This window comes from Haliotis rufescens, unplaced genomic scaffold (assembly GCF_023055435.1).
Source record: "Haliotis rufescens isolate VD_foot unplaced genomic scaffold, xgHalRufe1.0.p SCAF_1, whole genome shotgun sequence".
NCBI lineage: Eukaryota > Metazoa > Mollusca > Gastropoda > Lepetellida > Haliotidae > Haliotis > Haliotis rufescens.
In genome coordinates, this window is record NW_025963779.1 from 2,028,530 (window position 1) to 2,167,815 (window position 139,286).

General features: G+C 43.6%; 6 protein-coding genes across 8 annotated transcripts; 3 read left to right on the forward strand and 3 right to left on the reverse strand.

The window, feature by feature from the left end:
- Positions 1-1,147: 1,147 nt before the first annotated feature.
- Positions 1,148-1,639, forward strand: LOC125372556 (extensin-3-like). Its single transcript, XM_048382953.1, has one exon. It carries the CDS (start codon positions 1,148-1,150, stop codon positions 1,637-1,639), a length of 492 nt encoding a protein of 163 aa, XP_048238910.1.
- Positions 1,640-2,944: 1,305 nt separating this feature from the next.
- LOC124147038 (peptidyl-glycine alpha-amidating monooxygenase A-like) lies at positions 2,945-20,494 on the reverse strand. Of its 3 annotated transcripts, none has more exons than XM_046517639.2 (14): positions 20,053-20,494; positions 15,046-15,244; positions 14,027-14,117; positions 11,954-12,042; positions 11,645-11,722; positions 11,141-11,192; positions 10,551-10,618; positions 10,244-10,327; positions 8,807-8,880; positions 8,150-8,200; positions 7,975-8,027; positions 5,378-5,595; positions 4,308-4,481; positions 2,945-4,059 (listed from the first exon to the last, which is right to left on the reverse strand). In XM_046517639.2, the coding sequence occupies exons 1-14, from the start codon at positions 20,212-20,214 to the stop codon at positions 3,956-3,958; spliced, it is 1,497 nt and encodes a 498-aa protein (XP_046373595.2). In that variant the 5' UTR covers positions 20,215-20,494; the 3' UTR covers positions 2,945-3,955. The 3 variants fall into 3 exon arrangements, with proteins under 3 accessions (XP_046373595.2, XP_046373596.2, XP_048251194.1); XM_046517640.2 differs by having other exon boundaries at positions 15,046-15,106; positions 20,053-20,493; XM_048395237.1 differs by lacking the exon at positions 20,053-20,494 and having other exon boundaries at positions 15,046-16,008.
- Positions 20,495-29,057: 8,563 nt separating this feature from the next.
- Positions 29,058-32,296, forward strand: LOC125372558 (extensin-3-like). Its single transcript, XM_048382957.1, has 3 exons — positions 29,058-29,231; positions 30,861-31,964; positions 32,222-32,296. Exons 1-3 carry the CDS (start codon positions 29,058-29,060, stop codon positions 32,294-32,296), a joined length of 1,353 nt encoding a protein of 450 aa, XP_048238914.1.
- Positions 32,297-33,951: 1,655 nt separating this feature from the next.
- LOC124147036 (probable peptidyl-glycine alpha-amidating monooxygenase pamn-1) lies at positions 33,952-42,853 on the reverse strand. Its single transcript, XM_046517638.2, has 11 exons — positions 42,511-42,853; positions 42,213-42,290; positions 41,351-41,402; positions 40,762-40,829; positions 40,455-40,538; positions 39,005-39,078; positions 38,162-38,212; positions 37,987-38,039; positions 35,738-35,955; positions 34,668-34,841; positions 33,952-34,419 (listed from the first exon to the last, which is right to left on the reverse strand). The coding sequence occupies exons 4-11, from the start codon at positions 40,808-40,810 to the stop codon at positions 34,316-34,318; spliced, it is 807 nt and encodes a 268-aa protein (XP_046373594.2). The 5' UTR covers positions 40,811-40,829; positions 41,351-41,402; positions 42,213-42,290; positions 42,511-42,853; the 3' UTR covers positions 33,952-34,315.
- Positions 42,854-52,721: 9,868 nt separating this feature from the next.
- Positions 52,722-120,847, reverse strand: LOC124146994. Its single transcript, XM_048382967.1, has 46 exons — positions 120,665-120,847; positions 116,521-116,812; positions 109,989-110,052; positions 109,514-109,604; positions 108,414-108,502; positions 107,499-107,576; positions 105,517-105,568; positions 105,101-105,168; positions 104,607-104,690; positions 103,100-103,173; positions 101,267-101,317; positions 100,541-100,593; positions 99,822-100,054; positions 97,049-97,196; positions 96,400-96,507; positions 95,838-95,910; positions 94,773-94,912; positions 93,366-93,448; positions 93,025-93,222; positions 92,047-92,162; positions 91,568-91,694; positions 90,457-90,693; positions 89,557-89,729; positions 87,326-87,367; positions 79,040-79,192; positions 76,402-76,468; positions 76,194-76,284; positions 75,645-75,733; positions 75,270-75,347; positions 74,031-74,082; positions 73,170-73,237; positions 69,931-70,014; positions 69,425-69,498; positions 69,226-69,276; positions 67,815-67,867; positions 66,773-67,161; positions 65,775-65,922; positions 65,182-65,289; positions 64,780-64,852; positions 64,081-64,220; positions 62,456-62,553; positions 60,851-61,045; positions 60,255-60,370; positions 53,554-53,668; positions 53,286-53,411; positions 52,722-52,863 (listed from the first exon to the last, which is right to left on the reverse strand). The coding sequence occupies exons 2-46, from the start codon at positions 116,710-116,712 to the stop codon at positions 52,751-52,753; spliced, it is 5,055 nt and encodes a 1,684-aa protein (XP_048238924.1). The 5' UTR covers positions 116,713-116,812; positions 120,665-120,847; the 3' UTR covers positions 52,722-52,750.
- A 1,635-nt stretch (positions 120,848-122,482) lies between these two features.
- LOC124147035 (N(4)-(beta-N-acetylglucosaminyl)-L-asparaginase-like) lies at positions 122,483-129,521 on the forward strand. Its single transcript, XM_046517637.2, has 8 exons — positions 122,483-122,704; positions 123,125-123,263; positions 124,051-124,180; positions 125,810-125,900; positions 126,325-126,405; positions 127,591-127,682; positions 127,929-128,033; positions 128,781-129,521. The coding sequence occupies exons 1-8, from the start codon at positions 122,584-122,586 to the stop codon at positions 128,946-128,948; spliced, it is 927 nt and encodes a 308-aa protein (XP_046373593.2). The 5' UTR covers positions 122,483-122,583; the 3' UTR covers positions 128,949-129,521.
- Positions 129,522-139,286: the final 9,765 nt, after the last annotated feature.

Here is a 139,286-nt window from a genome sequence, read left to right on the forward strand (position 1 = left end):
GAGATCTAGTCGCGCGGGTACTGCTGCCAAGGCTACGCGCGCACCTGTACGTGGTCCCACCTAGTGACAGTTTCACAGACAGCGAGACAGATGACGATGTCTGTTGTGTTGGCGGGAAATTCACTCCTGACGCCTTACGGTACACTGACACAATCACATTTGTGAAGTGGGCAGAGTGCAGTAAATGTGGACATTGGGTGCATCTAGTATTTTGCACGAAGTTACGATTTGTCCGCACTCATATACAAATTCTTTGTTGAATGTCATAAATTCATAAATGTCTTCAAATGTTCCAGTTGGAGTGACTCATTTAATATTTCTTAAATGATGTTGGAACTACGATGAGTGTTGTGTATGAAACATAATTTTGGTTGTCATCAACGGCGCACCCTGCATTCTTCGTTTTAAACGTCATTGCCGAAAACAGGTGGCCACTGCAGCAATGGCGGCAAGCGACAGCTCAAGTTGACGAGTGCAGTTACTAAAATGTGAGTGCATATCCTTTGACAGATGTTTGTTGACATTAACAGAATATGAATTGATTTTATTAGAACGTGTATAAATTTACCGCGCACTTTTAGTACATCGCCGAAAACAGGTGAAACCGGGATATCGAAAGACGTTAAACATTTGTACTTGTTGTTACCCTGTCTAGCGCTCGGTATTATGAAGCTAAAACAGGGACTGGTCGGCTCAAAGTCAGTATACTGTGACTGAATGGGATATTCATGTTAACCTGTGGCATGATATCTCAGTAGGCTAGCACTATAAAATCGGCATTAGTCCGGACTAGTACAAACACGCACACACACACACACACACACACACACACACACACACACACACACACACACACACACACACACACACACACACACACACACACATACACACACACACACACACACGTGTGTATGCACGTCGCTACAATAATCTTGAACGCGACTTTAAACCCCATTTCATCTCATTATACACCGCTTCATTATAATACATTCAGTGTATTGCCAGTCCGAATTTTCAGTCTTTTGATCTCATGTGCGGTTCCCAACTCCCAAATTAGATGCTTGAAATACTGGTTAATATTCTTGGAATGCATGAACGCCGAATCCCCAAACTTGCTTATAATGTGCTTGTACATTTAGACGACATGGGCAAAGTAACATGGGCATCACATATTAGAAATCTTTTGTTGACTCCTCGATCGTCCGCTCTACCACCAGTCTCCTCCACCGTCCACTCTACCCCCAGTCTCCCCCATCGTCCACTCTACCACCAGACTCCTCCACCGTCCACTCTACTACCAGTCTCCCCCACCGTCCACTCTACCACCAGACTCCCCCACCGTCCACTCTACCACCACTCTCCCCCACCGTCCACTCTACTACCAGACTCCCCCACCGTCCACTCTACCACCAGTCTCCTCCACCGTCCACTCTACCACCAGTCTCCCCCATCGTCCACTCTACCACCAGTCTCCTCCTCCGTCCACTCTACTACCAGTCTCCCCCACCGTCCACTCTACCACCAGTCTCCCCCACCGTCCACTCTACCACCAGTCTCCCCCACCGTCCACTCTACCACCAGTCTCCCCCATCGTCCACTTTACCACCAGACTCCTCCACCGTCCACTGTACCATAATGGCATTTTTAAGGTTATATTTACAAGCAGTTAATATGATTTGGTCACATATGCTAGTCCTAGTTTACATATTATCAGCATTGACTCAGGCTTAGTATGCACATATAATGTTTCATAGGAGAGAAGCATGAGTTTGTACACAGTCTTCCGAAGTGTAGTAGTCTGCATTTGTCTATGTATCCTGTCAGCGTCCACATTCCAAGATTTGCTATGGTTGAATCAGTTGATGATTTTTGGTCTAGACCTTGGATGACTCTGGCAAAGTGCCGTTGAACCTTCTCTATCTGAATCGTATCCTGGCCACGTATGCCCCTTAGCAGCTCACACACATAGACGCTGGTAGAGAGAACCATTCGGTGCCATAGTTTAACACACACAATAGGGTGGACATCATAGCTGTTTACTCCTACAGATTTGAGTGGGTTTACTGTGCGCCTTGCGTTTTAGCAACATCGCACTATTATATTTGTACATGTCAGTTTAGAGTTTAGAATGACTTCCCAATATGTTACACAATCTGATATTTTAATAGGAACACTACCCAGTTGAAATTTGAAATTATTCATTCAATAGGTGACACATAAATAAAATCTTCTTCTTCTTTCTTTTTCCTATTTTCAATTTTAACCCTTAGACAATCATCTATCCACAAATAAGCAATGATCGTTTATATACTGCTCTTTTCTTTGTATGACTGGGATTACATGATGAATAATACTCCTTTTTCTTTCAAAAATGGGAATGTGACAAAGCCCATTTTGTATCACAAATTGTGTTCACTATTCGGTGAGAAAACGATGAGCGAAACATGTTATTCCTCTAATTTCGTTTACTATTCTCACTTCCGTACTTTCTTTACTCTTGTTGTGCGACTTAAACTATTCGCTGATCTGTGTATAAAATGACCAAATGGATTGTATTTTCTTCGTTTCTTTTTGCGGTATCGTGAGCTCAAACTGCTCACAAATTGCTAATATGTCCCACTCTGACAGTGACAATACTTTTGAGTTGTCAAGGAATGTGAATGTTTCTTAGGACATGAATTGGAGATTTCTGAGGAAGAAGTGTTGTAGTCTTGAAATGACACTACCAAGATGAAGCAACATGTCATCAACTCTGTGACTCCGTGTCACTTGCTAATTAGTGGTACTTGGTTTGAGGGTGTCCTCACAAAATAAGTACACGCCAACATCACTGCAGTCTGAGTAACAAAGTTGATGGTCCAGTGGGCAGCTGTACCCCTGCCTGTTCCCTTCGTCCCCATTGGACCTGTTTTGCAATATACAAATACAAAACAACGGAAGGTAGAAAATAGAATGATTTTTATTTTAACATGTATACATGAATAACATTTGTTATATGAATTCGTTTGTATTACCAAATAACAAAGCACACATGGACATGTAATACCGTTATTTAATCTCTTCAGCGATATACCGATATATAAATAATAGATATACCGGAATAGGGATTATTTATATATCGGTTTATCGCTGAAGAGATTAAATAACGATATTACATGTCCATGTGTGCTTTGTTATTTGGTAATACAAATAATATATATACCGTATAAGGACCGTGTGCGACATACGCTTGCTGTCGGAAAGCGTACGTTAAATCTCCAATATAAGTAAGTAAGTAAGGAATATGATCTCAAATTGTTTCAAATTATCTCAAATTTTCCAAAAAACTGCACTACAACTACAGCTGCAGATTGAATGTGTCCGGACAGACTCAGGTGCACGTGCACTATCAGTGAGTGAGTGAGTGAGTGAGTGAGTGCATGTTTGCGCAATATGGCGGCGGGGTACTCCAACAGCATCCATCACCCAGTGTCCCTATGTGGGGAATCAAGCCTTGGACTTCAGCGTGACGCGCCACTGCTATATACACCAGCTTACCTCCCCTGACTATTGATGACGTAATACGGAACACAAAGAGGATAAACAATCAATGTTTTGACATTTGTATTTTGCATATCTTCCTTGTGGTCATGAACAATAAAACTATGCAATAAATGCAATAAAGCATTTAATTCATTCACGTCATTCAGGCGGTGAACTGAACTAAGTGTGTGTCATTGTGGAGCTTGGAAGCTTACCGCTGAAATGACCTTTAGTATGTCAGAAGCTCCTATGTTTACATTTCCAAAGCAACAATTAAGGACTACATCTTTATGTCACCTGTACTTGTACAAACGTAAGAATTACCCACAGTTTACTGGTATTGTCACATATATGACATACTTCATACTCAGCGGGACTTATGAACACATTGTGCGGCATGAACCAACAAACAAAAAACTTTTACTATTCGTTAATCTTTCTCCTCTGTGTCCAAGCGATCAAATCCTCTGTATGTGTTGCCAAGAAAACTGGGAAGATGCAGTCGTGTCTTGGTACAGAACTTCGAAATTTTTCCTGTGAAAAAAAAAGTTAAAATAATGAAATATTCCAGTCACGTGTTGGCATTACGTATTCTCTTGTCAATATCTCATTACGATTATCCCAAGGTTATTCGTTACGGAAACAAAGCTACCACTGGGTATCAGCATGTTTGAGTTTTTTTCCGCCTCAGATTAAATGAAATAACACACAATAAAGGCTTATTTATCAGAACAAAGTTACCGATTGGTCTAGTATGAAGTACATGTTTTCATATTCGTCACCTGACTGATATATAGCGAGAACGACAGCGAACCCAAGAACCAGCATCATCCCAGATATGATAAAGACATCCGTCAAGATAGTGTCCATTCCGTCCTCAGTTGTCTCCCTTGATCTGTTCTCAGCCACGTGCGAGAGTTCAGCGTCGACTGCAGAACGGTTTCCTGCGGTACTTTCTGAAGGTAGATGCATCAGGTAGCGTACATGTAACTAGCTCAAGGTTACAGAATAGTGCCACTGACTAGTTCATCATAGTATTGTAGCATCCTTCCACATGCTGACATGAAGTACGAGTGAATTTTATTACATTTAAAACAAATAAATCGTATCCAAATCTCTTTCTGTGTCAATTCAAAACTCTCGCTACGTAAACAATCCACAACCCGTATTGGAAGACTCATCGCGCGGCCTTGCCTTGCTCCATCCAGCAGTGTTGTGAAGAGGTAGTGTTTGTTTTTTGTTGTTGTTTAACGCCGCACTCAGCAATATCCCAGCTATATAATCGAGTCTGAACCAGACAATCCAGTGATTGACAACATGAGCATGCATCGATTTACGCAATTGGGATCGATGACGTGCATCAACCAAGTCAACGAGCCTGACCACCCGATCCTGATCTTTCGACAAGCGTAGTCGCCCTTTACGATGCTCATGATGTCAATCACTGGATTGTCTGTCCAGACTCGATTATTTACAGACCGCCGTCAGAGTGCAACGTAAAAGAACAAACAAACAAGATTTACTCCCGTACTATTGTACTCCTATGACCTGACGTACATGTATCAGGTCACAGGTCTCTGCTTCCCGTACCAGGTTATTCAGGTCCCCGGGTTTAGTGATGCGTGACATGTATGATCTTAAAGTGACGATGTTGCAGGTCTGACAGCCACATAATTTCCTCTCAGTGAAGCGATCAACGTGTGCGTAATACGTGACTCGGACAATTCATTTACTGTAATACCATATCCCAATTTGAACTATTACAACTCTAATTATTGTTTATCGATTGATGATTGAAGACTCGACAGGAAGTTTTTAAGTTTTGCGGATTTACACGGAGAGTTGTTTTTACCATTGTCGGGGGGAGGCACGTGGATGTGATGGTGGTCGTGACCCTGTGCTTCCTCCTCCAGGAGGGGGTTCCGGGGCAAGGGGACGGCCGAGTCAGGGGGTAGTTTTCTCACAAGGTCGGGATACGTGTTTCCCCCGCAAAAAGGGAAAAGACTTTTAGTGTTGGCTTCCGCTTTAAACATGATGATGAAGTTGCACATCTCGTCACTGTCTGCGTATCTGCAACAAAACAAACAGCGTGTCATATATCAAACCCCTCGTTGCGTGGCACTTGTCGACATGTGCAACAGGTGGTTCTAAGCGTCATTCCTACACCTATTACCTATGACCAGCGGGAGTGAGGAGTGGCAAGGAATTCTTGTTTTGATATATTCTTCAGAGTCTGTTTCTCCCGAACCTTCACTGTCACGTGGTTTCATCCTTTGCCAAAGTCTGATCGGTTGCCATTTTGAAGAGTCATAATCGGACCTGAAGGAGCATGAAGTCGCGTGGCATTTTGAGGATATGAAGTCACTCAATGGTCATCATAAGACGCTGAGACAACATAATCTGGTCAGTGATAAAGCAGTTTGAGCTCACCATGAAAACACAAGCCCCCGTCAAGATTTCGTTGGAATATTGCTAAAAGTGGCATAAGACGTCATGCACTCACTCATGTCAGCACATGTGACGATTTTACTGACTTCATGACCCCAGAACGAGTAGATCATTGACAATAGTCATTGACCACTATCATTTTGTCCGACGTCTTGATATATATTCACCGCCAAAAGAAACGCGAATACCATACATGTTGGTTAATACACTCTTCAAAAAAAGAAACGCGCAGGTTGTATGTAGTTCATTGAACCTGGCTACACAAAAAATCCGGTATACAAATTGGATATATGTTATTGGAAAATGTTGGTGGCTTGATATTCGTCAAACAGTGCGTCAAAGCGCAGCCACTGTCGATTTGCAATGTATTAAACTGCATTGTTTTCACACTTGTTCAAAAATGTCATGGGGGCAAATAATAAAGCAAAATGCACGTGCAAGTTATCGCCTTCGTAACTCGTGGTATTGTCTATTAAAAGGCAAGCCAACAATTTGTCATTCAATTGTCAACATTTTTCAAGTTCGCCATAGGACGTATCCAAAGAGGGGAATCACAGTCTTCTGTTGCACGCCACTTCAACGTCCACCACAGCACCATTTGCCGCCTTTGGGACCGATACACACAGTTCAATTCCACTGCAGACCGTCCGAGAACCGACCAACCAAGAGCTACCACCCCTGCACAGGATCGCTACATTCGACTGTTGCAACTACGTCATCGCAATGCCACAGCTACGGAGACTGCAGGACGCATCCCTGGGTAACTGCAGTAACGCTTGCATTGGTGCCATAGCTTACAGCCTTGGAATTTGAGAAACTGGAGACGAGTGTGGTTTAGCGATGAATCACGATTTCTTCTTCACCGACGAGATGGAAGACAACGTGTTTATCGTCGTCGAAATGAGCATTTTCCCCCACATTGTGTACGTGAGTTCGACAATTTCGGTGGCGGTAGTGTCATGGTGTTGGAGCATTTTGCCCCACATTGTGTACGTGAGTTCGACAATTTCGGTGGCGGTAGTGTCATGGTGTCGGGGGCCATATCCTACACCTCGAGATCTGACTTGGTTGTGGTTCAGGAAAATTTGACAGTAAATCGCGACATGATTCAAATTCTTCAACCTCACCATCTTCCAATCATTGACCACCAGAGGGAGCTGTTTCAACAGGACAACGCTCCACCGCACACAGCTCGTGTCACAGTACCCTCATAATACCAACAACAACGGCTTGCCCTGGCCGTCGAGATCTCCAGATCTCAACCCAATCGAACTCCTCCTGGACAAACTCTATCGACGTGTACTTCAACGTCAGAACTCGCCACACTCCTACAACTGACCAACGTGTTACAAGCAGAATGGCGCAGAATTCCACAGGACAGAATTCGTATACCTATCTAGTCAGTGCCGAGGAGATGCAGAGCCATGATTGCTGCCCGGGGCGGTCTCACAAGATACTGAGTTCAGCGCAACCTTGTGGCCTTATGTGACATGACAATGAACAGTTTTCAATGCCTTTGTACAACGACAACATGTGACTATCGAGATCCAAAATTTCATATTTGTTTCTATGATATTAAATTAAATATATCGACTTTATTAGGTACAATAAATTTACTAAAAATCTCCCTGTGCGTTTCTTATTTTGAAGAGTGTATATGAAGACGGACTCATATTCAAGAGATATAAGATTGGATCGATCACAAACGAACACATTGGTATGTTCTTTGAACCGATTCTCATGAACACATGACATGTGACGTCATAGATCTTGGACTCGGGATGCACCATTTTTCTCGAGCAATATTAGTGTGTAAAGTTTTGAAATCATGTGCAGCACATCGTGATAAGAATAAAGACACTCTGTGGTAACACTTGACTGGTTGTTAGTTTTGTCATTAAGTGGTACACATTGGAAACATCTCTTATAGTACATACCTCTCTATATGTTTATATGGTTCGCGTTTCTTTTGGCGGTGAGTATACGTTTCACAGAACTTACCCTGCATATGTGGACCGGTTTCTATCCGTTGAGTCGAAGAGACATCTTGCCACCTGCCGACAGATAATGAATGTGTCATGGGGGTATCACCACTGTCCTACAAGTATATAGGTCACGAGTGATGGAAGCATCATCACGTGCTGACAAGAAGGAAATGGTGAAATAAAACATTTACCAACTTATCCCCAGGCTTTATGACGATGTTTCTTTGCACGGGGTAGAAAACCTAAAAATAGATGTAAAAACAATGATGAAAAGTGACAACACAATATATTAATGATGAACAGGTTATGTTTCGCTCACTCAACACATATGCGACATAGATGCACAAATCACTTTCAGTCAAACGCAGTGTTGAACATATCACACATTCAGTTAAACGCAGTGTTGAACATATCACACATTCAGTCAAACACAGTGTTGAAATATTACATTCAGTCAAACGCAGTGTTGAAATATTACATTCAGTCAAACACAGTGTTGAAATATTACATTCAGTCAAACGCAGTGTTGAAATATTACATTCCGTCAAACGCAGTGTTGAAATATTACATTCAGTCAAACGCAGTGTTGAAATATTACATTCAGTCAAACACAGTGTTGAAATATTACATTCAGTCAAACGCAGTGTTGAAATATTACATTCCGTAAAACGCAGTGTTGAACCTATTACACTCAATCAAACGCAGTGTTGAACATATTACATTCAGTCAAACAAATTTTACACGTGACAGCCCTAACGCTGAAACCCACTTATCATATGCAGATTAAGTATAGGTGAGGTGTAGGTTCTCGTGGCATACGATCATAACATGTATTCGTTCCTCCATACCTGAGGCCACATTGGATTTCCCTTGCCGATTTCATACCAGGATCCGTTGTACAAATAACTTGTTATTGCCCTTCCTGTAACACAGAAACACACGCTACCATGATGACGTCACACATAGGAAAACACGGCATATTGTGTTTTTGGACCGTTCATGTAACACACAAATACACGTTTCCATGACATCATGACAGATGGGAATACTTTTTCAGGGGTGAAATGAAACTTCGGTCAGAGGAAAACATTGCAGCGACCCCAACATTAAATGTCAGTGACGTAACAACAGAGTGAAGCTTCGGCAGAATGCAGCTGACACAATACAACTTAGTTCGAATCCAAGGAGTCTCTGCTTAAAAAGTATCTACATAGTATGCATGCTACTTCCCCGAGGCCAAGTTTCGATTCTGTTACTTGGAAAAGGTAGTGGGCAAAGTGTTATGTATCAACATTTGAGGCACTGGAGGTATGGATGCCAAACATGTTATAACTGATCAACAGTAACCAGAACCACCGCTGAGGACCCTTGACCAGAACCCGCCGTCCAATGGCAGCTGAAAGCGTTTGTCAGTAGCTGAGGCTACTTGAAGTAGTTCAATCAGAATGGGGGATTCTGCAGTGTCATGGGAGGACCTGGATTCTTTCTGTAGCCGAAAATAAAATACACCAAAAGAAATCCACAATTGTAGGTAGGTAACGTAATATTACACGCCCTACTTGGCTTTGTTTGTAGCTTAACGCCGCACTCAGCAATATTCCAGCTACATGACGGAAACTTGTAATAATCCAGTCTGGACCAGACAATTCAGTGATTAATAACAACACGCAATCCACCCAGCCACCTGTCTGATCCCCCGACCAAATCACCTCTGACGACATGCATAGGTTGTCAGGGGTCAATTCGTCCTCGAAATCACCACAGGGTGCTGAATTTGATGATGTGATGGAGGTGAAAGGTGAGGTGAAACTGGGTTAAACGCCGCGTCCAAGATTATTGCACATATATAGCGTGTGTGTGTGTGTGTGTGTGTGTGTGTGTGTGTGTGTGTGTGTGTGTGTGTGTGTGTGTGTGTGAGTGTGTGTGTGTGTGTGTGTGTGTGTGTGTGTGTGTGTGTGTGGCTGCTTGTTCTAGTCCGGACTGATGCCGATTTATAGTTCTAGCCCACTGAGATACCATGAATACCATACTCAAACGCAGCATAAAGACTCCGAGCCGATCAGTCCTTGTTTTATCCCCTTTATGCCGAGCGCCAGACAGGGTTACAACAAATACCATATTTTAACGCCTTTTGGTATGACGCGGCCGGGCATCGAACCCCGGACCTTCCGCTCTTTTGGCAGACGCTCGACTACTAGACCACGGAGGCGGTTCTGATGTGATTGAAGATGACGCTATGACATAGAGACTTCTACACGACTCTGCAAATCAGCTGTAATACTGACCCAGGTTGTGGGCATGGGTTCTGAAGGCAAATGGGTAGATGGGCGTGTCCCCCGTGTAGGAACAGCTGATGTTCACGAGGACCTCTGGAAATAAACACACATTTTTTAGCGGCGCAGGGTATATTATAGAATTGAAGTTATGAAGAACGAGGAGAGAGAATCGGTATGAAAAGAACGGACATCACAGTTAAATAAAACACCTTATCTGACTAAATGATGTTTCTGGTAGTTTCCTTAATGTGTATATCAAAGTTGCCTTTGCCCAGCAGACAGCGTATGTGGCGGGTCAGAAGTTCTCACAACGTACTTGGTGTTTGCGGTGGTATTCGAAATCCATTGAGGTACATCACTTCCATTCCGGCAGAATATAATTCCCTGAAGAACAATTATTTACATAGAAAATAAACCACATTTAAACAATACATCTATGCTGAGTAAAGTCTCATTCAGCACATTATCAATACCTAGACTCAAACAGCGGAAACCAAATTGCAGGATGTAAAGGTAGAAATGCAAGTATTTCCAACCTCATTGGAGTGAGTGAGTGAGTATGGTTTTACGCCACTATTAGCAATATTCCAGCAATATCACGGCTGGGGACACCAGAAATGGGCTTCACACATTGTACCCATGTCGGGAATCGGACCCGGGTCTTCGGCGTGACGAGCGAACGTTTTAACTACTAGGCCTCCCGAACTCTTCATTAGACATCTCTGCAGTTTTACGACCCCAACTATATCAAAATACATCATGAAACTCAATCAATTGGTGATGATACCAAAACAAAACATAAAGAATGTTGAAGCCTTTTTTCCGACTGCTATGGCAGTATGCTTTCGATCTAACCCTCGTTACAAATTCTTATCAAATGTCAGTACGGTTTTTTAATTTGCTTACCTTTTAGTTGAAACGGTCAGCCGTATTCCCGAATAATCCTTTTTTGTAGAATCTGTAATATAGGTTCTTTGAGACATGATAAGTAATATATATCGTGTACAGGGGTAATTCGTGTTTCCAACACTGTGGGACTCATGGTGTATTCTGAGCAGAATATCTGCGTCCATGCCGTTTCTTTATTAATAGTGAAATTTGTCCTTTCCAAAGTAACTCAGATGGTCTATTTTAATTTTTATATCAGCTTTTCACATACGTTTAATTTACATACACAATGGGTATAAGGAAATATAACTTAATTATATACTACATGTCTCTGCTGGTGCTTCCAATCTCAGATGTGGCGAACATTACATGCGTTACAATGGAGAAAAATACATTTGTACTGGACTGTACAATAAACTATTGCTGACCTGGATTTTTCTCTACTTTGGACATATTTGACAGGAACTGACCAGTGCCAGGTTTGGCGACTCCACGGACAGTTCTACGGGGAGGAAGTCTTACCGGTAAACCCATGTTTGTAGTGAATCTGCAGTATAAGCGTTGTGATCGTCGATCCTTTACCAATTCTGAATCCAACACCTGGAACAGAAGAATTTTACATTCGAATAATTCTAACTTATAATAGATCCGTATAACACATATTAATGTAGGTAGGCAATTTACAGACCTAGGCTTAAAACAGTCTCTCCGCTCTTTCATTCTTGTAACGTTGACAAACGTTAATTTCAATAATATGTTCTTAAACAAGAATTTGTATTCATTTGACTTAGTATTCACTTTAAATCCAAAGTTTCAGAGAAGAAATGTCACCTTTCGGTAAACTTGTCGATGTGGCGTGTTTGGCCCAGGCATACAGGTATTTACGTTGCCCGGACCTGCATTTGTCTCCCCTGCAGTTCCTGTGATGATTTGAGAATCCAGCAACAAGATGAACAAACACATAACGACAACGAAATGTCTACAGCGCACGACGACCATCAGAATAAGTAGCACTGTTGCCATTAACAATATCAAAAACTATGCATAACAGGTGGGCTAACCTCCGCTCAATCGAACAGCTGTTTTCTATCAATTTTGAATTTGTTTTAATTCTTTTACAACAACAGCTTAAAACATGTCGGTGAGATAATTCGTTGTTGTGGTATCACTTGGGGAACCCCATCTACCCCTCGTGATCCTTCTACAAATATTATGTTATGTGTCCATTATTATTCAAGCAGTTCCCATCCGTGAAGATCCGGGGTAGAAAAGGTCTTCAGCAACCCATGCTAGCCGTAAGTGGCGACCTATGGGATCGGGTGGTCAGGCTCCTTGACTTGGTTGATGCATGTCATCTTATCCCATTTGCGTGGATCGAGGATCATGAAGTCAATCACTGGATTGTCTTGTCCAGACTCGATTATTTACAGACCGTCGTCATATAGTTCGAATATTGCTGAGTGCGGCGTTAAACATCAAACAAACCAAACTAACCAAATCAACCAGCTCGTTTAATACACTCGAACATACTCGTCTGCGAAGATTTCAAAGAGAGTCATGCGACTCTTGCTCAAACGTTAATTTGATCTACCAGCCTACAACACGTACCATACATCGGTCTGTCTACCAGCCCACAACACGTACCATACATCGGTCTGTCTACCAGCCTACAACACGTACCATACATCGGTCTGTCTACCAGCCTACAACACGTACCATACATCGGTCTGTCTACCAGCCTACAACACGTACCATACATCGGTCTGTCTACCAGCCTACAACACGTACCATACATCGGTCTGTCTACCAGCCCACAACACGTACCATACATCGGTCTGTCTACCAGCCTACAACACGTACCATACATCGGTCTGTCTACCAGCCTACAACACGTACCATACATCGGTCTGTCTACCAGCCTACAACACGTACCATACATCGGTCTGTCTACCAGCCTACAACACGTACCATACATCGGTCTGTCTACCAACCTACAACACGTACCATACATCGGTCTGTCTACCAGCCTACAACACGTACCATACATCGGTCTGTCTACCAGCCTACAACACGTACCATACATCGGTCTGTCTACCAGCCTACAACACGTACCATACATCGGTCTGTCTACCAGCCTACAACACGTACCATACATCGGTCTGTCTACCAGCCTACAACACGTACCATACATCGGTCTGTCTACCAGCCTACAACACGTACCATACATCGGTCTGTCTACCAACCTACAACACGTACCAAACATCGGTCTGTCTACCAGCCTACAACACGTACCATACATCGGTCTGTCTACCAACCTACAACACGTACCATACATCGGTCTGTCTACCAGCCTACAACACGTACCATACATCGGTCTGTCTACCAGCCTACAACACGTACCATACATCGGTCTGTCTACCAGCCTACAACACGTACCATACATCGGTCTGTCTACCAGCCTACAACACGTACCATACATCGGTCTGTCTACCAACCTACAACACGTACCATACATCGGTCTGTCTACCAGCCTACAACACGTACCATACATCGGTCTGTCTACCAACCTACAACACGTACCATACATCGGTCTGTCTACCAGCCTACAACACGTACCATACATCGGTCTGTCTACCAGCCTACAACACGTACCATACATCGGTCTGTCTACCAGCCTACAACACGTACCATACATCGGTCTGTCTACCAGCCTACAACACGTACCATACATCGGTCTGTCTACCAGCCCACAACACGTACCATACATCGGTCTGTCTACCAGCCTACAACACGTACCATACATCGGTCTGTCTACCAGCCTACAACACGTACCATACATCGGTCTGTCTACCAACCTACAACACGTACCATACATCGGTCTGTCTACCAGCCTACAACACGTACCATACATCGGTCTGTCCAAGGGGTTTTCCATTACACGCTTTGAGAGAGATGTGGTGAGCAACACTGCCACTTGTCAACGCCTCAAATTTGACTGAAATTGAGGTGAATAGATGTTAGTAATAAGCTGGTAGACACAGCTGTAGTATCCACACCGGAACAGTGTTGTAAGACTGTGTTGTTGGACAGTGTTGTTAGACTGTGTTGTTGAACTGTGTTGTTGAACTGTGTTGTTGGACAGTGTTGTTAGACTGTGTTGTTGAACTGTGTTGTGGAACTGTGTTGTTGGACAGCGTTGTGGAACTGTGTTATGGAACTGTTTTGTTTGACAGTGTTGTTAGACTGTGTGGTTGAACTGTGATGTGGAACTGTAGTTATGGGACTGTGTTATTGGACAGCGTTGTTATACTGTGTTGTTGAACTGTGTTGTTGGACAGTGTTGTTAGATTGTGTTGTTGAACTGTGTTGTTAAACTGTGTTGTTGGACAGCGTTGTTATACTGTGTTGTTGAACTGTGTTGTTGAACTGTGTTGTTGGACAGTGTTGTTAAACTGTGTTGTTGAACTGTGTTGTGGAACTGTGTTGTTGGACGGCGTTGTTATACTGTGTTGTTGAACTGTGTTGTTGGACACTGTTGTTAGACTGTGGTGTTGGACTGTGTTGTTAGACTGTGGTGTTGGACTGTGTTGTTAGACTGTGGTGTTGGACTGTGTTGTTAGACTGTGGTGTTGGACAGTGTTGTTAGACTGTGGTGTTGGAGTCTGTTGTTGAAAAGTGTTTTTGATACAGTTGCTGGACGGGCAGTGTTGAAAGGACAGTGTTGTTGAACACTGAGGCGAATTGCGATTATTAATAAGCTAGTAGATATCGCTATAGTATCTTCGAAGGAACGGTGTTGTAGGATATGAATACGACTTACAAAGCGATTATCTTGCGTTCAACTTCTATAACCGATGTATAGAGAAGATTGTCCTTGGTTCTACAACCGATGTGTTGGGATTATTGCCTTGTGGTCTACTCACCTATGTAGGTGTCCTCAGGACAGTTAGCTACATTGAAACTGGAACACATGTAAGCATCTGCCTGTAACACATGTAAGCATCGGCCTTTAACACACGTAAGCATCGGTCTGTAATACATGTAAGCATCAGCTTGTAACACATGTAAGCATCGGCTTGTAACATATGAAAGCATCGGCCTGTAACCCATGTAAGCATCGGCCTGTAACACACGTAAGCATCGGTCTGTAACACATGTAAGCATCGACCTGTAACCCATTGTAAATATCGGTCTGTAATTCATGTAAGTATCGACCTGTAACACATGTAAGCATCGGCCTGTAACACATGTAAGCATCAGCTTGTAACACATGTAAGCATCGGCTTGTAACACATGTAAACATCGGCTTGTAACACATGTAAGCATCGGCCTGTAACACATGTAAGCATTAGCTTATAACACATGAAAGCATCGGCCTGTGACACATGTAAGCATCGGTCTGTAACACATGTAAGCATCGGTCTGTAACACATGTAAGCATCGGCCTGTAACACATGTAAGCATCTGTCTGTAACACATGTAAGCATCGACCTGTAACACATGTAAGCATCGACCTGTAACCCATTGTAAATATCGGTCTGTAACACATGTAAGTATCGACCTGTAACACATGTAAGCATTTGCCTGTAACACATGTAAGCATCGACCTGTAACCCATTGTAAATATCGGTCTGTAACACATGTAAGTATCGACCTGTAACAAATGTAAGCATCGGCCTGTAACACATGTAAGCATCAGCTTGTAACACATGTAAGTATCGACCTGTAACAAATGTAAGCATCGGCTTGTAACACATGTAAGCATCAGCTTGTAACACATGTAAGCATCGGCCTGTAACACATGTAAGCATCAGCTTGTTACACATGTAAGCATCAGCTTGTAACACATGTAAGCATCGGCCTGTAACACATGTAAGCATCAGCTTGTAACACATGTAAGCATCAGCTTGTAACACATGTAAGCATCGGCCTGTAACACATGTAAGCATCGGCCTGTAACACATGTAAGCATCGGTCTGTAATACATGTAAGCATCAGCTTGTAACATATGAAAGAATCGGTCTGTAACACATGTAAGCATCAGCTTGTAACATATGAAAGAATCGGTCTGTAACACATGTAAGCATCAGCTTGTAACATATGAAAGAATCGGTCTGTAACACATGTAAGCATCGGCCTTTAACACATGTAAGCATCGGCCTGTAACATATGTAAGCATCGGTCTGTAATACATGTAAGCATCAGCTTGTAACACATGTAAGCATCAGCTTGTAACATATGAAAGAATCGGTCTGTAACACATGTAAGCATCAGCTTGTAACACATGTAAGCATCAGCTTGTAACACATGAAAGCATCGGCCTGTAACACATGTAAGCATCGGTCTGTAACACATGTAAGCATCAACTTGTAACACATGTAAGCATCAGCTTGTAACACATGAAAGCATCGGCCTGTAACACATGTAAGCATCGGCCTGTAATACATGTAAGCATCGGCTTGTAACACATGTAAGCATCAGCTTGTAACACATGTAAGCATCGGCTTGTAACACATGTAAACATCGGCTTGTAACACATGTAAGCATCGGCCTGTAACACTGTAAGCATTAGCTTATAACACATGAAAGCATCGGCCTGTGACACATGTAAGCATCGGTCTGTAACACATGTAAGCATCGACCTGTAACACATGTAAGCATCGGCCTGTAACACATGTAAGCATCTGTCTGTAACACATGTAAGCATCGACCTGTAACACATGTAAGCATCGACCTGTAACCCATTGTAAATATCGGTCTGTAACACATGTAAGTATCGACCTGTAACACATGTAAGCATCGGCCTGTAACACATGTAAGCATATGTCTGTAACACATGTAAGCATCGACCTGTAACCCATTGTAAATATCGGTCTGTAACACATGTAAGCATCGACCTGTAACACATGTAACCATTGACCTATAACACATGTAAGCATCAGCTTGTAACACATGTAAAGATCGGTCTGTAACATATGTTAGCATCGGTCTGTAACACATGTAAGCATCGGTCTGTAACACATGTAAGCATCGGTCTGTAACACATGTAAGCATCGGTCTGTAACACATGTAAGCATCAGCTTGTAACACATGTAAATATCGGTCTGTAACACATGTAAGCATCACCTGGTAACACATGTAAGCATCGGCATGTAACACATGTAAGCATCGTCTGTAACACATGTAATCATCGACCTGTAACACATGTAAGCATCGGCCTTTTACACATGTAAGCATCGGTCTGTAACACATTTAAATATCGGTCTGTAAAACATGTAAATATCGGTCTGTAACACATGTCATCATCGACCTGTAACACTTGTCATCATCGATCTGTAACACATGTAAGCATCGGCCTTTAACACATGTAAGCATCGGTCTGTAACACATGTAAATATCGGTCTGTAACACATGTAAGCAACGACCTGTAACACATGTAAGCATCGGCCAATAACACATGTAAATATCGGTCTGTAACACATGTAAGGATCAGCCTGTAACACATGTAAGCATCGGCCTGTAACACAAGTAAGTATCGTCTGTAACACATGTCACCATCGACCTGTAACACATGTAAGCATCTGCCTTTAACACATGTAAGCATCGGTCTGTAACACATGTAAGCATCGACCTGTAACACATGTAAGCATCGGCCTGTAACACATGTAAACATCGGTCTGTAACACATGTAAGCATCGACCTGTAACACATGTAAGCATCGACCTGTAACACATGTAAGCATCGGCTTGTAACACATGTAAGGATCAGCCTGTAACACATGTAAGCATCAGCTTGTAACACATGTAAGCATCGGCCTGTAACACATGTAAGCATCAGCTTGAAACACATGTAAGCATCGGCCTGTGACACATGTAAGCATCGACCTGTAACACATGTAAGCTTCGGCCTGTAACACATGTAAGGATCAGCCTGTAACACATGTAAGCATCAGCTTGTAACATATGTAAGCATCGGCCTGTAACACATGTAAGCATCAGCTTGTAACATATGTAAGCATCGGCCTGTAACACATGTAAGCATCAGCTTGAAACACATGTAAGCATCGGCCTGTGACACATGTAAGCATCGACCTGTAACACATGTAAGTGTTGAGTGAGTGGTGAGTGACGAGAGATGGCTGACAGTCACCAGCACAAGTACATTACCTCCAGTTAATGTGAAGAAACGCAACGTTCAGGGATCACAACCCCTACTGAATAACCATCTGGCTCTTGAGAATTTTGGAGTATCAAGAACTAGAACTGACCCCTGTTTCATTTCATATTTAATTTCGTTACTGATTGTGATACTTTCAAGTAATGTTTTTATTTTGATCAACCCAGTGCAACCAAAATGTGTAGCATATATATTATGTTTGTTCTGACACTGTTTCCTTGGCTGAAAGACCCAGGACCATGCTGTTGACTGCACTGAAATAAACATTCCAATCCCATCTGCCTTTGTCCTCAACTCAAACGTTTTATACACAAGATGTAATTCTATACTTAATATACCCATAAGATTATTATTGAATTTCAATATCCAGGTCTATTTGTTGCAAACTGAACAGCTGTGGCAAGTCATAGTGAATGCATGGCAATACACCACTGAACAGCTTTGTCCAACCATTGCTTTACAACCGTCTTAGTGGTGGGAACGCTTTGTGAAGCTACCACTAACGACGTCAATTGCATTATGTAGACTAGTCGCCCGTATACAACACATACAACCCCTTTGACTGAAAGGATTCATCAGGGCGTGGCGCAGCTTGCCATGTCACACAATACCCCTGTTATAATGCTATCTTCATAAAAGAAAAACTATATACTCTTCAAAACTAGAAACGCACAGGTAGTATGTTATTTACGGAACCTGACTACCAAAAAAAATCCGGTATATAAATTGGATGTATCTTATTAGAAAATGTTGGTGGCCTGACATTCGAGAAACGGTGCGTCAAAACACAGCCATTGTCGATTTGCAATGTCTTAAAAGGCATTGTTTTCACACATGTTCAAAAATGTTATGGAAGAAAATAGTAAAGTAAAATAGGTGGTGGTTGTGTCATGGTGTGGTGGGCCATATCCTACACCACGAGATCGGACTTGTGGTTCAGGGAAATTTGACAGCAAATCGCGACATGAATCAAATTCTTCAACCTCATCATCTTCAAATCATTGGCCGCCAGAGGGAGCCGTGTCAACAGGACAACGCCCCACCGTGCACAGCTCGTGTCACGGTAGACTACATTCATAATGCCAACATCAACGTCTTGCCCGGGCCGTCGAGATCTCCAGATCTCAAGCCAATCGAACACCTCTGGGATGAACTCGATCGACGTGTACGTCAACGTCAGAACACGCCGCAGACACTCCAACAAATGGGCAACGCGTTACAAGCAGAAAGGCTCAGAATTCCGCAGGACAGAATAATCATACTCTTATCCAGTCAGTGTCGAGGAGATGCAGAGCTGTGATTGCTGCCCGGGGCGATCATACCTGATACTGAGTTCAGCGCAACCTTGTAGCCTTATGTGACATAACAATGAACAGTTTTCAATGCCTTTGTACAACGACAACATGTGACTATCGAGCTCCAAAATTTCATATTTGTATCTATGATACTAAATTAAATATATCGACTTTATTAGGTGCAATAAATTTCCTAAATATTTACCTGGGCGTTTCCTTTTTTGAAGAGTGTATTAGCTTAATGTCGTTTGTCACGATAATGTTTCTTTTTCTTTTAAGTAACGAGATGTTGGTTGTGTCAAACACATACAAACGACACTTCCCCAATATAGTTTCCTGCTTATAAGGTACCGTTGCACCTGATATCAAGCACATTCAAGGCCATCCTAAATACCTTCCTTGTGCACAGTAAGGCGTTATAGCGAGGTGTGCACCCCTCAACACATCGTACACACTCACTGTTGTTGGAGTGGCTCCTCTCATCCGCAGATCAATAGTTCGCGTGCTCTGTCCAACTCTAACACTGACTTCGTCACCTCCGCAGGTTGTTTGAGTATCCCCTGGAGAAATATTCTGAAGGTGGGCCACCATCAGGAAAAGCGTCATCCAGCGGTGAGCCATGATCGTCCCGCTGTTCAGGCTTCAGCTAAAAACCAACTACACGCCCCGCATCAACGGATTAGATTATCACCACTCCGAATTCAGTTCATAGTTTAAGAACAAACACTCAAACCCAGGAACTTTCACACTTTTAACAGGAGGTCCCTCTGTTATTGTAGTAAACATGAGATGTCAAATAATTCGAAAAACTCTCTTGGAGTTCACACACACCTTTTCATCGATTCGCACATATGTCACTGGGTACATACGAGTTATGTCTCCTGTTATGTTTCTTAAAGTGAACGGCGTCTATTTATAGCTGTTAGATGATTTAACACTACACTTACTGGTGCTTAAGCCTGCAGTGTGTATGCATGGTTGAGCTTTTGTCCAGACAGTACGTATAGTGACATGTCTATGGGTGTCTATTTGCTCTGTTGGATAGAGCGTCTGCCTTGTCAGTGGTTCGATCCTCTGACAGCCTCCGTGGTCTAGTGGATAGAGCGTCCTCCTGGAAAGTCGAAGGTCGGTGGTTCGATCCTCTGACAGCCTCCGTGGTCTAGTGGATAGAGCGTCTGCCCGGGGAGTTAAAGGTCGGTGGTTCGATCCCCTGATGGCCTCCGTGGTCTAGTGGATAGAGCGTCTGCCCGGTGAGTTAAAGGTCGGTGGTTCGATCCCCTGACGGCCTTCGTGGTCTAGTGGATAGAGCGTCTGCCGGAGAGTTAAAGGTCGGTGGTTCGATCCCCTGACGGCCTTCGTGGTCTAGTGGATAGAGCGTCTGCCCGGGGAGTTAAAGGTCGGTGGTTCGATCCCCTGACGGCCTTCGTGGTCTAGTGGATAGAGCGTCTGCCCGGGGAGTTAAAGGTCGGTGGTTCGATCCCCTGACGGCCATCGTGGTCTAGTGGATAGAGCGTCTGCCCGGGGAGTTAAAGGTCGGTGGTTCGATCCCCTGACGGCCTTCGTGGTCTAGTGGATAGAGCGTCTGCCGGAGAGTTAAAGGTCGGTGGTTCGATCCCCTGACGGCCTTCGTGGTCTAGTGGATAGAGCGTCTGCCGGAGAGTTAAAGGTCGGTGGTTCGATCCCCTGACGGCCTTCGTGGTCTAGTGGATAGAGCGGAATGTCGGTGGTTCAGTTCCCCGGATCCCCTGTGCATGCAATCGTTATGATCTTGAACACGACGTTATACCCCATTTCCCCTCACCTCCCACCGTGTCAGTCTTTGCAGCATCATTGATGCATGCAGAGTTTAAGGAGAACGTTGCTGAAAGGCCGGATGTTTAGTACAGAGGTTTTGGAAATATTATTAACGCTTACACCTAACTTCACTTTAACACAAATTATATCCGTAGTTGTCAGTGTGTCTCGTCACCCCCTCTGTGTGGTGTCATTCCAAGCTTGTCTGTAGGGTATTATCACAGATGACCAGACCGTAAACAGGGACAGTCAGAGCAAAACTCTTTTAATGATGGAGTGAGATCATGACATTGCTTGAATATTGCAACGGTGTAAAACTACGCTCGCTCACTCTGTCAGATCAGTTCAGCTTCCGGAGATGTAAACAGTGGCCATACTCAGCACTGTACCTAAAAATAATTGTTGTTTGTTTTTGTAGAATTTTGGTAGTATCGTTCTATATTCTTGTCCATTTAACCTACGATCAGTCATTTATCGTTCAGTGGGTGCCTTTCCTCGCGCAAAAGCCGTCTCTTAATATTTATGCGTGACCCTGATGTCAAACTCCAAAACGAGGCTATCCCCGCAAGCTGTCAAAATGGCATCGGAGCATCGCTGTGCCCTCGAATGCGTTTCCGATGCGAGCTGCGATAAATCTATCAGTTTTCATCGTTGTTACGGTCGATTTATCTTTACGGAAACGATGACTGCCAGCCATCCGATAAGTTAAAGAAAAGTTGTTCACCGTAAGTAATAGAGAGAGAGAGAGAGAGAGAGAGAGAGAGAGAGAGAGAGAGAGAGAGAGAGAGAGTAAGTATCGCGCGAGTGTGTTTGGGGATGGTTAATATCCTGCATTAGGAATAAACATTGTATTTAGCGAGCCTTGGCAGAAGTACACCTAGTACAGAAGCGCATGCGTGAGTTTGAACAGGGTGGAAGTGTTTTTCTTAGCTCCCACCATGGGGATCTCTGTTTCCCAATATAGAGCTAAAATAGGACTGTTTGTACAACCAAACAAAGCGAGAAGAATCATGAAAGGTATCAAAATTAGCAATAAGTGTTTCTCGATGTGCCTACGGGTTTTGATCTGTCTGAGTTTGCTACTTGTAGCAGATGGTTGTGTCGAGACGAACCCAGGCCCACCTAAGTCCGGCCCCGCACACAATACCCGAAATCAGTCAACTTTGTCCGTGTCTGAAACAGGATCGATACAGATATCGGCAACGGAAAATGAAAACAGCGACTTTATGGCGATTTTAAAGGACATTAAATCTAACACCACGGACATAAACAATAAGTTTGAGAGACTCGATGACAAGGTCACAAAAATGGCGTCTGATTTCCACGAGCAGCTAGCCTCGCTTCAACATGAAAATACTCAACTGAGACTTTCTCTGTCTAGTTTGGAAGAAAAACTCGAGGATCAAGAGTGTCGTGAGCGGCGAAACAACTTAATATTCCATGGAATATCTGGAGAGAGGGGCGAAACATGGGATCAGTCCGAGTCAAACGTGAGAGAGCTTCTGCGCGACGAGTTACACATGGAGAAGGCAAATGATATTGTTATTATTCGTGCTCATGATGTGCACCGCCTCAACCCTGGCAAAAGTGATTCTCCTATCATAGCTAAATTCCTACTGACAAAAGACAAGAGTGATATTTTCAAGAGAGGACGGGAACAACAAGATAGAAATCACCGATCACGTGTAACAGAGGATTTCCCATAGAAAATACGAGAGGATAGACGGGCACTGTCTACCTACTTTCAAGAAGCCAGAGACAGCGGGAAACGACCTAAGATACGTGTTAACAAGCTTATTTTGGAAGGGCAGGTATATATGTACGACCGACAAGACAAGTGTGTGAAGAAGGTGTCTACAGGTGGGGGTACGCATCGTGATGCAAGGCCCTCTTTTCGCGATCGTTCATGGAGTGATTTGTTTGGACCCGGAAGCAACACAAACCGAGACACACCTCCTTCAGGGGAGTTAACTCCCAATGTTGACAATTTTGGTAAGTGATGTGACGGCCACGGCCCAACATTTGATATTCTCTCGTGGAATATAGAAGGACTGCTAAAATATGAAAACTCGACATCTCAGGTAAAAAGTCTTTGTGAACATTTTGACTTGATCGCGTTTTGTGAGTCATTTGTGAGACGGTCCGATGAATTCTCGGACTTCTTGTCCGGTTTTTGTGCGCTAAACTGTGTCCGGGGAGTAGTGCACTTTACCGGGCGCACTTTTTCAGATCCAATTAGCGCTGTGGGGGCTCTGCTAATTAATGCGTTAATTAGCCGACGCTCTACCACTGGACCACAGGCGCTATCACATGTAATCAGTGCTCGTTTAACAGGTCATTAGAATCCCCATTGACATGCATGGGTAATTCAGTAAACAATGAATTGAGCATGCGTGTGACGTCACTGCCCGCTCTCCCATTCATCTTTTCTTGAAACCACACCCGCAATTGTTTATGTCAACATGACCGACCAATGGGATTAACTGGATTAACGCTTGAAAAGGTAAGAATTTATGGCTAACCCTTGCCCAAAGCCATCTGACCCTAATGACCGAAAAGGGGTTTTGTATCGTAAAGACGTGTGAGTTTCCCTAAGACCGAAAACGGGTGTTGGATCGTAAAGACGTGTAAGTTTCCCTAAGACCGAAAAACGGGTGTTTGATCGTAAAGATGTGTAAGTTTCCCTAAGACCTAGAACGGGTGTTTTATTGTTAAGATGTGTAAGTTTCCCTAAGACCTAGAACGGGTGTTTGATCGTAAAGATGTGTAAGTTTCCCTAAGACCTAGAACGGGTGTTTGATTGTAAAGATGTGTAAGTTTCCTTAAGACCGAAAACGGGTGTTGGATCGTGAAGCGAGAGTCACCAGAGCGTGAGGCACGGTAACGGTATAACGAGACAGCGGTGGCACTATAGCGCGGTAATTGAGCGAATGGTAGAGCTCGGGCTGCGCCCGGTAAACTGCATTGTTATGTAGGCTTTATGATAATTTTGAAAATACTGTTGTACTTTTATTCAAAACATCAAGTTTATCATGGGACTCTGACTGTGTTTTGATATTTACTTATATCTCACCCGAAAATTCACCAGTTAATGAGAATATAGATAGTGATGGATTTACTCATCTTGAAAACTACTTGAACATTATTGTTGGGGAACACCCACACAAGCATATATTTCTTGCTGGTGATCTTAATGCAAGGACAAAGGACTTCCTTGACTATATCCCTGATGACAATATTGACTTTATTCAGAGAGATGTTGATGATTATCCCTCTGATACATTTGATATGCCAAGAAACACTGAGACTCAGTGACAAATACTAATTTTGGCAAAAGACTTGTTGAATTGTGTAGGACCTTTGGTATTCACACATTGAATGGGAGATTGTTTAATGATACAAATGGTGAATTCACATGTTTCACTCATAATGGATCAAGTGCTGTGGATTACATGATTGCCTCCTCTTCTCTCTTTCCATATTTCTCTAACTTTGGGGTTGGTACACAGGATCACTCCAATCACTTCCCCTTATATTGCTCACTCAATATTCAGGTTACCTCATCTGGTAAATATAGTCAACCCCCAGCCCCAGGTAATACAAGGAGTAACTCAAACTGTAATCTGGAAAAGGAAGGTGGAGGCAGTTGGGAGAAATATGTGTGGAATGAAGGTGCTAAAGAAACCTTCTTGCACAAGCTTGAGGGTATATTAGTAGAGCATTATGATTATATCTTACAACTAGCTAATAATAATTGTAATACAGCAGTATCTTGTATAGTCAGTTATTATCAAGAAGCTGCAGAACACACCAAAAAAGTATATGGTTTAAATTCTAACTTCAGGAGAAATCAGCAGCCTCCCTGGTGGGATGATGAACTTGAATTAATTAAACATGACAAATACAAAGCCCTGAGAGCTCACAGAGATCACGGGTAATATTTTTCACTTTTTAGACACTTAAGATCAATGTTTAAAAATGCTTTTAGTAGAAAGAAAAACTCATTTCTTGAAGCACAGAGAGAAAAACTGATAGCTGCAAGAGACAACCCAAAGTTGTTCTGGAAACTGCTCAAGGATAGTAAACCATTTAATGCAGTCACTCAATCAATTAATACTGAGCAATGGACTAACCATTTTATGTCTCTTCTTTTTAGGCAGGATCTTGCACTTGATAGCAGTATGTACCATATCCCTGACAATAATGATCTAACAATTAACATTCCTATTCTAGCACAAGAAATATCAAGTCAAATCAACCAGCTTGGGAATAATAAATCCCCTGGGCCTGATGGTATTGCTGCTGAATTTTTAAAGTCTTCAGAGAAACAAATTACACCAATTTTAGTTATTACATTTAACAAAATCTTTGAGAGTGGTAACTTTCCAGATGTGTGGGGGAAAAGTATCATCTGTCCTCTGTTCAAGTCTGGTGATATGAATGATGCCAACAATCATAGAAGTATATCACTCATTGATACCATATGCAAAGTATTTACATCTATTCTTAATGCTAGACTACAGAGGTGGTGTGATGATAACAATATCATTGACGAATCTCAAGCTGGATTTAGACCCAACTATTCCATGACAGATCATATATTTTCACTACAGGCCATTATCCAAAAGTATGCATGTAAAAAGAAAGGAAGGTTCTACTGCTTATTTGTAGATTTCTCAAAAGCTTTTGATAATGTTGATCACAATATGATGTTATAGAGTTTGGCTGATATTGGTGTCTGCGGAAAGTTTTTGTCTATTATTACATCAATGTACAATAAACTGTGTGCCTGTGTTAGAACACCTACTGGGTTATCCAAGTACTTTAAGTGTAATATAGGTACCCATCAAGGATGCATCCTCAGCCCTCAGATGTTTTTAATATTCATAAATAAACTTGTAGATTTTATGGAAAATTATGGTGGAAAACAGTCTTTATTACTAAGGACTGCCCAGCAATATATGCACTTATGTTTGCTGATGACGTGTCATCTATTGCTGATACACCTTTAAATTTAAAAAAGAAGATCAATGCCTTGGAACATTTTTGCAATACCACGTCAGTATAGAGGAAGTCGGCACACAGATACGTACAGTCTACAGGGCTGACGCTACACTGGGGTGGAGACAGTCAGTATAGAGGAAGCCGGCTCACAGATACGTACAGTCATCAGGGCTGACGCTACACTGGGGTGGTGAAAGTCAGTATAGAGGAAGCCGGCTCACAGATACGTACAGTCATCAGGGCTGACGCTACACTGGGGTGGTGACAGTCAGTATAGAGGAAGCCGGCTTACAGATACGTACAATCTACAGGGCTGACGCTACACTGGGGTGGTGACAGTCAGTATAGAGGAAGCCGACTCACAGATACGTACAGTCATCAGGGCTGACGCTACACTGGGGTGGTGACAGTCAGTAAAGAGGAAGCCGGCTCACAGATACGTACAGTCATCAGGGCTGACGCTACACTGGGGTGGTGACAGTCAGTATAGAGGAAGCCGGCTCACAGATACGTACAGTCATCAGGGCTGACGCTACACTGGGGTGGTGACAGTCAGTATAGAGGAAGCCGGCTCACAGATACGTACAGTCATCAGGGCTGACGCTACACTGGGATGGAGACAGTCAGTATAGAGGAAGTCGGCACACAGATACGTACAGTCATCAGGGCTGACGCTACACTGGGGTGGTGACAGTCAGTATAGAGGAAGCCGGCTCACAGATACGTACAGTCATCAGGGCTGACGCTACACTGGGGTGGTGACAGTCAGTATAGAGGAAGCCGGCTCACAGATACGTACAGTCATCAGGGCTGACGCTACACTGGGATGGAGACAGTCAGTATAGAGGAAGCCGGCTCACAGATACGTACAGTCATCAGGGCTGACGCTACACTGGGATGGAGACAGTCAGTATAGAGGAAGTCGGCTCACAGATACGTACAGTCTACAGGGCTGACGCTACACTGGGGTGGTGACAGTCAGTATAGAGGAAGCCGGCTCACAGATACGTACAGTCTACAGGGCTGACGCTACACTGGGGTGGTGACAGTCAGTATAGAGGAAGCCGGCTCACAGATACGTACAGTCTACAGGGCTGACGCTACACTGGGGTGGAGACAGTCAGTATAGAGGAAGCCGGCTCACAGATACGTACAGTCTACAGGGCTGACGCTACACTGGGGTGGTGACAGTCAGTATAGAGGAAGCCGGCTCACAGATACGTACAGTCTACAGGGCTGACGCTACACTGGGGTGATGACAGTCAGTATAGAGGAAGCCGGCTCACAGATACTTACAGTGTACAGGGTTGACGCTACACTGGGGTGGTGACAGTCAGTATAGGGGACGTCGGCACAAGTACGTACAGTTTACAGGGCTGACGCTACACTGGGGTGGAGACAGTCAGTATAGAGGAAGCCGGCTTACAGATACTTACAGTCATCAGGGCTGACGCTACACTGGGGTGGAGACAGTCAGTATAGAGGAAGCCGGCTTACAGATACGTACAGTCATCAGGGCTGACGCTACACTGGGGTGGTGACAGTCAGTATAGAGGAAGTCGGCACACAGATACGTACAGTCTACAGGGCTGACGCTACACTGGGGTGGAGACAGTCAGTATAGAGGAAGTCGGCACAGATACGTACAGTCATCAGGGCTGACGCTACACTGGGGTGGTGACAGTCAGTATAGAGGAAGCCGGCTCACAGATACATACAGTCATCAAGGCTGACGCTACACTGGGGTGGTGACAGTCAGTGTAGAGGAAGCCGGCTCACAGATACGTACAGTTTATAGCGGTGGGATATATATATATATACATATATATATATATATGTTTTATATATATATATATATATATATATATATGTTTTATATATTTTTATATATATATATATATATATATAACATATATATATACAGAGAGAGAGAGAGAGAGAGAGAAAGAGAGAGAGAGACAGATATATAGAGAGATATATAGATAAGAGACTTCCTCCAGCAGAATGACATCAGAACCATGCAGTGGCTTGCCCTCAGTCCCGATTTAAATCCAATTGAGCACCTGTGGGGCGAGATTCAAAGACGGCTGAATGACATCCGACCAAGGCCGACAACTGCAGCTGAACTGCATTAGGCGTTCCTTAGAGTATGGGCTCAGCCGCCTCATTCATTCCATGCATCGACGTTGCACGGCAATCATCAAGTACATGGCGGACACACGAGATACTGACTTGTGATGCCATTTTCTCAGAGACTAGTGTCGTCTTTCGCTTTGAGAACATTTGACAGTTTCATTTTAACCTTGATGATCAGCTTTGCCAAGTTTCATCTTTTTAATATGTCTTAAAGTATGTTTACAGTGTTTGGACAAATAAGGTTACTCATATATCTATCCATGGTGACGTTTCTTTTGCGATTCAGTATATGATCTATTGATACATAAGGTGAGGATATGATTCCTTAGACATGGAACTTTAAAAAATCCAAATAATTGACACCCCAGATTTAAAGGCACTGGCTTTCTTATACAGGGAACTACATTTTGTGAGAGTAATGCCAAAGACCCGGATTACCACCACAACGACCTGGCCCCGAACCTGCATAACAAGATGTGTGTGTGTGTGTGTGGGGGGGGGGGGGGGGGGGGGTTACCTTGGATGTGATTATGGTACATTCAGACTTCGCGGAAGGGGCCAACACGCCTGTCAACATGACTGTGGATCAAACGAGACCAGACATCAGAATAGTGTACAACAGAGGACGCAAGACACCATCAGGCGATGACATCTGTGGCAGACCAGTAGTTCTGGTTCTGGATCTGTCTGGTTCCATGCTTGAGGTGAAGGTCCTTCCTGGAATGATATCCTGTTGTTTGGGGTACCATTGTTCGTTTAGTATAGAGGAATAAACGACTCGTGGTCGTTGTTTATCATATTATTAAATACAGCAGGGGGAATAAACCATGAGGGGCGCAGTCGTTTATTGCCTATATGAACTATCAAGATAATGTACAGCCTCTTCAAGGATAATGATAAACTGTACAAGCTTTAAAATAATTACCCGGTTTTTAATAATGATGACACCCTGTATATAATTTGACCTCTCTACCGACGTTACACCCCCCAAGATTGTTGCCGGTGTTAATTGCAAGCCACAGACCGTGACATCGGGGAGGTCTAAAACAGTCACGATGATTGCAGCTGTCAGTGCAGATGGCGGGAATGTTCCTCCTTCTTTTGTATTTCCTGGTCAACGGATGAGAGAAGAACTGTTGTCTGAAGCAACATCTCGAGCCTCTGGCACAATGTCTGAGACAGGATGGTCGAATACAGACGTATTCAGCACCTACATGAAGGATCACTTGGCGAAATACCTCCCAGCTCATCCTTACGGCGCATCGGGATAAACAGAATAAAGTAGGCAAACAGAATCCACGTAAGAGGAAACGGGACAGTCAGCGTGATCCATGAGCAGCCCACAACATCAGGCGTGGATATATCTATGGGAAAAGGCAATTCTTCCAATAACAACAAAGCCAAGGGGAAGAGATCTAGTCGCGCGGGTACTGCTGCCAAGGCTACGCGCGCACCTGTACGTAGTCCCACCTAGTGACAGTTTCACAGACAGCGAGATGTCTGTTGTGTTGGCGGGAAATTCACTCCTGACGCCTTACGGTACACTGACACAATCACATTTGTGAAGTGGGCAGAGTGCAGTAAATGTGGACATTGGGTGCATCTAGTATTTTGCACGAAGTTACGATTTGTCCGCACTCATATACAAATTCTTTGTTGAATGTCATAAATTCATAAATGTCTTCAAATGTTCCAGTTGGAGTGACTCATTTAATATTTCTTAAATGATGTTGGAACTACGATGAGTGTTGTGTATGAAACATAATTTTGGTTGTCATCAACGGCGCACCCTGCATTCTTCGTTTTCAACGTCATCGCCGAAAACAGGTGACGTAGGACGCATCTCCCAAATATTGGCCACTGCAGCAATGGCGGCAAGCGACAGCTCAAGTTGACGAGTGCAGTCAGTAAAATGTGAGTGCATATCCTTTGACAGATGTTTGTTGACATTAACAGAATATGAATTGATTTTATTAGAACGTGTATAAATTTACCGCGCACTTTTCGTACATCGCCGAAAACAGGTGAAACCGGGATATCGAAAGTCGTTAAACATTTGTACTTGTTGTTACCCTGTCTAGCGCTCGGTATTATGAAGCTAAAACAGGGACTGGTCGGCTCAAAGTCAGTATACTGTGACTGAATGGGATATTCATGTTAACCTGTGGCATGGTATCTCAGTAGGTTAGCACTATAAAATCGGCATTAGACCGGACTAGTACAAGCACACACACACACACACACACACACATCGTCCACCGTCCTCTCTACCACCAGTCTCCCCAACCGTCCTCTCTACCACCAGTCTCCCCCACCGTCCACTCTACCACCAGTTTCCTCCACCGTCCTCTCTACCAACAGACTCCTCCACCGTCCACTCTACCATTAGTCTCCTCTACCGTCCTCTCTACCCCCAGTCTAACCCACCGTCCTCTCTACCACCAGTCTCCCCCACCGTCCGCTCTACCACCAGTCTCCCCCACCGTCCGCTCTACCACCAGTCTCCTCCACCGTCCACTCTACCACCAGTCTCCCCCACCGTCCACTCTACCACCAGTCTCCCTCACCGTCCTCTCTACCACCAGTCTCCCCCACCGTCCGCTCTACCACCAGTCTCCCTCACCGTCCTCTCTACCACCAGTCTCCCCCACCGTCCGCTCTACCACCAGTCTCCCCCACCGTCCTCTCTACCACCAGTCTCCCCCACCGTCCTCTCTACCACCAGACTCCTCTACCGTCCACTCTACCACCAGTCTCCTCCACCGTCCACTCTACCACCAGTCTCCCCCACCGTCCACTCTACCACCAGTCTCCCTCACCGTCCTCTCTACCACCAGTCTCCCCCACCGTCCGCTCTACCACCAGTCTCCCTCACCGTCCTCTCTACCACCAGTCTCCCTCACCGTCCTCTCTACCACCAGTCTCCCCCACCGTCCGCTCTACCACCAGTCTCCCTCACCGTCCTCTCTACCACCAGTCTCCCCCACCGTCCTCTCTACCACCAGTCTCCCCCACCGTCCTCTCTACCACCAGACTCCTCCACCGTCCACTCTACCATAATGACTCCACCACCGTCCAGTCTACCACCAGTCTCCCCAACCGTTCACTCTACCACCAGTCTCCTCCACCGTCCTCTCTACCACCAGTCTCCTCTACCGTCCACTCTACAACCAGTCTCCTCCACCGTCCTCTCTACCACCAGACTCATCTACCGTCCTCTCTACCACCAGACTCCTCCACCGTCCACTCTACCACCAGTCTCCCCCACCGTCCACTCTACCAGCAGACTCCTCTACCGTCCACTCTACCACCAGTCTCCTCTACCGTCCACTCTACCACCAGTCTCCTCTACCGTCCACTCTACCACCAGTCTTCTCTACCGTCCACTCTACCACCAGTCTCCCCCACCGTCCACTCTACCACCAGACTCCTCCACCGTCCACTCTACCATAATGACATTTTTAAGGTTATATTTACAAGCAGTTAATATGATTGTGTCACATATGCTAGTCCTAGTTTTCATATTATCAGCATGACTCAGGCTTAGTATGCACATATAATGTTTTATAGGAGAGAAGCATGAGTTTGTACAGAGTCTTCCGAGGAGTAGTAGCCTGCATTTGTCTATGTATCCTGTCAGCGTCCACATTCCAAGATTTGCTATGGTTGAATCAGTTGATGATTTTTGGTCTAGACCTTGGATGACTCTGGCAAAGTGCCGTTGAACCTTCTCTATCTGAATCGTATCCTGGCCACGTATGCCCCTTAGCAGCTCACACACATAGACGCTGGTAGAGAGAACCATTCGGTGCCATAGTTTAACACACACAATAGGGTGGACATCATAGCTGTTTAATCCTACAGATTTGAGTGGGTTTACTGTGCGCCTTGCGTTTTAGCAACATCGCACTATTATATTTGTACATGTCAGTTTAGAGTTTAGAATGACTTCCCAATATGTTACACAATCTGATGTTTTAATAGGAACACTACCCAGTTGAAATTTGAAATTATTCATTCAATAGGTGACACATAAATAAAATATTCTTCTTCTTTCTTTTTCCTATTTTTAATTTTAACCCTTAGACAATCATCTATCCACAATTAAGCAATGATTGTTTATATATTGCACTTTTCTTTGTATGACTGGGATTACATGATGAATAAAACTCCTTTTTCTTTCAAAAATGGGAATGTGACAAAGACCATTTTGTATCACAAATTGTGTTCACTATTCGGTGAGAAAACGATGAGCGAAACATGGTATTCCTCTACTTTCGTTTACAGTTCTCGCTTCCGTACTTTCTTTACTCTTGTTGTGCGACTTAAACTATTCGCTGATCTGTGTATAAAATGACCAAATGGATTGTATTTTCTTCGTTTCTTTTTGCGGTATCGTGAGCTCAAACTGCTCACAAATTGCTAATATGTCCAACTCTGACAGTGACAATACTTTTGAGTTGTCAAGGAATGTGAATGTTTCTCGGAAGATGAACTGGAGATTTCTGAGGAAGAAGTGTTGTAGTCTTGAAATGGCACTACCAAGATGAAGCAACATGTCATCAACTCTGTGACTCCGTGTCACTTGCTAACATGATGTAACATTACCTATACACATGGATGAGCGATTAGTGGTACTTGGTCTGAGGGTATCCTCACAAAATAAGTACACGCCAACATCACTGCAGTCTGAACAACAAAGTTGATGGTCCAGTGGGCAGCTATACCCCTGCCTGATCCCTTCGTCCCCATTGGACCTGTTTTGCAATATACAAATACAAAACAACGGAAGGTAGAAAATAGAATGATTTTTATTTTAACATGTATACAGGTATAACATTTGTTATATGAATTCGTTTGTATTACCAAATAACAAAGCACACATGGACATGTAATACCGTTATTTAATCTCTTCAGCGATATACCGATATATAAATAATAGATATACCGGAATATGGATTATTTTTATATCGGTTTATCTCTGAAGAGATTAAATAACGATATTACATGTCCATGTGTGCTTTGTTATTTGGTAATACAAATAATATATATACCGTAATATAGACCGTGTGCGACATACGCTTGCTGTCGGAAAGCGTACGTTAAAACTCCAATATAAGTAAGTAAGTAAGGAATATGATCTCAAATTGTTTTAAATGATCTCAACTACAGCTGCAGATCGAATGTGTCCGGACAGACTCAGGTGCACGTGCACTATCAGTGAGTGAGTGAGTGAGTGAGTGAGTGAGTTCAGCATGTTTGCGCAATATGGCGGCGGGGTACTCCAAGAGCATCCATCACCCAGTGTCCCTATGTGGGGAATCAAGCCTTGGACTTCAGCGTGACGCGCCATTGCTACATACACCAGCTTACCTCCCCTGACTATTGATGACGTAATACGGAACACAAAGAGGATAAACAATCAATGTTTTGACATTTGTATTTTGCATATCTTCCTTGTGGTCATAAACAATAAAACTATGCAATAAATGCAATAAACCATTTAATACATTCACGTCATTCAGGCGGTGAACTGAACTAAGTGTGTGTCATTGTGGAGCTTGGAAGCTTACCGCTGAAATGACCTTTAGTATGTCAGAAGCTCCTATGTTTACATTTTCAAAGCAACAATTAAGGACTACATCTTTATGTCACCTGTACTTGTACAAACGTATGAATTACCCACAGTTTACTGGTATTGTCACATATATGACATACTTCATACTCAGCGGGACTTATGAACACATTGTGCGGCATGAACCAACAAACAAAAAACTTTTACTATTCGTTAATCTTTCTCCTCTGTTTCCAAGCGATCAAATCCTCTGTAGGTGTTGCCAAGGAAACTGGGAACATGCAGTCGTGTCTTGGTACAGAACTTCGAAATTTTTCCTGTGAAAAAGAAAGTTGAAATAATGAAATATTCCAGTCACGTGTTGGCATTACGTATTCTCTTGTCAATATCTCATTACGATTATCCCAAGGTTATTCGTTACGGAAACAAAGCTACCACTGGGTATCAGCATGTTTGAGTTTTTTTCCGCCTCAGATTAAATGAAATAACACACAATAAAGGCTTATTTATCAGAACAAAGTTACCGATTAGTCTAGTATGAAGTACATGTTTTCATATTCGTCACCTGACTGATATATAGCGAGAACGACAGCGAACCCAAGAACCAGCATCATCCCAGATATGATAAAGACATCCGTCAAGATAGTGTCCATTCCGTCCTCAGTTGTCTCCCTTGATCTGTTCTCAGCCACGTGCGAGAGTTCAGCGTCGACTGCAGAACGGTTTCCTGCGGTACTTTCTGAAGGTAGATGCATCAGGTAGCGTACATGTAACTAGCTCAAGGTTACAGAATAGTGCCACTGACTAGTTCATCATAGTATTGTAGCATCCTTCCATATGCTGACATGTAGTACGAGTGAATTTTATTACATTTAGAACAAATAAATCGTATCCAAATCTCTTTCTGTGTCAATTCAAAACTCTCGCTACGTAAACAATCCACAACCCGTATTGGAAGACTCATCGCGCGGCCTTGCCTTGCTCCATCCAGCAGTGTTGTGAAGAGGTAGTGTTTGTTTTTTGTTGTTGTTTAACGCCGCACTCAGCAATATCCCAGCTATATAATCGAGTCTGAACCAGACAATCCAGTGATTGACAACATGAGCATGCATCGATTTACGCAATTGGGATCGATGACGTGCATCAACCAAGTCAACGAGCCTGACCACCCGATCCTGATCTTTCAACAAGCGTAGTCGCCCTTTACCTTGCTCATGATGTCAATCACTGGATTGTCTGTCCAGACTCGATTATTTACAGACCGCCGTCAGAGTGCAACGTAAAAGAACAAACAAACAAGATTTACTCCCGTACTATTGTACTCCTATGACCTGACGTACATGTATCAGGTCACAGGTCTATGCTCCCCGTACCAGGTTATTCAGGTCCCCGGGTTTAGTGATGCGTGACATGTATGATCTTAAAGTGACGATGTTGCAGGTCTGACAGCCACATAATTTCCTCTCAGTGAAGCGATCAACGTGTGCGTAATACGTGACTCGGACAATTCATTTACTTTGATACCATATCCCAATTTGAACTATTACAACTCTAATTATTGTTTATCGATTGATGATTGAAGACTCGACAGGAAGTTTTTAAGTTTTGCGGATTTACACGGAGAGTTGTTTTTACCATTGTCGGGGGGAGGCACGTGGATGTGATGGTGGTCGTGACCCTGTGCTTCCTCCTCCAGCAGGGGGTTCCGGGGCAAGGGGACGGCCGAGTCAGGGGGTAGTTTTCTCACAAGGTCGGGATACGTGTTTCCCCCGCAAAAAGGGAAAAGACTTTTAGTGTTGGCTTCCGCTTTAAACATGATGATGAAGTTGCACATCTCGTCACTGTCTGCGTATCTGCAACAAAACAAACAGCGTGCCACATATCAAGCTCCTCGTTGCGTGACATGTGCAACAGGTGGTTCTAAGCGTCATGCCTATACCTATTACCTATGACCAGCGGAAGTGAGGAGTGGCAAGGAATTCTTGTTTTGATATATTCTTCAGAATCTTTTTCTCCCGAACCTTCACTGTCACGTGGTTTCATCCTTTGCCAAAGTCTGATCGGTTGCCATTTTGAAGAGTCAAAATCGGACCTGAAGGAGCATGAAGTCGCGTGGCATTTTGAGGATATGAAGTCACTCAATGATCATCATAAGACGCTGAGACAACATAATCTGGTCAGTGATAAAGCAGTTTGAGCTCACCATGAAAACACAACCCCCCGTCAAGATTTCGTTGGAATATTGCTAAAAGTGGCATAAGACGTCATGCACTCACTCATGTCAGCACATGTGACGATTTTACTGACTTCATGACCCCAGAACGAGTAGATCATTGACAATGGTCATTGACCACTATCATTTTGTCCGACGTATTGATATATATACACCGCCAAAAGAAACGCGAATACCATACATGTTGGTTAATACACTCTTCAAAAAATGAAACGCGCAGGTTGTATGTAGTTATCCGGTATACAAATTGGATATATGTTATTGGAAAATGTTGGTGGCTTGATATTCATCAAACGGTGCGTCAAAGCGCAGCCACTGTCGATTTGCAATGTATTAAACTGCATTGTTTTCACACTTGTTCAAAAATGTCATGGGGGCAAATAGTAAAGCAAAATGCACGTGCAAGTTATCGCATTCGTAACTCGTGGTATTGTCTATTAAAAGGCAAGCCAACAATTTGTCATTCAATTGTCAACATTTTTCAAGTTCGCCATAGGACGTATCCAAAGAGGGGAATCACAGTCTTCTGTTGCACGCCACTTCAACGTCCACCACAGCACCATTTGCCGCCTTTGGGACCGATACACACAGTTCAATTCCACTGCAGACCGTCCGAGAACCGACCGACCAAGAGCTACCACCCCTGCACAGGATCGCTACATTCGACTGTTTCAACTACGTCATCGCAATGCCACAGCTACGGAGACTGCAGGACGCATCCCTGGCTAACTGCAGTAACGCTTGCATTGGTGCCATAGCTTACAGCCTTGGAATTTGAGAAACTGGAGACGAGTGTGGTTTAGCGATGAATCACGATTTCTTCTTCACCGACGAGATGGAAGACAACGTGTTTATCGTCGTCGAAATGAGCATTTTGCCCCACATTGTGTACGTGAGTTCGACAATTTCGGTGGCGGTAGTGTCATGGTGTGGGAGCATTTTGCCCCACATTGTGTACGTGAGTTCGACAATTTCGGTGGCGGTAGTGTCATGGTGTCGGGGGCCATATCCTACACCTCGAGATCTGACTTGGTTGTGGTTCAGGAAAATTTGACAGTAAATCGCGACATGATTCAAATTCTTCAACCTCACCATCTTCCAATCATTGACCACCAGAGGGAGCTGTTTCAACAGGACAACGCTCCACCGCACACAGCTCGTGTCACAGTACCCTCATAATACCAACATCAACGGCTTGCCCTGGCCGTCGAGATCTCCAGATCTCAACCCAATCGAACTCCTCCTGGATAAACTCTATCGACGTGTACTTCAACGTCAGAACACGCCACACTCCTACAACTGACCAACGTGTTACAAGCAGAATGGCGCAGAATTCCACAGGACAGAATTCGTATACCTATCTAGTCAGTGCCGAGGAGATGCAGAGCCATGATTGCTGCCCGGGGCGGTCTCACAAGATACTGAGTTCAGCGCAACCTTGTGGCCTTATATGACATGACAATGAACAGTTTTCAATGCCTTTGTACAACGACAACATGTGACTATTGAGATCCAAAATTTCATACTTGTTTCTATGATATTAAATTAAATATATTGACTTTATTAGGTACAATAAATTTACTAAAAATGTTTATATGTTTATATTATTCGCGTTTCTTTTGGCGGTGAGTATACGTTTCACAGAACTTACCCTGCATATGTGGACCGGTTTCTATCCGTTGAGTCGAAGAGACACCTTGCCACCTGCCGACAGATAATGAATGTGTCATGGGTGTATCACCACTGTCCTACAAGTATATAGGTCACGAGTGATGGAAGCATCATCACGTGCTGACAAGAAGGAAATGGTGAAATAAAACATTTACCAACTTATCCCCAGGCTTTATGACGATGTTTCTTTGCACGGGGTAGAAAACCTAAAAATAGATGTAAAAACAATGATGAAAAGTGACAACACAATATATTAATGATGAACAGGTTATGTTTCGCTCACTCAACACATATGCGACATAGATGCACAAATCACTTTCAGTCAAACGCAGTGTTGAACATATCACACATTCAGTTAAACGCAGTGTTGAAATATTACATTCAGTCAAACGCAGTGTTGAACGCATTACATTCCGTCAAACGCAATGTTGAAATATTACATTCAGTCAAACGCAGTGTTGAACGCATTACATTCCGTCAAACGCAGTGTTGAACATATCACACATTCAGTTAAACGCAGTGTTGAACATATCACACATTCAGTCAAACGCAGTGTTGAAATATTACATTCAGTCAAACGCAGTGTTGAAATATTACATTCAGTCAAACACAGTGTTGAAATATTACATTCAGTCAAACACAGTGTTGAAATATTACATTCAGTCAAACGCAGTGTTGAAATATTACATTCCGTAAAACGCAGTGTTGAAATATTACATTCAGTCAAACGCAATGTTGAAATATTACATTCAGTCAAACACAGTGTTGAACACATTACATTCAGTCAACCGCAGTGTTGAAATATTACATTCCGTCAAACGCAGTGTTGAACCTATTACACTCAATCAAACGCAGTGTCGAACATATTACATTCAGTCAAACAAATTTTATACGTGACAGCCCTAACGCTGAAACCCACTTATCATATGCAGATTAAGTATAGGTGAAGTGTAGGTTCTCGTAGCATACGATCATAACATGTATTCATTCCTCCATACCTGAGGCCACATTGGATTTCCCTTGCCGATTTCATACCAGGATCCGTTGTACAAATAACTTGTTATTGCCCTTCCTGTAACACAGAAACACACGCTACCATGATGACGTCACACATAGGAAAACACGGCATATTGTGTTTTTGGACCGTTCATGTAACACACAAATACACGTTTCCATGACATCATGACAGATGGGAATACTTTTTCAGGGGTGAAATGAAACTTCGGTCAGAGGAAAACATTGCAGCGACCCCAACATTAAATGTCAGTGACGTAACAACAGAGTGAAGCTTCGGCAGAATGCAGCTGACACAATACAACTTAGTTCGAATCCAAGGAGTCTCTGCTTAAAAAGTATCTACATAGTATGCATGCTACTTCCCCGAGGCCAAGTTTCGTTGTGTTGATTGATGGATTCTGTTACTTGGAAAAGGTAGTGGGCAAGGTGTTATGTATCAACATTTGAGGCACTGGAGGTATGGATGCCAAACATGTTATAACTGATCAACAGTAACCAGAACCACCGCTGAGGACCCTTGACCAGAACCCGCCGTCCAATGGCAGCTGAAAGCGTTTGTCAGTAGCTGAGGCTACTTGAAGTAGTTCAATCAGAATGGGGGATTCTGCAGTGTCATGGGAGGACCTGCATTCTTTCTGTAGCGGAAAATCAAATACACCAAAAGAAAAACAAATTGTAGGTAGGTAATGTAATATTACACGCCCTACTTGGCTTTGTTTGTAGTTTAACGCCGCACTCAGCAATATTTCAGCTACATGACGGAAACTTGTAATAATCCAGTCTGGACCAGACAAGCCAGTGATTAATAACAACACGCAATCCACCCAGCCACCTGTCTGATCCCCCGACCAAATCACCTCTGACGACATGTATAGGTTGTCAGGGTCAATTCGTCCTCGAAATCACCACAGGGTGCTGAATTTGATGATGTGATGGAGGTGAAGGTGAAGTGAAATTGGGTTAAATGTCGCGTCCAAGATTATTGCACATATATAGCGTGTGTGTGTGTGTGTGTGTGTGTGTGTGTGTGTGTGTGTGTGTGTGTGTGTGTGTGTGTGTGTGTGTGTGAGTGTGTGTGTGTGTGTGTGTGTGTGTGTGTGTGTGTGGCTGCTTGTTCTAGTCCGGACTGATGCCGATTTATAGTTCTAGCCCACTGAGATACCATGAATACCATACTCAAACGCAGCATAAAGACTCCGAGCCGATCAGTCCTTGTTTTATCCCCTTTATGCCGAGCGCCAGACAGGGTAACAACAAATACCATATTTTAACGCCTTTTGGTATGACGCGGCCGGGCATCGAACCCCGGACCTTCCGCTCTTTTGGCAGACGCTCGACTACTAGACCACGGAGGCGGTTCTGATGTGATTGAAGATGACGCTATGACATAGAGACTTCTACACGACTCTGCAAATCAGCTGTAATACTGACCCAGGTTGTGGGCATGGGTTCTGAAGGCAAATGGGTAGATGGGCGTGTCCCCCGTGTAGGAACAGCTGATGTTCACGAGGACCTCTGGAAATAAACACACATTTTTTAGCGGCGCAGGGTATATTATAGAATTGAAGTTATGAAGAACGAGGAGAGAGAATCGGTATGAAAAGAACGGACATCACAGTTAAATAAAACACCTGATCTGACTAAATGATGTTTCTGGTAGTTTCCTTAATGTGTATATCAAAGTTGCCTTTGCCCAGCAGACAGCGTATGTGGCGGGTCAGAAGTTCTCACAACGTACTTGGTGTTTGCGGTGGTATTCGAAATCCATTGAGGTACATCACTTCCATTCCGGCTGAATATAATTCCCTGAAGAACAATTATTTACATAGCAAATAAACCACATTTAAACAATACATCTATGCTGAGTAAAGTCTCATTCAGCACATTATCAATACCTAGACTCAAACAGCGGAAACCAAATTGCAGGATTTAAAGGTAGAAAAGCAAGTATTTCCAACCTCATTGGAGTGAGTGAGTGAGTATGGTTTTACGCCGCTATAAGCAATATTCCAGCAATATCACGGCTGGAACACCAGAAATGGGCTTCACACATTGTACCAATGTCGGGAATCGAACCCGGGTCTTCGGCGTGACGAGCGAACGTTTTAACCACTAGGCCTCCCGAACTCTTCATTAGACATCTCTGCAGTTTTACGACCCCAACTATATCAAAATACATCATGAAACTCAATCAATTGGTGATGATACCAAAACAAAACATAAAGAATGTTGAAGCCTTGTTTCCGACTGCTATGGTAGTATGTTTTCGATCTAACCTTCGTTACAAATTCTTATCAAATGTCAGTACGGTTTTTTAATTTGCTTACCTTTTAGTTGAAACGGTCAGCCGTATTCCCGAATAATCCTTTTTTGTAGAATCTGTAATATAGGTTCTAGTAATATATATCGTGTACAGGGGTAATTCGTGTTTCCAACACTGTGGGACTCATGGTGTATTCTGAGCCGAATATCTGCGTCCATGCCGTTTCTTTATTAATAGTGAAATTTGTCCTTTCCAAAGTAATCCAGATGGTCTATTTTAATTTTTATATCAGCTTTTCACATACGTTTACTTTACATACACAATGGGTATAAGGAAATATAACTTAATTATATACTACATGTCTCTGCTGGTGCTTCCAACCTCAAGACCGCCTCCGTGGTCTTGTGGTAGAGCGTCCGCCCGGAGAGCGGAAGGTCCGGGGTTCGATCCCCGGCCGCGTCATACAAAAAGACGTTAAAAGATTGTACTTGTTGTTACCCTGTCTGGCGCTCGACATTAACGGGGTAAAACAAGGACTGGTAGGCTCGGAGTCAGTATACTGTGTCTGAGTGGGGTATTCATGTTAAACTGCGGCATGGCATCTCAGTGAGCTAGCACTATCAATCGGCATCAGTCCGGACTAGTACAAGCAGCCACACACACACATACACGTGCATGCACGTCGCTATATAAGTGCAATAATCTTGGACGCGACGTTAAACCAAATTTCACCTCACCTCACCTCTTCCAACCTCAGATGTGGCGAACATTACATCCGTTACAATGGAGAAAAATACATTTGTACTGGACTGTACAATAAACTATTGCTGACCTGGATTTTTCTCTACTTTGGACATATGTGACAGGAACTGACCAGTACCAGGTTTGGCGACTCCACGGACAGTTCTACGGGGAGGAAGTCTTACCGGTAAACCCATGTTTGTAGTGAATCTGCAGTATAAGCGTTGTGATCGTCGATCCTTTACCAATTCTGAATCCAACACCTAGAACAGAAGAATTTTACATTCGAATAATTCTAACTTGTAATAGACCTGTATAACACATATTAATGTAGGTAGGCAATTTACAGACCTAGGATTAAAAGAGTCTCTCCGCTCTTTTATTCTTGTAACGTTGACAATTTCAATAATATGTTCTTAAGAATTTGTATTCATTTGACTTAGTATTCACTTTAAATCCAAAGTTTCAGAGAAGAAATGTCACCTTTCGGTAAACTTGTCGATGTGGCGTGTTTGGCCCAGGCATACAGGTATTTACGTTGCCCGGACCTGCATTTGTCTCCCCTGCAGTTCCTGTGATGATTTGAGAATCCAGCAACAAGATGAACAAACACATAACGACAACGAAATGTCTACAGCGCACGACGACCATCAGAATAAGTAGCACTGTTGCCATTAACAATATCAAAAACTATGCATAACAGGTGGGCAATTCTGAAGCTGCTGTCCTGACTGTACTCCCCATGGAGCTGAGAATGGAAATCGAGTGCACACTGATCTATTTCCAGCGGAAGAATAAATCCCTTCCACCCCGCTTCGAAGTAAAAAGAAAAAAGCCGAGTCTATGAAAGTCACGTGACATAGCACAAGCTAACCTCCGCTCAATCGAACAGCTGTTTTCTATCAATTTTGAATTTGTTTTAATTCTTTTACAACAGCAGCTTAAAACATGTCGGTGAGATAATTCGTTGTTGTGGTATCACTTGGGGAACCCCATCTATCCCTCGTGATCCTTCTACAAATATTATGTTATGTGTCCATTATTATTCAAGCAGTTCCCATCCGTGAAGATCCGGGGTAGAAAAGGTCTTCAGCAACCCATGCTAGTCGTTGTTAGACTGTGTTGTTGAACTGTGTTGTGGAATTGTAGTTATGGAACTGTGTTGTTGGACAGCTTTGTAATACTGTGTTGTTGAACTGTGTTGTTGGACAGTGTTGTTAGATTGTGTTGTTGAACTGTGTTGTTGAACTGTGTTGTTAAACTGTGTTGTTGGACAGCGTTGTTATACTGTGTTGTTGAACTGTGTTGTTGAACTGTGTTGTTGAACTGTTATGGAACTGTGTTGTTGGACAGCGTTGTAATACTGTGTTGTTAGACTGTGTTGTTGAACTGTGTTGTTGGACACTGTTGTTAGACTGTGGTGTTGGACTGTGTTGTTAGACTGTGGTGTTGGACAGTGTTGTTAGACTGTGGTGTTGGAGTCTGTTGTTGAAAAGTGTTTTTGATACAGTTGCTGGACGGGCAGTGTTGAAAGGACAGTGTTGTTGAACACTGAGGCGAATTGCGATTATTAATAAGCTAGTAGATATCGCTATAGTATCTTCGAAGGAACGGTGTTGTAGGATATGAATACAACTTACAAAGCGATTATTTTGCGTTCACCTTCTATAACCGATGTATAGAGAAGATTGTCCTTGGTTCTACAACCGATGTGTGGGGATTATTGCCTTGTGGTCTACTCACCTATGAAGGTGTCTTCGGGATAGTTAGCTACATTGAAACTGGAACACATGTAAGCATCAGCCTGTAACACATGTAAGCATCGGCCTGTAACATATGTAAGCATCGGTCTGTAACACATGTAAGCATCGGCCTTTAATACATGTAAGCATCAGCTTGTAACACATGTAAGCATCGGCCTGTAACATATGTAAGCATCGGTCTGTAACACATGTAAGCATCGACCTGTAATACATGTAAGCATCGGCCTTTAATACATGTAAGCATCAGCCTGTAACACATGTAAGCATCGGCCTGTAACATATGTAAGCATCGGCCTGTAACACATGTAAGCATCGGCCTTTAATACATGTAAGCATCAGCTTGTAACACATGTAAGCATCGGCCTGTAACATATGTAAGCATCGGCCTGTAACACATGTAAGCATCGGCCTGTAACACATGTAAGCATCGGCCTGTAACATATGTAAGCATCGGTCTGTAACACATGTAAGCATCGGCCTTTAATACATGTAAGCATCAGCCTGTAACACATGTAAGCATCGGCCTGTAACATATGTAAGCATCGGTCTGTAACACATGTAAGCATCGGCCTTTAATACATGTAAGCATCAGCTTGTAACACATGTAAGCATCGGCCTGTAACATATGTAAGCATCGGCCTGTAACACATGTAAGCATCGGCCTGTAACACATGTAAGCATCGGCCTGTAACATATGTAAGCATCGGTCTGTAACACATGTAAGCATCGGCCTTTAATACATGTAAGCATCAGCCTGTAACACATGTAAGCATCGGCCTGTAACATATGTAAGCATCGGTCTGTAACACATGTAAGCATCGGCCTTTAATACATGTAAGCATCAGCCTGTAACACATGTAAGCATCGGCTTGTAACACATGTAAGCATCGGTCTGTAACACATGTAAGCATCAGCTTGTAACACATGTAAGCATCGGCCTGTAACACATGTAAGCATCGACCTGTAACACATGTCAGCATCGGTCTTTAACACATGTAAGCATCGGTCTGTAACACATGTAAATATCGACCTGTAACACATGTAAGCATCGACCTGTAACACATGTAAGCATCGACCTGTAACACATGAAAGCATCGGCCTGTAATACATGTAAGCATCGTCTGTAACACATGTAATCATCGACCTGTATGACATGTCAGCATCAGTCTGTAACATGTAAGCATCGGCCTGTTACACATGTAAGCATCGGCTTGTGACACATGTAAGCATCGGTCTGTACCACATGTAAATATCGGTCTGTAACACATGTAAGCATCGACCTGTAACACATGTAAGCATCGAACTGTAACACATGTCAGCATCGGTCTGTAACACATGTAAGCATCGGCTTGTGACACATGTAAGCATCGGTCCGTAACACATGTAAATATCGGTCTGTAACACATGTAAGCATCGACCTGTAACACATGTAAGCATCGGCCTGTAACACATGTAAGCATCGGTCTGTAACACATGTAAATATCGGTCTGTAACACATGTAAGCATCGACCTGTAACACATGTAAGCATCGACCTTTAACACATGTAAGCATCGGTCTGTAACACATGTAAATATCGGTCTGTAACACATGTAAGCATCGACCTGTAACACATGTAAGCATCGGCCAATAACACATGTAAAACTCGGTCTGTAACACATGTAAGCATCAGCTTGTAACACATGTCAGCATCGGTTTGTAACACATGTAAGCATCGACCTGTAACACATGTAAGCATCGGCCTTTAACACATGTAAGCATCGGTCTGTAACACATGTTAATATCGGTCTGTAACACATGTCAGCATCGGTCTGTAACAGATGTAAGCATCGGTCTGTAACACATGTAAGCATCGGCCTGTAACACATGTAAGCATCGACTTGTAACACATGTAAACATCGACCTGTAACACATGTAAGCATCGGTCTGTAACACAAGTAAATATCGGTCTGTAACACATGTAAGCATCGACCTGTAACACATGTAAGCATCGGCCTTTAACACATGTAAGCATCGACCTGTAACACATATAAGCATCGGCCTTTAACACATGTAAGCATCGGTCTGTAACACATGTAAGCATCGGTCTGTAACACATTTAAATATCGGTCTGTTACACATGTAAGCATCGACCTGTAACACATGTAAGCATCGGCCTTAAACACATGTCAGCACCGGTCTGTAACACATTTAAATATCGGTCTGTAACACATGTAAATATCGGTCTGTAACACATGTAAGAATCGGCCTGTAACATGTAAGCATCGGCTGTATCACATGTAAGCATCGGTCTGTAACACATGTAAATATCGGCCTGTGACACATGTAAATATCGGTCTGTAACACATGTAAGAATCGGCCTGTAACATGTAAGCATCGGCTGTATCACATGTAAATATCGGTCTGTAACACATGTAAATATCGGTCTGTAACACATGTAAGAATCGGCCTGTAACATGTAAGCATCGGCTGTATCACATGTAAATATCGGTCTGTAACACATGTAAATATCGGCCTGTGACACATGTAAGGATCGACCTGTAACACATGAAAGCATCGGCCTGTAATACATGTAAGCATCTGCCTGTAACACATGTAAGCATCAGCTTGTAACACATGTAAGTATCGGCCTGTAACACATGTAAGCATCGACCTGTAACACATGTAAGCATCAGCTTGAAACACATGTAAGCATCGGCCTGTGACACATGTAAGCATCAGCTTGTAACACATGTAAGTATCGGCCTGTGACACATGTAAGCATCGACCTGTAACACATGTAAGCATCAGCTTGAAACACATGTAAGCATCGGCCTATGACACATGTACGCATCGGCCTGTAACACATGTAAGCATCGACCTGTAACACATGTAAGCATCAGCTTGTAACACATGTAAGCATCGGCCTGTGACACATGTAAGCATCAGCTTGTAACACATGTAAGCATCGGCCTGTGACACATGTAAGCATCAGCTTGTAACACATGTAAGCATCGGGCTGTGACACATGTAAGCATCGGTCTGTGACACATGTAAGCATCGACCTGTAACACATGTAAGCATCGGCCTGTGACACATGTAAGCATCAGCTTGTAACACATGTAAGCATCGGCCTGTGACACATGTAAGCATCAGCTTGTAACACATGTAAGCATCGGCCTGTGACACATGTAAGCATCGGCCTGTGACACATGTAAGCATCATCTTGTAACACATGTAAGTATCGGCCTGTAACACATGTAAGCATCGGCCTGTGACACATGTAAGCATCAGCTTGTAACACATGTAAGCATCGGCCTGTGACACATGTAAGCATCAGCTTGAAACACATGTAAGCATCGGCCTGTGACACATGTAAGCATCGGCCTGTGACACATGTAAGCATCAGCTTGTAACACATGTAAGTATCGGCCTGTAACACATGTAAGCATCAGCTTGTAACACATGTAAGCATCGGCCTGTGACACATGTAAGCATCAGCTTGTAACACATGTAAGCATCGGCCTGTGACACATGTAAGTGTTGAGTGAGTGGTGAGTGACGAGAGATGGCTGACAGTCACCAGCACAAGTACATTACCTCCAGTTAATGTGAAGAAACGCAACGTTCAGGGATCACAACCCCTACTGAATAACCATCTGGCTCTTGAGAATTTTGGAGTATCAAGAACTAGAACTGACCCCTGTTTCATTTCATATTTAATTTCGTTACTGATTGTGATACTTTCAAGTAATGTTTTTATTTTGATCAACCCAGTGCAACCAAAATGTGTAGCATGTATATTATGTTTGTTCTGACACTGTTTCCTTGGCTGGAAGACCCAGGACCATGCTGTTGACTGCACTGAAATAAACATTCCAATCCCATCTGCCTTTGTCCTCAACTCAAACGTTTTTTACACAAGATGTAATTCTATACTTAATATACCCATTAGATTATTATTGAATTTCAATATCCAGGTCTATTTGTTCCAAACTGAACAGCTGTGGCAAGTCATAGTGAATGCATGGCAATACACCACTGAACAGCTTTGTCCAACCATTGCTTTACAACCGTCTTAGTGGTGGGAACGCTTTGTGAAGCTACCACTCACGACGTCAATTGCATTATGTAGACCAGTCGCCCGTATACAACACATACAACCCCTTTGACTGAAAGGATTCATCAGGGCGTGGCGCAGCTTGCCATGTCACACAATACCCCTGTTATAATGCTATCTTCATAAAAGAAAAACTATACACTCTTCAAAACTAGAAACGCACAGGTAGTATGTTATTTACGGAACCTGACTACAAAAAAATCCGGTATTGGTTGGATGTATCTTATTAGCAAATGTTGGTGGCCTGACTTTCGAGAAACGGTGCGTCAAAACGCAGCCATTGTCGATTTGCAATGTCTGAAAAGGCATTGTTTTCACACTTGTTCAAAAATGTCATGGAAGAAAATAGTAAAGTAAAATAGGTGGTGGTTGTGTCATGGTGTGGGGGGCCATATCCTACACCACGAGATCGGACTTGTGGTTCAAGGAGATTTTACAGCAAATCGCGACATGAATCAAATTCTTCAACCTCACCATCTTCCAATCATTGACCACCAGAGGGAGCCGTGTCAACAGGACATCGCTCCACCGTGCACAGCTCGTGTCACGGTAGACTACATTCATAATGCCAACATCAACGTCTTGCCCGGGCCGTCGAGATCTCCAGATCTCAACCCAATCGAACACCTCTGGGATGAACTCGATCGACGTGTACGTCAACGTCAGAACACGCCGCGGACACTCCTACAAATGGGCAACGCGTTACAAGCAGAAAGGCGCAGAATTCCGACGGACAGAAAAATCATACTTTATCCAGTCAGTGCCGAGGAGATGCAGAGCCGAGTTCAGCGCAACCTTGTAGCCTTATGTGACATAACAATGAACAGTTTTCAATGCCTTTGTACAACGACAACATGTGACTATCGAGCTCCAAAATTTCATATTTGTATCTATGATACTAAATTAAATATATCGACTTTATTAGGTGCAATAAATTTCCTAAAAATTTACCTGGGCGTTTCCTTTTTTGAAGAGTGTATTAGCTTAATGTCGTTTGTCACGATAATGTTTCTTTTTCTTTTAAGTAACGAGATGTTGGTTGTGTCAAACACATACAAACGACACTTCCCCAATATAGTTTCCTGCTTATAAGGTACCGTTGCATCTGATATCAAACACATTTAAGGCCATCCTAAATACCTTCCTTGTGCACAGTAAGGCGTTATAGCGAGGTGTGCACCCCTCAACACATCGTACACACTCACTGTTGTTGGAGTGGCTCCTCTCATCCGCAGATCAATAGTTCGCGTGCTCTGTCCAACTCTAACACTGACTTCGTCACCTCCGCGGATTGTTGGAATATCCCCTGGAGAAATATTCTGAAGGTGGGCCACCATCAGGAAAACCGTCATCCAGCGGTGAGCCATGATCGTCCCGCTGTTCAGGCTTCAGCTAAAAACCAACTACACGCCCCGCATCAACGGATTAGATTATCACCACTCCGAATTCAGTTCATAGTTTAAGAACAAACACTCAAACCCAGGAACTTTCACACTTTTAACAGGAGGTACCTCTGTTATTGTAGTAAACATGAGACGTCAAATAATTCGAAAAACTCTCTCGGAGTTCACACACACCTTAACATCGATTTCGCACATATGTCACTGGGTACATACGAGTTATGTCTCCTGTTATATACATCTTTGTCAAGACAGTCCCCAGCTGAGTGGCCTTTTTAACACAACTTGTTTCTTCAAGTGAACGGCGTCTTTTTATAGCTGTTAGATGATATAACACTACACTTACTGGTCTTTTTGCTCTGTTGGATGGAGCGTCTGCCTTGTCAGTTGTTCGATCCTCTGACAGCCTCCGTGGTCTAGTGGATAGAGCGTCCGTCTGGAAAGTCGAAGGTCGGTGGTTCGATCCTCTGACAGCCTCCGTGGTCTAGTGGATAGAGCGTCTGCCCGGGGAGTTAAAGGTCGGTGGTTCGATCCCCTGACGGCCTTCGTGGTCTAGTGGATAAAGCGTCTGCCCGGGGAGTTAAAGGTCGGTGGTTCGATCCCCTGGCGGCCTTCGAAGTCTAGTGGATAGAGCGTCTGCCCGGGGAGTTAAAGGTCGGTGGTTCGATCCCCTGACGGCCTTCGTGGTGTAGTGGATAGAGCGTCTGCCCGGAGAGTTAAAGGTCGGTGGTTCGATCCCCTGACGGCCTTCATGGTCTAGTGGATAGAGCGTCTGCCCGGAGAGTTAAAGGTCGGTGGTTCGATCCCCTGACGGCCTTCATGGTCTAGTGGATAGAGCGTCTGCCCGGGGAGTTAAAGGTCGATGGTTCGATCCCCCGACGGCCTTCGTGGTCTAGTGGATAGAGCGTCTGCCCGGGGAGTTAAAGATCGGTGGTTCGATCCCCTGACGGCCTTCGTGGTCTAGTGGATAGAGCGTCTGCCCGGAGAGTTAAAGGTCGTTGGTTCGATCCCCCGACGGCCTTCGTGGTCTAGTGGATAGAGCGTCTGCCCGGGGAGTTAAAGATCGGTGGTTCGATCCCCTGACGGCCTTCGTGGTCTAGTGGATAGAGCGTCTGCCCGGGGAGTTAAAGGTCGTTGGTTCGATCCCCTGACGGCCTTCGTGGTCTAGTGGATAGAGCGTCTGCCCGGAGAGTTAAAGGTCGTTGGTTCGATCCCCTGACGGCCTTCGTGGTCTAGTGGATAGAGCGTCTGCCCGGAGAGTTAAAGGTCGTTGGTTCGATCCCCTGACGGCCTTCGTGGTCTAGTGGATAGAGCGTCTGCCCGGAGAGTTAAAGGTCGTTGGTTCGATCCCCTGACGGCCTTCGTGGTCTAGTGGATAGAGCGGAATGTCGGTGGTTCATTTCCCTGGATCCCCTGTGCATGCAATCGTTATGATCTTGAACACGACGTTACACCCCATTTCCCCTCACCTCCCATCGTGTCAGTCTTTGCAGCATCATTGATGCATGCAGAGTTTATGGAGAGCGTTGCTGAAAGGCCGGATGTTTAGTACACAGGTTTTGGAAAAATTATTAACGCTTACACCTAACTTCACTTTAACACAAATTATATCCGTAGTTGTCAGTGTGTCTCGTCACCCCCTCTGTGTGGTGTCATTCCAAGCTTGTCTGTAGGGTATTATCACAGATGACCAGACCGTAAACAGGGACAGTCAGAGCAAAACTCTTTCAATGATGGGGTGACATCATGACATTGCTTGAATATTGCAACGGCGTAAAACTACGCTCGCTCACTCTGTCAGATCACTTCAGCTTCCGGAGATGTAAACAGTGGCCATACTCAGCACTGTACCTAAAAATAATTGTTTTTTGTGTGTAGAATTGTGGTAGTATCGTTCTATTTTCTTGTCCATTTAACCTACGATCGGTCATTTATCCTTCAGTGGGTGCCTTTCCTCACGCAATAGCCTTCTCTTAATATTTATGCGTGACCCTGAGGTCAAACTCCAAAACGAGGCTATCCCCGCAAGCTGTCAAAATGGCATCGGAGCATCGCTGTGCCCTCGAATGCGTTTCCGATGCGAGCTGCGAAACATCTATCAGTTTTCATCGTTGTTACGGTCGATTTATCTTTGCGGAAACGATGACTGGCAGCCATCCGACAAGTTGAAGGAAAGTTGTTCATCGTAAGTCATAATTTTCATTCATGTTTTTGCAAAAACTGATGAGCGAATATCGCCTATCAACTATTGATTTTATCGCTGCTTACATGACGTTTAAGTACGGAATACTCGTGCTTTTTTTTAAATACTCGTGCTTGTGATTTCTTTTCTCGTTACATAAATACTACGTTTTATATATGTATATATGAGAGAGAGAGAGAGAGAGAGAGAGAGAGAGAGAGAGAGAGAGAGAGAGAGAGAGAGAGAGAGAGAGAAATATCTAACCACTGGTCGATAAAGTGTTCACGGTAACAACGATCGTTCGTTCATTATCAATTTTGCTATTTTCAATATTTTGAACTACGTCGTTTTAACTTGACTTGTGTATATTTCTTTCAGGTATCGCGCGAGTGTGTTTGGGCATGGTTAATATCCTGCATTAGGAATAAACATAGTATTTATTCCCAGCACAGGATATTTACCTGCCCTAAGCAAACAAGCGTGTTAACCTCTTTATCATATAATGTCATTCTTCAATTCTGTGCTTGAAAATCACTTCCCCTCACTCACAAACAATACCTAAACATTGCGAGTTTTCCTGAAATGCGCGCATTAATATCTATTACGTCACAGGGTAAGTGATGTGTCAGTCGGACAGTGACAGTAGCCAATATAGTTCCAACTTAAATCTGTTTCTTATACAGTGGCGAAGCAACATATACGCAAAACAACAATTGTTTTTACTTGCCTTTTGCGGCAATCCATAGGTCTGTCCGCCAGAGTAACTGCCCTTTGTCAAAGGGAAGCTACTCTTACCCTAGTCTATGAGACGTCACGGCCTCTTTTCAGACGTTGTTGACAGTCGGCCTGTTCTGTCATAACATTAAGAAGTTTAGTCAGATGTACACACATCGCCAAGGTAACAATTCATACATATTTCGCCTAAATCCAACTATTTTTATTTGTGGGAAAGGTTTCAAGCCGCAGAGGTCTACAAGCACATATATGGCTACTGATCCCGCTTGGCTAGGCCTAGTTCTCTCGCAAAATTGTTTCGAAATTTATATCTTCAAAGTTGCCTCGTGTAAAACCTTGTCTGGAGTTTGACCTTGGGGTCATGCATAAATGTTAAAAGAGGTCTATGTCCCGTACAAGAAGTGACTGAATACGTGTGACACATGCGGTGCCAAATACAACCGCTACCAGGCATCATAGACTGGACATGCGTAAAAATTCGATAAATGACACCAAGGATAAACTGTCAACATGAATGGAGGGTTATCGTGTGTTTATTACATGTAGTCAGTCCTCCCCAGTACAGAAGTCATCGTCTTCACTGGACAACAGTGTGAACCCTTGGTGAGACGTCCCAAGCATATTGAAAGATTTCCGGCCCCGGAAACAGGATAATGTACCTGAAAGAAATATACAAGTTAAATATTGAAAATAGCAAAATTGATAATGAACGAACGATCGTTGTTACCGTGAACACTTTATCGACCAGTGGTTAGATATTTCATGGTAGACATCATGAATATATACTCTCTCTCTCTCTCTCTCTCTCTCTCTCTCTCTCTCTCTCTCTCTCTCTCTCTCTCTCTCTCTCTCTCTCTCTCGACAGGTTGCAGTGCAAGTATATTGTGTAAAAAAATTGCGCTTGTTCTGAATGAGTGCAATTTGTCATACAGATTAATGACATAAAACAGCTGACAGCGTAAAACAGTCCGTTACTATGGCAGTCACTTGTACAGTTAGTGGAGGTATTCGTTAACACGTTACTGTCCATTGAGCAGGCCACCAATAGCTAGTATATGTATGCAATATGTCCGTGTTCTACCTGATTCCATGAATCTGCTGACGATGAGGCCAGTGATGACACAGACAACCGGCAACGTTATCAACACAGCCACGACGACCAGGGTTACGTGATTCTCCTTCCCCTTGTCAGGAATGACAACTCTAGCTTAATAACAAAATTTTCAGATTAAGCGTACACACATGCAATGTTCTGTATATATCAAGGTTTTTTGGAATTACAGAGTAAACTTACATGAGACCATATCTAGGGCATTTAGATAATCCGCAAACATATAATATAGAGGTACCTGTTTCTTTACGAGAATCCATGCTGAGGCGCCAGACTTTGTGGGGATCGAGTTCTCCCACATACACAGCGTGGTCCGCGGAGTCCACTGTCACATCGTGGGGGTTCTGTAGCCCCTGTGTAACATGCGAAAACATGAAGTCAGCTGTCGCATCGTGGTCTCCAGAGTCAACTGTCACATCGTTGTCCTTGGAGTCAACTGTCACATCGTGGTCCTACGAGTCAACTGTCACATCGTGGTCCATGCAGTCAACTCCATCGTAAGGGTTCTGTAGCCCCTGTGTAACATGCGAAAACATGAAGTCAGCTGTCGCATCGTGGTTCACGGAATCAACTGTTACATCGTGATCTCCAGAGTCAACTGTCACATCGTGGTCCGTGGAGTCAACTGTCACATCGTGGTCCATGGAGTCAACTCCATCGTGGGGGTTCTGTAGCCCCTGTGTAACATGCAACAACATGAAGTCAGCTGTTGCATCGTGGTCCGCGGAGTCAACTGTCACATCGTGGTCCGTGGAGTCAACTGTCACATCGTGGTCCGTGGAGTCAACTGTCACATCGTGGTCCATGGAGTCAACTGTCACATCATGGTCCATGGAGTCAACTGTCACATCGTGGTCCATGGAGTCAACTGTCACATCGTGGTCCATGGAGTCAACTGTCACATCGTGGTCCATGGAGTCAACTGTCACATCATGGTCCATGGAGTCAACTGTCACATCATGGTCCATGGAGTCAACTGTCACATCATCGTCCATGGAGTCAACTGTCACATCGTGGTCCATGGAGTCAACTGTCACATCGTGGTCCGTGGAGTCAACTGTCGCATCGTGGTCATACGAGTCAACTGTCACATCGTGGTCCGTGGAGTCAACTGTCACATCATGGTCCGTGGAGTCAACTGTCACATCGTGGTCCTTGGAGTCAACTGTCACATCGTGGTCCGTGGAGTCAACTGTCACATCGTGGTCCGTGGAGTCAACTGTCACATCGTGGTCCATGGAGTCAACTGTCACATCATGGTCCATGGAGTCAACTGTCACATCGTGGTCCATGGAGTCAACTGTCACATCGTGGTCCATGGAGTCAACTGTCACATCGTGGTCCATGGAGTCAACTGTCACATCATGGTCCATGGAGTCAACTGTCACATCATGGTCCATGGAGTCAACTGTCACATCATCGTCCATGGAGTCAACTGTCACATCGTGGTCCATGGAGTCAACTGTCACATCGTGGTCCGTGGAGTCAACTGTCGCATCGTGGTCATACGAGTCAACTGTCACATCGTGGTCCGTGGAGTCAACTGTCACATCATGGTCCGTGGAGTCAACTGTCACATCGTGGTCCTTGGAGTCAACTGTCACATCCTGGTCCTTGGAGTCAACTGTCGCATCGTCGTCCTACGAGTCAACTGTCACATCGTGGTCCGTGGAGTCAACTGTCACATCGTGGTCCGCGGAGTCAACTGTCACATCCTGGTCCTGGGAGTCAACTGTCACATCCTGGTCCATGGAGTCAACTGTCACATCCTGGTCCTTGGAGTCAACTGTCACATCGTGGTCCATGGAGTCAACTGTCACATCGTGGTCCATGGAGTCAACTGTCACATCGTGGTCCGTGGAGTCAACTGTCACATCGTAGTCCGTGGAGTCAACTGTCACATCGTGGTCCATGGAGTCAACTGTCACATCGTGGTCCATGGAGTCAACTGTCACATCCTGGTCCATGGAATTGACTGTCAAATCGTTGTCCTTGGAGTCAACTGTCACATCATGGTCCTTGGAGTCAACTGTCACATCCTGGTCCATGGAGTCAACTGTCACATCGTGGTCCCTGGAGTCAACTGTCACATCGTGGTCCATGGAGTCAACTGTCACATCCTGGTCCGTGGAGTCGACTGTCACATCGTGGTCCGTGGAGTCAATTGTCACATCGTGGTCCGTTGAGTCAACTGTCACATCATGGTCCTGTGAGTCAACTGTCACATCGTGGTCCTTGGAGTCAACTGTCACATCATGGTCCTTGGAGTCAACTGTCACATCGTGGTCCATGGAGTCAACTGTCACATCGTGGTCCGTGGAGTCAACTGTCACATCCTGGTCCGTTGAGTCAACTGTCACATTCTGGTCCGTGGAGTCAACTGTCACATCCTGGTCCGTGGAGTCAATTGTCACATCGTGGTCATTGGCGTCAACTGTCACATCATCGTCCATGGAGTCAACTGTCACATTGTGGTCCCTTGGAGTCAACTGTTACATCATGGTCCGTGGAGTCAACTGTCACATCATCGTCCATGGAGTCAACTGTCACATTGTGGTCCCTTGGAGTCAACTGTTACATCATGGTCCGTGGAGTCAACTGTCACATCATGGTCCATCACATCATGGTCCATGGAGTCAACTGTCACATCGTGGTCCATGGAGTCAACTGTCACATCGTGGTCCATGGAGTCAACTTTCACATCGTGGTCCTACGAGTCAACTGTCAAATTGTGGTCGGTGGAGTCAACTGTCACATCATGGTCCTACGAGTCAACTGTCACATTGTGGTCGGTGGAGTCAACTGTCACATCGTGGTCCTCAGAGTCAACTGTCACATCGTGGTACATGGAGTTGATTCTCACATCATGGCCAAGGCGGTCAACTGTCACATCATGTTTCGTGGAGTCAACTGTCACATCCTGGTCCTTTGAGTCAACTGTCACATCGTGGTCCCCTGGAGTCAACTGTCACATCGTGGTCCATGGAGTCAACTGTCACATCGTGGTCCATGGAGTCAACTGTCACATCGTGGTCCATGGAGTCAACTGTCACATCGTGGTCCATGGAGTCAACTGTCACATCGTGGTCCCCTGGAGTCAACTGTCACATCGTGGTCCATGGAGTCAACTGTCACATCGTGGTCCATGGAGCCAACTGTCACATCGTGGTCCATGGAGTCAACTGTCACATCATGGTCCATGGAGTCAACTGTCACATCGCTGTCAATGGAGTTGACTGTCACATCGTTGTCCTTGGAGTCAACTGTCACATCATGGTCTTTGGAGTCAACTGTCACATCGTGGTCCTTGGAGTCAACTGTCACATCATGGTCCATCACATCATGGTCCATGGAGTCAACTGTCACATCATGGTCCGTGGAGTCAACTGTCACATCATGGTCCATCACATCGTGGTCCGTGGAGTCAACTGTCACATCATGGTCCATCACATCATGGTCCATGGAGTCAACTGTCACATCGTGGTCCATGGAGTCAACTGTCACACCGTGGTCCTTGGAGTCAACTGTCACATCATGGTCCATCACATCATGGTCCATGGAGTCAACTGTCACATCATGGTCCATGGAGTCAACTGTTACATCGTGATCCATGGAGTCAACTGTTACATCGTGGTCCGTGGAGTCAACTGTTACATCGTGGTCCGTGGAGTCAACTGTAACATCATCGTCCATCACATCGTGGTCCATGGAGTCAACTGTCACATCGTGGTCCATGGAGTCAACTGTCACATCGTGGTACTTGGAGTCAACTGTCACATCATGGTCCTACGAGTCAACTGACACATCGTGGTCGGTGGAGTCAACTGTCACATCGTGGTCCTCAGAGTCAACTGTCACATCGTGGTACATGGAGTTGATTCTCACATCATGGCCAAGGCGGTCAACTGTCACATCATGTTTCGTGGAGTCAACTGTCACATCCTGGTCCTTGGAGTCAACTGTCACATCGTAGTCCATGGAGTCAACTGTCACATTGTGGTCCGTGGAGTCAACTGTCACATCGTGGTCCATGGAGTCATCTGTCACACCGTGGTCCTTGGAGTTGATTCTCACATCATGGCCCATGCAGTCAACTGTCACATCATGTTTCATGGAGTCAACTGTCACATCGTGGTCCATGGAGTCAACTGTCACATCGTGGTCCATGGAGTCATCTGTCACATCCTGGTCCTCGGAGTCAACTGTCACATCATCGTCCATGAAGTCAACTGTCAGATTGTGGTCCGTGCAGTCAACTGTCACATCGTGGTCCCTTGGAGTCAACTGTCACATCGTGGTCCATGGAGTCAACTGTCACATCGTGGTCCATGGAGTCAACTGTCACATCCTGGTCCGTGGAGTCAACTGTCACATCCTGGTCCGTGGAGTCAACTGTCACATCATGGTCCATGGAGTCAACTGTCACATCGTGGTCAATGGAGTTGACTGTCACATCGTTGTCCTTGGAGTCAACTGTCACATCATGGTCTTTGGAGTCAACTGTCACATCCTGGTCCGTGGAGTCAACTGTCACATCGTGGTCATTGGCGTCAACTGTCACATCATCGTCCGTGGAGTCAACTGTCACATTGTGGTCCGTGGAGTCAACTGTCACATCGTGGTCCCTTGGAGTCAACTGTCACATCGTGGTCCCTTGGAGTCAACTGTTACATCGTGGTCCGTGGAGTCAACTGTCACATCCTGGTCCTTGGAGTCAACTGTCACATCGTGGTCCGTGGAGTCAACTGTTACATCGTGGTCCGTGGAGTCAACTGTCACATCATGGTCCATCACATCATGGTCCATGGAGTCAACTGTCACATCGTGGTCCGTGGAGTCAACTGTCACATCATGGTCCATCACATCATGGTCCATGGAGTCAACTGTCAGATCGTGGTCCATGGAGTCAACTGTCACATCGTGGTCCATGGAGTCAACTGTCACATCGTGGTCCTTGGAGTCAACTGTCACATCATGGTCCATCACATCATGGTCCATGGAGTCAACTGTCACATCATGGTCCATGGAGTCAACTGTCACATCATGGTCCATGGAGTCAACTGTCACATCGTGGTCCATGGAGTCATCTGTCACATCCTGGTCCTCGGAGTCAACTGTCACATCATCGTCCATGAAGTCAACTGTCAGATCGTGGTCCGTGGAGTCAACTGTCTCATCGTGGTCCCTTGGAGTCAACTGTCACATCGTGGTCCATGGAGTCAACTGTCACATCGTGGTCCATGGAGTCAACTGTCACATCATGGTCCATGGAGTCAACTGTCACATCGTGGTCAATGGAGTTGATTGTCACATCGTTGTCCTTGGAGTCAACTGTCACATCATGGTCTTTGGAGTCAACTGTCACATCCTGGTCCTTGGAGTCAACTGTCACATCGTGGTCATTGGCGTCAACTGTCACATCATCGTCCGTGGAGTCAACTGTCACATCCTGGTCCTTGGAGTCAACTGTCACATCATGGTCCCTTGGAGTCAACTGTCACATCGTAGTCCATGGAGTCAACTGTCACATTGTGGTCCATGGAGTCAACTGTCACATCGTGGTCCATGGAGTCATCTGTCACACCGTGGTCCTTGGAGTTGATTCTCACATCATGGCCCATGCAGTCAACTGTCACATCATGTTTCATGGAGTCAACTGTCACATCGTGGTCCATTGAGTCAACTGTCACATTGTGGTCCGTGGAGTCAACTGTCACATCGTGGTCCATGGAGTCATCTGTCACATCCTGGTCCTTGGAGTCAACTGTCACATCATCGTCCATGAAGTCAACTGTCAGATCGTGGTCTGTGGAGTCAACTGTCGCATCGTGGTCCTACGAGTCAACTGTCACATCGATGTACTTTGAGTCAACTGTCACATCGTGGTCCGTGGAGTCAACTGTCACATCGTGGTCCGTGGAGTCAACTGTCACATCGTGGTCCGTTGAGTCAACTGTCACATCGTGGTCCGTGGAGTCAACTGTCACATCCTGGTCCATGGAGTCAACTGTCACATCGTGGTCCGTGGAGTCAACTGTCACATCGTGGTCCGTGGAGTCAACTGTCACATCCTGGTCCGTGGAGTCAACTGTCACATCGTGGTATGTGGAGTCAACTGTCACATCATGGTCCGTGGAGTCAAATGTCACATCCTGGTCCGTGGAGTCGACCGTTACATCATTTGTGCTCTGTGTAACTTGAAACAAGATGGTGTCAGTGTGTCATAAAAGAATAGAGATAGTTGAGCTAGCTGTCACATGACAATTCATCTTCCCGAGGCAAGGGAGTTAATTGACTGTAAAAGTGAATTTTCCATCCTTGCAGAACTGGAATTTCTGGGCTCGATCGTAGCACCACCGGGCTATTACGAGTTATGTCCCTTCTACGTCCCTCCTATTGACCAATCAGATTTCACCTCTCATGTCACTTGCATTTACTTCAAACAAAATGGCGGAGCCCAGTCAACACGATTTGATCGATAATCAATCTGTATTATAGTTAAACGAGTCTAACTTCCCGAAATGCATTAAATTATGTGAGCACCTTCATTAAAAACATAAGAAGATTTTAAGATATCAGTTGACGCGGAGTTGGCGGTGCACATGCTTTGCAAGTCCTGCAGTCGACCTGTTTACGAACCGGATTTCGATTTCGTTACGCGATTTAGATTAACTCGATAGTCCCAACTCCATAATTCTAGCCCAGTTCGGCAAGGTTGGAAACTTGAATTTTCTTGTAAGTTATCTCTCTTGCCTCGGGACGATGATGGCAATGGTTTTGTAGGACCTCTGATGCTATCATTTACAAGTAAGACCCTGTTACCTCAGATACAGCATATCCTGTGGGATTTATCCACCCCAAATCGAAATAAGGGACTAGTTGGGATGGGGTTGGATGGGGAGACGGGACACGTGGTTCGGGGGTGAGTTTGCAGCTTACATCAGGGACATTCCACTGCTGCATCACTTCCCCCGTATCTATGGCAACTGTGACTCCATGGACTGTCGCCTTCTGGTCACCCGATGTATGCCCATTCACGACAAACAGGACGCCACCTACAACGAAATACACAATATGTGACTAAAGAACGTGAAAGAGTTTTATATCTGTCTTAATCCTTTATTCATAATGTTCTTAGATGACAACCCTGGTGGGTTGGGTTTACCCCAATTTCAATACTAATTCAACGTATTTTCTTCAGCTTAATGTCTTCCGTAAAATCCAACCATAGCTGGGCGTACTGGGATCCTAATCGTGTTTATCTTGGAGATAAAGGCAGCTGATAAACTAACTCTTTGACAACTAGGTCCTCAGAAACTACACAACTAAATCCTTAGTTTCCAAATTAAATATTTAAATTCTTAATAAAACGACTCCAATCAAGACCATCTCGTAAACATTCATGACAGTGAGCCTTTTCTCTTTGAATCTTTAAATAAAAACCTTTGCAATAATGGTTTGGGGGAAGCCCATTCTTTGACACATGTAAATCTTGGGTAACACTTGTTTAAGGTACAGTTTTTACACATTCCCACCATGAAGGGGGCAGTATTCTGTGGCCAGCACATACGGCCCCATCTCTTCACTGCTGATGATGAAGCTGAAACGCCCATCCAGATGAAAGCACTGTACCCGGCCGTGCATGCAGTCTGCCACACAGACCAGACCCCGGTCCTCGGCCACCGTGATGCTGGACACCATGTTAAACACCCCCGGCAACTCTTCGCCACCTGAAACATGACTTCATGAATGGTCATATTCCTTTAACCATAAAAAACAAACAACGTTCATGTACTGCTATGTCCGATCCATTTGTTTGTTGTTTAACGCAGCACTCAGCAATATTCCAGCTATATGACGGCGGTCTGTACATAATCGAGCCTGGACCAGACAATCCGCTGATTGACATCATGAACTTCGATCCACGCAATTGGGATACGATGACAGGCATCAACCAAGTCAGCAAGACTGACCACCCGATCCCATAAGTCGCCTCTTACGACAAGCATAGTCGTCTCTTAAGACAAGCATGGGTTGCTGAAGACCTATTCTAACCCGGATCATAACGAGTGAGGTCCGAGCCACAAAGCGACCACAGCGCTAGTACTGTCGTGAAGCGGGGCCCTGATTCCATCAACATCACTTTGCCGCAACTCTCTTCCACGACAATCTTATGACGTTAATACACTGCAGTCTGAATTGGAAATAGCGGCAAATAATTGAAAAGGAAGACTTTTAATCCGTTTTGAGTTATATCACAGCGTGGCACATTAATGTATGGGGTGTACATGTACACATGTGGCACATTAATGTATGGGGTGTACATGTACACATGGGGCACATTAATGTATGGGGTGTACATGTACACATGGGGCACATTAATGTATGGTGTGTACATGTACACATGGGGCACATTAATGTATGGGGTGTACATGTACACATGTGGCACATTAATGTATGGGGTGTACATGTACACATGTGGCACTTGGGTGAAACCGATGAGCACAGGAATGATGCTGACGAAGCGAGAAATTAACCATTTGATTCAACGATCAGCGCATATCCTTGCACGATTAAAGGACGCAACCTCTGCAAAATGCATTGACAACGTCATAATGATGACGTCTTTCAGAACGGGCCTGTACATTCTTTGCATTTTCCAGATGGCACAGGGATGTTTCTGATTGATTAAAACCTGCGTGTTCAAGGTGCCCGTGTGCCTAGAATATGTAGTGAACAAATTACTGACAGTGAATGACAGTTTTAACAGTGAATGTCAGTGGGTTGTCACATCAGCTGACAACAATAATATGGTTCATGTGATGTACCCACAAAACGAATCAAACCCGAATTGGTGCCGTCAAAAGATATGTTTTATCCATCGATCTACGCGACCGGAAGGTGACACATATACTCTCATCAATTCTTTCCTCCGTCGTCGGTGTCGGCGGGTCGGCCCAACTGCGTCAGGAACGGGGACACAAATACTCACAGCAACACTTTCCTCCGTCGTCGGTGTCGGCGGGTCGGCCCAACTGCGTCAGGAACGGGGACACATATACTCACAGCAACACTTTCCTCCGTCGTCGGTGTCGGCGGGTCGGCCCAACTGCGTCAGGGACGGGGACACATATACTCACAGCAACACTTTCCTCCGTCGTCGGTGTCGGCGGGTCGGCCCCACTGCGTCAGGAACGTGCCATTGCTGGAATACTTCACTATCCGGCCATTACAAAACCTGAAACAGAATCAGGAAACAAATGTCTTCAAACCCGGTAACAAGATGCACATTTGCCTGTGCGTACTCTCGATGGTACCTAAATGCACGGACGCCTATTTGGTCTTAGTCCGGACCCCTGTAGACTGGCACTTCCTGTTTAGTAATGCTCATAATTCGTTCACCCGAAAATGTGTCACAATGTCGCTGAGAACAGTACCGTCCTTAAAAAATCTTCCTTTGCCGAACTAGGCTGGAATTTCAGGGCTCGATCGTAGCACCACCAGTGACTATTGCGAGTTGTCTCCCTTCCAAGTCCATCCTATTAACCAATCGGATTCTACCTCTCATATCAATCAATCAATCTTTATTTCACGTACTGAAGAGGCCACAGGCCTATAGTACAATTTGAAGAATATACAATTTTATACAATTTATGTACATATCTCACCAAATCACCTCACGTCATTCCACATCGCATCTCAACACAGTCACATAATTTCACACATACAGTACAATACCATACCCTGTAATTTCATAATTTCTATTTTACCATATCACAACATATTCTATAACATCATATCATATTGTATCATTATTATAAAATCATACTATATAGTATTATTTCATATACCATTATCATATCATAACATACCATACATACCATCGTTCCATATATCACCCCTATATTATATCACATTTCAACATGTCATATCAAACAACACATTAGCCATTTCATAGCTTGTCCCATCATATCTTATCATATCATACCATATAATGCCATGTCATTCCATGCCAATTAATATCATATCAATCAATCAAAATGTATTCAACACTGGACGACCGCAAGCCATATAATATGTACACTAAAAAACAGTATTTACCCAATTTCTATAATACACATAACATATTGCATCATATCCCCTCATGTATCATATCACACCACAACACTTATCATATCATATCACATCATGTCATGTCACCTCTCATATCACTTGCATCATTTGCTTCAAATATAACGGCGTCGCCCAGTCCATACGATCTGATCGATAGTCATACTTTATATTGTTATAAAACGGGTCTTTCTTCGCGAAGTGCATCAAATCGTGAGAACTTAATTAAGAAAAAAGATTTGGCAAATATCTGTCGACGCCCATTTGACGGTATACATGATTTGCAAATCCTGCAATCGACCGACTTAATCACGGCAGTTTTATCGATTCGTCACGCGATTTTGACTGGACTGTGCATAGACTCCTTAGTACAGCCAAAATTTAATTCCAGCCTAGTTAGCCAAAATGCGAAACTGGACTTTTATAGACACGTAACTCCCTTCCCTCGGGGAGGTGTTCTTGATAACGAGGTTTCTCTGTCTAAGGATGATTAAATCCGTGAGAATTCAGGGAGACATAAAGTCCCCGGTACGTTTTACTTCATTAGAAAAAGCGATGGTTGCGGTTTTTACAGGAGGGCCGTTGTCCTTTTTATTAATACACAAACATGAAGGTTTACATGCATGCAAGATCCCGTGGTCAGTATGACACTGACCCGTCAGCCACGTAGAAGTCCCCGGACTCCAGGACAGCGACGTCCGAGGGCTGACAGAAGTGTCCCGTGTCATCACCCGGCACCAGCCGCTCCCCCAGGACCAGGTCGGGCACCGTGCCGCCCCGGGGGATCCTCATCACCTGGGGACAGATGACGCTTACATCACTTGCAACAACTTCAGATGTTGAACCCAACTTATATAACGTGCAGTACAGACTGGCACAACCCACCCTCAGCAGCAAGCATAGGAACATACACAGTTTTGCACATCTAGCTCATAGGTTAGTTCTAGTTCCAGGTCTGTCGTAATTTGACTGATTTCAGGAAAAAGTATGTTTTGTATTTGATAAGGCAGTCAATATAAAACATATGTTAACATTAAAGCTGTTAAATGTTTTAAATAACCGAGATTATAAAGCCAAGTGGACGTTATCAAGAGCTTCGATATGCACAATATATTGTTATACATCGATACAAACGTTGATGTTGTTACATACATATATGCAATCGTCACAATGTGTAAACAATCTCCTTCACTCATAACATAAGCTGAAAACTTACGGTGATAGTGCCTATTGACAACGAAAAAACTGAATTAATTAAACTGTCCATCTCGTCGTACTTCGACAGTAAGTTACTCGTAATCCAATGTGAATGATAACATGACCAGAACAGCAATAACAGCGTAATGTGATGTACCTGGTGCAGTCCTGCGTCGGTGACCCATAGGTTTCCCCGTGAGTCCACCTCGATGCCGTGAGGCAGGTAGAACCTGAAGCATAAACAGCGTGAGTTCTGAGTAAACCATAGTGTCATCACTGTGGAAGAAAGGACAAATCTTTAATGCTTTGTTGAATGACTAATAAATTACATGTTTGCTCCATGTTTGGAAAAAAAGAAGATAGATATTGTCCCCTGCTTAAGTGAATGTTTGCTCTGTACCAGTGTATGTTGTAGTAGTAATAATAATGATAATAATAATAACAATAATAATAATGATAATAATAATAAAGCAGGGGAGCACTGATGATGACACTTTCAAAAGTCTTATATACCCCGGACATGAGTGCCTGTAGTGGACCGGACACCGTAAGTACTCACTGGTTCCTGCCAAACTTTCTGATCAGTTTTCCCTGCCTGTTCAGAACCAGAATGACATCCTCTTGGATAGGCGTGGGTGCCAGCATCTTGTTGTCTCTGTCAAAGGTTCTGCAATGATATTTGGGGAAGCTATACCATGACAAAGGGAGGCGGCACCAGCACTCTCTACAATAAATACCCAACGTCGGAACTCATCAGCCCGCGTCATCAAAACCTGTACTGTTGAGCAATGGCCCAAAATCATAAGCAAGCTTTATAGAAGATACTTTCTAAAATGATGGAAAACACGGCTAGAAGTCCGATTTTAAAATAGTTTGTTTGTTGTTAAACGCTGCACTCAGTAATATTTTAGCTATATGAACGCGATTTGTAAATAATCGAGTATGGACCAGTCAAGCCAGTAAGTGATATCATGAGCATCTACGCAACTGGAATACGATGATATGCATCAACCAAGTCAGCGAGTCTGATCACCCGATCCTGTTAGTTGCCCCTTACCACACGCTTCTAACCCGGATATTCTCGGGGAGATTTTTAAATATGTTCACTTGTATACCAACCTGGCATGTGTCATGACCTAAAGAACGACTCACCCTGCCGTCCACGTTCTTGATCCCCTGTGGAAGATGTACACGTTGCCGTCCCTATCTGTGGCCACGCCCACTACTTGCCCCAAGGCCAGATGGTCAGATGGCCAGGAGGCATCCATCACCAAAGGATGAGGGGGAACAACTGGCGTGACTGGAAAGAAGCCAACACGTGACACTACAAGTTCATATTTGGAGAATAGGTCGTCAGTACGCCGTGGAGACAAGCGGACTTGCTTGACAACGGTAAAAGGATCTGTACAGAAACGTCACCTTTACAGTACCTTTTGAGTAATATGTGAAGTCTCGAACGAAGTCAGATCATTTGCCTATGGTTAGAATCTTGAGAAATATTGTATCACCGAGTCTAATGGCCCCCAACAAGTCAAATGTGTCTGTATACAACAGTTACTTGTTGTTTAGACGTGGAACAGAGAGGCCGTTTATATTATGCTCTTATGCTATTATGCTCTGATGTATCTGTTGAAATGTTAAAGTTGTTACTTAACAACGACGAAATGCACTATAAGTTCAGTTCATTACGTTGACCTCATGGTTTGGCACAGATTGTGCAAAGCTTAAATCAGAGAAGTAGAGACTGCTTAGATAACATTTTCAGAGAAGTGTGATTCAAATCTACGAAATTGCTTGGATGTAAAATATGATTTTATACGATGTTGTCAGGTATAGCGTGAGCGTTACCTTTTCGAAGTTTTCATTTGTATGTTTTTTTGTTCATTGACGCCGCAATCAGGAATGTTCCAGCTATATAATGACATATGGATCCAGCTACAACGGCCGAATGATCCAGCTATATAACGGCTTGTTGACTGTGGACGAATCTGGGCTGACAAACCATTGGTTGAAACATGGACGACACGTCACGCTGATTGGGTACGATGGCACACATGCAACATAGTTTGCGAATCCCACCACCAGATACAATGCAGTCGCTTCTTTAAAAAGCAAGGGGCTCATTATTTCAATGTGGTTCAGACAACTACCCGTCTTTACTGTGCTCTTCTCTGATGCAGATTTTGTAGATTGCTGCTGATGGTTCTGCTCCTCACGTGTCCGACCATCCAGTGTGGGTGCTGGGGACAGAGGGACGTCCAGTGCGGGTGCTTGGGGCAGGGGGACGTCAAGTCCAGGTGCTGGGGACAGAGGGACGTCCAGTGCAGGTGCTTGGGACAGGGTGACGTCAAGTCCAGGTGCTGGGGACAGAGGAACGTCCAGTCCAGGTGCTTGGGACAGAGGGACCTCCGAGACGGCAGGAAGGTCCTGCACACGTCCAGGGTGTTGGTTGGCTCTGCAGTGCCCCTGCGACATCTCCACGCTGGAGGGGGTGTAGTACATCAAATAGAACTGGCACATCTCGTCAGAGTCTTTAGGTCTTCGACACGAACAGAAAGGCGATCACAATAGAAGATGGCATCATGGACGTTTTTAGAATACAACTTTGTGGTGTAGGTAATGCCATTTAGTACCTTGTCGGACATTACCGCCAGGGCCCGTTCCACAAAGCGATCTTAGCGCTAAGGTAGTCGTAAATCCCATACTTTAACATAGGCTTACGATCATCGGAGCGCTGAGATCGCTTTGTGGGACGGGGCCCAGGTCACAGCGAATGTGTGACCAGTACCAAAGCAAACGAAGGATGATCGAACCATTGTCTCCCATTAATTGAGCTATGGTAATACCATCAAGGTGCTCTTCTGAAGACTCGTCTATTGATCACGACAAACATCAGGTGTCAGTAGGTGAGTGATTGTGAGTGATTGTAATAATCGAGTGTGCGCCAAATCACCCAGTGGTTGACATCAAGAGCCTCATTGGACGTCACTAGGGTACGATGCCACAACAACCGGGTCACACATTGAAACTATCCGTCCCACATTTTCACGGACATTTAGAACAAGCATCGGGCACTGTGACCCATGGCGCCCTGGAATCCCGAACAGAAGAATTTAGTACAAGTGTTCAGAAATAGTTATTGTGCCAAGCCTGAGATATGAGCAAGTAATTCAATTATGAAGAAACACATACCCTTTGTTGGTGACCGAGTCGCGACCTCTTGAGTCGTAGGAACATCGGGCAACCTATAGGGTACATAGAGCAGGTGACCAACAACATAAGCAGATGACCAACAACACAATCAGGTGACCAACAACACAAGCAGGTGACCAACAACACAAGCAGGTGACCAACAACACAAGCAGGTGACCAACAACCAAGCAGGTGACCAACAACACAAGCAAGTGACCAACAACACAAGCAAGTGACCAACAACACAAGCAGATGACCAACAACACAAGCAGGTGACCAACAACACAAGCAGATGACCAACAACACAAGCAGGTGACCAACAACACAAGCAGGTGACCAACAATACAATCAGGTGACCAACAACACAAGCAGGTGACCAACAACACAAGCAGAAGACCAACAACACAAGCAGATGACCAACAACACAAGCAGGTGACCAACAACACAAGCAGATGAACCAACAACACAAACAGGTGACCAACAACACAAGCAGGTGACCAACAACACAAGCAGGTGACCAACAACACAAGCAGATGACCAACAACACAAGAAGATGACCAACAACACAAGCAGGTGACCAACAACCAAGCAGGTGACCAACAACACAAGCAGATGACCAACAACACAAACAGGTGACCAACAACGCAAGCAGGTGACCAACAACACAAGCAGGTGACCAACAACACAAGCAGGTGACCAACAACACAAGAAGATGACCAACAACACAAGCAGGTGACCAACAACCAAGCAGGTGACCAACAACACAAGCAGGTGACCAACAACACAAGAAGATGACCAACAACACAAGCAGGTGACCAACAACCAAGCAGGTGACCAACAACCAAGCAGGTGACCAACAACACAAGCAGGTGACCAACAACACAAGCAGGTGACCAACAACACAAGCAGGTGACCAACAACACAAGCAGGTGACCAACAACACAAGCAGGTGACCAACAACACAAGAAGATGACCAACAACACAAGCAGATGACCAACAACACAAGCAGATGACCAACAACACAAACAGGTGACCAACAACACAAGCAGGTGACCAACAACACAAGCAGGTGACCAACAACACAAGCAGGTGACCAACAACCAAGCAGATGACCAACAACACAAGCAGATGACCAACAACGCAAGCAGATGACCAACAACACAAACAGGTGACCAACAACACAAGCAGGTGACCAACAACACAAGCAGGTGACCAACAACACAAGAGACTGTCAATCGAATCTTTGTTTGATGCGATAGAAGCAATACAGATTACAGGAAACTGGCTCGTTGCAGTAATTAAAAATATACAATATTGAGACAAGTAGCTTACATGAAGTTGTGTGTCATTGTATTAATAAATTATATCTACCGGAACCTGTGTGTTATTATATTAATAAAGTGTGTCTTACCAGTTCGTCGCCAAACTTTACAATATAACTTCCATTGACAGGATAAAATGCCTAAAAGAAAACAACGGAAAGGTATTAAAAAGATCATAAATTCTGACTATTACAAATCAGTAAACAAGTATTGCCTGAATACCAAAGAACACTGAACATATCCAACAATCCACGAGGAAGGTGTCTCCATGACCGTGGGATGTCCTACCTGGGGCCACTGTTGGTTGCCTCTGCCGACCGCATGCCAGGTGTTGTTGAACATGTACCCAGCGATAACCTTCCCTGGAAAAGAGATGTATAGAAGGTTAATCACTTGATTAGGAAACTACATGTGCTGACAGAGCTAACAGCAGTGTCATTGGCTGGCCATACGCGGTCAGATTCCACACGAATAGCAGAGCACGGTTGTCAGTGACGACATCGGGTGTCAGTGAGAATCGTGTAAAACGTACAACTACAACCACTAGTACTGCCGTTGATATTACTAGATGTATTCCCCAGGGAGTTGAGAATGATAACTGGAATGAAAACGGATCAACTGGTCGGGGGGGGGGGGGGGGGGGGGGGTCACCTTTATTATTTAGTGTACAAGTTCAGTCATGTCTATTACAACCGCTGATACATCCACTTATTATGTCAAAGTAGACAAAGTAACTTGTGTAGGACACAACTGACTACAAGCAATGCGTGGTATTAAATAACCGGTCAACCTACCTAGACCGTGAGAGTGAGTTCTGTAGGCGAAGGGGTAGATCGGTTGTGGTTCCTGGTAGGTGCAACTCACGTCGACGTGGGCGTCTGTGGAGGAGAGGTATCCTGTCACTTTGAAATGTAGAACCAGAGTTTTCTTTTCACCACTGAGGTACACGTGTACTTATATGATATTCCATTGAGCGAAGAACGGGACATCCGCGCTGGCCGTAACAGCCGACTAGGTGTAATCGGGTGGTTACAAGGTGTACCCCGTGGGGTACGGGGTCGTGTGACCAACTGGATCGGTGGTCAGGCTCAGTGGTCAGGCTCAGTGGCCAGGCTCAGTGGTCAGGCTCAGTGGTCAGGCTCAGTGGCCAGGCTCAGTGGTCAGGCTCAGTGGTAAGGCTCAGTGGTCAGGCTGTGATTTCGTTAATGGAGTGTCATCGTGGTTCGTTGTTTACAATATCGATCACTGAATTGTCAGGTCCAGACTCCATTGTTTACAAGCAGCCGTCATATGGCTAGAATAGCCGAGTGTGGCGTTTGACAAAAAACAAACAAACGTATGCCATGTATCCCTATCGGTCTGTTGGGTTCAGCTGCATTTATATACTTGATATTTTTTCATACGCCTCAGAAGTTGTTGGATGAAGGTTAAAACATTCAAGGCATCAGAAATGCTTTCTAAAGCTTATTGGTAAACATGTGGAGGACATTTCCAAATATGATGCATCAGTGATAAAAGTTATGTCCGACGCTATTCCCTATTTTGGCTTGTACCATATGTTCCCGTGTTTCTCCTGGTGAACAATTGGCTTGCCTTTGCATGTGTTTGTGACGGTTGTCACCTGGGGGCAAGATACGTACACCTGGTATCATCACTATCATGTACGGAATCGTACAGTCGACTCTGCTTTGGGCAAATATTTCTGTTGAATAGGGAAAGTGTTCCGTCCCTTTTATTAGTGGTTATATTACTCACTGCAGCGCACAATACCATTCACTCACTCACTTTCGTTATGTACCATTATGAAGTGATGGAAATAGCTCAACCATGGCCGCCGCTAAATAAGTAGGTCTGGACAAGACAATAAGAGGTTAACACTATGAACAACGTCCTACGTCGTTGGGGGCGATGATGACCGACATTGACAATCTCACCGAGCCTGACCACCCCTAAAATAGTCATATCTCACAGAGCCTGGCCACCCATACCGAGCTTGACCACCCATACAGAGCCTGACCACCCATAACATAGTCACATCTCACAGAGCCTGGCCACCCATACCGAGCCTGACCACCCATAACATTGCCACATCTCACAGAGCCTGACCACCCCTAACATAGCCACATCTCACCGAGCCTGGCCACCCATAACATAGTCACATCTCATCGAGCCTGGCCACCCATAACATAGTCACATCTCACCGAGCCTGACCACCCATAACATTGCCACATCTCATCGAGCCTGACCACTCATAACATAGCCACATCTCACCGAGCCTGACCACCCATAACATAGTCACATCTCACCGAGCCTGACCACCCATAACATAGCCACATCTCACCGAGCCTGACCACCCATAACATAGTCACATCTCACCGAGCCTGACCACCCATAACATAGCCACATCTCACAGAGCCTGGCCACCCATACCGAGCCTGACCACCAATAACATAGCCACATCTCACCGAGCCTGGCCACTCATAACATAGCAGCCACATCTCACCGAGCCTGGCCACCCCTAACATAGCCACATCTCACAGAGCCTGACCACCCATAACATAGTCACATCTCACCGAGCCTGACCACCCATAACATAGCCACATCTCACAGAGCCTGGCCACCCATAACATAGCCACATCTCACCGAGCCTGGCCACTCATAACATAGCAGCCACATCTCACCGAGCCTGGCCACCCCTAACATAGCCACATCTCACAGAGCCTGACCAACCATAACATAGTCACATCTCACCGAGCCTGACCACCCCTAACATAGCCACATCTCACCGAGCCTGACCACCCATAACATAGCCACATCTCACCGAGCCTGACCACCCATAACAAAGCCACATCTCACCGAGCCTGGCCACTCATAACATAGCAGCCACATCTCACCGAGCCTGGCCACCCCTAACATAGCCACATCTCACCGAGCCTGACCACCCATAACATAGCCACATCTCACCGAGCCTGGCCACTCATAACATAGCAGCCACATCTCACCGAGCCTGGCCACCCCTAACATAGCCACATCTCACAGAGCCTGACCAACCATAACATAGTCACATCTCACCGAGCCTGACCACCCCTAACATAGCCACATCTCACCGAGCCTGACCACCCATAACATAGCCACATCTCACCGAGCCTGACCACCCATAACAAAGCCACATCTCACCGAGCCTGGCCACTCATAACATAGCAGCCACATCTCACCGAGCCTGGCCACCCCTAACATAGCCACATCTCACAGAGCCTGACCACCCATAACATTGCCACATCTCACCGAGCCTGACCACCCGTACCCTAGCCACATCTCACCGAGCCTGACCACCCATACCATTGCCACATCTTACCGAGCCTGACCACCCATAACATAGTCACATCTCACCGAGCCTGACCACCCATAACATAGTCACATCTCACCGAGCCTGACCACCCATAACATAGCCACATCTCACCGAGCCTGACCACCCATAACATAGCCACATCTCACAGAGCCTGACCACCCGCAACATAGTCACATCTCACCGAGCCTGGCCACTCATAACACAGCCACATCTCACCGAGCCTGACCACCCATAACATAGCCACATCTCACAGAGCCTGGCCACTCATAACATAGCCACATCTCACAGAGCCTGGCCACCAATAACATAGCCACATCTCACAGAGCCTGGCCACCCATAACATAGCCACATCTCACCGAGCCTGGCCACTCATAACATAGCCACATCTCACAGAGCCTGACCACCCATAACATAGCCACATCTCACCGAGCCTGACCACCCATAACATAGCCACATCTCACCGAGCCTGGCCACCCATACCGAGCCTGACCACCCATAACATAGCCACGTCTCACGCTAAACAATCAAGTGCCGTGACAGGGCTTTATCAGCAGTAGTTGACTGTATTTTACTATGTAAAGGAGAAACGCTGACACACAGACAGTGCGTTGCGTTTTCATATAAATAACTCCCTGTATATTTTTAGAACTTACACATCTATCACCAGGTGTTCTACATACTTACTGGGTGTATTCGGCGGTATGGCAAACCGTATGCTCTCCAATAAATATATTCCTGCTGCATATTTCTGTCTGCAACGATACATATAGGCGCACTGAAGTAACTGCATGCATCAAAAAACGTAAATCAAAAAGCTCTGGCTTACTGTCTGTGTGAAGTACTGAAAGTCGTGGTTTCGTATTGGTTTTATCATATACATCACTCAATACCACTGGAATTCAACAGATTGGAATGTAAATACGCCCCACACCAACTTAAGATACTGCATTCAATTATTTCGTTTAATGTACAAGTCTAGATACCAACAAAATGTTTTGCCCATTTGTTTGGATTTCTTCAGGTGGTCTAGAATTATTATACTTAAAAAAACATATAATAACCAGGGGAATATTGTATTGTATGGCGTCTGTGAAGGAAACGACTATTCTGAAGTTATGGACTATATGTTATTTCTAGCTATATTTATTATATACCAGTCTAAAGTAACTGAAACGTAGCTGTCATTGTAACATATTCCTACAAGCCGTGTTACCGTACGCTACAGATGACGTAAGTATATTAAGTCACCCATCAAGGCAATGTGATGAGCGGCAGTGTTATCGCACGCTACAGATGACTGAAGTATATTAAGTCACCCATTGGTTCCAAACTAAAAAAACGTTCTCGATGCCAATTAATAAAAAGTATTATTGGAAACAATATCCCAGGATCCGCCTGTCCACGTGGTATTATACCACGGTTGTAAAAACGTAGAATCATGGTGTTATAAAGATACTAAAAATGATTATATGTATAGTTGATATATGTTCTGCTCTTCGCAAGTATTATTCACCAACATACCGAGAAGGATGACACTGTCCTTACCGTTCTGGTGTTATAAAAATGCGGATTCCGGAGAAGTCTTTCGGTGCAGATTCTGAAATCAGAATTACATTAACATTACAGAAGAGGAAATATGCTGTGACGTGCTGCCCATTCCCAGTGAAGACTCTGCAAGGAAGACAGGACTATCTGTGCATGGGAGCTGGCACAGAAAGGTAGGTCTTGTATGACTTGAGAGGACATACGAGTTCTAGGTCACGTCGGCAATATTCCCAGCCAAGGTGTGACCTGGAGTGCTTGACACAAACATAAGACTGTCAACTGACAGGAGCCTAGTCCTCCAGCACATTGTCAAGGTGCGTGTGTCCGCATTGAAAAACAGAATAAACTAAATACAAAACCGTCAGAAAAATAACACATGGTATGACAGTAACACTGGTTTATGGGGAGATGTACACTAAGAGGGGTTCTTGCCCAGGAGTGTACCTCAGAGGTGTGACAATACCTACCCTATACATCAGAGGTGTGACAATACCTACCCTATACATCAGAGGTGTGATAATACCTACCCTATACATCAGAGGTGTGATAATACCTACCCTATACATCAGAGGTGTGATAATACCTATCCTATACATCAGAGGTATGATAATACCTATCCTATACATCAGAGGTGTGATAATACCTACCCTATACATCAGAGGTGTGACAATACCTACCCTATACATCAGAGATGTGACAATACATACCCTATACATCAGAGGTGTGACAATACATATTCAATACATCAGAGGTGGTGCAATACCTACCCTATACATCAGAGGTGTGACAATACCTACCCTATACATCTGAGGTGTGATAATACCTACCCTATACATCAGAGGTGTGACAATACCTACCCTATACATCAGAGGTGTGGTAATACCTACCCTATACATCAGAGGTGTGGTAATACCTACCCTATACATCAGAGGTGTGACAATACCTACCCTATACATCAGAGGTGTGACAATACCTACCCTATACATCAGAGGTGTGGACCCTATACATCAGAGGTGTGATAATACCTACCCTATACATCAGAGGTGTGACAATAACTACCCTATACATCAGAGGTGTGGCAATACCTACCCTATACACCAGAGGTGTGGCAATACCTACCCTATACATCAGAGTGGGGACAATACCTACCCTATACATCAGAGGTGGTGCAATACCTACCCTATACATCAGAGGTGTGACAATACCTACCCTATACATCAGAGGTGGTGCAATACCTACCATTAAATGCATGCTGGAAGTGAGTCTGTAACACAATAGTTTTGATGGCGGATCCTCCCCCGACTCTAAAGCCAACGTCTGTAAAACACACAGATATTTAAGTAGCATTTACAAGTTGGTTATGTAACTGTAACAAGATGGATTACACAGTTGAAGTGATACGTGGATGCAGGTTCGTTGCCTTATTTGGACAATAGCATATTTTATTATGCCAGTTTGAAGTGACTGGTGCTAAATTATGGCCAGGCACGTGTTCTGCAAAGAATAATTGTGCCAAAATAAACTTGAAACTTTGACACAACTTAACTATATCCACTGAGATTGTGAACTGAGTAATGTAGGCATGTGTTGTATAAACTGTAAGTAGTTAGGTACCGTCTGGTAGAGGTGTGGATGGGACACCTTGTGCCCAGGCAAACAAGAACACCTCTGACGCGCCTTGCTGACAGACACCAGGACATTTCCTGCAATAGAGGTGGGTTATATTGACATCACATCAATTTACACAACACTGAAGACGAACTCAGTCTGTATAGAAACAAACATAATCTAGTAGTATAATTTTATCCAAAAAAATGCTCAACATGAAACAGAAGCAGTCGAACCATAGGCTCAGTAGTTCACCTTTCTCGTTTGATATTCAGAGAGGTTCACGAGTGAAAAAAATTCGCGGTTATCGAGAACAAGCAAATACCCACTTTTAAAACATACTGTTCTCGTATTGCTAAAGCCCTTGACACAACATTGATAACTACACCGTCATTCAAGATAAGGATGTTCTAATTCATACGTATTTCACACACGTGTTGTTCTGTTTGTCACATATAAAACACAATAAAGATGGTTTGAGATTTAATCCCAGGCGATAAACACCCGATAATTTCTGCGAAACATGCATCAGTCCCCATAACCATAGCAACATACCACACATCAGTGTTCCTCGCTGGCTCACCGTCACAGCCATACAAGGCAATGTGATGAGCGGCAGTGTCGCCGGCAAGAACCTCAAACTTCACTGAAACACACAAAATCCATCAACACATGAGATTGTAGTGATGTAAAGGCGGGGTAACCAAGATTCGAACTCTTATGGTGGCAGTAAAGTTCCAGGACAATTGACCTATGTACTGACCTATGTACTCCGCCTCCCCGACTAGCCACTGGTCGCTGCTGTAGCTGGAGCACAGATGGGCGTCGGGCTGCAACACACAGAAGGTGAGATCACAGTGTTGGATAATAAACGTCGTAGGCGGGTGTGGAGGGACACCCCATGGGTTGATAATGTAATCATCCTTGCTCACTGTGTGGGTGCCATGCGGTGCTAGTTCATCCAGACTGCTAGGAGGGGTGGAGGGGTGTGTGTGTATGGGTGTGGTGGGGGGTGGAGGGTCATGTAGTTCTCTGTCACGAGGGTTCGGCACTGTTGGATTCTATCGGGAGGATGCAGCACTGCAGTCCTCTGTCAGGAGGATTCAGCACTGTTGGATTCTATCGGGAGGATTCAGCACTGTGCCCAATGTCAGGAGGATGCAGCACTGTAGTCCCCTTTCAGGAGGATTCAGCACTGTAGTCCCCTGTCAGGAGGATTTAGCACTGTAGTCCCCTGTCAGGAGGATTTAGCACTGTAGTCCCCTGTCAGGAGGATTCAGCACTGTAGTCCCCTGTCAGGAGGATTCAGCACTGTAGTCCCCTGTCAGGAGGATTCAGCACTGTAGTCCCCTAGCTGTCAGGAGGATTCAGCACTGTAGTCCCCTGTCAGGAGGATTCAGCACTGTAGTCCCCTGTCAGGAGGATTTAGCACTGTGCCCAATGTCAGGAGGATGCAGCACTGTAGTTCTCTATCAGAAAGATTCAGCACTGTAGTCCCCTGTCAGGAGGATTTAGCACTGTAGTCCCCTGTCAGGAGGATTCAGCACTGTGGGATTCTGTCAGGAGGATTCAGCACTGTGGGATTCTGTCAGGAGGATTCAGCACTGTGAGATTCTGTCAGGAGGATTCAGCACTGTGGGATTCTGTCGGAAGGATTCAGCACCGTGGGATTCTGTCAGGAGGATTCAGCACTGTGGGATTCTGTCAGGAGGATTCAGCACTGTGGGATTCTGTCGGGATGATTCTGCACTGTAGTCCCCTGTCAGGAGGATTCAGCACTGTTGGATTCTGTCAGGAGGATTCAGCACTGTGGGATTCTGCCAGGAGGATTCAGCACTGTGGGATTATGTCAGGAGATTTCAGCATTGTGGGATTCTGTCAGGAGGATTCAGCACTGTGTGATTATGTCAGGAGGATTCAGCACTGTGGTCCCCTGCCAGGAGGATTCGGCACTGTGGGATTCTGTCAGGAGAATTCAGCACTGTGGGATTCTGTCAGGGGGATTCAGCACTGTAGTACCCTGTCAGGAGGATTCAGCACTGTGGGATTCTGTCGGGAGGATTCAGCACTGTGGGATTCTGTCAGGAGGATTCAGCACTGTAGTCCCCTGTTAGGAGAATTCAGCACTGTAGTCCCCTGTCAGGAGGACTCGGCACTGTGGTCCTCTATCAGAAAGATTCAGCACTGTAGTCCCCTGTCAGGAGGATTCAGCACTGTAGTCCCCTGTTAGGAGAATTCAGCACTGTAGTCCCCTGTCCGGAGGACTCGGCACTGTGGTCCTCTATCAGAAAGATTCAGCACTGTAGTCCCCTGTCAGGAGGATTCAGCACTGTGGGATTCTGTCAGGAGGATTCAGCACTGTAGTCCCCTGTTAGGAGAATTCAGCACTGTAGTCCCCTGTCAGGAGGACTCGGCACTGTGGTCCTCTATCAGAAAGATTCAGCACTGTAGTCCCCTGTCAGGAGGATTCAGCACTGTAGTCCCCTGTTAGGAGAATTCAGCACTGTAGTCCCCTGTCAGGAGGATTCAGCACTGTGGGATTCTGTCGGGAAGATTCTGCACTGTGGGATTCTGTCAGGAGGATTCAGCACTGTGGTCCCCTGTCAGGAGGACTCAGCACTGTGGGATTCTGTCAGGAGGATTAGGCACTGTGGGATTCTGTTGGGAAGATTCAGCACTGTGGGATTCTGTCAGGAGGATTCAGCACTGTGGGATTATGTCAGGAGGATTCTGCATTGTACTACTTTAGGACTGGCTTGCCAACTTCACTCAGTCGTTGGGAAACCTAATCGCTAACATTAACCCACAATGATGCTGGCAAACTAAGGATCGAGGCAATGTTTGGATTTGAAGCTAGGTACAGGCACTTGTATATCAAAGTGGTGCCACCTGTGCCACCACATATGTATGATGAAACAGCTGACGCTGATGGCATCGGTAATACGTCGTGCGTAGACTTGGCGACTTCTCCATTACAGAACATGACCCGGGGGTGGTCGCTGAGAGCCGCTGATATCAGGGACAGGGGGGTGTCTCAAGTGTCAGGTTTCAGACGATGTATGTCCGCAGATCGGGGAAAACTATGGCTCTTCGTTAATTCACATTCTTGGAGCATAATATCACCCCCTATAATCGGGACATATATAGCAGTTTCCATTTGGATATTCCTCGTCCGCATATACTAACTTCAGAAACGTAAACGGAAATAAACTGAAAAATTAAATTGGTTTTGGCAGATTGTAGTAACAGAGTATATACTTGAAAAAGTGTAAGTGAAACATATTTAGTTAAATACTAAACATGATATCTAATCTGATCTTAAAAAATAAAATATCTGAAAGATCGATAATCGTTTGTCGATGGCAGTCAGTTCAACAACAATGATCTAACTATGAACTTACCGAAGATGGGTGTGCCCCCTTCATCCTGATTTCAAACATTCTGGTATCCATGGGCAGCCGTCGTCTGGGTGTGGTCGTGTCGGGAAGCGTTATGCCTGGTGCCACAATGGCCAGGAACAACACACATCTGTACAGCGCCATCACAGAGGGGGCCTAGTTAGCACAGGCCACTACGACAAGACGAGACGGAATGTGTGGGAAATACGAAGGATGTATCTACTTAGTTATGTACGCAGGCAGGCTTCACGGCTGTTGGTATTAGGTCGCTAAACGAACCTGGCAACCAGTTGCTACATACAATGGCGTCCTAAGTAACCCCATGTCTGTCGGGGGCACAGGTGGACCGCTCATATCAGGCGCAGCAATTAGCTGCGAAGAGTTGCGTCCCTTGGGCACGCCAGAAACCTATGATTATGGGTTCGAATCCCGGTTCGCCCCGATTATGTTTCTCGGTTGGTCAGCACCATACCCGTGCTCGTGGGTTTCACCGAAGTGGTAAACGTCGGAGACCTGCATCACTTCGGGCTTTCCTCCCACATTAAGCTGACACGCCGTGATATAACTGTAATACTGTTAAAAGCGGCGTTAAACCCAACTCACTCACTCACTGAACCGATCTCAATTTGCTATCTAGCATCAGTCCTAGGTAGTTTTACAACATTTCCCCCCATCGTTTAACTAGTGTTGCTTTTGGCTACATTCTATATTAATAAATGAAAAGTTTTGAAAACTACGCCAAACTTTGTTCAATTTAAACATTATATTCACAACAGATATAAAATAGATGATTTTTTATAGCTGAGTGGATATCAGTGTGATTGAACGTACTAGTCAATTAGTGGATATGAGTGTGATTGAGTGTCTATGTCAATGAGTGGATGTGAGCGTGATTGAGAGTCTATGTCAATGAGTGGATGTGAGCGTGATTGAGAGTCTATGTCAATGAGTGGATGTGAGCGTGATTGAGAGTCTATGTCAATGAGTGGATGTGAACGTGATTGAGAGTCTATGTCAATGAGTGGATGTGAGCGTGATTGAGAGTCTATGTCAATGAGTGGATGTGAGCGTGATTGAGAGTCTATGTCAATGAGTGGATGTGAGCGTGATTGAGAGTCTATGTCAATGAGTGGATGTGAGTGTGATTGAGAGTCTATGTCAATGAGTGGATGTGAGTGTGATTGAGTGTCTATGTCAATGAGTGGATGTGAGTGTGATTGAGAGTCTATGTCAATGAGTGGATGTGAGTGTGATTGAACGTACTAGTCAATGAGTGGATGTGAGCGTGATTGAGTGTCTATGCCGATGAGTGGATGTGAGTGTGACTGAGTGTCTATGTCAATGAGCGGATGTGAGTGTGATTAAACGTACTAGTCAATAAGTGGATGTCAGCGTGAATGAGCGTCTATGTCGATGAGTGGATGTGAGTGTGAATGAGCGACTATGTCGATGAGTGGATCTGAGTGTGATTGAGTGTCTATGTCAATAAGTGGCTGCGAGTGTGATTGAACATACTAGTCAATGAGTGGATGTGAGTGTGATTGAGTGTCTATGCAAATAAGTCGATGTCAGCGTGAATGAGTGTCTATGTCAATGAGTGGATATGAGTGTGATTGAACGTACCAGTCAATAAGTGGATGTGAGTGTGAATGAGCGTCTATGTCGATGAGTGGATGTGAGTGTGAATGAGTGTCTATGTCGATGAGTTGATGTGAGTGTGATTGAACGTACCAGTCAATGAGTGGATGTGAGTGTGATTGAGTGTCTATGTCGATGAGTTGATGTGAGTGTGATTGAACGTACCAGTCAATGAGTGGATGTGAGCGTGATTGAGTGTCTATGTCGATGAGTGGATGTGAGTGTGATTGAACGTACCAGTCAATGATTGGATGTGAGCGTGATTGAGTGTCTATGCCGATGAGTGGATGTGAGTGTGATTGAACGTACCAGTCAATGAGTGGATGTGAGTGTGATTGAGTGTCTATGTCAATGAGCGGATGTGAGTGTGATTAAACGTACTAGTCAATAAGTGGATGTCAGCGTGAATGAGCGTCTATGTCGATGAGTGGATGTGAGTGTGATTGAACGTACTGGTCAATAAGTTGATGTGAGCGTGATTGAGTGTCTATGTCAATGCGCGGATGTGAGTGTGATTGAACGTACTAGTCAATGAGTGGGTGTGAATGTGATTGAGTGTCAATGTCGATGAGTGCATGTGAGTGTGATTGAACATACAAGTCAATGAGTTGATGTGAGTGTGTTTGAGTGTCTATGTCAATAAGTGGATGTGAGTGTGAATGAGCGACTATGTCGATGAGTGGATGTGAGTGTGATTGAGTGTCTATGTCAATAAGTGGCTGCGAGTGTGATTGAACATACTAGTCAATGAGTGGATGTGAGTGTGATTGAGTGTCTATGCAAATAAGTCGATGTCAGCGTGAATGAGTGTCTATGTCAATGAGTGGATATGAGTGTGATTGAACGTACCAGTCAATAAGTGGATGTGAGTGTGAATGAGCGACTATGTCGATGAGTGGATGTGAGTGTGAATGAGTGTCTATGTCGATGAGTTGATGTGAGTGTGATTGAACGTACCAGTCAATGAGTGGATGTGAGTGTGATTGAGTGTCAATGTCGATGAGTGCATGTGAGTGTGATTGAACGTACTAGTCAGTGAGTGCATGTGAGTGTGATTGAACGTACCAGTCAATAAGTGGATGTGAGTGTGAATGAGCGACTATGTCGATGAGTGGATGTGAGTGTGAATGAGTGTCTATGTCGATGAGTTGATGTGAGTGTGATTGAACGTACCAGTCAATGAGTGGATGTGAGTGTGATTGAGTGTCTATGTCGATGAGTGGATGTGAGTGTGATTGAACGTACCAGTCAATGAGTGGATGTGAGTGTGATTGAATGTACCAGTCAATGAGTGGATGTGTGTGTGATTGAACGTACCAGTCAATGAGTGGATGTGAGTGTGATTGAATGTACCAGTCAATGAGTGGATGTGAGTGTGATTGAATGTACCAGTCAATGAGTGGATGTGAGTGTGATTGAACGTACCAGTCAATGAGTGGATGTGAGTGTGATTGAATGTACCAGTCAATGAGTGGATGTGAGTGTGATTGAATGTACCAGTCAATGAGTGGATGTGAGTGTGATTGAATGTACCAGTCAATGAGTGGATGTGAGTGTGATTGAACGTACCAGTCAATGAGTGGATGTGAGTGTGATTGAACGTACCAGTCAGTGAGTGGATGTGAGTGTGATTGAACGTACCAGTCAATGAGTGGATGTGAGTGTGATTGAACGTACCAGTCAGTGAGTGGATGTGAGTGTGATTGAACGTACCAGTCAATGAGTGGATGTGAGTGTGATTGAATGTACCAGTCAATGAGTGGATGTGAGTGTGATTGAATGTACCAGTCAATGAGTGGATGTGAGTGTGATTGAACGTACCAGTCAATGAGTGGATGTGAGTGTGATTGAACGTACCAGTCAGTGAGTGGATGTGAGTGTGATTGAATGTACCAGTCAATGAGTGGATGTGAGTGTGAATGAACGTACCAGTCAGTGAGTGGATGTGAGTGTGATTGAATGTACCAGTCAATGAGTGGATGTGAGTGTGATTGAACGTACCAGTCAGTGAGTGGATGTGAGTGTGATTGAATGTACCAGTCAATGAGTGGATGTGAGTGTGATTGAACGTACCAGTCAGTGAGTGGATGTGAGTGTGATTGAACGTACTAGTCAATGAGTGGATGTGTGTGTGATTGAACGTACCAGTCAATGAGTGGATGTGTGTGTGATTGAACGTACTAGTCAATGAGTGGATGTGAGTGTGATTGAACGTACTAGTCAGTGAGTGCATGTGTGTGTGATTGAACGTACTAGTCAGTGAGTGCATGTGTGTGTGATTGAACGTACTAGTCAATGAGTGGATGTGAGTGTGATTGAACGTACTAGTCAGTGAGTGCATGTGTGTGTGATTGAACGTACTAGTCAATGAGTGGATGTGTGTGTGATTGAACGTACTAGTCAATGAGTGGATGTGAGTGTGATTGAACGTACTAGTCAGTGAGTGCATGTGTGTGTGATTGAATGTACCAGTCAATGAGTGGATGTGAGTGTGATTGAACGTACTAGTCAGTGAGTGCATGTGTGTGTGATTGAAAGTACCAGTCAATGAGTGGATGTGAGTGTGATTGAACGTACCAGTCAATGAGTGGATGTGAGTGTGATTGAACGTACCAGTCAATGAGTGGATGTGAGTGCGATTGAACGTACCAGTCAATGAGTGGATGTGAGTGTGATTGAACGTACCAGTCAATGAGTGGATGTGAGCGTGAATGATCATGAGTGTCTATGTCAATAAGTTGATGTGAGCAGGAATGAGTGTCTATGTCGATGAGTGGATGTGAGTGTGATTGAACGTACTAGTCAATAAGTGGATGTGAGTGTGATTGAGTGTCTATGTCAATAAGTGGATGTGAGTGAATGAGCATCTATGTCAATGAGTCAGGTACCATGACCTGAAATGAGGTCAAGTAACCTCAAGTAAAATCAAATCATCAGAAACGCACAGTGTATATTCATAAAATTAATTTATTTTGACATATATTTATACAATTTACACAAACAAAACATACAATAAAATATCTTTTCTTAATGTTGACAAACAACAGCACATTTTGATTTCTATATTTTATGATACAAACAGGTCGTAGAGGCTACTGTCCCTAACAGTGTACACAGGAGCTGCATACACAATATATCATATATATCAACAAATGAAATATCGTTAACACTAAAACATTAACTGCTCTTTTTTGGCATAAAAATATTTTTAAGAAACTGATACAATATCTATACATTTAAGATAAAGATTTCTCTAACAGAACAAGAAAAGTAACAAACTATTATATATAGTATTATACTCTTGGTGTTGGGAGTAGTTTCACCATCACAGTTGCCTCATGGAAATTGGATGTTTTAATTAATCCAAAACATGAAACAGACCAAGAACTACAAATAGCTTTAACCAGCTGTTCTGTCCCGCCACTGTAAAGAGATGAAGTAATTGTGCTATCTCTGCTTGCTTCTTAATGCTAAGAAAGTTTACTGCTCAAAAGAAATTAAGGAACACCCGATTGTTTCATGTGACTAGTTAATCTGTCCTGACCAGCTGTAGTTGTATGAAACAATCAGGGGTTCTTTACTTATTTGGAGTAGTATACACCAGGAAGACAACTACGTTCTACATAACAAGTGACTGCATTTCACCAACCTTCCATACAGCACAAACCAACCTACCCTTTCCTCAAAGAAAAATCGACCTACAACATAAATTGTCGACAATTGAAACCTGCTAAAAGAAAATTACACTTTCCTTTTATATCTGTTCAAAAAAGAATTCATATCAGCACCTGCACATATAGATGTGTATCTGTAAGTAATTAATAACAACAGCACATATATCTCCATATATATGTTGACATCTATTGTCTGCAGCCAAGCTGACTTAACATTGCTTGCCAAGGCATGAACGAAGTACTGTGTGGGTACTGGCTCTCGAGAGACTGCACACTATCACCGTGGGCAAGGCAGACACTGAGGTGGGTGAACAGGTGATTTCTCAAACAGCCATTACTTCATCAACACATGAGGAGGAACAGTCAGCATGTACATGGGCTGAAGAATGAAGTCATCAGTCAGTGTGATCAAGGGCTGGAATCTACAGTGTTCACTTGTTACTGGTGGTGGTAGTTGTGGGCATGGATTGCAGTGTGTACCACCAATATATCTGTATGTTTGCATATGTGGTAGAAAACTCGAAGTGTTTACATGGGAAATCTTTAATTGCTATCTTTCATAACATACAACCCAACAGATCTGCCAATCATCAAAAAATAAAAGCAGCCTCATTATTTTAAGTACAATAATCTTTAAGTAAAGCAAATTCTACACATAAAGCAATGGATTTTTTTTCAAATGTAAGGAAATTAAATAATCACTTTACTTACAGAAAATGGAATGTTTAAACAAAGTGTTTGCTACTGTTCAGAGACCTTGTGCATCAAAATATTTTACAAATTACATGAAAAAATAATTGTTTTCTTCATCTTACTTCACATCATAAGCTAAGGAAACATTTATTTGCCAATTTAACAGCTGACATTTCATTTTGATCTTTCAAAGACAACAAGCACTACAGAACATGAAACAGAGACGTGAATAACACGGACACACACAGAACATGTGCAAACAGGAACAATCCAAATGATACCCCGATACAACCATAATGACAAGGCTATGTTGTCAACACCAGGTGTCCATCACTAATGTACTGTCAACACCAGGTGTCCCTCACTAATGTATTGTCAACACCAGGCGTACCTCACTAATGTGTTGTCAACACCAGGTGTCCCTCACTAATGTATTGTCAACACCAGGCGTACCTCACTAATGTATTGTCAACACCAGGTGTCCCTCACTAATGTACTGTCAACACCAGGTGTCCCTCACTAATGCATTGTCAACACCAGGTGTCCCTCACTAATGTACTGTCAACACCTGGTGTCAATCACTAATGTACTGTCAACACCAGGTGTCCCTCACTAATGTATTGTCAACACCAGGCGTACCTCACTAATGTATTGTCAACACCAGGTGTCCCTCACTAATGTACTGTCAACACCAGGTGTCCCTCACTAATGCATTGTCAACACCAGGTGTCCCTCACTAATGTATTGTCAACACCAGGTGTCCCTCACTAATGTACTGTCAACACCAGGTGTCCCTCACTAATGTATTGTCAACACCAGGTGTCAATCACTAATTTGTTGTCAACACCAGGCGTACCTCACTAATGTATTGTCAACACCAGGCGTACCTCACTAATGTATTGTCAACACCAGGCGTATCTCACTAATGTATTGTCAACACCAGGTGTCCCTCACAAATGTACTCTCAATGATGATGGCCCAGTGTAACTGTCTCTCGTGTCCAAGCTGCGCTGGCATAATGCTCCACCACTCAACACTATATAGTCCTCTTGAAGTCCTCCTTGGAGCAATTGATCAGAAATTGTGTGACCGACTCACAGTTCAGCAAACAACAACACAATATTGGGCTTGAAAGAAGCAGAGTACATATGGAGTAGAAGGCATTAAAAACCTCACAGAACCTCAGCTGCAACGATGTCAGGAATACAGTCCCAAAATAATGTTTACTCTTCACCCACAGATGACAAAATGTCTAGCAACCCTTGAAGTGAGTGAAATTATTGAAGGATGGGAATTAAAAAAAATGTCAAAATAATTAACCATATCTCGCTGTGGCCTGCAACATGACAATGTGAGCATCACCTTCTGTTATTGGGGTATGATAATACACTAGGTCAGCCAGCCTACAGCTGTGAGATGTCTACACAGTGCTGCTCAAAATTGTAACTCATCACGTCTGTCACAATAAAAACTTAGTCAAGTGAATGAGTGAAGCTATTGTTATTAATACTATAGATTCTGATTTGATAGAAGCTGCCATTAAGATGATTAATTCTGACTTAGTAAATTAATTCTTCAGTGAGCTTTCATTCAAAGGCATAGTCCAGAAAGTAGAAGTTCTGGCAAGAGAAACTTTTTGTCAAAGGTTAATACTTTTTTTTGGTAATATTACGCGTTGAAAAGCAGGTGCTTAGAGGGAACAATAAACAAAGCATTACCTTAATAAATGCCCAACTGCTGAAGCTAGGTAATCAGTTTACCAGGTATCACTGTTATACCACTGGAATAATCTTACCAAGTGTAAGGTATGTGTAAATCCAAACTTCTGCAGCTATCAAGATAGCTTTTTCTAATAAATGTGTCCTGGTACCTCAAAACATGAAGAAATGTGTTGTTTAAACCTCACACACACTTACACTCATAAATAATACCAACATCAGCAGAGCTGCATCTGTCTTACGGAGCTGTTATACGCCAGATATTCCTCAACATAAACACAGTGTATCCTGTGCTCTACACACAACAGCACATATTGGTGGATACGTCTAACCTAGTGTGGCGACATCTGTACAAGTTACCTCTCAGAAACTAATGACAAAAACCTTCTGACCAATCAGAGGTGGACCGATGCAGGGATGACACGATACTTCACATCACTACAGTGTTGATATGTACAACATTTTGAAAGGGTAGCATTGTGAAACACCAAAAACTTTGATACAAAGAGAAACAGTCCAGGCCTTACAATGTGTGGATCATTAAGTGAAACTATTCAGCCACTTACATCCATCCTGTACTTCTCCTTCATTACAATGTCACTGCACATCTGTATCAAACAAACCACATGATACAGTGCCATCCATCTATGCCAGAATAATACTCTTCATTGGAAGCATTGCTATAACTCAAGAAGAATGGCTCATCTTGTGGCAATGCGTATCATGGCATGTATCATATATCGCTATCTGTGTATCGTCACATCGTAGAATTCACCACGCATCAGTACCAACACTGCATCATATTCAGTACATTGAAATCAGAATGTGATTGATCGCATGTGACAGCAACACCCAACAACTCTTAAACTAGTAAATCATCCATAATGATATGTACAAAAAGTCTATATGTGTGTTTCCCTTCGTTGCTGATTATATGTAACATGGAATGTAGAGCATGAATAGGAAAAAGCAAGGAACAAACTACATGACAGCTAAACACAATACTGCATGCAACACCACTTGCAGTCTCATATAATTGTGACCCATAAAAACAATGACTGAGCTTTCAACATCTGCATCAGTCATCAAAAAGTCATCTCGGCCTCTGTTACTTATCTCATGGTTTATTGACCTAATGATGAACTTTACAAACATGAAATTAATTTTTTTTTTTTAAAGAAAGGTTTTTCTGAATGGCATAAATGGAATGAAAAATATTTCGAATAGAGGACTGGGCAGTTTTAATACATGTATCACAAAACAATTTTCAAGTTAGTATCTGTCGACAAAAATCAAAGCCCTGTCGAGTCTGCTGTAAAATCATGGCAATTAATGTGGATTAAACTTTAAAAAATTAAAAAAAACGTAAAGCTATGAATGTGGTGGATAGGATGAGATAGTGATTTCTTTACCGGGTAATATCTTCTTCTGACCAAGCAGCCCTGGTGCAATGAATGACCACAAGGAACATGGACAAGGAAAACCTTAACCACAAGCATATATAAATACAAAATTCATGCAATTTCATGTCCCGTAAGTGGACATGATAAAACAGTAGCAATCAAAGTCTGTCATGTTAATGAATATGGCCATTGGAGTTCCAACACCACACAAGTTCATGTGATGTAACAAAATGTCTTGTTCAGCCTTCACGCTGACCACTGAAACCAAGATTGTCACATCTGTGTAAAGTCGGACTGATTCTGTTTGCAAGACTGTTCCTAAGTGTGTGTCAAAAACAAAAACAAAAAACATGTTGATTTGAACAGAATTGTTGGCCTCCACAAAACCCAGGCCTGGATATGATGGGAGTCTCGTCGTTTCAGAATGCGATGGCAAATCTCACCATTTCACAGAGACTTACGACAGGGGTCCTTGGTTTTCACTGGAACAATTTGGAGAAAACTGATATACAAATGCAAACAAGATTTTGAACAAATGTCCAGGGACAAACATGTTTCATGTGTCATTTTGCAAACAGAATGAGTCTGGCTTAACAGATGCTGACTGTGAAAGCGGTCACAGCAACTCAGCACCTCCTCGATGTAATTGGGGTTTGACATGAAAGGAGGTTGCAAATTTGGGATGAAGCCACATACTGGCTTAGAAGTAACAAAATATCCCAGCTGGACTGTGCATATACGGACTTCTCCTTGAAGTCAAAGGCTCAGTATAATCTCATCTCAATGAGGTCTTGTACCCCCTGTGATACCACTCTGCATGTAGATCCGGTAACACCTCCACTGGAGGTCGGGTCAGGTGAACCCTCAGCTAACATTGACTTCCCAAGCTGAATGAGAATGTGTGGGCCCTTGAGCCAATCGCAGCCAACTTTCTGAAACGATTCGGCTTCATTTCGTACCACGTTGATTTAGAAATTTTGATTTGTACAACTGAAAGCCCACATAGAACACAAATATTCCTTTGATGGTTGTCCATTTTAGGAGTAGATGCCGTCGAGCTCAGACACAAAGTGTATAAAATATCCACATTTACATAATTGTGCAGCCATATTTTTCTACATTCAGATTTTGTTGTTTCAGTTCATTTCCGAGATACAGACATCAGATATACTGGTCTGAATGCATCCGTCACTTGTACTGCTAGTTTCGAGGCCTTGGCTCTGATTGTTTGATTACAAAGTCAACCTGATGTGACCTCCAATGCAGGTGATCTGAGATCTTCATGCAGACAAGTTGATATTGAATCTAAGTTTATCTCCAAAATAAGCATCTCAATAATTGAAGGCATGGTTTTTAAATGTAAGGGGAGGCAATCATGAGGAGGATAATCACGCCCTCTGCTTCTTACTAGGGGCAGTGTACTCTTCCTGGTCTGAGTCATCAAGAGGGTCAAGTTCATGGTCACTCTCTTCCGTGCTCAGTCGATCAAAACCCTTGTGAGAGTTACCAAGGAAACTCTGAAGACTAAACACCTTTTGTTTCTTGCCTGAGAAACAGGATATTTTACCTGCAAACAATAATATCTTCATTAACACATTAATAAGTTTATCAATAAAATATTAAAAGAAAATCTCGGAGAAGCTTCATCATGAGTATCAGTTTTGACCAAATTATGCCTAATGTTTCTGCATTCCAGTGTGTATTCACTGCCCTATCCTTTTTCTGACTTAGGTGCTTTCAGCTTCCAAGCCGGCCTCATGACAAGCAGAGAGAGGCATGATAAAAACGCGGTAAAATATCATGAAAAAGCTGAAAGTTTCAAGTTAGCATGTTTTCAAAATGAAGTCACACCGAATACTGTGATTGGAAACAGACTGGTATATATAACCCTGCTGTTCCTTCCATTGCAATATGATGCCAAGAGAAAGACTCTCAGTTCCACAAAACTATCTTAATGTTAAGTCTTTCACAGGTATATATATAAAATAATTACAGTGTTACTACTGACTTAAAACACTATGGTATTACGAGGCGACTAACAGGATCAGGTGGTCAGGCTCGCTGACTTGGCTGATGCATGTCATCGATCCCAATTGCATGGATCGATGCTCATGATATCAATCACTGGATTGTCTGGTCCAGACTTGATTATTTACAGACCGCGGTCATAAAGCTGGAATATTGCTGAGTGCAGCGTTAAACAACAAACCAACCAACCAATCATCTAGCAAATCCTGGTCTGGTCATCGATCTACGTGTTATGTTACATTCGCTGCTTCCCCCACCTTCCTCACCTGAATGGTGTAGCCTGATCATGACAGTGACGACCAGCAGCAACACCACCGGAACAATCAACAACACACCGATGATAATGGAGGGCATGTAGTCCGACTTTTTGTCCTCGGCACTCTTCTTCTCCTGAGTTATCTCCCCTGAACTGTTGCTGGTGCCTGCACTTGGGGGTATTATCGTCCCTGTCATGTCACTAGTGTCCTTGGGTTTCCCAGCAAAACCTTTCTTATCAGGCACATCTGTAATAAAAGGTGGAATATAACGTAGCAGTAATAAACTCCCGTGACTGGTCTCGGTGTGAACAAATCATGAAACAAACCAAACAGGTCATAACATGGGACATGAAGATATTTTCTAGAACAATATTGAAGCTAACAGTCAGTAGCACCAGGCTTGCGAGAGCACACTATAATTGGGGGCAGGATCAATATAGAACTTATTGGAATCAATGTTTGTGGAGTCTTTGAAGGGCATTTAGAAGTGATACACATGAGGAAGAGAATTTATGGATGTCAACTTCTCTATTATCAGTGTTAATTACCCCCGGGATCACGTTTGCCCAATGTCCATGACCCATTACCAATCAGTGATAAATAAAGTCCTGACTTCCAGTTGTCCATAGCTATCAACTATCAGCGCTAATTTACAGTTAAGTGTTGGCTTCCATTTGTCAATTGCCTATCACCTATCAGCGCCAAGTATCTGCTGGCTTCCATTGTTAAGTTTCCACCTTTGTTATCTTATTACTTTTGTTGTTCCTACATGTACATATATATGTTGTCTGCCTCACAGCATTTATTCACCTGATGAAGGAGTAAGCATATACTCCGAAATTTTGTGTTCCACAAGTTGACATCTATAAATTCTCTTCCTAATGTTTGTGGAGGCTTGTTAAAACATGTCCATCTTTCTGGAAAAAGACTGAAGGTGCAGGTTTTGTTGGACATGTTGGATGTGGATCTAAATAATACACCTTGGTTTAGTTTTGCACAGAAACAATACCGCATGTCAGAGCTAATCACTTCCTTCATTTTGTTATTACCTTACCAAGTTTCTGGGCGTGTTATCTATTTACTGCATCTACATCATCTACTGCATCGTAGATGTACTTACCAATGACTGTGTCTGTCTTCTTGGGGGCATTCATGCTGAGGCGCCACACTTTGTGGGGATCGAGTTCTCCCACATACACAGCGTGGTCTGTGGAGTCGACTGTGACATCGTGGGGGTTCTGTAGCCCCTGTGTACATGAAGCAATTATTTCCACCTGATTACATCTTTGTGGTATAATGTAATAATGGGTTAGTGAGTGAGTTTGGTTTACATCGCTTTGAACATTATTCCTGTTATATCATGGCATGTCAGCTTGATGTGGGAAGAAAGCCTGAAGTGATGCAGGTCTTTGACGTTGACCACTTTGGAGAAACGTAATGATGGGTCTACTCTCTGACTTAAATAAAATAAGTTTCAAGTAATCATCTAATGCAACTGAACTTGTAAATTGATGTATGTAAAGTTTGTTTCATTGATTTATATTTCAAAACCTGAATGCAAGAAGCAGGATCTACATGCCCATTCAGTTGAAGCCTTACATTAGGGACGTCCCACGTCTGCAGCAAGTCCCCTGTGGCCAGGGCTATGGTGAACCCTTGGACTCTGGCCATCTTTCCATCATAGGTGGGCCCATTCACAGCAAACAGGACTCCGCCTGAAGTCCAACAATACAGTGTTAGTAGCTTCCCGGTCCAACTAATGACTTTGAACAATGTGCATTCAACACCAAATGATCCATTACAACGAATACAGCAATTACCAGTCACAAACTCAACCCACTGCCAAAACTATCATGTCTCCCATACTTTAACAGAGACTTAAATAAATTGTAGCACAAAGACTGGTTTGCAAACAGGGTCCAGATCCTGTCTCATATCTTCATAATTAAGAAACAATGCAATAAGTATTTTATTCCGAAACATTCTCACAAAGTTATCAGCAAGAAAAGACTACCGACTATCAGGGAGGGGTCTCAGGCTAGTACTCTTTGTGGTGTAAATAACATTCACTCACTCTTTCTCACCTAAGTATTCATTAGTTGATGGTTTGAACTATAGTGAGTGAGTTGGGTTTAACGCCGCTTTTAACAGTATTCCAGTTATATCGCTGCGTGTCAGCTTAATGTCTGAGGAAAGCCCCAAGTGATGCAGGTCTCAGACATTTACCACTTCGGTGAAACCCAGGAGCACAGGTATGATGCCGACAAACCTAGAAACATAATCAGGGCGAACCGTGATTCGAAAAGCCAATCATAGGTTTCTGGCATGCCCAAAGGACGCAACTCTGCACAGCGAATCACGGCGCCTTAGACGAGAGAGCCACTCGTGCCCCCGGTTTGAACAATTAACGTGACTTCACTTGCCATAGTAATACATCTGCACATCATGTACGCATACGAGCAACATCTTACTGCAAGTCAGTATTATAGAAATAACATAACATTTATTGACTGCTTATGTATCTGCATTACATTAATTCTAACTCATAAAGAAATATCAGACAGACAGACCACTGACCATGCAGAGGGCAGTACTCGATGGCAAACACGCGAGGACCCATTTGTTCATTCTTGATGATGAATCGGAAGTTTCCATCTAGATCAAAGCACTGTATGCGTCCATTCTCCCGGTCTGCCACACACACCAGCTTCTTATCCTCTGCCACGGTGACACTGTGGACGATGTTGAACACTCCTTGGGGTGCTTCAGCATCACCTGTAATGGTCAAGAGGAACATAGAGACACACTGTGGACGATGTTGAACACTCCTTATTATAACAATTGCAAGACTGCAGGCAAAACATACAATGAATGATATATGATGAGAGAAAACATGTAATTAAGTGATCATTGCCTACCATTGTCTGTGAAGTCAGCCTGCCCCCACTCATCCAACAAGGTGCCATTGGCGGAGAACTTGAGCACACGGCTGTTACAGTAGCTACAACAAAACACCTTACTCCAGTCAATCAGGAAATAATTAAGATGGGTCTTGGAAGTTGGAAAGTTATACAGAAACAAGGTGCATGAAATTAAATATTTAGGCATTTGTATGTTGCTTCATGTGCACCTGATGCACCCGACAACACACCGGACGACTCACCTGATGGTACACCTGATGACACACCTGATGGTACATATGACACACCTGATGGTACACATGGTGACACACCTGATGGTACACCTGATGACACACCTGATGGTACACATGACAAACCTGATGGTACACATGATGACACACCTGATGGTACACATGACACACCTAATGGTACACCTGGTGACACACCTGATGGTACACCTGATGGTACACATGGTGACACACCTGATGGTACACCTGATGGTACACATGACAAACCTGATGGTACACATGATGACACACCTGATGGTACACATGACACACCTAATGGTACACCTGGTGACACACCTGATGGTACACATGATGACACATCTGATGGTACACATGACACACCTGATGGTACACCTGATGACACACCTGATGGTACACATGATGACACACCTGATGATGCACCTGATGGTACACCTGATGACACACCTAATGTTGCACCTGATGGTACACATGACACACCTGATGGTACACATGACACACCTGATGACACACCTGATGATACACATGACACACCTGGTGATGCACCTGATGACACACCTGATGACACACCTGATGGTACACATGACACAACTGATGATGCACCTGATGACACACCTGATGGTACACATGATGACACACCTGAAGATGCACCTGATGGTAACCTGATGATGAAGGATGTGAAATCCATATCCCTATCATCTAGCATTGATACACCTAATAACCTGATGATGCACCTGATGATGCACCTGATGATACACCTGAAGATACACCTGATGGTACACCTGAAGATACACCTGATGACACACCTGAAGATACACCTGATGGTACACCTGATGATACACCTGAAGATACACCTGATGGTACACCTGATGATACACCTGATGGTACACCTGAAGATACACCTGATGATACACCTGACGGTACCCCTGATGGTACACCTGAAGATACACCTAAAGATACACCTGATGGTACACCTGATAACACACATGATGGTACACCTGATGATACACCTGAAGATACACCTGATGGTACCCCTGATGGTACACCTGATGACACACCTGATGATGAAGGATGTGAAGTCCATATCCATTGATTGTACCCCAGACTGTGAGGGTGACACACAGCGAGGAACAGTAAATGAAACATCAGAGTCACTCACCCATCTGCCACAAAGAAGTCCCCAGATTCAAGGACTGCGATATCTGCTGGCTTACAGAAGTGTTCGTTGTCGCTGTCTGGCTCAAATTGTTTACCGAGGACCAGATCTGGGGCTGAGGTACCTTTGGGGATTCTCATCACCTGGAACAATCACTGAAAACTGCAACACATGATAACATGTTCAGTGAAAGGGAAGAATCACTCAACTTAAATCTAACTTTCATCTTGTTGTCTTCAACAGCTCTAATCTACCTGGATTCTCACAGAGGATATGACCATGACAGGTGCAAAAAGATGACTTATTATGTGTCAAGGTGTGATTGACCAAACATAGAGTAGAACTACTTAGCCCACATGAGCCCGTAACCGTCAGCAAAATCCAAGATGGTTGTTACTGACCTAATATGAGACTTTATACCGTAACAGCCATTTTGGATTTTCCAACACCCACCTCACATATTTCAAATGAAAATACTGGTACAGAAATTTGTAATTCAACACTGTTTTGTGTTTTAATATCATTAATTTTTATGTGCAAGGACATTTATGTTTTTTTGGATCACGTTCGTATAAAGTTAAAATTATCAACAAGGTTTGGCCTCTGAGGTTTGAAGAGTAGTCTCTCTGTGATCCTTCACATCTTAGGTTGTAAGTGTTAAGTTTTGAGTTTTAAGTTTTGACCATGTTGACATGACATGTGCGACAACGATACCAAATAGTGCAAACTTTTCGGAATAATTAATTTGTTATGGTGTCTTTAGTTGCCGTATACGGTGTCATATTAGGTTAGCAGAAAAATAATAAATATTATTTTTTTCTGCAAACCTAATTTGACACCGTCTATGGCAACTAAAGACACCATAACTAACAGTATACCGTCAGTAAAAATCCAAGATGGTTGTTACTGACCTCACATATTTCTCCCATTGTATTTCTACCAATCTATTATGACCCCATATACAGCATCTAAAGACACCATAACTAATAGTACACTGATGTGATCCAACAGTGAGACAGTTCAGCTCCCACCCTCAGCCTGTGCAGCATTGGCCGCCCTCAACTGTACCTGGTGCAGGCCGATGTCAGTCAGCCAGATGTTGCCCTTGGAGTCCACCTCTATACCATGAGGCATGTAGAACCTGGAACATGCAACAGGTAGGAGCTGAATAGAAGCTAGGGCACTTCCTACAGTGCCAATATGGATAAGGAAACATACAAAAATTAAAAAATACATCTGAGACTGGTCGGTTCCATCATGTTCATTGCAGACGGCACCTGCCTGAATAGGGGTGTCCACTAGGAGGTCCCTAGGGAAGTAATTGCACGAGACCTCCGTGGATGAACACTACAATCTACTGAAAATATTCATGGGCCAGTTTATTAAAAAATTTGGGGCACAAACTGGTCTAATGTAACAACCCCTGGTTTTCCAGTAAACCAGCGACAGAAATTGATAGAATAGTCCTATAGTCCTTGTCAAAGTGCCCAGTAGTTAAGGTATCATAAGGACTAGAAGAAATTAGCCATTTTTAAGGGTTTTGCTATATGTTTTCATTATCAGGACTATATGACTAAACATGTGAATTTCTATCGCTGTAAACAATCATCAAGGAATCATCAGCACTCACTGGTTGCTGCCAAACTGCCGGACCAGCTTGCCCTTCTTGTCAAGGATAATGACCACGTTCTCAGGTATGGGATCCTTTGGGATCAGCTTGTTGTTGATGTCAAATGTGCTGCAACAAAGATTAATACTCAATGTAGGACTACTGCTACATACATAAGTGGTTTTGTGCATGTAGAGGAAATGAATTAGTTCAATAACTGGAAATTTACCAATAAATTGTACACTTACATACTTATCCTATCTCACACTATGCATTTCTTTTTCTTCGATTTGGGAATTTGTTGAGAAAAAAACAACCAAACTGTATTCTCTAATGATCAAACACATCTAAACGGTGTGGCGATAAGAAAGAGAATGAAGTGACAGACAAAGGAGTCACGTGATCAGGTTGTGTAGATCGCTATGCACAGGATGTATATCATTACCAGCGTGGCCCATTTGGTTGGGATGTGACCATGCTGATGCTGGGGTGTGTTTAGGTGATTATTTTTTAGAAGTCGAGACTTGGTTCAAGCACGTTTCCATATAGGATCGAAGAAATAAGAAATGCATAGTGTGAGACAGGATAAGTTTAAAAATTAAAAGCTTACATATCACTGGTAACAACGTAAAGTTAAATCCAAACAAAATCTAAAAGATATGGAACATACTTGCTGTCCCACTGTCTACTGCCTCTGTGGAAGATGTACACATTTCCGTCCTTGTCCGTGGCCATACCTCCGATCTGACCTAGGGTCAGTTGCTGTGCCGGCCATGAGGCGTCAAACACCAGTGGATCCGGGAGGTCGACTGGCTGGTCTGCAACAGATCCAGGAGCATGTTACCGGTTGGTGTGATGTTACACACACCCAGGGAGTCACTCTCAGTCCCCTAGATCACGATATTGTCTGTCTCAGATGACCCAGGGAGTCACTCTCAGTCCCTTAGATCATGATATTGTCTGTCTCAGATGACCCAGGGAGTCACTCTCAGTCCCCTAGATCATGATATTGTCTGTCTCAGATGACTGATTAACGGTAGTCTTCAGTAGGTTGAGAACAGAATTAAATGATCTTAAAGCAGAAATTAAGTGAACAAAAGATGACCACTTGGGATCATATATTATTTCTGAAGTGCTAGTCAACTTCACACCTTTAGCATAACATATACATGCAAGCAAGGGAGTCTCTATGGGTGGGATCACAGAAAGGGATCAATATGACTTCAGACTTGAGGCATTCAAACAATATATTTATATGAACATTCAAACAATTCAAGCAACACACAGAATAATACATAGAACTAGTGCATCAACAATACATACTAGTGTATATCAGCTTTATACCCATGACGATAATGTTTGAACAATTTGAACACAAGCCAGGTAAGCTGGCAGCTAATAGCATGACCATCGAACTGGGACATCGAACTAAAACAGTCAGGCCAAATGGGAGTTTCAGCAAAAATATTACTCCTAAGCTTGGGGGCCGACAACATTCCTTCACTCTGACACAGGTACTCATCTTGTTCGTTATTCTCTAATTAGGTCAAGAATCAGTGATGCCATGAATCATAATCCATCCTGGAATAGTACAAGATAAAAAAGCTCGTCCCATGCTGTTAGTGTCTGACACTTGTAGTACACAATTCAGGAACAGTTTCTATGCCGATCCCTGCTCCAGACACTACATGGCAAAGATACCCACACTTCAATATAAAGATACCCACACTTCAATATATCCCTGACCCGTGAAGATCTGGGGTAGAATAGGTCTTCAGCAACCCATGCTTGCTGTAAAAGGCAACTATGTTTGTCTTAAGAGGCAACTAACAGCATCAGGTGGTCAGGCTCACTGACTTGGTTGATGCATGTCATCTCATCCCAATTGTGTGGATCGATGCGCATGATGTCAATCTCTGGATTGTCTGGACCAGACTTGATTATTTACAGCCTGCTGTCATATAGCTGGAATATTGCTGAGTACAGCATTAAACAACAAACAATTATTCTCACTATGCTAGGGATATATTGATTGGTTTTGGTTGGTTTGTTGTTTTACGCCGCACTCAGCAATATTCCAGCAGGTGAAGAATAAATGACTAAGTTCGAAAGAAATATGTACTTCCCAGGTGTTAACATATCTGTCTGCACATAAGGCACATTTACCTTTTCAGGTATATTAGATATCTGACTGGTAGTTGATTCCTCCCTAAAATACACCCTAGGTGATGGTTATGTACACTACAATAATGAGCATCATAACACACAAAGGAAATAAGTGGATGAGGGTAAAGACTATGACCATAATGAAGAAAACCTAAACAACGGACTTGCCAGTCAAGGTTCTAGGGAATACTGCATCGGTCATATGGTATTCGTTAACACATTGTTCAGTCTATGTAGATATTGGGGGGTGACTCCAGAGCTTTCTCTACACTGGTTACATAAAGGGTCTGGCGGATGCATAGTAGTCTATAGGTGGCACCGTCGTCTAAGAACCTGCAGTTCACTGTGTAGAGTTGTGTCCCTTGCCAGGAACCTATGATTGTGGTTTCAAATCCCCATTTGCCCTGATTATGTTTCAAGGTTTGCAAGCACCATACCTGTGTTAGTGGGTTTCACCAAAGTGGTAAACGTTGGATACCTGAATCAATTCAGGCTTTCCGCCCATATTAAGCTGAAATGCCATGATATAACAGGAATACTGTTAGATTGGGCATTAAACCAAACTCACTATCTCTAAGGACTGGCAAAGTACTCTACCCCCGTGTTACAAGATATACTCTGTTCTCACACTGACTACTTCTTTATCATTCAGTGCTGTGCAAAGCGGGTGGCTCATCTCTACATACACATAAAACAGTAAACACATTCATCGATCAACGACAACAATGAAATAAAGCACACACAATCACTAGATGATTGAATCAAACAGTATCAGCAGCGTGCAACTCTACCAGCAACTACTACTCATATGACATATCGGAAAACAAAGCTACACAACACTGTATCTGCTAACATGCGACAACGATGTGTCTTACGATTGGCTTCACTCTGACTGCCATGATCAGCAGAGCTGCTCAGAGTTCTCCCCCCTTGTCTTGGCCTCTCAGTTGGTCTGGCGACATATCCTCTAGACTTGTACTCTGAATCGGAGTTCTTCAGGGATGGTTGTCTGGCTTGTGGAACCTCACTAAGCTGGCGGTTCATTGCTTCAAAAGCCTTGTTCCTGTTCCTGTTACGATTCCGTGGGAAACTACTCCGCGAGTAAGCATCCCGGTCCGCATCACGTGACTCCCCAAGGTCGTCATAATAATCTTGTCCGAACCTTTTCTGATTTCTCAGAGGACCTAAATTTTTCAAATATTCGGAATACAAAGAATAGTCGGGATAGTCTTCTTGCATGGAGTAGCCTTGGCCACCCAAGTATGGCATGTCATTACCTGTCTGGTCCACGGTTTGTGCCGCCTGGGTCGCCATGGCTGCATGATGATGATGCCCCTTAGCTTCCTCCTCAAGGTCCGGGTTGGGGGGCAGGGGGACGTCCGAGTCGTCAGGGATGTCGGCGATGAGCTTGGGTTGCATGTTGCCACCACACTGCCCCGAGGGCATCTTGACGCTGGAGTCGGTGTAGTACATGATGTAGAAGTTGCACATCTCGTCAGCTCCTGTAGCTCTGTTGGGGAATAACCAGATCAGTGTCAGGCATATCTTCCAAACTCTCAAAGAAAAGTTATTTGTAAGTGGCAATGAACAAATACCAATATGATAAGGAGTCTTTTTATTACATTACATTCACACAGCTTGGTTACGTCCCACACTATTTGTCCAACTATGTTGTAGCAGACCTATAGTGCAAACAATCAAATTCTTGGTATGGTTGATAGCCAGCCGATAGCCAGTTGATAGCCAGCTGATAGCCAGCTGATAGCCAGCTGATAGCCAGTTGATAGCCAGTTGATAGCCAGCCGATAGCCAGCCGATGGCTAGCTGATGGCCAGCTGGAGTACAGCTGCCCCATGTTGATGAGTACGATGACACACAATCAGCCAGGTCACAGCCAATACTCATGTCAGCTGGAGACCTATATCACAATAACAAATCTAGACCAAAGTCAATGAATGACACCTGGATGGAAACATAATTTATCTTTTAAACTTACCCAATGTTTGTGACCCTATTTCTTCCTGTTGAATCAAAGGTACATCGCGCAGCCTGTTTGAATAAAAAAGTACTCCATGAAGATGGTACTGCATGTTTGTTTGTTTGTTTTTAACACTTCACTCAGCAATATTCCAGCTACTTGACTGCGGTCTGTTAATAATCAAATTTGGACCAGACAATACAGTGACTAACATCATGACCATTGATCCACGCAACTGGGATACAATGACACGGATCAACAAAGAGAAGGACCACCCGATCCCGTTAGTCTCCTCTTACAACAAGCATGGTCGCCTTTTACGGCAAGCATGGGTTGCTGGTGACCTTTTCTACCCCTGATCTTCACGGGTTTGGTGCTGTATGTATCAATGGATGATGCAACTGACATGAAGCTGTGGGATACCCTGACACACTGTTCTGTGTCTGACTCCTACAATCAAACCCTCCCCATCACACCTAATACAAATACATCAAGAGTTTGGGTCGTGTGGTGTCAGCTCCTGGACATATCTTTCACAATGTTGCATCCTGCTGCCAACCACATTGACTTGATTGACTAAATATTTTCTGGGTAGTCCTCAGGCTCCTCAGGTTCCGAGGCCTGGGAAATAATGGGATACACCTATCACCGTGTGAAGTAAAGTTAGATCATATCTCTTCCTTCATCTACAAGTTGCATCTCACGAGGAGGGTGAAAGCATCTATGAGTAATATCTCAGCTTACCAGTCCATCACCCGGGTTCACAACGAAGGAGCCATTGACTGGGTAAAATGCCTGAAAAATGATAATCAATTATCATGATTATACTCTGCAGAAACAAAGGGGACAAGAATGAAGACTGGCTTGAGAAGATACTCCATGGCGTGTCATCACTGACTCTCCTGCTTGTTGTTTTTGTCTGCAACTACGCAGCTGAAGCTATATAGCCATGTTCTAACAAGCTGTTGACCACTAGGGCTGGGAGGATGATACCTTGGTGGGACGATGACGATAAAGTATCACGATACCTTGCTCACTTTCCAATACTTATCACAATACCTTGCTCACGATCCGATATGTATTAAAATACCTTGCTAACGATCAGATACGTATTAAAATACCTTGCTCACGATCCGATATGTATTAAAATACCTTGCTCACGATCCGATATGTATTAAAATACCTTGCTCACGATCAGATACGTATCAAAATACCTTGCTCACGATCCGAAATGTATTAAAATACCTTGCCCACGAGCCGATACATATTAAAATACCTTGCTCACGATCAGATATGTATTAAAATACCTTGCTCATGATCAGATACGTATTAAAATACCTTGCTCACGATCAGATACGTAATAAAATACCTTGCTCACAATCAGATACGTATTAAAATACCTTGCTCATGATCAGATACGTATTAACCCTTTCGCCCCGACTGCCCGATTTATCGGGCAGGATAAACCGTGTCCCAGGACCCGGCTGCCCGAAAAATCGGGCAGCATAAGCCGTGGCCCAGAACCCAGCTGCCCGATAAATCGGGCGGCGCGAGCGTGTTTACAAAATCGCTCTTTCTACTTCCTTTCTCGTGTGTAATCTCGTTCAAAATATGGAAACGAGATCTACACGTAATGACACGTCATTCTATGGAATTTCCCCGTATTTTTGGCGCGAAAATCGCGGGTATGTCACCTGTTTTCGCGACAGGTATTTTTCTCGCTTGAATCGTAAATCAAGCGTAATGGCGGCCAACTACGATTCGGATAGCGATCAGATGATTAACAACGACTCTATCGGGAATAATAATGTGTTTGAATTGAATAATTTACGCGAAGGGGAGAGGGAATTTCGCGAATATTTTCCCGATATGTATTAAAATACATTGCTCACAATCTGATATGTATTACGATACCTTACTCACAATCCAATACGTATCACAATACCTTGTTCACTATCCGATAGCAATAATGATACCTTACTCATGGTCTGATACGTATCACAATACCTTGCTCACTATCCAATCAGTATCATCAATACCTTGCTTGGACAATCATGATAAGGTATCACAATACCTTGCTCACGATCCGATATGCATCTAGATACTTGCATGTATCAGGATATCTGTGGCCCATAAGCCATCTTTTTCATAATGGCTGAATACCTGGCATTTACAGTTGGCACTGTCAAGTATGGCGGATGGACTACTAATTAGTGTAACAGTTACTAAAGCAAACTTTTTAGATAAGAATCAATATTTTGTACTTAATGTGTGACTGTGATTGATACTTGTATCAAGAAGTAAACAATATCGATCCACCGATGCATTGGTGTATCATCCCACCACACTGAACACTTGCTTGACAAAGGTAATAGCACCTATACCGAAACATCACACTGAAATAATAAAACAAGAAGTGGACACCTGTCATTCTTACCACAGAATCTGAAGGCCACGTAAAGACACAGAAGAGTATGTGGGTGAAAAGAGAAAAGTATTAAACGTCACAACATTTAAAATGAACTTCCTAAGTACCTGTACTGTCATTAAGTGGAGTAACAGCTGACTAGCACCTACCTGAGGCCACTGTGGATTGCCCTTGCCAATTTCATACCAGGTGTTGTTGAAGACATAGCCAGTTATCACCTTTCCTGAAATTTGACATAAACAGTATTTCAGCATTCTTTCTATCAGAAACAAACATCACAAAACATCAAACTGAAGAGGCAAGGTAAAGTGGGTTCTAATGGCGGATTTAAGATTATTTTACTCATGTATATAGATGTGTGTATGGTGTTTGTATGGACGTGTGTATTTGATTGCTGGTACAAGTCCAGACAAATGACAGTTTTAGAGTGCTGGCCCACTGAGATACCATTCTGCAGTTTACAATATTACACTGATTCAGGCTGTCCTATCCGTGTTACAGCTGCATGTGTCCATGTTACAGCTGCATGTGTCTGTGTTACAGCTGTATGTGCCTGTGTTACAGTTGCATATGTCCATGTTACAGCTGGATGTGTCTGTGTTACAGCTCCATGTTACAGCTGCATGTGTCCGTGTTACGGCTCCACATGTCGTGTTACAGCTGCATGTGTCCATGTTACAGCTGCATGTGTCTGTGTTACAGCTGCATATGTCCATGTTACAGCTACATCTGTCTTTGTCACAGCTGCGTGTCCGTGTGTCAGCTCCACATGTCGTGTTACAGCTACATGTGTCCATGTTACAGCTCCATGTTTCATGTCACAGCTGCATGTGTCCATGTTACAGATCCACGTCGTGTGTCTGTGTTACAGCTACATGCTTCCATGTTACAGCTACATGTGTCCGTGTTACAGCTGCATGTGTCCATGTAACAGCTACATGTGTCCATGTTACAGCTGCATGTGTCCGCGTTACAGCTGAATATGTCCTGTGTTACAGCTTCATGTGTCCATGTTACAGCTACATCTGTCTTTGTCACAGCTGCGTGTCTGTGTGTCAGCTCCACATGTCGTGTTACAGCTACATGTGTCCATGTTACAGCTCCACGTCGTGTGTCTGTGTTACAGCTACATGCGTCCATGTTACAGCTACATGTGTCCATGTTACAGCTGCATGTGTCCGTGTAACAGCTACATGTGTCCATGTTACAGCTGCATGTGTCCGTGTTACAGCTGAATATGTCCTGTGTTACAGCTACATGTGTCCATATTACAGCTACATGTGTCCGTGTTACAGCTGCATGTCCTGTGTTACAGCTGCATGTGTCCGTGTTACAGCTACATGTGTCCGTGTTACAGCTACATGTGTCCGTGTTACAGCTGCATGTGTTCTTGTTACAGCTGCATGTGTCCGTGTTACAGCTACATGTGTCCGTGTTACAGCTGCATGTGTCCGTGTTACAGCTGCATGTGTTCGTGTTACAGATACATGTGTCTGTGTTACAGCTGCATGTGACCGTGTTACAGCTGCATGTGTCCATGTTACAGCTGCATGTGCCCGTGTTACAGCTGCATGTGTCCATGTTACAGCTGTAACTAGTCCAAGGGGATGACATTCTTGTACCAGTTGTCTCCTAGCACAGCTGTTTACTACATACCTAGACTGTGAGCATGGGTCCTGTAGGCGAAGGGGTGCATAGGCTTGGGGCCTCGGTACACACAGCTGATGTCGGAGTGAGTCTCTGCAAGCAAACATGGCTTTCTTACGACTACTGAAAAACTGTTCTTAAATTCAAATGCATATACACCTGTGACAACACAGTTAACAGACCTCAACCCCACCATGTAACTGAGCAATCCTAAGATGATCTTGATTATATATTTTCACTGTACTTATTTCAATTCTGGGAATACCATAAAACTAAGGAAAATGTTGCTCTTGTGATTGAAAATGAAAAATGTGTTTATTTCCCAATCATCCATGTGCAGCCTCCCAGATTGAGCTGCACTAATCATACATTTGCCAGAAATCCAACCTTGATCCAGGCAAGACAGGTAAAACCTTAAACTATCTTTTCAACCACACACAAAATGTTTTGATTAATCCTTCAATAATAAAGATGAATGTGTGGTGTGGAAGCCATTTACTTACTGGGTGTGTTTGGGGGGATCACAATACTGTAGGACGCCATCAGATGTATGCCTGCTACATACTTTTGTCTAAAACAGATAATGACAATCACATCTTTACAAAATATTCTCTGATATTTCTCATTTGGAAAATACATATAATTGATCTCCATGCATTGCCAGGTATATATGTTCACTTCCAGGAAGAGATCTAGTATACTTTTGAAATACTCTGCAAGCAACATAATGAGTTGGATGTATGAACTTTAGAGAGAATGATAATCCTGTCTGAATTTGGTTGTACACTGTCCTAAGTATATGCCTTGAAGGTCACACGATAATGACACAAGCTGTTTGGAAATATTTCCAGTAGGACTTTGTGTGTACTATCAATTTTACCAGTACAACTGAGACATGTAATAGACCACACATTCTCACCTTTTAGGAGTAAGATAGATACGTATCCCTGAGTAGTCCCGTGGTGTAGTTTCTGCAAGACAAGATCATGTTGAACAGGTGCTTGTTCTAACAGTCACACATAAAACAATACAAGGTCCAAACAGCGGAGTGGATAACTGTCTTGGTTCAAACACACTCTTGTATAATAGTAATTTATTTCTGCTTTCTGAATCCTAGGTAAAAATACTATTAAACCAAGACATGCACTGGGCCCAATGTTTAAGAGAACCCTGCCTGGGAAGCAGCTGTATTTGTTGGATACTTCTAGTTTCAACTGTTATCATTCAGGGTTGTTGGAAATGTAGGTACGTTGGGTGTCCTTATGTAGAATCCAGAATCCAGATACTTCAAATACTGTATCATAAATGTTGTACAGTGTAACAACATAAATGGGTTCATTTATTTTGAGCTCACATGATCAGACAATCCAAATACTTGTTCAAACCAGGACCCAGCATTCCTCATGACAGGGATAAGTGTCTACTCAGGTAGGTGAGTCAGTCAGTTGAGGTCAACACCTCTTTGAACAGTATTATAGTTAGATCATGGCATGTCAGCTTAATATGGGAGAAAGCTATTAGTGATGCAGGTCTCAGGCATTTACTTCTTTGGTGAAACCCACGAGAACGGGTATGGTGCTGACAAACCTAGAAAAAGTAAGTTTGAACCACAATCATAGGTTTCTGGCATGCAACTCTCTGCACAGCAAATACCCCGTATACAAATGGACCACCTGAGCTTACTCAGGAAGGAGTCAATGTTTGGAGACATACAGACGGCACAAGCTGTCGATTGAGAAATGCATAGATAATTCTTTTCGCTCTCTGGCATCTATCAAGTTTAGATTGTGGCAGGCCAAAAAAACAATAGCCAAGGTTACATAGCTCACACCTCTGTACTAGAATCACTTCAGATTCACACAAAGTTAAATTTGATTAATAATTACATGAATTATAACAAGGCAAACTTATGGCACAGTTGACTTCACTCATAGTCAGGCATGTTCAACCAACAAGAACTGTCCTACTTCAGCAGCTGCCATTGTTTGATCTGGTCCACTTTCTGTTTACTGGAACTAACAGATCGGTCAAAGTGTCTGTAAACTATCTGAAAGAACTTTTCTAATGGCCTTGCTAAAATGAATGGGAGTTTCATGACTATGAGAGTGAGTGTACACAGCAGCCTGTAAATATATTAACTGAGTCGGGTACAAACAAACCAGTGGTCAATATTATGAGCATACGACCGCAATACCAAGTCAACAAGCCTGACCATCTCCTCCACTCTTTTTACCTCTTACAGCAAGCAATAGTGGGCTGGGGACTGACTCCAACCTGGGTCAACATTATCATGGAGATGGGATGTTTATTGAGAGATTTATTCCAAACAGGGTCTCCACGGTCATGGAGATGGGACGTTTATTGAGAGACTTATTCCAACCTGGGTCTCCACGGTCATGGAGATGGGACGTTTATTGAGAGATTTATTCCAAACAGGGTCTCCACGGTCATGGAGATGGGATGTTTATTGAGAGATTTATTCCAACCTGGGTCTCCACGGTCATGGAGATGGGACGTTTATTGAGAGATTTATTCCAAACAGGGTCTCCACGGTCATGGAGATGGGACGTTTATTGAGAGATTTATTCCAAACAGGGTCTCAATGGTCATGGAGATGGGATGTTTATTGAGAGATTTATTCCAAACAGGGTCTCAATGGTCATGGAGATGGGATGTTTATTGAGAGATTTATTCCAAACAGGGTCTCAATGGTCATGGAGATGGGATGTTTATTGAGAGATTTATTCCAAACAGGGTCTCCACGGTCATGGAGATGGGATGTTTATTGAGAGATTTATTCCAACCTGGGTCTCTAGGTCATGGAGATGGTATGTTTATTGAGAGATTTATTCCAACCTGGGTCTCAATGGTCATGGAGATGGTATGTATTGAGAGACTTACCACTGAACTTATGCTTGTAGTGTACTTGTAGCACTATAGTCTTGATGGAAGACGCTCTACCCACTCGAAAACCAACATCTGTCAACACAACAACATACACCGTCATCTGCAGGTACACACAGAGCATATTGCAACAGACGGTGCCATCTCAACAAGTTGTGTTATTTGTACTTGTGCTAGACATAAAACCTCCACTCCAGAGTCGGAGTCTATTTAAAACAAATTTGGTCTGGAAAACCATGCAAAAAAAGTGCATACATTAACCGATCTACAAATAATGGTGTCAAGTGATAGATTCGGGCTGAGTCAACTGTTAAACAAAATGTATCTACATAGTGTATCAAGATACTGATTTCTGTTTGGTGTAATCTACACTTTCCTCACTTCCAAAATTAATTTACTAATATCTGATAATAACGCTCAACAGAGCTCATACCATGCATACAGGTCAGCTAGATTCATTTTATACAAAGTTGAAATATCAAATATATGTGAGGCATTTTATTGCAAATGAAAAGATTAAGTTGATGTTTCAGTAACAAAAGTGGATGAATTAACTGGTGCAGGATCATGATTACCACAAAAATAATAGTGTAGCATAATGCACATTAAAAGAACTTTGACAGTTGCAAGGTGTCCTTAATATCTTAAACTCAACATGATGGAAATAGTAACCATGGTAACCAACACTTATCTGTTACTAATTTAACCCTGTCACATCTAGCCCCAAGGATAGGAAGATTCTTTGGTTTTAACCAACTCAAAAGAGCCCTGAAGATCAGTGATTACGAAAGTATCTTTACGGTACATTACAGAGAACATAGCTGTACATGAGGTTTATTGCTCAGTATGTCAACTATTTGATCCTTTGATAGTGAAACTGAGGGAAAGGTATCAACTCATGACAAACGTCACCTTTAGGTAGGCGGGTGGGTGGAGCAGCCTTGGCCCAGGCGAATATGATCTGTTCCTCCGCACGTCCCTGGCACACTGCGGGGCACCTCCTACAGGCAGAAACAGTGAGTGAGTGAGTGAGTGGGTGGGTGGGTGGGTGAGTGAGTGAGTGAGTGAGTGAGTGAGTGAGTGAGTGAGTGAGTGAGTGAGTGAGTGAGTGAGTGAGTGAGTGAGTGAGTGAGTGAGTGAGTGAGTGAGTGAGTGAGTGAGTGAGTGGGTGGGTGGGTGGGTGGGTGGGTGAGTGAGTGAGTGAGTGAGTGAGTGAGTGAGTGAGTGAGTGAGTGAGTGAGTGAGTGGGTGGGCGAGTGGGGGGGTGGGCGAGTGAGTGAGTGAGTGAGTGAGTGAGTGAGTGAGTGAGTGAGTGAGTGAGTGAGTGAGTGGGTGGGTGGGTGAGTGGGGGGGTGGGCGAGTGAGCGAGTAAGTGAGTGAGTGAGTGAGTGAGTGAGTGAGTGAGTGAGTGAGTGAGTGGGTGGGCGAGTGGGGGGGTGGGCGAGTGAGCGAGTAAGTGAGTGAGTGAGTGGGGGGGTGGGCGAGTGAGCGAGTAAGTGAGTGAGTGAGTGAGTGAGTGAGTGGGTGAGTGAGTGGGTGGGTGAGTGGGGGGCTGGGCGAGTGAGCGAGTAAGTGAGTGAGTGAGTGAGTGAGTGAGATAGTGAGTGAGCAGACGGGTGCGCATGAGGGGTTATGAGGGTATTGTTCCCATTTCCTACAACATACAGCATCTCACTTGGGATATGGTTCACTGAACTTCATGTTTAATTTCCGCATTAAAAATTGTCAATAGCCCTGTAGTCTTTGCAAAACTGCATAATAGTCTATAAGGTATCATAAGGACTTGTAGACATTTGCCCTTTTAAGGGTTTAGCTATATGTTCTTATTTCAAGGACTAGTTGACAAAAACTGTTAGTTTCAACCGCGAACATTGTGAAATATTACAGACAACAAAGCATATGCACTTTGTGAGTTTTGAAACTTTCAGAATAATAGGTATAAGAAACAAAACTCATGTATGGTATGACACAGCCGGCAGTCCGGGCAGTGTAGAATGAAGGAGCACACCTACCATATGTCCGTGTCTCTGGCCGGTTCCCCGTCACAGCCATACAGCAGGATGTGATGAGCTGTCTTCACATCCGCCATTGCCTCAAACTGAACTGGAACACCATCAAATGTCCCAAGTATAACTATAAGGATCAATACTGAACAGGGTTAATTCAATGTTTCACTGAAACTTCACCATCGTGTGAATGTAATCACGTCCTCCCAAGTGTGGGTGAAGTCAATGTTTATAGGCAGTTTCCCTGAGAGACTGACCATTACACATGAGCAGGGTTGGGACTCTCCTTAAAGACAAACTATTTCATAAAACTATTTTATCAACAATGGGATACAAATCTACACTTTTCATCCACAAAACAGCTCATGGTTTTTTTTCTCATCATGTCTATTTCATTCAGTTTATAAAAGCAGAGCAAATATATATTTTCTTCCCTCAAAAAGAATACTTTTTCCAGTGTAATGTAGCATGGCACACTGACCGATGTAGTTCTCGTCCGCAGCCAAGTCATCCAAACTGTAGCTTGAACAGAGGTAGGAATCCGGCTGAAACACAAGACACATCCTGCACATATAGACCACTCAACATGTGCAACACGGGGACATCATGGAAAAAACCCACGATGTACATGTCAGTATTAAAAATGGGCTTTGGCAAATTTTTTACCCATAAAAAGATAATAGCTTCTACTAGAAGGTTCAAAGGTCTTTACCGTAATTAATAGCTGGAGGTGTAACTGAAATTCACCCAACAAATCTGAACACCTTTATTAACTGATGGCCAGACAGACTAAGCTGGGGCCAATGTAAAGCAGAGAAAATTGGAATCAAGTCATCAGTCTCGTAAAGATTTATGATGAAAAGGTGAGAGAGTTGGAATCAAGCCATCAGAGTCTCGTTAAGAATTATGATGAAAAGCTGAGAGAGTTGGAATCAAGCCATCAGAGTCTCGTAAAGATATATGATGAAAAGGTGAGAGAGTTGGAATCAAGTCATCAGTCTCGTAAAGATTTATGATGAAAAGCCGAGAAAGTTGGAATCAAGTCATCAGTCTCGTAAAGATTTATGATGAAAAGCTGAGAGAGTTGGAATCAAGCCATCAGAGTCTCGTAAAGATTTATGATGAAAAGCTGAGAGAGTTGGAATCAAGCCATCAGAGTCTCGTTAAGAATTATGATGAAAAGCTGAGAGAGTTGGAATCAAGTCATCAGTCTCGTTAAGATTTATGATGAAAAGCCGAGAAAGTTGGAATCAAGCCATCAGAGTCTCGTTAAGATTTATAATGAAAAGCTGAGAGAGTTGGAATCAAGTCATCAGTCTCGTTAAGATTTATGATGAAAAGCCGAGAAAGTTGGAATCAAGCCATCAGAGTCTCGTAAAGATTTATGATGAAAAGCTGAGAGAGTTGGAATCAAGCCATCAGAGTCTCGTTAAAATTTATGATGAAAAGGTGAGAGAGTTGGAATCAAGCCATTAGAGTCTCGTAAAGATATATGATGAAAAGGTGAGAGAGTTGGAATCAAGTCATCAGAGTCTCGTAAAGATTTATGATGAAATTCAATCCAGCAGCTGATCTTGCAATGAATATCATCGGGACACGTATCAGTTTCAAGCAGCACCAATTACATCCACTGATCCAGGCCAATACTGACACTGGGTGGTCCTATCAGCATACATATCATTAAACCAACCATTGTCATGTCATATATTTAATGTGGTGTACAAAAATAATGACTTGATACCTAAAATATGAATAGCAATATATGCCAACAGATCATATCATAAATCACATTTCATTGACCATGTTGACAGCCACAAATGATTTCTCCATCTGTTCCATCTACATTACAAGGCCCATATGTTGCCACACGCATCGCACAACAGAGAGAGCTGGCGTATAATAATAATGTAACTGTTTATCCACATACATAAACTATTTCCTCCACATACATAGACTTACTCTGGTGCTAAACATGCTATGAGACCTTAATGAAATAGGGAAGCATTTCTGCAATATAGCGCACTATAATGAAACATGAATGAAATTAGCCCTATTACTAACTACACATGTACCAAATTACGTTACATCTTGAACGAAAATGGCCGAGTAATGGAAATAAAAAGGTTTTTCAATATGGCTGCCATTGTGGCCATGTTGAAAATCAGATTCGAGCCTATTGCAAAAATTGGTCATTGGAGGAGCAAGTACATGAAATTAGGCTCTATTGGTCCTGTGGTTTCTGAGAACATGTTTACAATGCACAACAGACAACTGCCGACTGCCGACAGACAAAAATGCAATGACATCAGCTTACTTGACTTCCAGTTAGGTGATATAATGAAATTGTGAATTGATGTATAAGTGTTTACAATCTTTAGGCCTTGGGGGATAGGGCGATACTGTTGAAATCATAAAGCTGTCACTGGTTGTGACATATTGCATTGACTGAAGGCTATCACCTATGTGGATGTTTCAATTCAAACTTGATCAATAACCACTTTTTTTACATGATGATGAGTCAGTGAGTTAGATTTAAACAAACTTTGAACAGTATTTGACTGATATCACAGTAAGCATGGGGTATTGGAAGATTGAAGTTTATCACAACATACTGTGATAAACATGGTCGGCCTGAAATACATATCATGATATATTGCAATAAACATTATGGCCGTCCTGCAATACACATGACAACATATTGTATGACATTAAAATATTGAACTCAGAAGCATCAATCAAGGAAAATTCTCTACTTCCACGCTTCAGCCTTACCCTTATTGTTAACAACTTTCCAGCCGGGAGGTATGACTGTCACCATGTTGGGGCCCTGGATGTTAACGGATCGTTAACGGAAATGTAAGAAATTATGGAAATGCAGCAAGGGTGGTATGACCTAACCATGATCTCCGAGATAAACAAATTATATTGTATCCTCCCTGTATTGGGTGCTGCCCCACACTGAAATACATACAACACATGTGTCTCCTTGTGGTGACTTTGTTCGAAATGTGTCTCTATTCACCCAGCAGTGAATGGGTACCCGGTAGGATGAGATGGCAATGTGATTGTTAACTTTATAGCACTTAACAGGCAGCTTGGGTTGTATACACCCTAGGGAGCTGAGAATAGTTGTTGAGGGCACACTGATCGAGTGACCGGGGTAAGAATAGAGCTTTGAGCATGCCCCTGTGTGGTCCACCATCATCATCATCATCATCATCATCATCATCATCATATTATTTTGTGTTAATTTACCATCACACTGATTCACAGAAAGTAAGGAAGAATACGTATGTTTAACATGATAATATTTCTTATTAATGTTTGAAATTAAAGGCAGTATAAACACATTGACACATGAAATACTGAATAGTATACATGTCACTATCATAATCACTATCCCTATCATTTACTCCTTGTTAAAATATTGATTTTGGAGCTGCTATTAACAGGTGTCCAACATGTGTTGCCGCTGTGAGCACATACCGGTACATACTGCATCCATTCCCAGGTACAATAATGTTTGCTATGATAATCAATGTATTGAACAAGGGCACATTTATTTTAAATGAATCACAAAATTATTACAGCTTAATGATACAGCTTGCATTGGAAAAGATGCTGACTTGGGAGAAGAAATTGTGCTAGGAACTCTGATTTATCATCACGTTTGATGCAATATTACTGTAGGATTAAAGAAAGAAATCACTCCCAAACGCCAGCTTTAGTTAGTCATATTTCATACATGAATGTTCAAAACTCTAAATATATATACAGAACTGTCACTATGTGGCTGAAATAATGCTGATGCGACATTAAATGTTAATTCACTCATATGCAGAACAGAGTGTATGTGTTACCTGGTTAAGCTGTGTGACCAAGCCAAGTCATCGAGCCTCACCCCCAATCCACTGAGGGACAGATCATTTGATACTTGGCTAACATTTTATGATAAAAATTGTCCCAGAAAATAATAGTTATAAAATAGTTAGTCTCCATACAAAATTCCAGAATGTTCAATAGTCAGTCCCTAAGTCACCTCTTGCAGTCACAATGCATATGAATTGCTGCTGCTGCTGCTGCTGCTGATAATGATGATAATGATGAATCGATGATTCAATCTAGCATACCTTTGTACAATTGCAGGGTTCCACCATGACCACAGTCACATGATTCTAGGATCATAAATGGAAGTATTGTCTCAGATTGACTGTTTATTCCAGAAAAAGTTGGTGTCTTTTTCTCTAAGCTTCTTAAAAATGGCTCTTACAATTGTAAATGACCCAACTTGTCATGGGCAAAAAGGAGGGGTCTCACCTGTTTGGCAACCAGAATAATAACTGCTTGTTGTTTGATATGAAACTTTATATCTTTTATGATTTAGCTCTAAACTTATGAAGATTAATAGAATCTTCACTGCGATTTTGCCTTTCAATCCCAGTGGAATCTGTTTTGGAGAGAAACTAGGTTACTCTTTGGCACTGCATTTTCATAATTACTTGTCAACAAATTGAAAAATTAAAAAAAATATATTGTCTTATCTTATACTTGAGTCTTATTACTTTGTGAAGTCAAATAACACATTCCTCATGCAAAGGTAACATTTCGCCCCCTACATATAATGCCTTGGCTTCTAGAAATTCAATTTGGCTCCTTAAGAAATTGTTAAGGAGCCAGGTGGCTCCTTGGATAAAAGGGTTATTTTGGGGCCTGACATTTTAACAACCATGCAGCATATCTGCATCTGTTCAACGAATACAGATTTCAATGCTTATAGCATTGACAGAACTTGTAATGACAATCTAATATGGGATCTGGAATGCTGGTTTTACAACCTCAGTCTACCCATCGGTATGTGTTGCAGTGAACCTGCTTGGTACGTTAAGCTCTATGAATGTAGGTAGCATGAGCAGGCTACACAGGTGAATGGAGATTCACAGCCACACATCCACAACACCGGGTTGACGCCCAAGTTTCATAGTGAAATACAGGGGGGGGGGCAGGCTTGCTGACTTGGTTGATGCATGTCACCGTATCCCAATCGTGGATCGATGCTCATGATGTCAATCATGGATTGTCTGGTCCAGACTTGATTATTTACAGACCGCCGTCATATAGCTGGAATAGAGCTGAGTGTGGCGTTAAACAACAAACAAACAAGATCTTTAACAGACGACTGGGATACACAATTAAAACATACTCTGTCTGACCATGGCTATAACCTGGCATTACTCTTCATCTTCCAAAAATACCATGTTTTTTTGCACACACAAGTTTGAAATCTAAGGGGTCCTGGATTCTTGAGGTTTGCACTATTTGAATCGAGGGATCTCCTTCATGTTTGGTTTCTGGTTAGTACATCATACTACATGGTCCCTTGATCACATTGACTTTCATGCCTGATTCCGAACAGTAAATTAACTGAACATGCTGAAACAGGTGGATTCTGAACAACCTCTGGCAATCAGCTCTTGACAATTCCCCATATCTACCAACCATCTAGAAAGATACACACAAACTGTTATCAAAGTCAACAGATCTCCAACTGAACCCAGATTGCAGGCATGCACTGTGATCAATACCATCTGTTGTGAGCAGTCTACTTATTATTTCAGGTCTCGAAGTTTAAATTTTTACCAAGTAGCCATATGGCTACAAGTACTGTTTTCCAGGTAGCCAATGGAAAAATCAAGAAGTCAAGCCAATAGTGTAGGTAGCCCGATGCGTTTGAACTTATCTTTTATCACATCACTATTATGATATGTACAAGTCATAGCACTATGAATTGTATATTAGTGGAAACTGTACTTGATTTTTGTTATTTGTGACTTGAGCAATGATGCAGTTCATGTTACTAGATTAAATAGGTATATCCTTGCTTATCCAATGAGCATTGTCAACTAAAATAAAATACTAATTAATAGTTATGTATTTCGGTTCAATGCCGATTGCAGAAGGAATTATTTGCGAGTACAATTATTAGCAGATGTGTTTTCCAAGATCAGCTGTTATTCATTTTTGTGTCTACATATGTGTAGCACACAAAATATTTTTCAAGATAGTCATTTGGCTACCTCTGAATTTTAGACAGTGGACAAATTAAGATTTAGGTCGCATTGGCGACTGCTTTAGTCGCAACTTTGAGGCTTGTATTTCAGTTTTACCAGCCACTCATCCTACGTATATAGACAGTAACGAGTTTTCCTATACACCATGTTTACAACACACAATGTGCTGTAAGCAGTCTCTCCTTGCTATTAATCTTTAGCAAGACAATAAAACATATATATGCATTCTTGTATGTAACTATAACAAAATGGAAGCATGGAAGGGTGCTTCTAAGACAAAGGGAACTTATATCAACTGTGCCATCGGCATTTTAATAAAAGGAATTTCGAACCCTCTCCAGGTTCATAGTGTCATATGAATTTTGACACTTTATTCAGTGTTCTAAATTTGGACAGACATCTATATAACAATCACATTGACTACATTTGGTACAGACTGAAGTCAGGATAGGCCATACACCTCATGTAGCACAGTCCCCAAGAAATATATTTACTGACGTGTATTTATTAGTGCATAAACATGGTACAGTGTTCGAAATTAACAAATGACTGCTAGTCTGAGACTAGAAACATTCCAGAACGATTAGTGACATTATCTTGAGGACTAACTTTCACCATCAGGTAGATGGCACCTCTATAGCAGATCATGTCTGCAGAATATTGGAAATATATATCAGTTTGTAGTAGGGCTCGGACGGGTAACTTGGGTACCTGGGTCGGGTGGGTACTGAGTAGGACCCGGGTACATGCAGGCCTATCCGGACCCGTGGCTAGTCACATGATATATTGTTTAATGACAAAAATTATCTAGAACTCTATGGTTACACTACAAGTCACTAATGTTTTCATTTCTTTCTGACTATGGACCCATTCCTTCTGACTTTTCATATGGTTGAATAAAGATATAACTTAAGTCAACTTCAGTGTAATACTGGCACTACTTACCGAGGATGGATGTGCTCCCTTCATCTTAATCTCCATCGTCTTCGCGTCCCCCACCTCTCCATCAGTTGGCTTTGGGCTGTCATCTGCAGTATTGATACTATGTGCTACATTTTCAGCACCGATACTATGTCCTGCAATCACTGCTACAACACAAGCCAACACCGCGGGAATAACGCACGTGTGTATTGACATGTCTTCACAAGGACGGGAGGAAGATATTGAGGTTAGGTGGGTGACTGTCCTCTCTCCCTGTCAATGTCTGTTACTGGATGCTGTGCACTGTTGTCTGAACCTGCAACCATGGTAACAGATGCCATTAAACATGTTTTTATACAAACTGTCTGCAACTTCAGCCACAAATTCATAGCCCAACACTAAAACAGCCTTAGACATGAGCACTTGTCCTGTAGTCCTTGCCAAACTGCCCAATAGTTAAGGTATCATAAGGAATAGGAGAAATTTGCCATTTTATGTTATCATTATAAGGACTAGTAGACTAAACATGTTAGTTTCCACTGCGGTAAAATCTACTGAAAATGAAGCCCAGAGCCAAGTTCAGGCCTGAAGAACCAAAAGTTTTGGGCACCAACTGAACTAATGTGAAGGAGTTGACGTATGTTGATTCACGCCAGTCAGAAAAAGTCCAGCATTACCACAGCCACCCACCCTCATTAAGGTGATTAACACCAGGTAACACTTCACTCACAAATGATCGGGAGAACTCGACTCTATAATCAATAATCAACACAATGCATGCTCAGGAAGACAAAGCCGGGCTACAGGTGATCTCAGAATTTGCCAACAGAGCATGTAAACAAGGCTGAGTGTGATCGATTACATACAAATAGAAGAAACTGTGTTAAAGTATTACTTACACTAGAGAACATGTTTTCACCTTGAGTTATACTTTTAATATAAGTTGATGATGATCAGTGTATGAATAATTCAGTATACATGTTAAAGGTTTGAGGGACAGAAATTTGAGAAATTGCAGACAGACCAAGTATCATTATCAGGATAATCTGTGAACAACCAACAACCACCTGATCCTAGCATGGTGTGCCCTGAACTGTTGGATGATGCTGAGATAACAGGACACATTGTCAGATGTTTCCTGGTTTTATGATCAATGAACCATTAAGTTTGAAAACAGAAAAGAAATGAATCAAAATTTCTCTGTTTGAGAGAGTTGGGATTTTGTATCACAATATTTTTTCCCTTATAGCGATGCTGCCTTAACTTTAGTCCTGCCAAGTTTAGACATGATAGAATTTTTACATTATCATTCGAACTGCCCATGATATATCCATGATTGAAACAATAGCCCCCTCTTGACAGATTGCACGCAATCCCCATAACACGTTAATACATGTCATATGTTGAAAAACTTGGATCACTCAGACAGTCATCAAATATCTATACACTGACGTGCCATGTCCCTCCGGCTATGTTTGTCATGAGTTTGTAGGGTGTGTACAGAGCTGGTGTACATGGAGTACGACGGCCTGACAATCACCCCAGCTGTCACATACAGTATCACTGTTCAGAACCGATTATCAGGATGAGCGATCAATGGTCCTAGGGGACAGTATAATTGTTCACAACCGATTATCAGGATGAAAGATCAATGGTTGAATAATCAAGAAGCATAACCTGCTTTATGTGCAACAACAACATTATTTAGGTCAGCAGGGTTGTTCCTGGGTCCATCTGTGTTCAAGACCTCATGACCCTCAGTAACAGATCCAGGTTGCCTACACTGGCTTATTGTGGCAGGCTTCTCTTGTATTTGACTGATTTTGATATAACTAGTGATTCAACCGTCATACTTTCTATCATTCTTTTTCAATTTGTGACGCAATATTTTGATTCTGGAAAGATCCTTGGGCAAGAAATGATAAGAGATTAAAACTGATAAAATGTCAGAAAAAATTTGTCCACTGACAATGATGACTATTTAAAGCCAAGGTCATGTTTTCCTCAAAATTTAAGCATTTTTTCACACAGAGTAATCAAAGACATAATTTGGATTGCTTCTGATGTTTATTTTCTGCTGTATGTGACATAGCCTGAATAATTAATATCATACACACAGGGCAAGTGTTATCCACCTTTGTCTATGACGTCATAAATGATTTTAACATCCCTCCATGTCCGAAAGACGAGATCTGATTGGTTGATGTGATCTTGATAAAATATGATGTATCCCACCTTAGAGAGAAATAAATTTCTCAGTCGGAGAATAAATCCCTCATACCTTGCCATGGAGAAAACAGGCTGTACTTGGATTTCTCAGCGGAAAAATAAATCTCTTACACCCCCCTTTGAAGCAAAAAGCTGCACGCTTTTCCAGAGTATAAATAATTGTGAATAGTGCAAACTTTCAATCAGTTAACACATAATTTACTAAAATCAGAATTCATAATATTGAATGAAATCGTCAATAAAATTGATGAAGTCGGTTAATAACTTAAAGCCAGATAAACACCGAACACTTTTTTTGCCCAGAGAGTGTAATTTGATTGATCTGTTGATTTGCTATTCCCTGTCGCTCTGTCCATGCGAGTGGTTATGTTTCCACTTTGGAAAACAAATTGAAAACTCATTGTTTGCATGCACCACCTCACACACAGTGCTAAAAATACAGTAAATCAAAGTTGGATATTTTGTCTTCGAATCTGAAGCCTCATTTGCGCTGTTTCTTACACTTTGTGTTTTTTCTTACATTTTAGGATCTGTGAAGATTGGAGTAAGAATTGGTCTTCAACGTGATTAGGTGGTCAGACATGCTGACTTGGTTGATGCATGTTATCATATCCCATTTGCCTAGATCGGTTCTCATGATGTCAGTCACAGGATTGTCTGGTCCAGACTCGATTATTTACAGAATGCTGTCATATAGCTGGAATATTGCTGAGTGTGGTATTAAACAAACAAACAAATCTTACATTTGTATTGGCTCCTTCTGAAATTGCTTTGGCTCCTGAAGTATAGCCTTTAGTGGACACAATAGAACGTCACAAGCAAAATGGCTACCTGGGTAAAACTTTGAGGATTGGTTCAGGTAAAACAAAATACATTGTACATTTTTACTCAATGGACACTGAAAGGGTTTATGATGGCAATAAGAAATAGCTACATAGAAACTTGCAGAAGTTGTACATCTGTCTCAACAATCTTTAGGCCTGTGCATCAGTCTTTATGAGGCCGGCATTCTGTACACAAAGATTAAAGAAAGAAAGATCTTAAATTATGATTGAGGAAGTACTTGAATAATAGTAACACTTAGGGACAAGACATTTTGATCAAATTCACCACTAAATGAAATAAAATAAGTATATTAAAGGTGAATAACTATAATAAAGTACATTTGCTATGTTGTCTTTTAGTGTCACTATAATTTGCAACCATTAAAACAGCTCTGATATAAGAGGTCTTTACAAACTTGCAGGCAGACTAGAATTTACACTCTTTTGTGAAACAGGTTTGTCACAAAAGTGAACTTAATCATTGTCTGTTTTTGCATTAAAAAGATACTGTTGCATGCACAGGTTTTCGCACAAACAATAAAAAAAAGTATTAAGTATGACAGCTGGTGGCAGTATCTGCTACACATGATCATGTGCATGACTGCTGAAAGCTATAGAGCTTACAGAATACTTAGCTTTTATCTTTCAATACCAGTGGTAAACTTATTGTTGATCAATTCTATGTAAATATTTCTGTAGGCACAGTCAAATAGTCAGTTGTTTTGCTCGAGGCCTCAGGACAAGATCATGATTTACCAACGTTATCATTGTTCTTCCATATTCATTACCGAAGTTTAAATGATCAGATAGTGTCATAAACACCGACGTGAAACTGAACCTCTAGACAAAAACAACATGATGAACTAGCCTAAATCAAGAGTTCTTTACAGTACGAGATGAACACGTTGCTACATGTCTCTGTTCCTATAACATGTTTGACAATCGTTGTCATTTATCTAATTAATTGAGGCCTTACTCGCATATTCATTAAACTATACTCTTAACAACTCAAATCCATAGTCTCAACGACGTCAATTCTACTGACCACTACCCCATTCAGCAGTGGTCTGAAGCTTGATCATATTATTAAAACGAAAACAATATTGCAGCTTTACCTGTTATCGTTTTTTCCCTTGAATGGTTAATGACAGTGTCATGCTTGTCAAAGTGTTCAGTTTATCATGGATCGGCTTGGTGAGATTGTAACATAGACAGTGACAGCTGTTAGTTTACGGTGAATTGATCGTGGAGAAAATCACGGATTCCCATGATTCAACAAAAACACTTCCGCCTTCCCACAATTCCTAAGAATGTTGAACTTGATCGTATTTACCTAACACATATCTATTGTAACTCTCAGGGAATCTGCGTTTGGTCATGTGCATCGTTTTAAAAGATACAGTGGATTATTTTGCCTTTTAAAATAGGGGGTATGTGATATTAACATGCATCCCTCACGTGACTTCGCGAGGGAGGTGAAAAAGCAGACATCTGTTTCACCAAATGATGACGCGGCACTAGGGAAATTCGGGGTCATGTAAAGGATAATATTTATCTTCCTAGTATATTACGTAGTAAAAAGTAAGTTTTATTTAAGGACGTCTTTCCGACCTGATTTTTTTAGAAAAATGCAATAAGAAACAAGGATATCCATTCATTGTTTTTATTTGCCTAGTAAAAGTTTATACAATAAACATGACGGTCCGTCAGAAGCAAATAACATAAATTATATTAACTAACGAAGCAGAAATAAAAATACTTACCAACGTTTTGAACAGAGTGCAACAAATACAAGCGATGTATGATAACTAGCGAGAACAGTCATATCATCCCTGACAGCCGGTTACGTCACAATATCGCGTTGTTTATGTGAACAATACCTGTCAGGTGTGAACAGTTAATACAGCCACACGTGGTATACTGCCAATAAATACCAACAGTTGCAGCTAATTATCGATGGAGACAGACATCAAATTAGCCACGGCTGACTGCTTTCATTGTTTTTGCATGTAAAGTCGATTCCAGGTTTGACGTCACGAGACAGCTCCTATAGGATTATTATATGCAAGGTGACATGACCTCAGGGCCTGAAGTACCTGACCTCCGGCAATGCTAATTATTCCTCTAGGCCGACATAGTAGCATTTGTGGATTGAAAATATGTGTATACACAATTTCAATTATAATTGTACTAAAATTTACAAACACATTCTCGTTGTATTACCACACACAAAATATGCATTAAAAAAGCAAAAATCTGCTTTTCCCATTTGACGCGAGATAAACATATCTATCAAATACTCACCCGTGAAGAGATAGCCCATGTAATAACAATATGTAGGCTGTAGCTTTATTAAACAGTGTTTATAATAACATCACGGGCGGACTGGACTACCTTCTACATCAGCCGGTCATTTGAACGGCGGCCCATGCAACTATGATCTACAACGCCTACAGTATACACAAACACGGATAATCTACCGATTGATACTATTTTTCACAAAACACAAGCGAGGCCTTCCGAACAAGTGCGATTGGAATAGAGAATAGGACTATCACTTTGTATTGTAGCAGTGCAAGTCAAAGCAGATATACAAAATACCATAAACTGTACATGAAAATGTGATGTGTTTCATCAAAATAGTTGCAAGCATATGTTCCGCAAATTGCATGAAATTTAAAACCTTGTAAGTTTGAATTAACGAAGAATATGCTGTTCTATGTTTCTCACAAACGACGTGAGTAGTTCCTATATAATACATGTAGTTTATTACCAACCCGAAAGTGGATGAATTAACATTAATTTAATGCAAAGCAGTGTGCATGTACCATGCACAGAACAGCATGGTAACTTTCCATTCAAAATAATTCCAACATTGATGAAACGTGTTGTACGAAACTAGTATATGTGCGACAAATCAGGGGAAGTAATAAGGGAGCATCCATTGACGAACTTCCTGCATGAAGTCATAACCAGATATATATGTTTATTATCTTGTTTAACATTCGTCTGGTTTATTCCGTTTGACACCACAATGAGCAAAACAATAGTTGTTGGAACATGGGCATTCAGCAGTAAACCGGTCCTCACTGCCGGGGACAAACTCGCGTGCGGAGGATGCAGTTGCGTGGATGCTGTGAAATGTGGAATAAACGGTGATTTTACAAGCGCTTTTACTAATTATTTCTATGTACTTCTAAATTGAAACTCATAACAGTGTCGCTGCTCATGATTACAGGCGCAAACGCTTGCATATAACTGATAATGACATAATTAGCAGTATAATGTCGATAAATACATGGAATATAGTACTATACCTAATTAGTAAGCTAACGTCTACAATTGTTTTCATCGGCACCCTTGATGAAGCGCCCGTAAAACACCAATGGTTAACACTGACATGTTTCTGCATGGTGGACGTTTTACATCTATCTTTATTGTAATAACATAAGAAGAAGAAGGAAGAACACAATAATAATAATGTGAAAGATGACGTTATATATGTTGACGTGGTAATACTAGTCGTGTATTTTACGTATTGTGTTGACGATGAGTGGTTTTTATCGAGTGTTCAGTGGTTGAGGACGATGCCAGCTACGGGGACTATCTTGTTGGAAGGGGCGGACCTCGGAACAAGGATGGTTATCTGGAGCAAGACGCTGCTATCATGGACGGGTGCAACTTGGATTTCGGCGCCGTCACTGGCCTACAGGGGTAAACACTCCCATTATTTTTATCTCTCCTAGTCTAGGCTTCGATTGAATATTTATACCTACTACTCAATGTTGGAGAATGGTAAACCCAAATGAACTGTAGCTTGATTTTAAAGGTGAGTCGAGTATCCACGCGAAATAAAAACATTACCCAAATTCGCAGCCGTTCGCGAAGGAAAAGGCATATTTGTCACAGGAACTCGTTATTGGTCGGTAAATAAAAACATATACCTCTATATGTAAGATTCTCTACTTACATAAATAGGTATATATTTTTATTTACTGACCAATAACGAGTTCCTGAGATATTTGCGTACATCGTACTGCTCGTTTGCTGTCACTTGCACATACCATATAAGACATACAAACAACTACCCAACTGCTGAAATGTAAACGAAAGTCCTCTTAGTTTACTCAGACCAGTGCCGGGAGTTCTATCAATTACGGCGTTTTGCAAATACCCTTCACCTGTTTTGTTTGTTTGTTGTTTAAACGCGGCACCACCCGATCCCGTTATTCGCCTTTTACGACAAGCATAGTCGCCTTTTACGACAAGCATAGTCGCCTTTTACGACAAGCAAAGTCGCCTCTTACGACAAGCATTGGTTGCTGAAGACCCATTCTAACCAGGGTCTTCACGGCTCTCCCTCACCTGTACTTACAGTACGTTTTACATGTAGCCTATTTGTAGTGTTTACTGACTGAAAAGTATACCATTGACCATAAAACCTTTACACAGTAGACTGTTGAATTGTGACATTCCCTCAACATTCTCACGTCCTCCTCAGCGTGTCCAAAGCTATCTCAGTGGCCACCGACGTCATGAACTACTCAGAACACAACATGCTGACGGGAGGCGGGACGACAGCGTTCGCTGCACAGAGAGGACACGATATAGACGCGCAGCTAATGCAGGCAGTTGGTATTATCGTCACTTATAGTAATTAATTAACCTTTTTGGCATGTTTTACTGAATAGTTCAAGAGTTGGCTCGGGGGATTGTTTTTCCCAATCCTTGGGAAATTATTTGGAAACAAATCTACATAAAATTGTGATCCATATAGGACAAGACCATAACGCAAAGCCGCAAGAAACACCACTAACACACTAGTCTCCGCGGCACAATTCGGGACCACTGTTGCCCCGTGCTCTGAGGCGCCCCAATTTGCTGTACAGAGTTGCGCCTCTTAGACGTTCCAGGAACCTGTGATCGTAGGTTCGAATCTCAGATAATCGTGAGGTTTACTGCATCACTTTCCCCCAACTTTGAGCTGTCATTCCTGACTTTACCCACTGACTCTCCTACACTAAACCCAACTCACCCACTCAATCTCCAACACTAAACCCAACTCACCCACTCAATCTCCAACACTAAACCCAACTCACCCACTCAATCTCTTACGTTAAACCCAACTCACCCACTCAATCTCTTACGTTAAACCCAACTCACCCACTCAATCTCCTACACTAAACCCAACTCACCCACTCAATCTCCTACACTAAACCCAACTCACCCACTCACTCTGATACACTAAATCCAACTCACCCACTCAATCTCTTACACTAAACCCAACTCACCCACTCAATCTCCTACACTAAATCCAACTCACCCACTCACTCTGCTACACTAAATCCAACTCACCCACTCAATCTCTTACACTAAACCCAACTCCCCCACTCAATCTCCTACACTAAACCCAACTCCCCCTCTCACTCTGCTACACTAAATCCAACTCGCCCACTCAATCTCCTACACTCACCCACTCACTTTCCTACACTAAACCCAACTCACCCACTCACTCTGCTACACTAACCCCAACTCACCCACTCACTCTGCTACACTAAATCCAACTCACCCACTCACTCTGCTACACTAAACCCAACTCACCCACTCACTCGCCTACACTAAACCCAACTCACCCACTCACTCTGCTACACTAAATCCAACTCACCCACTCAATCTCTTACACTAAACCCAACTCACCCACTCAATCTCCTACACTAAACCCAACTCACCCACTCACTCTGCTACACTAAATACAACTCACCCACTCAATCTCCTACACTAAACCCAACTCCCCCTCTCACTCTGCTACACTAAATCCAACTCGCCCACTCAATCTCCTACACTCACCCACTCACTTTCCTACACTAAACCCAACTCACCCACTCACTCTGCTACACTAACCCCAACTCACCCACTCAATCTCCTACACTAAACCCAACTCCCCCTCTCACTCTGCTACACTAAATCCAACTCGCCCACTCAATCTCCTACACTCACCCACTCACTTTCCTACACTAAACCCAACTCACCCACTCACTCTGCTACACTAACCCCAACTCACCCACTCACTCTGCTACACTACATCCAACTCACCCACTCTGCTACACTAAACCCAACTCACCCACTCACTCGCCTACACTAAACCAAACTCACGCACTCACTCTCCTACACTAAACCAAACTCATCCAATCACACACATCCCCTACGCTACACAATCATCACTCCCCCATTCAATCTCTCTCCCACACTTCCCTTCCCAGGCTCCAGTCTCCCCATCAAGTGGTGATGATCAGGCGCGGGGCAACGATACGCTGGGTGTGATCGCCTTATCTGATGGAAACATCTGTGCAGGTACTCCCCCACTCTCCAGTATCTCCGCTCGCCACTCTTGTCCTTGATATATTTGCTGCATCTTCCCGAGGCAAGGGAGTTCACTGACTATAAAAGTCCAATTTCACCCATGCCGAACTAGGCTAGAATAATGGTGTTACAGTTAGGCCAATCAAAATCATATAACGAAATTGACATCCGGTTCGTTAACAGCCGTACAGATATCGGTCTGCCTTAACAAAGTGATCTTAGCTCCATGGTTATAGTGACTCATTGCATGAGACTAATGAGGACTGTCAGTCGACCCAACCAAGTAAGTCTACCTTTAATGAATCGGTCTTCTACCATTCCAACATTATTTCGCCACAAAATACAAGCTATTTAATCCGATTTTCAAAACAAAAGCTGATTAGATGTAAGAGCAGCCTGCGTGTGTCTCTTGTAGGTGTGACAACAAGCGGTAAACGCAACAAGTGCGCCGGCAGGGTGGGAGACAGCGCTCTACCGGGGTGCGGCCTCTACGCAGGTGAGACCTACCCCTCCATCCAGGTAGAATACATCCTTGGGTAGCCAGTGTATTACACATCTACTTTATAATGACATATACTGTGAAACCCTTCGCTACCATCTGCTCTTTTAGGGGCTTAAAGGCCGTCTAATCCAGTTGCACTGATGGGGGAGAAATTTGTGAAGAGAGAGAGATTGGCGGAGTGACGGCATTTATCGTATTACAATAGATAACTGAAGAAGGGTACATGTCTGCTTGTTTGTCTTCATGCCCCGACGCTGCTCATGCTGTCAGCCATTGGTTTGCCTGGCCTAGCGGGGGTTTGTTTGTTTGTTTATTTGTTGTTGAACGCCGCACTCAGCAATATTCAAGCCACTATGACGGCGGTCTGTATATAATCGACTCAGGACCAGATAATCAAGTGATTGATATCATGAGCAACGGTCCATGCAATTCGGATAAGATGCACCAACCAAGTCAGCGAGCCTGTATATGGTGTTAAACAACATGTACTCTAATTGAAGGGGGCTTAGTGACTTATGCATACGTGATATGCCAACAGTATCAGGTTGCATTGTCGCTAGCAACATATGCTATCTTTAAATGGCATTTAGAATCTGCAGTATCAGGGACAACATTGTAAACTATGGATGTAACCGCTTCGGTACAGCTGTTTGCACCTTTGTCACCTTGCTCACTCACTCACTCACTCACTCACTCACTCACTCACTCACTCACTCACTCACTCACTCACTCACTCACTCACTCACTCACTCACTCACTCACTCACTCACTCACTCACTCACTCACTCACTCACTCACTCACTCACTCACTCACTCACTCACTCACTCACTCACTCACTCACTCACTCACTCACTCACTCACTCACTCACTCACTCACTCACTCACTCACTCACTCACTCACTCACTCACTCACTCACTCACTCACTCACTCACTCACTCACTCACTCACTCACTCACTCACTCACTCACTCACTCACTCACTCACTCACTCACTCACTCACTCACTCACTCACTCACTCACTCACTCACTCACTCACTCACTCACTCACTCACTCACTCACTCACTCACTCACTCACTCACTCACTCACTCACTCACTCACTCACTCACTCACTCACTCACTCACTCACTCACTCACTCACTCACTCACTCACTCACTCACTCACTCACTCACTCCAGACAACGAGGGAGGGGCGGCCTGCTGTTCCGGCGATGGTGACGAGATTCTCAAATACTGTCCAAGTTTCCACACAGTGTGCCTCATGAAACAGGTATGTACTGGGTGGTAGGCAAGGTAAATTACTTGTAGCATTGGAACATGACAAGAGGAGATGGCACACATGCACATAGTGTTCTCTGCAATGGAAGTATTGTGCATGTCCATTACGTACTACTATCGATACATATCATTATTCCAGTCGACCAGCATTAATACGTACTACTTTCTGTGCAACTCATTATCCCACTCGACCAGCATTAATACGTACTACTTTCCATGCAACTGCTTATTCCCCTAGGGGAGCAGCGCCCAGGCAGCATGTGACCAGGTGATAAGAGACATCCAACGAAGGCTGGGACAGAAGGAAATGTTCGAGTTTGCCATGATTGCTGTGGATATGAAGGTACTATACCCATTATTGAAGGTTTTTGTTTTGTTTGTCGTTTAACGCCGCAATCAGCAATAGTCCAGCTATATGACAGCAGTCTGTAAATAATCTAATAATGACTGACGGTAATACCGTGTATATGGAGGTAATATACCCCTGATTGACGGTAATACTGTGTATATGAAGGTAATATACCCCTGACTGACGGTAATACTGTGTATATGGAGGTAATATACCACTGATTGACGGTAATACTGTATATATGGAGGTAATATACCACTGATTGACGGTAATACTGTGTATATGAAGGTAATATACCCCTGATTGACGGTAATACTGTGTATATTGAGGTAATGGCCACTGATTGACGGTAATACTGTGTATATGGAGGTAATATACCACTGATTGACGGTAATACTGTGTATATGAAGGTAATATGCCACTGATTGACGGTAATACTGTGTATACGGAGGTAATATACCACTGATTGACGTTAATACTGTGTATATGGAGGTAATATACCACTGATTGACGGTAATACTGTGTATATGAAGGTACTATACCACTGACTGACCGTAATACTGTGTATATGGAGGTAATATACCACTGATTGACGGTAATACTGTGTATATGAAGGTAATATACCCCTGATGGATGGTAATACTGTGTATATGGAGGTAATATACCCAGAATGAAGGTAATATGCAGAATCCGGCATGACACAGTGAGATCACTATTTCAAGATTCAGTATCCTGTTCCAGGGCAACGTTGGCGCTGCGACCTCCGTCACGAGCTACACCGACCCCAAGACCGGGGTGACATATGAGGGCTTCCCGTACACCGTGTACAGGGGCCGGGACCTGGGGGTACAGACGAGGGTGCAGGCGAGGGTGCAGGCGAGGGTGCAGGCACCTGCCACCAGCACATAACCAGGGTGTGACGCTTCCCGTACACCGTGTACAGGGGCCGGGACCTGGGGGTACAGACGAGGGTGCAGGCGAGGGTGCAGGCACCTGCCACCAGCACATAACCAGGGTGTGACGCTTCTCGTTCCGGCCTCATATGAAGAGACAGAGCCCAGCGTGGTGTGTACGTTACAGCTTTCTGCATCACCCTGGAGCCTGGTGCCTCCCATCCCCAGGATGCATGGTGATGTTATCACGAGAATCATCAGTTTAAAGTGAAACATCGTTGCCAAATAATAATTTAAGATTTAACTTAAACTCTCTGGCGCCACCTGGAGCACTATGCTGGTCACTTCGACCTTCGACCAGCGGCACCAAAGGGTCATATGTCGACCTCTGCTCCCTTACAACACTGACGAAGAACGAGACCGAGACTGGAGTCTCCCTCAACCGATCATTCTCTACCGGAAGTTAGGACATGACCTTGCTGGTTTGTGATCATTACAGTCACTGGTCTCCGATTTTATACCCCCCTCTCTCACTTCCTCTTCATTCATGGAGGGATATTAAAACATAATGCACGGATGTTGAACTGCATCAATGATTCTTTTTTCTCATATTAAAACCCACTTCAGCTACAGCTGGATACTGTACACGGACATCTAGCCAGCAACGGCGGATATTGCATCAAGTGATGGTGGCTTGAAAACTGACACACACGTGGTGGCCATTTCCAAGTCCATGAATATGAAAACGGCCATTACATGTATTAAAATGATATCTATGCTTCGCTGACATTTTACACTGCAACAGGATAGGAGGTGAATGACACATTAATATGCATTTTCTGGTGATGGCGCGGTATGCTGTGTTTCACTTGATGTATTCTGACATGTAAGTATGTGAAACGGTAACGTAATGAATTTATGATGGAGCGTAATTACCACTTCAAACTCCAACGGGAATACTTTAGAGATGCTATATTACAAGAACCGATAGCGTGGATGTTTAACCCACAAGCAAGGCGCTTTGGGTAAATAGATATAAAACGTCAACGCCAGAGAATATCCAATCTCGATTATCCACCGGAACTAATTCCACTGTGCGTAAAAGACAAAAAGCGGGGACAATTATATGAGGTATTTGCAAAACCACATTTCATAATTATCAAAAGAAAATCCCAAACGGATGATATTGGATTAGAAATTGAGTTGTCATTCAAAGTGCATGCCAACAAGCCCAAGTTCGCCCATATTCCACACTACTACTTTTTTACGAGATCACTTTATAATTTAAAACAAATAATTTTTAATCTTTTAAAATCACTGAAACCTCGAAATGTCGAAATGTCGATTCTGTGCACATCTCGTGTCGTTGGCTAAAACCCCACCCCCTGGGACAGCGTGGCGCTGTGATGTAGCAGAGGTGTAGCAGATATCACTTCTCTGGGAGTGTATCCTCAACCTTGAAGTTGAAACATATGTATAGTTCTAGTTGACAGTGATTTCAATTATATCTAGAATCTACTGTTTTATTATATTTACAATACTTTCTAGTCATTTATTCCAATTTCTACATACGGCTGATCCATGCTTGCCGTAAAAGGCGACTATGCTTGTCTTAAGAGGTGACTATGCTTGTCGTAAGAGGTGACTATGCTTGTCGTAAGAGGCGACTAATGGGATCGGGTGGTCATGCCCGCTGACTTCCCTGATGCATGTCATCGTATCCCAATTGCGTGGATCAATGCTCATGATGTCAGTCACTGGACTGTCTGGTGCAGACTCGATTATTTACAGACCGCCGTCATATAGCTGGAATATTGCTGAGTGCGGCGTTAAACAACAAACAACCAACAAGATGTAAAGGAACAGAACACCCGACAAGATGTAAGCTCACTGGTTCTGCTAAACACGCCATGGAGGGACACTGGCGTCCAAGTCATGGCCCTCCCAGTTTTCTGTGCAGATGTGTGTCTCTCGGGCGTGGCAAGATCCAGTGATCCTCAGTTCGAATCCCACATTCGTCCTCATGATGATCATATGTATAACTGACTGATCTAAGTTAATAATCTCGAGAGGTTATATCGGCACTTGACAAGATGTTTGAAGCCCCGCAGTCAGCAAATGATTTGCCTGCTCCAGACTCGACATTTCACGTCATTCATCCACTTTCAATTTCCCTGAACAAAATACATCTAAACAGATCTAATTAAGATGGAGTAGCCTTCAAAAGCTATTTTTTATGGAAACTGACCCATCACTCAAGCCTCGGAGGCAAGTTGATGTTTTTATTTGAAATGGTAAATTGAAACACATTTTGTGTAATCTATTGTTATCGCGGAACGAGTCGTATTTTCCAAAATCCCTTTTCGACCTTGAACAGCTGATGCCTATACATCACGACGGCAGCGATCGATACTTGCGTATGTACCACCCAGCCCGATCATGGCTCAACAGTGGAGCCTGTCACAACGAAACGTTTAATTAAACAATAACCTCTTTATAATGGATGCCTTGACGATCTGAACAAGACGTTGAAATTGTCGCTCTTTTAACGATCAATTACGTTTGATTTAAGCTGCAACTGTTTTGGCGTAATGTGTGGCAAAGACGGGAGATGCCCTCTAAACGTCACGTTACAACATCCCTGCGAATCGGACTACTTGGCTTGCCTTTATGTAAATGCCACGTCAGTGAAGTTTTATGCCTCTTCCAATGACATGCTATTCTCGCTGCAGGCTTTCTATCTGACACATTCTCTCGTATTCTTGTCGACCGCTCACATCCGATGTATATTTAACCTGGCGCTATCAGATTGAAATTAAAGGAATATATTTAGCACAGTACGTTTGGCAGATAAATGCCTTTTCTGTGTAGTAAGCGTCTGTGGTCCTTTACCTCCAACTGCTGTTATGTCTTAGTGCCTTGGGTAGACTCAAGATAATTAAGAGTGTATATTTGTACAGACGTGCATGTTGCTGGTTCTCTTACAGGTGACAAGGGCTCGCGAAGCGTGCATAAAAGGAAACGATTATTCAAAGAAGTGTTTTCTCCTCATTCCTTGAGGACGTCCTGAGTGAGTGTGTTAGTGAGTGAGTTGTGTTTAACGCCGCTTTCAACAGTATACCAGTTATACCACGGCGTGTCGGCTTAATGTGGGAGAAAAGCCCAAAGTGATGCAGGTCTTAGACGTTTACCACTTCGGTGAAACTCACGAGCACGGGTATGGTGCTGACAAACCTTGAAACATAATCGGGGCGAACCGGGATTCAAACCCACAATCAAAGGTTTCTTGCGTGCCCAAGGGACGCAACTCTGCACAGCGAATCGCGCCGCCTGAGACGACTGGGCCTCCCGTGACCCCGTGCACCTTCTGATATGAGCGGCAAAAGGCCACAATAAACCATTCTGAAGACTGTTTGTCTGTCACGCCCAATGGAATCTGCAGGTATCGAGACTGTTTGTCTTTCACGCCCATTGGCATCTGCAGGTATCTAGACTGTTTGTCTGTCACGCCCAATGGAATCTGCAGGTATCGAGACTGTTTGTCTTTTACGCCCATTGGCATCTGCAGGTATCGAGACTGTTTGTCTTCACGCCCAATGGAATCTGCAGGTATCGAGACTGTTTGTCTTTCGCGCCCATTGGAATCTGCAGGTATCGAGACTATTTGTCTTCACGCCCAATGGAATCTGCAGGTATCGAGACTGTTTGTCTTTCGCGCCCAATGGAATCTGCAGGTATCGAGACTGTTTGTCTTTCACGCCCAATGGAATCTGCAGGTATCGAGACTGTTTGTCTTTCACGCCCAGTGGAATCTGCAGGTATCGAGACTGTTTGTCTTTCACGCCCAATGGAATCTGCAGGTATCGAGACTGTTTGTCTTTCACGCCCTATGGAATCTGCAGGTATCGAGACTGTTTGTCTTTCACGCCCAGTGGAATCTGCAGGTATCTAGACTGTTTGTCTTTCACGCCCAGTGGAATCTGCAGGTATCGAGACTGTTTGTCTTTCACGCCCAGTGGAATCTGCAGGTATCGAGACTGTTTGTCTTTCACGCCCAATGGAATCTGCAGGTATCGAGACTGTTTGTCTTTCACGCCCAATGGAATCTGCAGGTATCGAGACTGTTTGTCTTTCGGGCCCATTGGAATCTGCAGGTATCGAGACTGTTTGTCTTTCACGCCCAATGGAATCTGCAGGTATCGAGACTGTTTGTCTTTCACGCCCAGTGGAATCTGCAGGTATCGAGACTGTTTGTCTTCACGCCCAATGGAATCTGCAGGTATCTAGACTGTTTGTCTTTCACGCCCAATGGACTCTGCAGGTATCGAGACTGTTTGTCTTTCACGCCCAATGGAATCTGCAGGTATCGAGACTGTTTGTCTTCACGCCCAATGGAATCTGCAGGTATCGAGACTGTTTGTGTTCACGCCCATTGGAATCTGCAGGTATCTAGACTGTTTGTCTTCACGCCCAATGGAATCTGCAGGTATCGAGACTGTTTGTCTTTCGGGCCCAGAGGAATCTGCAGGTATCTAGACTGTTTGGCTTTCATGCCCAATGGATTCTGCAGGTATCGAGACTGTTTGTCTTTCACGCTCAATGGATTCTGCAGGTATCGAGACTGTTTGTCTTTCACGCCCAATGGAATCTGCAGGTTTCGAGACTGTTTGTCTTCACGCCCAATGGAATCTGCAGGTATCGAGACTGTTTGTCTTCACGCCCATTGGAATCTGCAGGTATCGAGACTGTTTGTCTTCACGCCCAATGGAATCTGCAGGTATCGAGACTGTTTGTCTTTCACGCCCAATGGAATCTGCAGGTATCTAGACTGTTTGTCTTCACGCCCAATGGAATCTGCAGGTATCGAGACTGTTTGTCTTTCACGATCAATGGAATCTGCAGGTATCGAGATTGTTTGTCTTTCGGGCCCATTGGAATCTGCAGGTATCGAGACTGTTTGTCTTTCACGCCCAATGGAATCTGCAGGTATCGAGACTGTTTGTCTTTCACGCCCAGTGGAATCTGCAGGTATCGAGACTGTTTGTCTTCACGCCCAATGGAATCTGCAGGTATCTAGACTGTTTGTCTTTCACGCCCAATGGAATCTGCAGGTATCGAGACTGTTTGTCTTTCACGCCCAATGGAATCTGCAGGTATCGAGACTGTTTGTCTTCACGCCCAATGGAATCTGCAGGTATCGAGACTGTTTGTGTTCACGCCCATTGGAATCTGCAGGTATCGAGACTGTTTGTGTTCACGCCCAATGGAATCTGCAGGTATCGAGACTGTTTGTCTTTCGGGCCCAGATGAATCTGCAGGTATCGAGACTGTTTGTCTTTCACGCCCAATGGAATCTGCAGGTATCGAGACTGTTTGTCTTTCACGCCCAATGGATTCTGCAGGTATCGAGACTGTTTGTCTTTCACGCCCAATGGAATTTGCAGGTTTCGAGACTGTTTGTCTTCACGCCCAATGGAATCTGCAGGTATCGAGACTGTTTGTCTTCACGCCCATTGGAATCTGCAGGTATCGAGACTGTTTGTCTTCACGCCCAATGGAATCTGCAGGTATCGAGACTGTTTGTCTTTCACGCTCAATGGAATCTGTAGGTATCTAGACTGTTTGTCTTCACGCCCAATGGAATCTGCAGGTATCGAGACTGTTTGTCTTCACGCCCAATGGAATCTGCAGGTATCTAGACTGTTTGTCTTTCACGTCCAGTGGAATCTGCAGGTATCTAGACTGTTTGTCTTTCACGCCAAATGGAATCTGCAGGTATCTAGACTGTTTGTCTTTCACGCCCAATGGAATCTGCAGGTATCTAGACTGTTTGTTCTCTCCCGTTGACGTTCCATATTGACATGGCCAATGTCTGTTTTACCTGCGTAGAGAGGGAGCTATATGGTCTACAACGTGACCACGAGGACTACACACATAATTATTTACATTTATAATTTATTTAATGCTGAACCCCCAAACCCCCAAACCCCCGAAACATTGTTTTGCGTGAATATGTTTGCCCAAGCTGACAAGAACTTACACAAGCCTTTGAGATGACTGACATGTTTCGTTCTCTTTCTTGTGGCAATGCTATAACAGTCCTTTTACTATAAATAAATAACCAGTTCTAACCCGGATATTCACAGGTCGTTGAATCTGGCAAGATACTGGGGATACTGTGAGATAAAAGGCGTGGATCGATGCTCATGATATCAATCACTGGATGGTCTGGTCCAGACCCGATTATTTACAGACCGTCTTATAGCTGGAATATTGGTGAATGCGGCGTTGAACAACAAACAAACAAACGTGGCCGGTCGTACGGCGGTGGAATCAGACCTCCAAGGCCCTGCATCACTGAGCTTTTTTCCCCACGTGAAGCAACAGGCCATGCTCTAATGCAGCTCTGAGATAGCTGTTTTAAATCTAATTCACCCACTCCTACATTCCAACCCATCACACCGAACTACTTTGAACTCATGAAATAAAACATAAATAAGCAATTGAAAGGATTTCACAAAATGAAAAATACAAACAAACAAAAAACGCTAACATGAGCCGGTCCCATTGGACATAACGATTCAAACATAGGAATTCCACTTGATGAAGAAATATGTAACAGTTACACGAAAAAATACACACACGTGAGTAAACATTCAAACAATGGAATAATATTTTGTTTAATAAAATATGGATCTATTTCCAGTTAGACGTGACGTTTGTTGTCGTCTCGGCTGGGCCCAGCATGTACGGCTCTGGTAGTACGTTATTATACCCTGTATAAACACGTGTCATATTTCCACACTTGTCCCCTGTACCCCTGGGGTTAATACACAACTTGTCCATGTCCCCACACTCGCTCCACACTTCCCCACACTCGCTTCACACATCCCCACACTCGCTTTACAAATCCCCACACTCGCTCCACACATCCCCACACTCGCTCCACACATCCCCACACTCGCTCCACACATCCCCACACTCACTTCACACATCCCCACACTCGCTTCACACATCCCCACACTCGCTCCACACTTCCCCACACTCGCTTCACACATCCCCACACTCGCTCCACACTTCCCCATACTCGCTCCACACAGCCCCACACTCACTTCACACATCCCCACACTCACTTCACACATCCCCACACTCACTTCACACAGCCCCACTCTCACTTCACACATCCCCACACTCACTTCACACATCCCCACACTCACTTCACACATCCCCACACTCCCACACTCACTTCACACATCCCCACACTCACTTCACACATCCCCACACTCGCTTCACAAATCCCCACACTCGCTTCACACATCCCCACACTCGCTCCACACTTCCCCACACATCCCCACACTCACTTCACACATCCCCACACTCGCTCCACACATCCCCACACTCGCTCCACACATCCCCACACTCACTTCACACATCCCCACACTCGCTTCACACATCCCCACACTCGCTCCACACAGCCCCACACTCGCTCCACACAGCCCTACACTCGCTCCACACATCCCCACACTCGCTCCACACAGCCAGCCCTACACTCGCTCCACACAGCCCTACACTCACTTCATACAGTCCCATGCTCGCTCCACACAGCCCCACACTCGCTCCACACAGCCCCACACTCGCTTCACACATCCCCACACTCGCTCCACACAGCCCCACACTCGCTCCACACATCCCCACACTCGCTTCACACATCCCCACACTCGCTTCACACATCCCCACACTCGCTCCACACTTCCCCACACAGCCCCACACTCACTTCACACAGCCCCACACTCACTTCACACATCCCCACACTCGCTCCACACATCCCCACACTCACTTCACACATCCCCACTCACTTCACACATCCCCACACTCGCTCCACACATCCCCACACTCACTTCACACATCCCCACACTCGCTCCACACAGCCCCACACTCGCTCCACACAGCCCCACACTCGCTTCACACATCCCCACACTCGCTTCACACATCCCCACACTCGCTCCACACTTCCCCACACAGCCCCACACTCACTTCACACAGCCCCACACTCACTTCACACATCCCCACACTCGCTCCACACATCCCCACACTCACTTCACACATCCCCACTCACTTCACACATCCCCACACTCGCTCCACACATCCCCACACTCACTTCACACATCCCCACACTCGCTCCACACAGCCCCACACTCGCTCCACACAGCCCCACACTCGCTCTACACATCCCCACACTCACTTCACACATCCCCACACTCACTTCACACATCCCCACACTCGCTCCACACAGCCCCACACTCGCTCCACACAGCCCTACACTCACTTCACACAGCCCCACACTCGCTCCACACAGCCCCACACTCGCTCCACACAGACCCACACTCGCTCCACACAGCCCCACACTCGCTCCACAAAGCCCTACACTCGCTTCATACAGTCCCACACTCGCTCCTCACTTCCCCACACTCGCTCCACACATCCCCACACTCGCTCCACACAGCCCTACACTTCACTTCACACAGCCCTACACTCGCTCCACACAGCCCTACGCTCGCTTCATACAGTCCCACACTCGCTCCACACATCCCCACACTCGCTTCATACGTGTGGGGCTGTGTGGAGCTAGCGTGGGGCTATGTTGTGTGAGAGTGGGGCTGTGTTGTGTGAGAGTGGGGATGTGTTGTGTGAGAGTGGGGCTGTGCGGAGTGAGAGTGGGGCTGTGTGGGGCTGTGTGGAGTGAGAGTGGGGCTGTGTTGTGTGAGAGTGGGCCTGTGCGGAGTGAGAGTGGGACTGTGTGGAGCGAGTGTGGGGCTGTGTGGTACGGTTCGCACATCCCAACACTTATATCACAGTTTGTGTCAGGAAAACATTACATTTTATTTACATGGCATGCACAGTTTGAATTACCGTTGTTAAAATCGTGCAATAACAGAAAACTTGTGAGAATCCTGCTTTTGTCGACACCGAACAGCACAACTCGGCATTTTGAGGGTGCACAAAGGATTTGTTTGATAACTGCGTGACATATATGGTGACGAAAACTTTAACATCAAAGAGGCGCTAACGCAATAACAGAATTTAATTAAAAACACTTGATTTTTTTGTGTTTTTCAAATATTGATTGTGGCAACGGCGTTGGGTGATAAACTCGTTGTCAGTCGTTGTGACATTGTGATGTGATGGGTTTCCAGCTGACCATCAGTGAGTTCGACACAACGCCACGCACAGCATTTCCGTCGCCACGTGTCACGTGCTGACAAGCCAATGGCCTCAGATTCAAATCCAACCTTCAACGGATCCTGGTATCTCGAAGGGACGCAACCCAATCATAAATCTACATCATCTGAGACATTTTGGCACCAGTGCCCCAATTAAACATGGGACACGACGACAGTACCCCAAAAGACAACTATGCTCCATTCAGTCACTGAATGTCATTGGTCAGTTTATCTGCACTGGCCACTGATGATGAGATTTATACATAACAATATTTATGGTCCATAATTGTCCATGTCAGACTTCATCATATGTATGCCTGTTATCCAGACGCCCTGATCCGTCAAGTGGTAGTACTTCAATGTAATGCCATTTAGAAACAACACAAACATAATAAATTTTACGCGTACGTTTTTGTGGGTATCATGCTTGCTGACGTCACATGGTTGTCTCCGCTGACGTCCGCGTCATTACAGAACATCCGTGGCTGTTAGGTGTTCCCAAGGCGATAGATGCATGGAGTTCAGATGCCGCACCATCTTTTGAGCATCCTCCCAATTTTGATTAATTTCTTTTCATGGCTTCTGTCATTTGCAGAAGGATGCACATACAGTTCTGTGCGGTTGATACTTGTAGCAGAAATTAATGTGCACAAGTAAGCCAATGTAAGTCTTATCGCAGACTAAGTGAACGTACAGCCAGGATCTCCATCAAGCATATCAAAGGAGTTGAGGAATCGTTACTGTACATGACTGTTTCCAGATTAAGTGTTCAGACCTCTCCCAATTATATAAAATACTATATTTATAGACATATGTGGCATTTGGAGCACAGCGCCGCACAGGAGCACACCTGCCACACGACGTCAGCCTGGACACACACACAATCAACTGATGGAACAGAAAATCTAGTGACATGAAGGCACGTTTACTGATTTTGTTGACACGAAAACGATTTGTTAATTTTGGAATTCGTCTTCTGCGTACACGTGTAGAGATTCTGCTGTTACTAAGGAAACAGAAACACTTAAAAAATGTTTTTTCGGCACAGTAGGGGAGGAGGCAGCCTTAACGTCTCGGCCTAAATTGTAATTTTGTAATTGACTCTGGATAGAATTATCATGGTTTTAATAAGG

Bases quoted from the DNA above. Each gene is read 5' to 3' on its own strand.
- LOC125372556 (XM_048382953.1), top strand. From the start codon at position 1,148: ATGGGCAAAGTAACATGGGCATCACATATTAGAAATCTTTTGTTGACT.
- LOC124147038 (XM_048395237.1), bottom strand. From the start codon at position 15,463: ATGTGTTACAGGCCGATGCTTACATGTGTTACAAGCCGATGTTTACAT. The intron at 11,193-11,644 runs GTAAGACTTCCT...CCTATATTACAG, and splicing joins CTACAAACATGGGTTTACCG to ATTCTACAAAAAAGGATTAT. The intron at 8,201-8,806 runs GTATGGAGGAAC...ATCTATTTTTAG, and splicing joins GAAATCCAATGTGGCCTCAG to GTTTTCTACCCCGTGCAAAG.
- LOC125372558 (XM_048382957.1), top strand. From the start codon at position 29,058: ATGGTACATTCAGACTTCGCGGAAGGGGCCAACACGCCTGTCAACATG. The intron at 29,232-30,860 runs GTGAAGGTCCTT...CTCTACCACCAG, and splicing joins TGTCTGGTTCCATGCTTGAG to TTTCCTCCACCGTCCTCTCT. The intron at 31,965-32,221 runs GTCCACTCTACC...TTTTTGGTCTAG, and splicing joins TACCACCAGACTCCTCCACC to ACCTTGGATGACTCTGGCAA.
- LOC124147036 (XM_046517638.2), bottom strand. From the start codon at position 40,810: ATGGAAGTGATGTACCTCAATGGATTTCGAATACCACCGCAAACACCA. The intron at 40,539-40,761 runs GTACGTTGTGAG...GTTTATTTCCAG, and splicing joins AATACCACCGCAAACACCAA to AGGTCCTCGTGAACATCAGC. The intron at 35,956-37,986 runs GTAAGTTCTGTG...GTTTTGTTGCAG, and splicing joins AACCGGTCCACATATGCAGG to ATACGCAGACAGTGACGAGA.
- LOC124146994 (XM_048382967.1), bottom strand. From the start codon at position 116,712: ATGTCAATACACACGTGCGTTATTCCCGCGGTGTTGGCTTGTGTTGTA. The intron at 69,499-69,930 runs GTAGGTTGACCG...TCTCTTTTCCAG, and splicing joins AACTCACTCTCACGGTCTAG to GGAAGGTTATCGCTGGGTAC. The intron at 62,554-64,080 runs GTCAGTGTCATA...ATTCTGTTTCAG, and splicing joins GACTTCTACGTGGCTGACGG to GTTTTGTAATGGCCGGATAG.
- LOC124147035 (XM_046517637.2), top strand. From the start codon at position 122,584: ATGAGCAAAACAATAGTTGTTGGAACATGGGCATTCAGCAGTAAACCG. The intron at 127,683-127,928 runs GTATGTACTGGG...TTATTCCCCTAG, and splicing joins CAGTGTGCCTCATGAAACAG to GGGAGCAGCGCCCAGGCAGC. The intron at 128,034-128,780 runs GTACTATACCCA...ATCCTGTTCCAG, and splicing joins TGATTGCTGTGGATATGAAG to GGCAACGTTGGCGCTGCGAC.